General features: G+C 35.4%; 1 long non-coding RNA gene across 3 annotated transcripts; it reads right to left on the bottom strand.

Annotated features, from left to right (window-relative positions):
• Positions 1-1620: 1620 nt before the first annotated feature.
• Positions 1621-110957, bottom strand: LOC109028669 (uncharacterized). 3 transcript variants are annotated; one of them, XR_008668786.2, is made up of 6 exons: positions 110682-110957; positions 109867-110021; positions 108391-108513; positions 95683-96000; positions 65208-65333; positions 1621-4227 (listed from the first exon to the last, which is right to left on the bottom strand). It is a non-coding gene; the product is annotated as an uncharacterized lncRNA (long non-coding RNA). The 3 variants fall into 3 exon arrangements; XR_008668785.2 differs by lacking the exon at positions 1621-4227 and adding an exon at positions 6808-9332; XR_008668788.2 differs by lacking the exon at positions 1621-4227 and adding an exon at positions 21058-21218.
• Between the last annotated feature and the right edge of the window lie 33222 nt (positions 110958-144179).

Consider the following 144179-nt stretch of genomic DNA (forward strand, 5'->3'; position numbering starts at 1 on the left):
AGGAGAAAGACAGAATACATTCCAAATAACATATTCCTTGGTGAACATACAGATTTTTTAAAACTATCACCAGGAGATCATAGTACAAAATATAATTTAGACTGCTAATCCACAAGAGACAAATTACTTACTATTACAAATTACTTCTTAGCTTCCCATTAGCTTATATAAGTTCTAATCATAGGAATGAGTAAAATCATGAGATTCTATGGTCCTTTTGCCATGTATGCTTGCTGTGTTGTAATAGTTTTGTTAGAGAAGATAGAAAGCTTACCACTCAGTGCCATAAGTGAGAAGGAACAACAACAAAAAGGACTGTGGCCAGACATGGTGGCTCATGCCTGTAATTCTAGTGCTTTTGGAGGCCAAGGCAGAAGATTATTTGTGGCCAAGAATTCAAGGTTACAGTGATCTATGATTGCACCACTGCACTCCAGCCTGGGTGACAGAGTGAGACCCTGTCTCAAAAAAAAAAAAAAAACAAAAACACACATACACACACATATATATATATATAAAGAAAAATAATGAATGTGGAATGCTGTCATTGTCAATAAAATAGCATATAGAGGAGAAAAGTTACCTACAGAGATGATGGTGTGACTTAGTTTTGTACATGGAGATCAATTTCAGATTTTGTTTTCCTTTCAGAAAGAAAGAATAAAAAGCATTTTAAGAGATAAAAGAGGCTTTTTCACAAGAATAAAAAGTTGAATTTATAAAGTACCAAGAAAATACATCAAATCAAAATATATATGCATCCAATATATGGCTTCAAATCATACGAAACAAAGATAAAGAGAAACTACAAAGAAGTAGCCATATTAACAATCATTGAAAGAGAATTGAAACTTACGTAACTGTGCATTCCAGTTATAGAAGAAAAAGTTGAAAAAAATAAGAAAGGGCAAGGAAGATTTGAGTAAAACCAAAATTTGCAGAATATGTTTTCTTCAAGCACATATGGGCCACTGATAAAAAGTGACTAATTGCAGGTCTATAAACCAAACGTCAACATATGGTTAAGCACTGAAATCATACAGAATATACTCTCTAATTGCAGTACAACTGAATTAAAAATGAATAAAAAATAAAACTAAGAAATCTCCAAATAATTAAAATCTAAAAAATACAATTCTAAATAATACACATTTCAAAGAAGCTGCAAAAAAATAAATATTTGAAGTAAATGACAATGAAAACAATCCATACATTGTTTGTAAGATACAGAAAAACAATTTCTTGAAGAACTTTGTTAAGTGAGTATATTACAAAAGAAGAAACATTGAAGATTAATGAGTCAAATATCCACCCCAAGAAGTTAGGCAAAGTTCAATAAAAAGAAAATAAGAATAAAAGGATCCAAAGTAAGTAAAAATGTACAAATAATAAAGAATAAAGCATAAATAAATAAAAAGCAAAATAAAAATACAAAAGAGAGGATCAACAAAGTAAACTATTAATTTTTTGAAAAGACCAGTAAAAAAGATAAAACTCTGGCAAGACTAATGAGACAGAGAAAAAGAAAAAGAGAAAGAGAAATCTTATCACTGATATCAGGAATGAATAAGAAAATTTTATTGATTCACTTTAGGCCCAGCAGAAAATAAGACAATAAGACATTGTGAACGAATTTATTTCAGCTAAAATGAAAAACTAAATAAAATTGACAAAGCTTTTCACAACACATATAAAACAAGCAATATAGAAAACTTATGTAATTATATATTTAATACAGAAAAGAAATTAGTAATTTTATATTTTACCATTGTGAAAATTTTGTGACTTAATGTTTTCATTGGGAAAACTTACCAAATATTTGAAGAAACCATATTTCAAATCTTAAATAAATTATTCCAGAGACTGGAATGAGGAAACACCCCTTAAATCAATTTAAATGGTAATTATAACTTTGATATTAAAACTGAGAACATCAGTACAGGCAAAGAAAATTACAGATAAACTAAAAGATACTAGATATAAAATTCTAAATAAAATATGAGTAAGCACAACGAACCAACATAGAAAGAGAATTCAACATTACCAAGGTCAATCCTAAAAAAGCCAATCAACATGTTGCATCCCATTAACAAGCTAAAGAAGAAAAATCATTTGAGTATCTCAGTAGTTTTAGAAAAAATTATCTTATAAAATTTATGTTACTATACGAATAGAGTGGAGCTTACTTAATTAAACAAAGATTTTTTTCAACAATAAACAGAGAAGCAAAAACATAACAAAACAAAACAAAAAATTTTAGAATCATCATACTGAAAGTGAAACATTAAAATATTTTCTCTGTACAAATAGGGACAAAAGAAAGACTCAAAATTACTACTTCTATTCAATATTGGAAAATGCTGTAAAGAACTAAAATAAATTAAAAGTATAAATATTGCAAATAGAAAATCTCTAAATGTTTACAGACAATAGGATTTTGTGTGTGTGTTTAAAAATTCAACAGACTCTAAACATTAATTTTTCAGAATTAATTGGAAAGTTGAGCAAACCTTCTGGTTTCTAGTACAACATTCAGAAACACACTACAAAGAAAAAGATATAATTTACAGTATATGAAAAATATCAAGTACATAGTAATAAATTTGACAAAAGGTGTACTTGAGTAGAAAAAATAAAAGTATAAAAATTTAATGAAAATCTTTAAGAAGGTCTAAAAAAATAGATTTATGGCATAGATTGCACTACAGAACAGTGAGTAACCTATAGTCTTTTCAAGTAATTAATGCAGAGGCATTTAAGTACTGATATGAAAATTATTGTACCTCCAATTTATACTGCAAAAATTCATTCCAAATAATGTATAGATTACATGTGAATAGCCAAACAAAGCTTTTGTAATACAACATAGGAGGCAATCTTTATGAATCCATAAGGGACCAGTTGAAAAGCATTATTCATTAATTATGTTTATTATTACAAAGTATGAGGAAGATTCCTTAAATTATTCAAAAGCATGAACATTGACCTGAAATGATACTCATGATATATAAAATGAGAAGAAGAAGTAAGAATAATAAATCCATAGTAATCAATGCCATTTGGCATTGACACTAAGAGAAGAGTATAGATTATGAACAGAATTAAAAGTCCAGAAATCAACTTTATATTTATGGTCAACTGACTTTTGACGAAAGTGCAAAGACAATTCAATAGGAAAAGAATAGTCATTTCACAAATGCTGTTGGAAAAATTATATATCCCCATTGCAATATTTTTTAATTAGAAAAAAGGGGGGAACCTTGCACCTCTACCTAACATTATATAGAAAATTTATTAAAAGTGGATCAAAGACCTAAATATAAGAGCTATAACGATAAAAACAAACAAAAGCATCTGGAAAAAAGAGAAATAAATTTTTTGACCTTGGATAAGGCAAATAATTCTTATATGTAATACCAAAATAATAATTCTTATAGGAAAAAAATTGATAAACTGCACTATACCAAAATTTGAAACTTCTGCATCTCGAATGACATCATTATGAAAATGAAAAATATGAGTGAAAAACTAGGAGAAAATATTTTCCAATCATATATCTGGTAAATAAGTTGTATCCAGAATATACAAAAATTTTCACCATTCAATAGAGAAGAAAAAATTTAAAAATGGGCAAAATAGTTGAGTATGTATTTCACCAAAGAGATACACAAATGACCCATGTTATTATTATTATGACTGCTTACTAAGCATCTACAATTCTCCATACCTTGTTAAAGATTCTCGACATTCCAAAACTAAAGATATTGCCTCTGTCCACCATTTTAAACGGCAAGAAAGTTTGAAATCTTTCTGATAAATACATACATATGGTGATAATGGAGCTAGAGCAAGGGTTTTTGAATTTAGCCTGAGAGGGGAGAGGGGTTTATCCAGGAGACACCTTGTTTCCAAGGAGACAAGACAATTGACTTCAACCTTAGAAGAGTCAGTTGTCTCAAAACATGTAAACTGGGAGTAGTCGGTTTAGTTTCACTTGCCTACTTTCATTAAATTATTTTTTCTTTTTGGCTCTTAATGCTCTTATTCCTTCTGTATTACCTTCCTCAAAAAACTAAGCCATTGGTCTTTATCTTCTGTGTAAAGTTTTCAGTTATCATGTCTCAGGTCCCAGGGTGGCTTGCTGCGTGAGGAAATGGTCTTCATGTATTAATACCAATAGACTCAAAAGGCACATCAGACTTTTAAGGTTGCGTACACCTATGGAAACTTGGACAAAAAAAAACCTTATAAACTTGCATAATGAAGTTCTCTCATTAAGCTGCTCCTATTTTAGATAGAAAATAAATGTACATTAAATTAGATTTATATTACTGTATTTAGTTGCCGGGTCCATTCCACAGACCCTGACCGAGCGACAGATGAAAGCAGTATTCAGACACAGGTATCCAGTGAAAGAGCAGGCTAGGGGACTGCCGGCACTAGGGGCCAAAGAAAGTTAGCAGTCTCCATAAGCCAGAGCCACTTGTATTTATTCAGTACAGATTTAATGACAAAGGCTTGGAGCCAACACAACCTGTGGATAATTAACATTGCCGTCCCCCCTTCCAGGGAGCAGTCTTGCAAGGGGATGATCAAAGGTCAGTTTCCGGACAACATAAGTAAACAAATTTATCTAGATAAACTCCTTTACACTCCTTTGTTGCCTACTTCTTGTCCTCAGCCTCAAGGTAAAAGAATTAGCCTCCTTCAGCTTTTATTCTCTCCCAAATCTTTGCAAAACCTCCCAGCCTTCAAAGAAGGTTTGCGTCTTTCCCTATAACTTTTCTTATAGCTTTTCCCACCACCCAGATCGATATCCTACATTTTGTGATGATACATACCCTTTTCTTTCTCTTTGTATAGATACAACATAGATTAATTTAGTATAAGGCATACCACTTTCAGAACCAGCCTCAGAACTTAGTGACTGATATGTTCTTCATCGAGCAAAATCATCTTTGAATTTGGAACACATCTTAGTGGATCCATGTATTAGCCATGTGATTTTCAAATATGTTACCTAACTTCTTTGAACGTAACCTGATTTTTAAAAGGGAATAATGTTACCTACTTTATCAGGATTGAGTCAATCAAGGTTCAGTCAGGAAAATAGACACCACCTTATCTGTTATCAATAGAAAGGGTTTAAATGTTGTGCTTAAAAAACAAATGGAAGATCTGAAACCACTGTCAACACAACAGAAGTATAGGGCTATGAAGAGCTCACTCCACGGCCATAGCAAATTCAAGATCTCTGCGAAGCTCATCCAGATAATCTCAGCTTGCAGCAATGATGCAGGTTCTTCTCAAACAGCTCATCTGAGTTACTTTGAACCTTGTAGCTGTCCAGGAGCAACTGTCTCTGGAGCATAATGGTCTCTCTTTGTCTCCTGCATTTTATGTATCAGACAGAATTTCTCATTTCTCTCTATGTAAAAACCATAAGTGGAAGTGAATTCACTAGAACTCAGTTCCTATTTTTCCTTGAATCAGGGAGAATTTAGAGGGGATGGTGCTGATACCAACTTTGTAAGACAATTCAGCACTGGTTATTGAGATATTAAGTAAGATTAAATGAAAGGGGTTTAGTATGTAGTGTCACAGTATATATTTAATAAGTGGTGATTATTATCATGAAGTAAAGTTCTAAGATGTTATATTCTCCCAAAGCAACCTAATCTATACTTAATAATTATTTACTGGAAAGACTGAATGTCCGCTCTAATTATTTATTGACACTTCTAGATAGTTATGTATGCCATTTTTGATTTTATATTAAATAGCTAAATTAAGACTATAGGAAAAATTGCCTTCATTATGATTTGATAGTGCTTTAATATATAAAAAACCAAGGCTTATACTTTCAACATATTGTAACTACCATTTCTAAATCATAAAAAAAGAGAAAAGATCTTTCCAGTATGGTGTACTTTAGTAGGAAACTGTATATTAATGGTTACATTTATAACATCTAAGAAAAGTTGAAGAGGGCGCTTTAAATTCACTGCTTCTTAATTCTTTCAATATTCTTAACAGCCCATTTATTCTACTGTATCATGAGAGTTCCATTAAACCAATACATTAAATTATTTCAGTGAAATGTTTAAGGCACTTTTAAAATAAAGGCTGACTTCAAATTTTTTAGAGGCATTGTGGCTGACATTGAATAACCAGGATAGAACTGATAATAGAATACTTCACAGGGTACAAATACCTTTAGCAACCCTCTATAATTAGCAATTTAATTGTAACCTACCCTTCAGAAGATATCCAAAACCCTATATTCAGCTTACGAATAATGCATTGTACTCAAATTATATAGTGAAGTATTGAAATTTACAGAACTACAAACTATGCTTTCATTTAATATTTGAATGGATTAACAGTATTAGCAACAATTTAAAAAATGACATAACTGGTATAATTATGTATACTAAGTAATTTAATATCTGCAGAAGTTCATGAAGTATGTACAATAGTGATCATGGTTTTTATGTTGATGAAGAAATTGAATCAAAGATGACTGAAATAACTTGCCCAGTATACAAAGCAATCAAGTGATGAAACCAAGAAATTAACACAGCAGTTTGATTATGTAACTGTTTATTCTAAACAGTGTGTTTCTATAATAAAGAATATCAGGCCTACCCAGACTCTCATTGCTCAGGTGAGTGTACTGAGGCCATACTTCCAGATTATTAGTCAATAATCTTATTATAATTAGAGAGATGACAGGATTACTATATTTTCTAAGTATCCTAAGAAAACCCTTAGCATCCTTACTATCTTTACTATCTTCAGGTAAAATCTAATATAAACTTATTTTACAACCTGATGATAAGTAGTAAAACAGGGATAAGATCGGAATGTGAAAAGTGAAAAAGAGAAAGTGGTGGGAGACTATTATTTTACATTTTACAGATAGGTATCTATGTTTTCCAATCATTTATTTACCAATAGTATCACAATAATCTTTAAAATAAGTTGTTGTGGCACAGTCCAGCCACTAGTCAGGCCACACTGAAACCACTAAGGAGCTGTGTGAAAGCTCCTGGACCTTTGTCATCTTCAAAATTAGCAAACTCCAAGTGATTTTAGTTTATCAATTGGAATATACTTTAGGTGGTTTCCTAGAACATGAGAGAACAATATTTATAGAACACCTGAGAATATTTTGAAGATTTTTACTTCTTTATGTGAGCAAAAAATGATAGTTGCTCTTTTGGTGGTAGTTCAGACTTCTATAGCTTAAAAACTTGAAGTAATGACCAGCTGATATAAACCTAATGAACTGACTTCACCATCTGATAGTCAACTTCTAGAAAGCACTATTATTATATGATAAGAGATAATGTGGGTTAATTAAGATTATCAAGCTTTTACATAACTTTGGGAACTCAAGGACTGAAACATTTCAGGGTTCACTGCTTTCATGCCAATGTAAAAGAAAAAATGAAGACATACTTAAAGTGTAATTCATTCTAAAAAGTTTACTAATGGAATTGCAAGAAGCTTTAATTACATCTAGTTTGCTGATTCATTTTCAATGCTTTTTTTCTTTGTGGATTTTAAATCAGAACATTTTAGAACCATGAAAATCTTTCAAAGAACATCTGATTCAGTTCTCCTAACATTTGCCTACAGACACTCAGATACTATCACTTCAAGTGCTTATTTAATTTGCAGATACCTGGACTCCAACCAAGACCTAGAGAATCAGCGTTTCCGAGAAAACAAAAAAAAAATTAAGAAAAGCTCAGAATATACAGTTTAGCAAGATTTTCAGACTGATTCATAAGTACAGTACATGTTAATAACTACCAACATGGTACAACTCCTCACTTTACATATAAATAAATTGAAGTTCTGAGAATTTAAGAGATTTACCTATGTTATACAGCTAGAATCGGAAGCAAAAAGACATTATTGAATGCCTTAAATGTCCAGTTAGTTTTGCTTCCATAAACCCCATGTCCTTCTAGGAGTATAGCACAAACTAAAATTTGACTAGGCAAATATTTATTAATGGGCTGTAGGTAGAAGAGTTATTCAAAGCAGTATAGATATACTAAAAATTAGAATGAAACGATTTACTGAGATTACTATCAATCAATTTCAGCTATTCATACCGGGGTGTCCTAAGAAGTTTATTATTTCCTTGTTATCAAGAAATAATCCTTTAACAACTAAATGGAGAACTACTTATTTAACAATTAAGGGAAGGGGGAATCAGAGCTTTGCTGAATTGATTAATTTAATGGCTGGAATTAATGGTTCTCTGTAATCTTACCCATTAAAAATGTCCTCATGTACTAATTGTGGGCTTGCCCATATGACTCTAACTAAAATAGTGGAAGAAAGAGTATTAGATTAAAATGAAAGATCTAGGTCCTCATTCCAACTCTGTTACTTGCTACTAATTAAGTGAAATTTTATAGAAATCTACTGAGGGACAATGTAGGACTCCTTCACCGCACAGACTAATTTTTTCCTACTGTACTCTTGTGTCCTCCTAGTGTAGTGTCCATATCAGAGTGGACTCTCCTCAGATGTCACTGCCATTGCAAAGAACATTTCCAAGATGTGGCTCCCAGTTATACAGAAGTCTGTTGATACACAATTGACTAAAATACTGCTGTCTTAGAAAAAAGACTTCTTTCCTTCCATTGTACTTTCTAGCAAAATATTCAAATAAAAACGAATGGGATTTTTATTTACCTTTATGAGTTTTAGAATTTCAAAAATATATTTTTATGCTTTTTTTCTAGAGGACTTGATTTACCTATTCTTTTCGTTGCAGAGGAAACTTAAATGTGATTTTCCAAAAATCAAGGAATAATTAGGCATAATTAATCACTAGAAACCAAAGGAAGCAATCAGAGATAATTAGACAAGATCTCATATTTAAGTCAGTTGAGCAGTAGCAACTAATTTTTGTTTAGTTCATATCCTGAATATGATGTATTTTTCTGGTAAAACAAACATCACCAGAATACAGCATCAACATTCAACATTTTTGGAAAAATAAAACTTTAGTTCTTATATAATGTCATAGAAATTACTTCTGTATTACTCTGTTTTCACACTGCTGATAAAGACATATCCAAGACTGGGCAATTTACAAAAGAAAGAGGTTGAACTGGACTTACAGTTCCACATGGCTGGGGAAGACTCACAATTATGGCAGAAGACAAGAAGGAGCAAGTCACATCTTACATGGATGGCAGCAGGCAAAGAGAGAGCTTGTACAGGGAGATTCCTGTTTTTCAAAGCCTTCAGATCTCATGAGACTTATTCACTTTCACAAGAACAGCACAGGAAAGACCTGCCCCCTACAACACGTGGGAATTCAAGGTGAGATTTGGGTGGGGACACAGCCAAACCATATCATCTTTTAAGCAAAATATCTTGAAAATTAAAGACTTACATTAGAAATTTTAGAAAGAATTATTTGACAAAAATTAAACTGTACCACAACAATAACTAGATTCTAGGGTAAACTGATTTTTCCAATGTGTGGTTGAATTCAATGGGACATAGCATCACAACTGAAAATACAGATGTACTGCTCTGGCAACTGAGTAGCAAGAAAAGAATGTGTTTTCTCTGCATTCTTTCTCCTGTATTATATATGCTCATAGCTGGATTTCCTCTTTCACTGCGGTGAGAACTCACATTTTTGGCAATAACTTTTTGAGAAAAATTCAAGAATGAGGCCAACTCCCCAAGCAGACTACAGGGAAAATTTGCATTAAACCCTAGTTAGAACCTACAGCCAGTAGCTATAATCAGACGAGACCCAGGCATTCTTTGTGGTGAGATTCTGTGGTCAGATTGCAATCTGTACTGCATTTGGTAGAGCTGACACCCAGTGCTGGGAATTCAGTCTTTCAAAGCTGTGCTTCTTCATTCATTGCAAATGAAATAAAAATCCTAAAATTTAGGGGAAAGGAGCAGAACACAGACTTATAGAATTACTTTCATTGCTATCAGATAACATAAAAGCTCTGAAAGAAGTCATAGTAAATATACACTATATTTGAATACTTTATAACTGTATGGCTTTTATAGTACTCTTTATAGTTCTTTAATCTTCCAAATTACCATGATGCCATTCGTTGATATATACCTCCTTCCTCTTTATTCAAGAATCTCTGAATAAAGATGGGAGCTTCCCTTTTCATCAGAAAGGCCAAATGAATTTTATCTGTGCTTGATGGATTGCACTTGTTCTTCCTTCTCCTCCCTCTTCTCTATTTTCTATATTCAACTTTATCAAGCTATAACTGATAAAATGCACCTATTTAAGGTATACAGATTAATGCATTTTGAATTTTTTTCTAAATTGTAATGCATGTAACCACTCAAGTAACCAGTATTCAATCAAGATAGATAATATTACTTTTATGCCCCAAAGTTTCTTTATGCCCAAAGGGAAAATGTCTACAGAGATTTCCAGGCCTGAAAATATGGAGATCTACAGGCACCATGAGGATTGCCTTTCCTTATAAGCTAAATGAGAAATAATTGGAGACTCTGCAGCAAAGGAGTGACTTATTTGACTTAGCTGAGGGTTTGTATAATCAGCAGGTTGAATGAGATATGATGATGCTCCTGTTCATAGTTTACGGGATTAAAAACCTGCTTTGTGTTAAAAGAGAAAATTTGCTGGGAATGCATAAACATAGCAAGTAACAATGCTTCATGGTAATGTTCATTAAAGCTCTACCCATATTTTTAAACAGAGCTGCTATAAACAGAATAATTAAATAAAATTCAAAGAAAGAAGCTGAAATATTTTAGCAAGTCTTTTTCCTAACACCTTTCTCATTTTTGAAAAGTTTACCTTCTTGTTGACTATACATATTTTTCCTTGCATTTTTGATATTGGCTAATGTCATTTTTAGGATAAACTTGAGGTTTTTTATATTTCTGTTTAAGCCTTTTATATAATCAGGGCATCACAATTAAGGTGTTCTCTCACTCTGTGATAATATTGTAACCAAGTCCAAACTTGTCCTGCTCACCACACAACAACCATTTTCAGGGTTTGCTGGCTCTCCGAAATAAAGTTGCTTTCCTTGCTCAAACAGGAGTTTGAGGAAGAAGAGCAACTTTATTTTGGAGAGCCAGCAAACCCTGAAAATGGTGAACTGATGTTCTAAAAAACTGTCTTAGGTCAGTAAAAATTTCAGGCTCTTATTATGTTAAAGGCAGGAGGAAGAGAAAGGGATTGTGAACAAGAGGTGACCAATGGCCACAGGCATTTGGGTACCAGTGAGGATCAGAAGAGGTTTGGAACTTCTTCATCCTTGGTCAGGTCACAATGTTCCTATAAATCTTTAACAAAACATAGCTAGTTGTTTACATATTTCCCTTTTAACCCCAGAGTTAGTTTCAAAAACTGCATGATTATTGTTTTTGTGTTTTTTCTTAGTGCTCTAAAATTATCCTAGCCTATGCGCAAGAATGGGTAAAGGCCCCTTAAACAAAAATGGAGTTAATTATGTTAGCTCTTTTGCTGATTCATTGTTACAATTCCCCACTGTCAAAGGCTCATTCCACAGTCTTGTAAGGTTAGGGACAGTGGGACATCGTCTCTCATCTGGGCGCTTCCTGCTGAACATGGTCAATGTGGGGCAACTGTGGAAATGAAACTATTTGACCTGGCAGCAAGTTGGTGTTCAGGACCTTATACTTTCCAAATCTTTAGAAGGACCCTATCTCCCAATCAAAAAGGACGTAGGGACATGTCTGTGGGATGAGTGGTCCTGCTAGAAGCAAACTCATGACATGTAGTAAGCATAGTACCTAGAGTGTTAACATATGTGGCAATTGCTATATCTCTTAAAGCATCAGTTGGTTTTTCCACTGGGGCAGAAACCTGGACTTGGCCTACCATATCATATTTCAAGGGGACTCAACTTTAGCCTACATTGGGGAGCCACTCTAATCCACAACAAGGCAACCAGCAATGACTTATCTCAAGTTAAATTAGTTCCTCAACATATTTGCTCTTTTTTAAAAGATTATGGTTAATCTTTTCATCAATTGTTGTCACCAAGATGCCCATCTAAAGGTTGTAGAAAAGAGTGAGTCACAGTTTCCCCTGACATTATTGTAATCATCATAGTCTTTGAATCAGGGGATAGATGAGTGTTAACTACAGAATCTGTGGCCCCCGTAGAAGAAAGTCAGATGTTTGTACCAGCTGGGTGTGGTAACTCACACCTGTAATCCCAACACCTTGGGAAGCTGAGGCAGGTGGATCACTTGAGATCGGGATTTCGAGACCAGCCTGGGCAACATGAAATCCTGTCTGGCCAACATAGTGAAACACTGTCTCTACTGAAAATACAACAACAACAACAAAAATAGCCTAGCATGGTAACAGATGCCTGTAATCTCAGCTATTTGGGAGACTGAGGCTTGAGAATCACTTGAAAGCAGGAGGCGGAGGTTGCAATGAACCAAGATTGTGCCACTGCACTCCAGCCTGGGCGACAAAGCAAGACTCTAACACACACACACACACACACACACACACACACACACACACGAAAGAAAATAAAATTTAAAATGTTAAAAAAATAAAAGTTTGTATCCCACTGTCAGTTGCACCTGGGGCTCCTGTGGAGATACAAGGATGGGTTGGCTAAAAATATGTATTTAACTAGTTACAGTAGGATCTATATTCATGGAGGTGATCCTGACACATGCATATTGAACAAACATGCATGCAACATATGACCCTGATTACCTTGTGGTGGAGACTTAATCCTTGCCTGGCATGGCTTTAGACTTGTTTATAGTTTCTGTCTTATTTCTAAAAGAATCTGTTCTGTCAGTCTTATAATCTCTATTTTAACATTAACTCTGATCAGTTGATGTGTCTAAACCATAAAATAGAAGGTATAATGATGCATATTTTACCTCCTGTCCCATAAGTGTTGGGAACTAAATTGTTAAGACACTTTTGGAAAGGCCAAAGGAGGCACTTACATTGTCTTGCCTTGGCCAAAGAAAGTGTCCATTCAGTTGGTGGGATGTTAGGATTTTATTTTTATAGTTTACATTCTTCCTTTTTCGTCAAGACATGCCAGAGGCAACATCAATTGCCAAAGTTTTATTTAGTTTAATGTAATTGCCAGGATGGTGTGGCTACCTGCCTCAGATCCATTATGTCACTTGGTGGGACCCCTATGGCCAAGTGGCTTAGAGTCAAAAGACTTACAGCCAATGAAACATTCTAGGCCATATGGGAATGGAAGTGGCCAGAGGGCCATTAACCAATACAACCCTTTTAAGTAACATAAGAGTCAAAAACCCAAAGCCAAAAAGAATGGTTACAGGATTGACTTGTCTATAAGTTCTGTGTGTTGACTCATCAGCTGTATGGGCACTTGTGTACTTGTCTTTGATTTGGAAGTTCTGAGCTAATTTCATCCCTAAAAACTGGCACTTAACAATCTCATATGTCCACCTCTTTCACGATAGTCCCTGGGCTTAGAGGGAAGGTGGTTGATACTGTATAGCTTTAGCAGCAGTCTGTTGGCAAAGCAAAATAGATGGGCCCAGTGGGATTGAACAGTTTTCAAAATCTGGAGATATTAGATGAGAGAGAAATGTAATCTTTATTGTTTTACCCAATTTCTGTAAGTCCTAAATAGCTCAAAAAGAGAGAAAAAAAAGGTTTTCTTAGCTCTGTAAAACCAAACATAAAGAATTAGCAACATTTCAAAAAAAAAGGTCAAAACCCCTGTCTGATTTTGACAATGATAGGAAAAGGAAGCTCACAGATAGCTAAACATTCAAATTATCTAGAATCTAGGACTCAGATTGAATGAAAATTACTAAATGAATCTCAGTATTTTTTAATGCAGGACTGTTCATATGTCTCACGAGGTAGTTACTTTGATTGTTATGTTTTCTCAGGTCTGAAGATAAGCCTGTGGTTAACTAAAGTTTGGTGTCAGATACTGGCAGGAGTTGGTGCCATCTTTAGATAAGATCTTTGTACTCTGAATCAAAGCCCTGTAACTTAACAGCACAGGATTAGTTAATAGCACATGATAAAGGACCTTTTCAAGGGGAGTGGAGGTGGTGATACTGGAGTTTATGATCTAACTGGAAGTTGTGAAAAGGATTCTTCAACCTCACAGTAATTTAATTTGTATAGCTTTGATAAGTCCCCAGTAATAAGTCTAGTTCAGAGACTTAGTTTAGAGTTTTGATTTTGAGGATGTTTATCAAAGGTGTTAAAAGGCTTGCAACATTTTATCAACATAGAATAATAGTTACTCATTTAGGCAAGAGTGATAATCAAAAGACTTTACAAGCAATACAGAAGAACTTACATCAATATAAAAGCCTTAACCTTTTTAAAGTTTTTCTAAGTAATCAGAAACCTAATAAAGACAGCATAGTAATTATCTTGATAAAATGTAAACTCTTGTTTCTTAACTTGATTATGAAAAAAGCAAAGAAAAACCTGCAGTGTGACTGCTTCTCCTTATGGGAAGCCCATTTAGATAACCTAGAAGTCAGACTTGATAGTAAAGGTATTTGACATTAACCATACACAGGGAGTGTGTTCAAGGTATGAGTATAGCAGGAGAATATATGACTCCTTGTAACTGCATGAGAAGTTTCCCAGTTACATGAAATGATTCAGAAATATGAAGAAAAGCAAAGAGGACAAAATCAAGTTAGATTTTTGGAAAACATTACTTTTTAGACATTCAAGATGAAGCATTTTAGCATCAGGCCACAACAACAATTAGAAACAGAGAAAAAGAGTTACAGGAGCTAAGATAAAAGTTGAGAGAGAGTGATCATCTCAGGCCTTTTAAAAGGGAGAGAAACAATGAAAATAGTGATACACAGCAAAAGCTGAAAATTCTTTTGTGTTTTTTTGTTTGTTTGTTTGTTTGTTTCGAGACAAGGTCTCACTCTGTTGCCCAGGCCCGAATGCAGTGCAGCAGTTGTGGCTCTCAATGCAGCCTTGACCTGCTGGGCTCAAGCAATCTTCCTACCTCAGTCTCCTAAGTACCTAGGCCTATAGGCACATGCCATCATGTCCTGATAATTTTAATTCTTTTAAGTTTTTATGAAGGTAGAATCTCACTATGTTGCCTAGGCTATTCTTGAGCTCCTGGCTTCAACCAAATCTCTTATCTCAGCCTCCCAAAGTGCTGGGATTATAGGTATGAGGCACAAAGTGCTGGGATTATAGGCATGAGCACCTGGCCAAAAGTTGAACTTCCAAGATATAAATCTAAGGAGTTTTCAAAAGGAGACAGGTGATAGAATTAAAAATAAAAACCTCTTATAATTTTATTAAGAGTAAATAAATACTTTCCTTTATAATTATAACGAACTTACATATACAATTCCTTTCATAAATTCCATTTCACAAACCTTATCATGACTTACAGAGACCATTTATGACATGTTTGGACTTTGTGTTTTTCCCATACTTCCCTCTCTTTTACAAAACCAGTCATTGTACTGTAGGATAAAAATTTAGCATACAAGATCCCTTTCCATACAAAATTATTCTTTTTTCTTTATAATTTTCCCTACAAAAATACATCTTCATATCCTTAAGTATCTTTGCATTATTCCTACTTGTTTCTTCCTACCTTCTTTCATAACTTTTAAATAGTCTACAAATTACATAAATTACCTCTTTTCTTAATAAAAACACAACTTACAGAATTATGTATTAACTAGAACTCTTGTTCTTAGTAGCCTTAAATTTTAGGAAGCAGCAAATTGTTACCTGCCTCTCAGATGTTAACATTTTATAGATGAAACCACTCCACAATTTTTAGTAACATGTTTTCCATATGATAACACTTTCTTAATTGAAAATTACCCAGACATCCAACAAGCATCTACTATTCAATTCAAAATAATTTTAAGATTTTAAATTACAAAATTTATAAGTGAGCATGTATCCCATTTACATGTACTTATTTATTTATTTATTTTTGAGACAGGGTTTTGTTCTATTGCCCAGGCTGGAGTGAAGTGGCATGCTCATGGCTCACTGTAGCTTCAACCTCCCAGACTCAAGTGATTCTTCCACCTAAATTTCCTGAATATCTGGGAACACAGCTGTGAGCCAATATGCTCAGCTAAAAATATTTTTTAAATTTTAAGAAAATTTGTTTAGAGATAGGGGTCTCACTATGTTGCCAGGGCTGCTTTTGAACCCCTGAGCTCAAGCAATACTTCTACCTTGGCCTCCCAAAGTGTTGGCATTACAGGTGTGAGCCACTTTACCCAGAAATTCATTAATATTAACATTTTATCCAAATTATTTCTGAAAACTGAGATATTAGACAAAGCTAGTCATCATTTCAAGTTATTTTCTTGTTAACCATTTAGTGTACCCTTGGAATACCAAGTATTCACCTAAGAAAGAACCTTAAAGTGAAACACATGAGCATCTTGCTGATAACTCAGAAAATTCAGGTGTTTTTATTGAATTAGCAATCTTAAATTAGTCTTATTTGTCAAAAAATTCACATAAACAAAGATTATTCTTTTTTTGGTTGGGTTTGTAGTCTTATAACTTTTGTGGTTGTGCCAACCCCTGACACCTTAAAATTTCTAGCAGAGGCAAAATATAAAATAATCTGTAAGCCCACATAAAAAATATATGCTTACAATTCCAAAGGCATTTCTAGTTTTGTTTTACTAATAATTTTAAAATTATTTTTATTTATGAAAGATTACTAAATTTATGTGAACATGAAAAGCATTTGGATTTACTTAATTTGTGAGTAATCATTTACTTATAAGCCAATTTGGCAACATGCTGGACATGACTTTAACATAATACGTGTACATACACATATGAACACATATACACACAAAATCAAAGATCCTGTATCTTTTACCTTGGAACTCTAATCATATGACAGCATCACAAAGTCACCAGCCTATAAAAGATATAGCTGGATCCAAATTATTTCTGACAAAATTGAGACCTGTCCACATGGCTAAACTTTGTCTGGTTGGTAATCCAGTGAAGGTTGTGGACCAAAATTTTGGGTCAAGCACATTTCAGGGAAGTTTAATAATTTAGAAAAGCCTCTTTTACCACCACCCCCTTTTCCCTTCAGTTTCAAATGAGTTTGCAGTGTTTATGTTTTAGCTAGAACTGACTTAACTGTATAAGAAAAAAAAAATCTCCAAGTAACCTTGAATTGGTGTCAGCATAAACAGTGAGTTTTATCCCAACACCAATAGCTTACAAAGCTATTTCCTCTCACAGTAGATTCAATGTAGGCAGAAAAATAAAGAGAAAAATAGATAGAGAGCTTTAGAAGACTTTACTTAACTCTATAGTTGCAAGTTAACCATTTGAGCTCTGAATTTTTCTTGCTGTAATTTGCTGATCAGTTTAAAATGTGCAAAAAAGGGCCATAATATATAACCATCTAGAGTCCCAGAAAACCTGGCATGTCTTTTAACTTTCCCATTTTTTTAAAGATGTAACCCAAGAGCCCACAAAGACAACTGGAAGACAAATGCAAATGAACTGGTTCTCAAATTGGGTAAAAATCTAATACCTGGCTGGGCACAGTGGCTTATGCCTGTAATCCAGCACCCACCCGAGGTGGGTGGATCGCAAGGCCAGGAGATGGAGACTGTCTTGGCTAACATGGTAAAACCCTGTCTCTACTAAAAATACAAAAAAAAAAAAATTAGCTGGGCATGGTGGCAGGTGCCTGTAGTCCCAGCTACTCGGGAGGGTGAGGCAGGAGAATGGCACGAGCCCGGGAGGCGGAGCTTGCAGTGAGCCGAGATCATGCCACTGCACTCCAGCTTGGGCAACCGAGGGAGACTTCATCTAAAAAAAAAGAAAAATCCAATAGCTATTCCCCTCTCCAATAGGGTACTCCAGTCAATACACAAAGTGGCTTATTGCAAGGAAAAACCCAAATACAAGGTAAAAGGAGCTGTTAACTCTACACACCAGAGTGGCCTACTCTGTCCTGGAGCATGTCAGCTTCCCCAGACACACCGCTTTTCCTAACACCAGTGAAGTGTTGCAGGCAGCTGATGCTGGGAAGAGGAAAGAAGGGAGATCCCCCAAGCCAAAGCAATTTTGGCAGCTGGGGTGTCTCTAGAATCCCAGCTATGGGGTCAGCTAGCAACAAGTAGCTTGCATTCAAAGTGATTGATGCTTTGCTTGGTAGTGTGAACGCTGCTGTTCCCAGTTGCTCCATCTGTTGGATACCAGGCAAGCTAGACCACTTGAAGTTTACAATCCCATGTTGGGCACCAAAAATTGTAGCTTAACCCGGGTTCAGCTGCTTGCTGCTCAAAAGCCAAACTCGAAAGAGAAGTGTTGATGAGAGGAAATGCAGGTTTATTCAGGAGCCAACAACCAGAGGATATGACCAACTAGTGTTGCAAAACTATCTCAGGTTTCTTAGGGTGGCCAAAATGGTTTTAAAGGGGAATGAGATTTTGTAATTATGAATATACGTATTTTTTTTTGAGACGGAGTCTCGCTCTGTCACCCAGCTGGAGTGCAGTGGCACCATCTCAGCTCACTGCAACCTTTGCCTCCTGAGTTCAAGTGATTCTCCTGCCTCAGCCTCCTGAGTAGCTGGGATTACAGGTACGTGCCCCCGTGCCTGGCTAATTTTTTTGGAATATACACATTTTTAAAGGGAAATGGTGACTTGCCCAATAAAATGCTTAAATTTAGGTTAAATATGTCTCATAAGTATTAAAGGCAGAAATATTTTGTTGAATTATTATACTACTCTTTTTTGTATTTCATTTATGAATGCAAAGTATCTACTCTAATGCAGGGGTATCCAACCTTTTGGCTTCCCTGGGCCACACTGGAAGAAGAATTGTCTTGGACCACAAATAAAATACACTAACACTAACAATAACACTAACAATAGCTGATGAGCTGAAAACAAAAAAATCACAACAAAATCTCATAATGTTTTCAGGAAATTTATGAATTTCTTTTGGGCCACATTCAAAACTATCCTGGGCTGCATGTGGTCAATGGGCTGTGGGTTGGACAATCTTGCTCTAGTGTATATCAAGATTTAACTTTTAGAGGCATTAGTATAGGTAATATTAAAAATTAGCCATTATATACACATACACACACATGCAACACACATGCATACACTGTGCTAGCATATACTATTTATTTATTCAGCAAGCATATTTTGAACAAATCTGTTAGATTTCCTCAAATTTATTATATAATTCTCATATTAAGATGAACTAAGTTTATATGTAAGATAATTCAGAAGAATGCTGGATTAAATACCAACTCTAATATAATTGCTTCCTATGAATTTTATTTTTAATTTGCATAGAAGTATAACCTGAGGCAGAGCGTAACATTGTCTCCACTGTTGCATGGATCATGATGAGATTTTGCCACACCAGGTCCTCCTAGGCTTTTCAGTTTTACTTTGGCCTCTTGGGATTCTAAAAGGCACTAGCATCTGTGAGCAAAGGTGAAACTAGGTGCAAAGCATCTAGATTCTAGGCACTGAAATCGGCTGAAGGACACCTACAGCAAATACGTGTAAGGACATCTTGAGCTTTTTGTGGGAGTGTACAGGCATTGTATACTAGCACACAAAAGTCAGTGCTTAAAGCTGAAGAGCCCACTGTCTCAGAAAAAGATGAAAGCCTTGGGCTTCATATAGAAGGCAAAACTGGAGTCATGTGACTCTAAGGCAACACACAGTGCTATAATCCAGTAGAACTGTATATTTTTTCATCAAGTCTAACTTGCCCAAAAACAATTCTCCCTTTGTATGTAATCTTAGAGGGTGAGGGAGGCAAATTTCTTCTTTCAAACCACAAGGGGAGCATTTAATTCAACTGAACAAAGACAATAATTCTTCCCCTCTTGACCTAAAGGAACAATAACAGTTTGCAAAAGCAACCAATTTATAAGCCCCACAGGCTCAGAGCAAATCTGGCTTTTGCATTAGTGCCCAGAAACTCACATTTAATTATGGGCCTTGAGAAGGAGTAACTGACAAAGCCAAATTAACAGTCTCTTCCTTAGATTTGCTGTGTGAAGTAATTCCCAGTTGCTTCTTTCTTGATTCCATATGCAATTGGAAATCTAGTGGAAATGTCCCCTCTTTAACCACAGGACTGATAGCTTTCCTCCTCTGTCATGCATCAGGACTTGTTTCCATCGCAGCCACTTTGGGGAATGAAAAGAGCTTACATGATACTCTTTCTATAGGTGAAATTTTAAGAATGAAGCATTAGCGTTCACTTGCACAAGAACAAGGATTGCTTGGATACATTTTCTGTAAAGATAGGGCCTGTGTTCTCTTTATATAACAAGGTGTTAAGCCATTTAACAAAGGCTCTTCTTACTTCAGGTTGGCTCAGAATCAAATATATTCCCTGCCAACATTACAATCTTAGGCAGATTGCTCTCTATTAGCTCACAAAGGTGCAGAGAATCCTACTCAAGATTTTGCATTTATATTGTCATTTCTGCCCTGAATTACATATCAGGGCTGCAAAAGAGAAACCTGTCACATGTGTGCTAATTTCTCTATTAAAGTACCCATTTTGTAGCCTGAGATCCAGAAGTATGAATATGGAGGGCTGACAGCAGTCCAGGTACCATGTAAATAATTTTTCAGGGGATTCCTTAAATTCCACAATTTTGAGGGCTCAAATTTGGAGCCATCATTGCATTGACTGTGAAATACAACTCAGCAAGAAGTATTGCTAACTGAAAAACAAACAAAAACCAAGGCTAAATCATAGTTTTCACAACTGTCCTGTAATTTACCTCAAAATTCGTGGAACTCTTGCTTTCTGTTAAATTACTCACTGAATGTGAAATATTTTCATCTATTCCTGTGGTAAAATCATAATCTCTATTCTCTTTCAAATAGAAATCTCCAGAATTAATTTCACCTTAAAGGCCTATACCTATAAATCCTAAATGACTACCAATTATTATACATACATAAAAATTATTATAACCATTTTTGTGGCCACTATTTTTATTCCATATTCCATATCTAAGCAATGGTTTTATCAGGTTCCCAACTGGAAAAATGTAAGCTTCATCATGCTTTGCCTCACTTATGTAATGGTCACAAAATTATATGGATCTCATCTTACCTTATTTACAGCTCTTAAAATTCTTACCTCCTCCCACTACCGCATCATTTCCACTGATAATAATAAAAAGAAGAAAAAAAAACTCTTTAAAATAATGATTTATTTACTTTTTAACTTTTCTTTTAGGTTCAGTCCAGGTTTGTTATATAGGCAAATATATAACAAGTGCAGATTTATTATATAGGCAAATTGTGTGTTGTGGGGGTTTGGTATACAGATATGTTTCTCACCCAAGTAATCAGCTTAATAACTGATAGGTAGTTTTTCAATCCATACCCTCCTTCCACACTCCCCTGTTACGTAGGCCCTGGTGTCTGTTCCCTTTTCTGTGTCCATATGTACTCAATGCTTAACTCCCACTTATACATGAGAATATGTGGTATTTGGTTTTTTCGGGGGAACCATCCCCCAATATTTCAACATAGGTTCTTTCTATTTTCCCTAAGTGTCGGCTGGTCTGAGAAATAAGGAGAAAGAGTACAAAGAGAGGAATTTTACAGCTGGGCCGCCGGGGGTGACATCACATATCAGTAGGTCTGTGATGTCCCACCTGAGCTGCAAAACCAGCAAGTTTTTTTAAGGATTTCAAAAGGGGAAGGGGTGTATGAACAGGGAGTAGGTCACAAAGATCACATGCTTCTGAGGCCAATAAAGATCACAAGGCAAAGGGCAAAACAAAGATCACAAGGCAAAGGGCAAAATTAGAATTACTGATGAGGGTCTATGTTCAGCTGTGCATGTATTGTCTGGATAAACATCTTAACAGAAAATAGGTTCAAGAGCAGAGAACCAGTCTGACCAAATTTTACCAGGCTGGAATTTCCCAATCCTAGTAAGCCTGAGGGTACTGCAGGAGACCAGGGCGTATTTCAGTCCTTATCTCAACTGCATAAGACAGACACTCCCAGAACAGCCGTTTATAGACCTCCCCCAAGGAATGCAATTTTTTTTTTTTTCCTAGGGTCTTAATATTTAATACTCCTTGCTAGGAGAAGAATTTAGTGATATCTCTCCTACTTGCACGTCCATTTATATGCTCTCTGCAAGAAGAAAAATATGGCTCTTTTTGCCAGACCCCACAGGCAGTCAGACCTTATGGTTTTCTTCCCTTGTTCCCTAAAATCACTGTTATTCTGTTCTTTTTTAAGGTGCACTGATTTCATATTATTCAAACACACATATTTTACAATCAGATTTCATTTTGTTCAAACACACGTTTTACAATCAATTTGTACAGTTAATGCAATCATCACAGGGTCCTGAGGTGATGTACATTCTCAGCTTACGAAGATAACAGGATTATGAGATTAAAGTAAAGACATGCATAAGAAATTGTGAGTATCATTCAGGAACTGATGAATGTACATGAAATCTTCATAATTTATGTTCAGAGATTGCAGTACAGACAGGCATAATAAATTATAAAAGTATTAATTTTGGGAACTGATAAATGTCCATGTAATCTTCACAATTTATGTTCCTCTGCCATGGCTCCAGCCAGTCCCTCCGTTTGGGGTCCCTGACTTCCTGCAACATGATTTTCTCTTCCCGTATTAATTTGCTTAGGATAATGGCCTTCAGCTTCATTTGTGTTGCTGCAAACACCACTATCTCATTCTTTTTATGGCTGTGTAGTATTTCATGGTGTGTATGTACCACATTTTCTTTAACAGTCTATTGCTGATGGGCATTTAGGTCTATTCTATGTCTTCATTATTATTGAATAGTGCTGTGATGAACATATGTTTGCATATATCTTTATGGTAGAATAATTTATATTTCTTTGTATATATACCCAGTAATGGGATTGCTGGGTCAAATGATAGTTCTGTTTTTTGTTCTTTGAGAAATAACCAAACTGCCTGACACAATGGCTAAATGAATTTTCATTCCCACCAGCAGTGTATAAAAGTGTTCTCTTTTTTCTTCAACATTACCAGCATCTGTTATCTTTTGACTTTTTAATAATAGCTATTCTGAGTGTGAGAGGATATATCTCATTGTTGTTTAGATTTGATTTCTATAATTGTAAGTGATGTGGGTGATTTTTCATATGCTTGTTGGCTGCATGTATGTCTTCTTTTGAGAAGCATCGGTTCATTTCCTTTGCTCTTTCTAGTAAGGTTATTTTGTTTTGCTTGTTAAGTTCTTTATAGATTCTGGATATTTGGCCTTTGTTGGATGCACAGTTTACAATTATTTTCTTCTATTCTGTAGGTTGTCAGTTTGCTCTTGATAATTTCATTTGCTGTGCTGAATCGCTTTAGTTTAATTAGGTCACATTTGTCAATTTTTGTTTTTGTGGCAAAGACTTTTAGCATCTTCGTTATGAAATCTTTACCAGGGTCTATGGTATCTTCCAGGGTTTTTATAGTTTTTGCATATAAGTATTTAATCTATTTTGAATTGATTTTTGCATATGGCCTAAGGAAAGGGTCCAGTTTCAGTCTTCTGAATTTGGTTAGCCAGTTATCTCAGCAACATTTATTGAATATGGACTCATTTCCCCATTGCTTGGTTTTGTGAACTTTGTTGAAGATTAGATGTTTATAGGTGTGGGACTTTATTTCTTGGCTCCCTTTTTCTTCCATTGGTCTGTGTGTTTGTTTTTGTACCAGTACCATGCTGTTTTCATTACTGTAGCCTTGTAACAGAGTTTGAAGTTGGGTAATATGACGCCTCCAGCTTTGTCCTTTTTGTTGAGAATTGCTTTGGTTACTCAGACTCATTTTAGGTTTCATAGGAATTTTAAAATAGTTTTTTTTTTTTCAAATTCTGTGAAGAATCTCATTGGTATCTGATAGGAATTGCATTGAATCTGTAAATTCCTGTGGGCACTATGGCCATTTTAATGATATTGACTCTTCCTATCCATGAACATGAAATATTTTTCTTTTTTTTTTCTTTTTTCTTTTTTTTTTATTATACTCTAAGTTTTAGGGTACATGTGCACAACGTGCAGGTTTGTTACATATGTATACATGTGCCATGTTGGTGTGCTGCACCCATTAACTTGTCATTTAACATTAGGTATATCTCCTAATGCTATCCCTCCCCCAACCCCAACCCCACAACAGGCCCCGGTGTGTGATGTTCCCCTTCCTGTGTCCATGTGTTCTCATTGTTCAATTCCCACCTATGAGTGAGAACATGCAGTGTTTGGTTTTCTGTTCTTGCGATAGTTTGCTGAGAATGATGGTTTCCAGCTTCATCCATGTCCCTACAAAGGACATGAACTCATCATTTTTTATGGCTGCATAATATTTTTTCATTTGTTTGTATAATCTCTGATCTCTTTCAGCAGTGTTTTGTAATCCTCATTATAGAGAGCTTTCACCTCCCTGGTTAGCTGTATTTCTAGGTATTTTTTTTTTTGTACATATTGTGAATGGGATGGTGTTCCTTATTTGGCTCTCAGCTTGTATGTTCTTTTTATATAGGGATGCTAGTGATTTTTGTATATCGATTTTGTATGCTGAAACTTTGCTGAAGTTGTTTATCAAGTCTAGAAGCATTTGTCATTTCTGATTGTGTTTATTTGGAACTTCTCTTTTTAATTAATCTAGATAGCAGTCTATCAATCTTATTTATACTTTCAAAAAACCAACTTCTAGACTCATTGATTTTTTGTATGGTTTTTCACATCTCAATTGCAGTCAGTCAGTTCTGATTTTGGTCACTTCTTGTCCTTTAATAGCTTTGGGGTTCATTTTCTCATGTTTTTCTAGTTTCTCTGTGTTTGATGTTAGGTTGTTCATTTGAATTCTTTCTAACTTTTTGAAGTGGGCATTTTGTGTTATGAATATTCCTTTCAACACTGCTTTAGCTGTGTCACAGACATTCGGCTATGTTGTGTCTTTGTTTTCATTAGTTTCGAAGAATTTCTTATTTTCTGGCCTAATTTTATTGTTTATCCAGAAGTCATTCAGGAGCACATTGTAAAATTTCCATGTAATTGTATGGTCTTCAGCGAACTTAGTGTTGATTTCTATTTTTATTTTGCTGTGTGATCTGACAGTGCACTTGGTATGATGTCAGTTTTTTTTTTATTTACTGAGAATTGCTTCACGGCTGATTTTAGAGTACATGCCATGTACAGATGAGAAGAATGTATACTCTTGTTTTTTAGTGGAGAGTTCTATAGATATCTGTTAGGTCCATTTGGTCAAGTGTCTAGTTCAGGTCCTGAATATTTTGATTAGTTTTCTATATCAGTGATCTGTTTAATAAGGTCAGTGGAATGGCAAAGCCTCCCACTATTATTTCTCTCTTCTGGCTCAGAGAGTTTCTGCTGAAAAGTCTGCAGTTAGCCTGATGGGGTTACCTTTGTAGGTGATCTGCCCCTTCCTTCTGGTTGCCATTAACGTTTTTTTCTTTCATTTTGACCTTGGGAAATCTGAAGATTATGTGTCTTGGGGATGTCATCTTGTATAGTATCTCACAAGGGCTCTCTGCCTTACCTGAATTTTAATGTTGGCCTCTCTAGTGAGGTTTGGGAAATTTTCATGGACAATATCCTCACATATGTTTTCCAAGTTGCTTGCTTTCTCTCCCTCTTTCAGGAATGTCAATGGGTCATAAATTTTTTCTCATTACTTGATCCCATATTTCTCTGGGGTTTTCTTCATTTTTTTCTTTATTTTTATTGGATTGAGTTAATTCAGAGAACCAGTCTTCCAGCTCTGAGATCCATTCCTAAGCTTGGTCACTTTGCCTATTAATACTTGCAATTGTATTGTGAAATTATTGCAGTAAGTTTTTCAGCATTATCATATCAGTTTGGTTCCTTATTAAAATGGCCATTTCTTCTTTCAGCTCTCGTATCATTTTATTGTATTCCTTAGATTCTTTGGATTGGCTTATGGCTTTTCCCTGAATCTCAATGTTCTTCATTCCTATCCATATTGTGAATTCTACATCTGGCATTCCAGCCATTTTAGTTTGGTTAAAAACCATTGCTAAGACACTAATGCTGTCATTTGGAGGTAGGAAGACACTCGGACTTTTTTTTTTTTTTTTTTTTTTTTTTTGAGATGGGGTCTTGCTCTGTTGCCAGGCTGGAGTGCAGTGGCATAATCTCGGCTCACTGCAACCTCCGCCTCCCTGATTCAAGCAATTCCCCTGCCTCAGCCTCCTGAGTAGCTGGGACTACAGGCACACACCACCATGCCCAGCTAACTTTTTTGTATTTTAGTAGAGACGAGCTTTCACCATGTTGGCCAGGATGGTCTCGATCTCCTGACCTGGTGATCTACCTGCCTCAGCCTCCCAAAGTGTTGGGATTACAGGCATGAGCCACCATGCCCTGTCTGGCTTTTTGAGTTGCCAGAGTTCTTGCACTGGTTCTTTCTCATCTCTATGTGCTGATATTCCTTTTATTTTTTAAGGTGCTATCCTTTGGATGGCTTTTTTTTTTTTTTTTTTTTTTTTTGCCTTTTTCTTCTTTGATGTCCTCGGAGGTTTGATTGTGGTATAAAGTGGGTTAAGTTGACTGGTTTTGCTTCTGGAACATGTTAGGGGACCAAAGCACACCTCAGCACTCCTGGGCTGTGTACTCTAACTCTGGGGCTGGTAACAGGTCCCCAGCTCTGTTTTCTGGCCCCTGGTGGTTGGGAACTTGTTGTGATGGAGGGCCTGAGGAGTTCTCAGTCTGCTGACCACAGCACTTCAGTGGACGGTGTTGGCCAAAGCACTTCATCTTGGCAGTGACAGCAGAACCCATGCTCACTTGTGTGTCTCAGCAGTCACAATGGCACAGAATGTATACTCTGTTATTTTTTGGTGGAGAGTTCTGTAGATATCTGTTAGTTCCATTTGGTCAAGTGTCTAGTTCAGGTCCTGAATATTTTGGTTGGTCCTCAACAGTGGCATGTTGGGGTGCATGTGCATTGGCTTTGGTGGGGCACCAATGGGAGTGGGGTGGAAGCATTCTTGCACATGATTGCAGTGGTGGCATAGCAGGGGTAGTTTGCTGGCAGAGACAGTGTTGCCAGCATTCATGCCAGTGCTGGTGGCATGGTGGGGTGCCTGCATGTTAGTAGGGGTGGGACTGAGAGTTGTGCTCCCACTGACAGTGGTGAGATGGCAGGATGCATACACACATGTGCACTGAAGAGTAGGAGAGGTGAAGTCTAGAAACAGACACTTCAAGAGAGAGGCAAAGAAAACAGGAATTTATGCTAAATGGGGTGGTCAAATATACATATTTAATAAGCTATAGGAGGACTCATGAATATTTATGAAAGGAGAAACATGTGCATGAGGAATTGAGTGTTATGACCCTTCATGGGTCCCTGGACAAAGAAATGGTGTGTTAGTATGATTTGAGTGTGAAATTTCTGGCCCTTCAGTGTAAAAAGGTGAAGCAGAGGACATAAAAATCCTCACTGCACATTCGCATAGACTGGCCAGAACCCCACTCTGTGGTCATTCTGCAAATAAAAGGAGGGGCAACATCAAGTGTTTGGTTGACATCAGTGGTAGTGGAGTCCTCTGAAATGGCTGGTTTTCTTTTAGCCTTTAGGGAATAAAGCCTAATGGGAGTTAGCGAGAGAGGAGTATAATGAGGCATGTCCAATCTCCTATCCTGCCATGCCTGAGAACTCTGTTTTCAAGGTTTCTCTGGTGTCTCCTTGGTCAGGAGAAGGTATGCTCAGTTGGTTGGGGGCTTAGGATTTTATTTTTATTTCTCACACATGTGAGTGAGAACATATGGTGTTTAATTTTCTGTTCCTGACTTCTTTCACTTAACAATGTCCTTCATTTCCATCTACTTTGCCACAAATGACAGGATTGTATTGTTTTTATGGTTGAATTGTATTCCATTGTGTATATTACCACATTTTAAAAATTCATTTATCTGTTGTTGGGAACCTAGGTTGATTCCAAATCTTACTATTGTGAATAGTGCTGCAATAGACATCGGGGTGCAGATGTCTCTTCAATATCCTTGACTTTGAATAAATGCCCAGTATTGGGATTGCTGGATCATATGGTAGTTCTACTTGTAGTTTTTGAAGAAACTTTATACTGTTCACCATAGCGGCTGTACAAGTTTACACTCTCACCAAGAGTGTATAAGTGTTTCATTTTATCTGCATCTTCACCAGCATTTTTTTTTTGTCTCTTTGATACTACCCACCCTAACCAGATGAGATGATACTTCATTGGTCTTTGAAAATATTTAACAGTTTAAAAGTGCAGGCAATAAAAGCAAAATAAACAAATGGAATTATATTAGACTAAAAAGCTCCTGTACAACAATCAGCAGAGAGCAAAGACAGCCTATAGAATGGGAGAAAATATCTGTCAACTATTCGTCAGACAGGGGATTAATATTCAGAATATACAAGGAATCAAACATTTATATGGCAAAAAAAATCTAATTTAAAAATGGGCAAATTATCTGAACTGATGTTTCTCAAAACAAGACCTACAAATGGTCAGCAAATATATAAAAATATGCTCAACATCACTAATTATCAGGAAAATACAAATCAAAACTACAAAAAATTCACTCTCTCAATTGCTTTCCCTGACTCTAACAATATTATTGCCCTCAAATTAGTTCTCCACTCTTATATCCAAACGACCTTTAAAAAATGCAAACCTGATAATGCCATTCTCTAGCATCAGATACTTAGGCACTTAGATAATTAATGCCATTCCCTTGCTTCAGCTTCATTAAGAAAAAAAATTCAGAGTGGAGGGAGAAGGTATCAACTAAAATTATACAAATATAAAATGTATTAATTTCATTACCAGTCATGAATAAGTACAGTACTAGAAAAGAAATAAGCCTATATTATACAGAAACATTGATGTAAAAATATTCCAGATAAGCGTTAGATAATGAATGAATTCTGGATAAGTATTAGATAATAAAAATTCCAGATAAGTGTTAGGTAAAGAACACAGATATGATTTAATACAACCTATTAATATAATTAATTACATTAAAAACTAAAGAAGCTAATTATTATCTCAATAAATGTAAAAGGCATTTCTTAGTGTTCAATAAATATTTATATTAAACATATTGGAAAATAATGGAATAAAAATAAACTTCCATAAAATAATATTTTTATTTTTGCTTTTTACTAGAATCTACAATAAAATTACAGTTTATGCTATAACTTGAGACACATTTCTTTAGGAATAAGGAAAAGGTACCTATAACCAAAGTTCCTCTCTTATGTAACACCATATTGGAATGCTTTGTCAATAATAAGGTAATAGCCTAAAAAGAGAGATATAGTGTGAGTTTTGAAGGGAAATATATAATTATCATTTGTAGCTGATATATATTTGTAGCTGATAATGAAGGAAAATAAACAGATACAGTATTTTTACTAATAAGAGAGTTAGCAAGGTTGCAGAATATATGATCAATGTACCAACACAATAACAGCCATTTGTTACAGAAATAACTAATTGTAACAAAAAACAGTTTTATAGTTTTAGGTTTTATTTCCAGCTATAAATCAAATTATAAATTTTGATGAAGTTAAACTTAATTTGGTTTTATATGATGTGAGTATTGCATGAAGTTAGAGTAAGTGCTCACTTATTTCTACAAGGATAGTCAGATAACTCAATACCATTTGTCAAAAGACTTTCTTACCCCATTGCATTGCCTTGGCACCTATTTGTAGATTTTACATCTATCTATCTATCTATCTATCTATCTATCTATCTATCTATCTATCTATCTATCATCTATCATCTGTTTTCTCCAATAACAGAGTGTCTTGATTCCTGTATCTTTATACTAAGTCTCCAAGTGAGGTGGGATAAATTCTCTTAACTTTCCCTTTATTTTGGGAACAGCTTTGGTTATTTTCTAGGTGCTTTGCATTTTCACATACATTTTAGAGTATACTTGGCAATTTCTACCAAAAAAATAGTAAACTGCTATAATATTTACTGACATTTGGAACTACAACTCAATTAGGAAAGAATTGACATCTTTATTTTTATTTTTATTTTACTTTTTTGGATGGAGTCTCACTCTGTCGCCAGGCTGGAGTGCAGTGGCACGGTCTCGGCTCACTGCAACATCTGCCTCCCAGGTTCAAGTGATGCTCCTGCCTCAGCCTCCTGAGTAGCTGGGACGCTGAGTAGCATGCCACCACACCCAGCTAATTTTTGTATTTTTAGTAGAGGTGGCGTTTCACCATGTTGGGCAGGATGGTCTCGGTCTCTTGACCTTGTGATCTGCCCTAATCAGCCTCCCAAAGTGCTGGGAATACAGGCATGAGCCACCATGCCCAGCCAAGAATTGACATCCTACAAGAATACTGAGTCTTCCAATCATGAATATGGTATATCTTCACAATTGCTTAGGTCTTTTAAAAAATTTCTTTAATAACATTTGTGTAAAGTTCATTAATGCTTTTTCTTAAACTTAGTTCTAATTGTTTTTGTTGTTGTTGTTTCTAGGCTTTACTGTAAATTAAAGTGTTTTCCTCTCTTTATTTCCCAGTTTTTTGAATCTAATGTAAAATAATATAGCTGATTTTTGTATAGCAATATTGTATTATCTAATCTTGCTTTTTCTAAATCTATTGCAATGATCACGTAACTTTTATTATTTGTTGTTTGATATTATAAACTTCATTGTGTGGTTTTCAAATGTTTAAAACCTTAAGCCCTTTAAATAATTGCTGCTTGGTTGTAATATACTATTCTTTTCATATACATTGAGTTTAGATTTGCTAATATTTTGTAAATATATTCATTCATATTCATAAGTGAAATTGATCTGTGCTTTTCACTTTTGCATCATGTTTGTAAGGTTTTCATATTAGGGTTATGTTGCCCTCAAAAAGCATGTTAAGAAATTGGACAACTTAAATGAAATATACAGTGACCATTCCTCCACAACTTGCTAAAATAGTTAGTATAAGTTTGGTATTTTTTGTTTCTTCAATACTTGATAGAATTAATCAGTAAACTTCTTTAAGCCAGAAGGATTTTCCTATCTGTGATTTTTTTTCATGATAAATTCCACTAACTTCATAGATAAAATGACTTTCAGAATCTATTTTTATTTCTTATGTCAATTTCAGTAAGTTATATTTTTCAGGAAATACACATATTTGATTGAACTTATAAAAATTATTGATGTAATATGGTTTAGTCTATTAAAATCATTTTAATGTCTATCAGACCTATATTTAAAATATTTTATCCCTGATATTGAGTTATTTGTGTTTCCTCCTTATTTTTCTTGATCAATTTAAGTAGCAGTTTGGTAATTAGCTGATCTTTTCAAAGAACCAGTTTTTGCATTGTTAATCTTCTAAAACATGTCTGTTTTATTATTTCATCAATTTATGTTTTTTAAAATTAGACCCCCATCTTATTTACTTTTGGCCTACTTTGATCTCCATTTTATTTTCTTTTATCTTGAGACTGTTTATAGGAACATATTTATAATTGTTGTATCTTCCTGATGAATTGTCTTACTTTTTATTGTAAAAGATCTTTATTTATCTCTCTAGTAATATTCATGATATTGGAGTCTGCTTAATCCTTTATTTAAATGGATACACCAGTCCTCTGATGTGTACAATTTGTGTGGGTTTATCATTTTTCTTCCATTATATTCAACCTTTCTGCATATTTATATTTAAAATTGGTTTCTTGTAAGCAGCGTACAGTAAGATCTTGCTTTTTTCCTTTCTAATCTATTCTGCCAATCTCTTGCTTTTAATTGAAGTATTTAGATGATTAACATCTGATGTAAAGATTGATGTGGTTGAATTTGAGTTTATCATTTTATGCTTTATTTCCTGTTTGCTCCATCTGTTTTGTTGTTGCTCCAGTGTTTCTCTTTTACTGCCTTCTTTTGGCTTATTTGTATTTTTCTAATTATCCCTTTATAATTTGCCTATTTTCTTTCTGGCTTTCTTAAAAATATTATTATTATTATATATATTTTTTGAGATTGAGTCTCACTCTGTCACCCAGGCTGAAGTGCAATGGCACAATCTTGGCTCACTGCAACCTCTGCCTCCCGGGTTCAAGTGACTCTCCTGCATCAGCCTCCTGAGTAGCTGGGATTATGGCCATCCACCACCACCTGCAGCTAATTTTTGTATTTTTAATAGAGACAGGGTTTCACCATGTTGGTCAGGCTGGTCTCAAACTCCTGACCTCAGGTGATCAACCCACCTTTTCCTCCCAAACTACTGGGATTGCAGGTGTGGGCCACTGCGCCTAACTGCTTTGAATTATTTCTTTTTTAAGAGGTAGCTCTGGAAATTGTAATCTTCATATTAAACTTTTCACAGACTATTTAGAATTAATATTGTATCGCTTCACAGAAAAGATAGAAACCTTAAGAATGAATAAGTTCTTCTTCCCCATGAACTATTATGTTATAGTGCTTATATGCATTCAATGTATTTGTATTTTAAAAACTTACCAGCAAATATTAACTACATTTAAAATACATATTAATTTTGAAAACTTAAGAGAAAAAAATGTAGTATTTTATGTGTTTCCACCTATTTCTATTGATCCTCGCTCATTCCTGAATATCTCTGATTGGCCCTCTAGTATTAATTCTCTTCAGCCTGAAGAATTCCTTTAGCATTTTTGTATGTAGCAAGTCTGCTGGCAATTGACTTCATATAAAAAATCTTCATTTTGCATTTACATATAAATAATATTTTCATTAGTTATAGAATTTTATTTTCACATTTTTCCTTTAAAATCTTTTTTCACTGTTTTCTATCATTTAGTGTTTCTTATGTGACACCTGTAGTCATTTATACTAATGGATATGTTCTACCATGTGTCATGCGTTGTGTCATTTTACTCTAGCTGCCTTCAGATGATTTTCTTTATCTCATATTTCTATTATTTTTATTAAGATATGTCTAGCCGGGCGTGGTGGCTCATGCCTGTAATCCCAGCACTTTGGGAGGCCGAGGCGGGCGGATCATCAGGTCAGGAGATCGAGACCATCCTGGCTAACATGGCAAAACCCCATCTCTGCTAAAAATACAAAAAATTAGCCGGGTGTGGTGGCGGGTGCCTGTAGTCCCAGCTACTCCGGGGGCTGAGGCAGGAGAATGGCATGAACCTGGGAGGTGGAGTTTGCAGTGAGCCGAGATTGCGCCACTGCACTCCAGCAGCCTGGGTGGCAGAGCCAGACTAACGCCTAAAAAAAAAAAAAAAAAAAAAAAAGATACGTCTAAAAGTGATTTTTAAAAATTTATTGTTTGTTATTCACTGACATTTATAGTACACACCACTGTGCAATAAAATACACATTCTTCTCAAGTATACATTTAACATTAACCAAGACAGATACTATTTTTGGAGAAACTTTAAAAAATTTAAAAGACTAGAAATCATGCAATGTATGTGTTGTTATGATAATATGTTTAAGTTAAAAAACAGTAATAGAGGCCAGGCACGGTGGCTTACACTTGTAATCCCAGCACTTTGGGAGGCTGAGGAGAGCGGATCATGAGGTTAGGAGATTGAGACCATCCTGGCTAACACAGTGAAACCCTGTCTCTACTAAAAATACCAAAAAAAAAAAAAAAGAAATTAGCTGGGCGTAGTGGCACACATCTGTAGTCCTAGGTAATTGGGAAGCTGAGGCAGAAGAATTGCTTGAACCTGGAAGGTGGAGGTTGCAGTGAGCCGAGATTGCGCCACTGCACTCCAGCCTGGGCAACAGAGACTCTGTTTCAAAAAAATATATATTATCAGTAATAGGAAGATAACTGAAAAATTTCCAGTTTTTTGAAAACTAGCAAAAGTATTCTAAGTAACTCATGAGTCAAGCGAAATTCTCAAGATAAATTTGCAAATATTTTGGAGTGAATGAAAATGAAAATGCAACAGATCCAAATGTGTAGAATTATTCTAAAGCATTGTTTAGAGATTTCTTTTGGTTTCAAATGCATATAGCAGAAAAAAAACTGTGTCAAATCAATAAATAAAATTTTCACCTTAAGAAACTAGAGAAAGGATAGAGGATTAAATTCAAAATTACTAGAAATAAGAAATAGGCCAGGTGCGGTGGCTCGTGCCTGTAATACCAGTACTTTGGGAGGCCGAGACTGGAGGATCACCTGAGGTCAGGAGTTCAAGACCAGGCTGGTCAACATGGTGAAACACTGTCTCTACTAAAAATACAAAAATTAATTAGGCGTGGTGGTGGTCGCCTGTAATCCCAGCTACTTGGGTGACTGAAGCAGGAGAATCACTTGAACCCAGGAGGTGGAAGTTGCAATGAGACGAGACTGTGCCATTGCACTCCAGCCTGGGTGACAAGAGTGAGACTCCACATCAAAAAATAAATAAATAACTAAAAACAACAAAGAAATTAAAACTTGAGATGAAAATAATTAAATTGGAACAAAGAAATAATTGAAAAAATCAGTGAAATGGAGAGATATTTTTTTGTTAAAACATCTATAAAACTGAAGAAACTCTAGCCAAACTGAGCAAGTAGAAAAGGAGTTAAGACAATAACCAATATCAAAAATAAAGAGGGGCCACCACTATGGGCCACACAGCCATTAAAAGTATACTAAGGTGTGCTAATTTTCTAATGCAATAAATTACCACAAACTTACTAGCTTAAAGCAGTAGATATTGATTCCTATGGTTCTAGAGATCAGAAGCCCTCAAACCAAGATATCAGCCAGATTGAATTCCTTCTGAGGACTCTAGCAGAGAATCTGTGTCCTTGCCTTTTCTAGTTTCTAGTGGCTGCCTGCATTCTTTTGACCCCTGCTTCCATTTTCATATTGCCTTATCTTTTATTTCTGTTACCACATCATGTTCCCTGATTCTGACCCTACTACCTTCTTTCTCTTATGACAACCCTTATGATTAAGTTGGGTTCCCCTGGATAATTCAGGGTAACCATCTCATCTCAAAATTCTTAATTAAATTACATTGGTATGGTCAATTTTGCCATATAAGGTTGCATATTCACAGGTTCTGGAAATTAAGATGTGGAAATCTTCAGGGGGAGACATTATTCTGCCTGTCATATAAAGAACTCTGCAAAAAGCTCTATGCTTATAAATTCCACAAATAGTTGAAGTGAACTAATTCCAAAAAAGCACAAATTATGAAAACTCACTTAGACAACAGATAAGCTGAATAGTCCTGTATCTACTAAAAATTGGATTTGTAGTAAAAATATTTCAATCAAAGAAATCTTCAATGGTGAAAAATTTCAAACACTTTAGGGAGAATTACAGCATAGTTACAGTTACAAACAGCAACTTTCAGAAAAAATGAAACAATACTTCCAAATAAACTTTATAAGGCTAGCATTACATAAATATCAAAATCAACACAGAAATTACAATACTAGAAAACTATAGAGCAATAATATTTATGAACATAAACTCAAAAATCTTTAGCAAAATGCTAATACATTTATTCTATCAACATATAAAAATAATTTTGAACAACAGTTTTCCCCATGAATGTAATTCAACTTATCATCCAAAAATGATATGTCAATCTCAAAAGATGTGGAAGCATTTGACAAACTTTAACGTTAATTCATGGTAAAAATTCTCAGCAAACTAGGAATACAGTGGAACTTCTTTTTATCTAATAGAGGGTATCAATAAAATGCCTTTAGCTGTGATGTTACTTAATAGTAAAAGACTGAATGCTTGCTTATTCTCTAAGACTGGGAACAAAGTTCATATTCAGCATTGTATTTTAAGTTTTAACCAGTGTAATAACACAAGAAAAAGAAAATGAATCCACAATAGAAAGGAAGAAATAATGGTTTCAACTCACAGGTGATATTATTATATGCATAGAAAGCCCAAATAACTCATAAAAACTTCAAAGAAGTTATACATGAGTTTTCCAAGGCTGCAGAGTGCAAGGTAATATACAAAAAATAATTATATTTTTATACATTAGCAATGAAGCAAATTATTTCAAATTATAAAATTAATAGCATATATAAAATCTCCTAAAACTAAAATACTTAGATATAAATAAAAGTTTTCATGATATATACACTGAAAACTAGAACACACCAATTAAAAAAAGCCTAAATACTGTATGGAGAAGTACAGCATTTTAATAGATTCTAAGATTTTATATTGTCACATTCAATATAATGCTAGTAAAAAATCTCATTAGGCTTTTTACTCACAATAAACTTTTAAAAGACTTACCCTAAAGCTCTACTACTAAAGGAAATATTGGCCGGGCACAGTGGCTCATGCCTGTAATCCCAGCACTTTGGGAGGCTGAGGCAGGCAGATCATCTGAGGTCGGGAGTTGGAGACCAGCCTGACCAACATGGAGAAATCTCGTCTCTACTAAAAAAAAAAAAACAAAAAAATTAGCCAGGCATGGTGGCACATGCCTGTAATCCCAGCTACTTGGGAGGCTGAGGCAGGAGAATCACTTGAACCTGGGAAGCAGAGGTTATGGTGAGCCGAGATCATTCCATTGCATTCCAGCCAGGGCAACAAGAGTGAAACTCCATCTCAAAAAAAAAAAAAAAAGAAAGAAAGAAAATATTGAGTTTTGGATTAAACTTTTCTTCCACAGTGTATTTGCCTTTGTCTGCAATAGACTTGAAGGTACTATCAACCAAAAACTTATTCTAAATTATGTTTCTCCTTGAAGTTTCAGGTCATAAATCCAGGTGGATGTTAACCCCGAATCTAAAATGTAAATTTGTGGTTGAAACATTTCATGATTTTTTTTTAATTCTCCCAAAGTCAAAATTGGAGCATGCATGTATCCCCAGTTACTACTTAGCTCCACTCACTGAGGATTTTGTAATTTTGAAGTCTTAGCTCCATTTAGACATCTCAATCCAAATTTTAATTCTGCTTACAAATTTGGCTTTGTTATTTGAGTCTTTTATGTTGACCCTTTGGTAAATCCCAGCCTCTAGACAGCCAGGGATCAGTAGATCTATACAATATAAATGCTATTTTTAGAACTACTTTATCTTTATAAGTTCACAATTTTAAAAATTGTCTCCATAAAATTATATTAATTTTGCATCATATCAACTTTAAATACATATATGCCAACAGTTATGAATATGATCTAGAAGTTTCACAAAATTTTCATTTCACTATGTTGTGAGAAATGGCAGTCCATACCTTTCCTTTTAAGGAAATCTAAAAATTTCTCTAGTGCATATGATACAAAGGTAGAGGGGTATATATGTATGTGTGTGTGTGTGTGTGTCTGTGTGGTGTGTGTATAATAAGCAATAGTTTCTTCCTTTAATAATCTTTTACTCTAAAAAAGAAGTAAATTTAATTACTTTTGATTTGGGACACGGATTTTATATTCTGTAATTTTCTCGTTTTTGATGGCTAAATATTAAAGATGATAGAATAATCTTATTATTGCTCATCAAATCAGAGTTGCTTTTCATTCTACAAATGTACTTCTTCAAGTATACGTTTATTCTTCAAATATTGGAGTGAAATTATCACTTTTATAAATTGAAGAAATTGATATGTTAAATTATCTCTTCCCCAAATAAAGTTTATTTTCAAAAGATTTTGTACTTGCTGGAAAGTACATAATTATTATTTTGGAAAATTACGTTATGTAATGCTTATGAACAATAAAGGATGTTTTTATTCATTCAAGTAGTAGGGAAAAAATGAATGTGTCATTTGAATACAAAAGTGTCATTTTATCAAATATAAATGTGTGAAATTCTTAACATTTTGTTTTATTCTTTGATGGTATGCATTTCCATTTTAGAAAAAGAATTAGTACAATGTAATTATAGCATAAAAAGAAATGTTGCTCCTTATTAGGCATTCATATCAGATAAAGAATGTCTTAGGAGTGGTAATATAGTTAGAGAGGAGCTACAGATTATACACGAAACTTGCCTTGAAATTTCATTCCCATATCACCCATATTTTATTTACTTGCAATGTACATTTTATCTGGGCAAGTTATAGACTAAGTCAGTCAAAGAGGTTCTATATAATCCAGTCAATACAATCAGAGAAAGTATGTTTCAACATGAAATAATGTCAAAATGTATTAAAATGGCACATAACATTCACAGATTGTTTGACAGATGTTTTAAATCTCAGGTTATTTACTTTCAAATATGAGAAATGTGTACAACATTTTTAAAGAAGATGCTATTTATAGTGTGCTAAATGATACCTCTTTGCTCTTGCACACTTTCAAGTTTTGTAAAGTACTCAAGCTCGGTAAAACATTCAAATGAGTCTTTGCTTTTGGTTCGGAGCTTTGGAGAAATGGCAGTTCCTCATCTCTGCCAACCTCATCCACTACTTCTTTTCTCTTTGGTTATTATTATTATTTTTAATCATTCAGAATCCACCAGTTTGCTTCAGATATTTCCTGGCTACATCTTCTCTTGTTTCTTCACTGGATCATCTTTTCAACCTTCTGCGGCAATAGGGACATTCTTGAAATGCTCATTCATTTTTCTAATTATCATATCCTTCAATGTTTCTCACATCACATTTTTAGGATGCCCCCCATACTTATATATCTAATGCCATCAATAAAATTCACCTAGTAAGATTAGCATCTTCTTAGAAGATTCATCTTTCTTTCCAAATTTTTTCCACTTACTTATTTCCTAATCTTTGTTCATTATATCCATATTCTCCAAAGGCCTGAAATTTCAAAGTCATGTTTAATGTTACTCTTTTCTTTATATTGTTCACTTTCCCCATTGAATCAGTTACAAAGATATGCTGGTTTTCTCTGAAGAAAGCCACAGGCTTCTTCATCAGCCATTTCCACTGCTCCATCCAAATCCAAGTCTCAGAATCCTTCTTTCCTTTAAGTATCATCACTGTGCAATCCATCTTAAACCTATTGCTAGCATTATCTTTCTAAAACAGTTTTGAACATATCACTTCTCTGTTTAAACATTTTCCTATATTATAATGCCCTGGTACCATTGTATGTTACTAGAGATCTGTTATTTACCAAAATTATCTTCAATTGTTGGCCTTAGAAACACACTACCCTTGAACCAAATTCTACCTCTGCTGTGTTCCTTTTGTTCCTCTACCACTCTATCTCAATGCCTTTGTCACTCACTCTGCCTGAAATATACACTTACAGTTGTTCTCTCACTTCCACTTGTTGAAAAATTTATTACCATTTAAGGACAAATACAATGTCACCATCTCCATGAACCTGTCCTGAATGTATTAATCAGTAGCAATATCACCTGTTGTTTACTAAGCCTAAACAATATTTGATAGGATAATGATATTGAACCTATATTATTTCCTCATTAACTCTAAATTCCATACTTTGGGAGCCATTTATACTGCACTTAGGAAAGTAGTGTGAATGCAGAAGATGGTCAAAGATTAAGTAAAGCAAGTATCTTTTAGGAAGGAATCCTTGCTTATGGACAGTTATTGTAATTATTTCTAAACTGTATGATTTTGTCCCTTTTGTGAAATTGTTGATTTTTTTCAGATGCTTGTTAGCAAAAGAGAGACATAAAATTGCCTTACTGAGACACCTTGTAAAGAAAAATTTAAACTAACAAAGACTATCAGTGTTGTTTCTCCACATTTGACTTTCCACCTCTCCTGTTCTTTCTTTTTACATTGGCATGGCTAAATACTAAATGCTAGTACTTAGTAGCATAGTACAGGTGCTCAAACATTGGCCTTATAAACTGGATCCCTATGTTCCTGTTTCAGCTTGGCTACTAAAAATCTATATGACCTGGAGCAGTCACCTTGCCCGTTCCTATTTGTCCTATCTTTAAAATGAGGAATTGGACTTTATTATCTCTTGATTACTTTCAATATCAAAATCCTACAATTATTTTTAGTGATAAAATCCTACAATTATTTTTAGTGATAAAATCCAGATTTAAATTTCTATTTTAAACCAAATTTCTCAGGAGTTCACCTAAAATGACATCAAAAAACACCACAATGGATCGAGTTCAAAAATCTCCTGTATCAGGCCAAAAAAGAGAGTGGTTTATCATAGTCACAGTGAAAGCTGCAACCCTTTTCCAGTTGGGTGAAAGCCACCAAATAACTGATCTTGCTCAGCCGTGGCCACTGCTGACTCAGGCCTTAATACAGCTAGCAAGTATCAATGTACACATAAGTTATGATTTAGATCTACTACAACTATTAAATGCCTTTGAAAGTGATGACTAGGAGCCACTTCAAGAGGCCAATGCAATTCATTCCCGGAAGAGCTTACAGAGCAAAACTTAATATCCTTTACTTTCAGTCCCCATTGCAACTGAATTTCAAATCTATGTATAATTAAACCAAATCTTTGATTTTTCTTATAACAATAAACTATATAAGGATTTACCTAGTGCTGTTCATTCTGAAGTCAGAAAGTCTTTATGGAAAAATCATTTGTATATCCATTACAAGCTCTCCAAACTTCCTAATAAAAGGTTGCACACACTTTGCTGTAAGATGCCAGGTTTTGGGAAGTGTGAAACATATTCTGACAGTTTAATTGAAATAGCTATTGAGCATGAAGGCAAAACACCTGTTGAGAAGGGAAATAAACAACAGCAAAAATCCCTGCTGAATTTTTCAGACAAAGTAGAGAAAATCAGAAGGACTCTTTATTCAGTGATAATAAATTCATGAATCAAGTGGGACAATTGTTATGAGAATTTAGGTATCAATCATTACTGTTGATCTACCGTCCTTTACTGAGCCTTCAGTTGCTTCCTTTACCTGACTTATTAAAGTGGTATGAGAATGCAACAAAATAGTAGAATATAAAGCTTACATACCTAGAAACACTAGTCATTAAATATCAACTGTTCTTTGAGAGACATATAGAAATCAGAAGATTTCAAATAAGAATCTGAATTTTGCATTTCTTTAGAAAAACTACGTGGGGGGCAAGGCAGGAATTCTTGTGTTTCCTTCAGCCTGAATGGCAAAACCATGCTGGACTTGAGTTACTGGTTCAACACTTTAGCGTATATTTTGCATTATGCCTACTGCCTTCAACATTTTACCACTGGACATTTACACATTTGTTTATGTGATGTTCAAAATAGCTATTACCAGCCATTTTATTTAAAAGTTTATCAGTCTACATATATTTTAAAACATGTTAGAATAAAACCACGTATCCTCATGCCACCTTTTAAATCCTCATAGTTGGTCAAGCTAGAGATTTTTACTATAAGGTACTAATTTCATACTATTTTTAAATTTCACGAGCCCTTATATTTTCTAGATATAAAAAGCACATATGTGAGGCAGTAACACATATATTGAAATTAATGTTAGTAAACCACAATCAAATAAAAAAGTTCAAAACTATAGACTAGAAGGTGTATATCTTTCACATAGATCTTGAATGTAACAGTCAGCTTTGATTTTACATGAAAATGTTAAAGAGATAATTATGGCAAATTACTTCAATGTACTTGACATGTATATCCTGCCCTACTTTCTAATCTAATTAATTATATCACACTCAACTGTTGAAATAGAAGTAAATGGTGAAACATAAGGATCTTCCTGAAGTGTGAACAAAAAAGGACAAGATTAAAAAAAAATCCCTCCTTCTGAATTTTCTTTTTTTTGTTTATAATTGACACATAATAATTGTACATGTTTGGGGGTATACTGTGATGTTTCAATAGATATATGCATTGTTTAATGATCATATCAGGGTAATTAACATACCCATTACCACAGCATTATCATTTCTTTGTGGTGATAACATTCAAGATCTTCTTCTCTAGCTATATTGAAATATATAATACACTATTTTTAGCTGTAGTCACTCTGCTATGTAATAGAACACCAGAATTTATTCTTCCTATCTAACTGTAACTGTGGTCTCATAGAAATAAAGAGTAGAACAGCAGTTACCAGAGGGTGAGGAGAGAAAAGGGGATGGGGGATGGAGAGAGGTTGGTCAACGAGTAAAATTACTTTAGATTCCACATATGAGTGAGCTCATGCAATATTTGTTTTTCTGTACCTGGTTGATTTCACTTAACAGAATGTCCTGCAGGTTTATCCATGTTGTCACAAATGACAGAAGGTCATTCTTTTTGTAGCTGTATAGTATTCCACTGTGTATGTTTAGCATGTTTTCTTGATCTATTTGTCCATTGATGGATATTTAGGTCAATTTTATCACTTACATAATGTGAATAGTGCTGCAATAAACAACATAGAAATGCAGATATCTCATTGACTTCTCATTTTATTTCTCTGAATATATACCTCACAGTGAGACTGCTAAATCATATAATAATTTTATTTTTAATTTTTTGAGAAACCTTCATACTGTTTTCCATGTCTGTACTAATTTACATTCCCACTAACAGTGTATGAGTGTTCCCCTTTTTCTTCATCCTCACCAGCATTTGTTATTTTTTTGTCTTTTTGATAATAGCCATTCTAACAGGTATGAGGTAATATCTCACTGTGGTCTTGATTTGTATTTCCATGATGATTGGTGATGCTAATCGTTTTTTGTCAAATATCTACTGGCCATTTGCATGTCTTTATTAGGTTGAGTTATATTCCTGCTATACCTAATTGATTGAAAGTTTTTATCATGATGGGATGTTGAATTTATGAAATGCTGTTTCTGCATCTATTGTAATGGTCATATGTTTTTTGTACCTGATTGTGTTAATGTACCACATTTATTGATTTGCATATTATAAACCATCTGATACAGGTTGGATATTTGTCCCCCCAATCTCATATTAAAATGTAATTCCTAATGTTGGAGGTGGGGCCTGGTGAAAGGTGATTAGATCATAGATATGGATTCCTCATTGACTGGTGCTATCCTTGTAATTGTGAATGAGTTCTCATGAGATTTGGTTGTTTCCAAGTGTGTGGCACCTCCCACTCACTCTCTTGTTCTTGCTTTCACCATGTGATGTGCCTGTTGCCACTTCGTCTACCACCATGAGTAAATATTCCCTGAGGCTTCCCCAGAAGCTGAGCAGATGTTGGCAGCAGGCTTATACACCCTGTAGGGCCAATTAAATCTTTTTTAAAAAATAAATTACCCAGTCTCAGGTGTTGGTTTGTAGCAATGCAAGAAGAGCCTAACACATCATCCTCAAATTCCTATGATGAATCACACTTGATCATAGTAAGTGATCTTTTAATGTGTTGATGGATTCAGTTTGATAGCATTTTGCTCAGGATTTTTGCCTCTATGTTTCAGAGATACTAACCTGTAGTTTTCTTTTATTTTTGTGTCATTATCTGGTTATGGTGTCAAGGTAATGCTTGCCTGATAGCATGAGTTAAAACATATTCCTTCTTCTTCAATTTAACATAGTAGTTTTAGAAGAATTAGTATTAGTTATTTGATAGTTTGGTAGAATTCAGCAGTGAATTTGTCAGATCCTAGGCTTCTCTTTGATGGGAGAATTTTTTTTTTATTACTGATTCAATCTTGTTACTCATTATTTGTTCAGGTTTTCTATTTCTTCATAATTCAGTCTGGATTCATTTTTTCTAGCTTTCAAATTTCTTGATTTATAGTTGTTCATAAAAGTCTCTTATGATCTTTGTATTTCTGTTGACAAATTCTGTGTAATATATCTTTTTTCTTCTCTGATTTTAGTTATTTGAATCTTTTCTCTTTTGTTCTTAGTGTAGCTAATTTCTTTTGATTTTCAAACAAAATTGTTTTTCTTTGATGGTTTTCTTGTATTGTTTTAAAATCTCTGTTTTTTTTTTTGTTTCTGCTGTGATCTTTGTTATTTCTTTTCTTCTACTAATTTTGCATTTGGCTTTTTAGAAATTTTCTAGTTCCTTGAAGTGCACCAGATGGTTTTTAATTGGATATCTTTTTACTTTTTTGATGTAGGAATTTATTGCTCTAGTGTTTCCTCTTTGACATACTTCTGCTATATCCCATAGGCTTTCATTTTCTATCTCCAGAAATTTTCAGAAATTTCTTTTCTTAATGGGGATACAAGAGCGTGCTGTTTAATTTCCATGTATTTGTAAAGCTTCCACCATTCCTTCTGTTACTGATTTCTAGTTTTATTGATTTCTGGTATTATTCCATTGTGTTTAGAAAAAGTACTTGATGTGATTTTTATTTTTGAAAATTTTGTAAGATTTGTTTTATGACTCAGCATAGTCTATTCTAAAAACTGTTCCACGTGCACTTGAAAAGAAAGTGTATTTTGTAGTTGTTGGATAGAATGTTTTGTAAATATCTGTTAGGTTCATTTTATCTACAGTGCAGTTGAACTGTAGATAAACTGATGTTTCTTTGTTGATTTTTCTCTCTGGATCATCCATCCATTGCTGAAAAGGGGAGTGATAAAGTTTTCCACCATTATTGTCCTGCTGTCAATCTCTTCCTCTAGGTTAGTATTCGCTTTATATATTTAGGTGCTTCAGTGCTGAGTGCATGTATATGTACAAATGTTATAACAGCTTTGTCATTACATAATAATCTTCTTTGTATTTATTTTACAGTACTTGACTTGAAGGTTATTTATGTAAGTATAGCTATTCCTGCTTTTTATGGGATGTGCATTTGTGTAGAATGTGTTTTTTCTTTTCTTCACTTTCAGTCCATTTGTATCTTCATAAAAGAAGTGAGTTTCTGTAGGCAGCATATAGTTGGGTGTGGGTGTAGGAGGGCTTTGTATGTCTGTGTGTGTGTTGTGTGTGTGCTTAATCCGTTAAACAACCCTATGTATTTTAATCAGTGAATTCATTTATACTCAAGGTTATTATTTCTAGGTAAAGACTTTACTGTCATTTTGTCACTTTTTAAAACTGTTTTGGAAAGTCTTTCTTTTTTTTTATTATGCTTTAAGTTTTAGGGTACATGTGCACAATGTGCAGGTCTGTTACATATGTATACATGTGCCATGTTGGTGTGCTGCACCCATTAACTCGTCATTTAACATTAGGTATATCTCCTAATTCTATCCCTCCCCCCTCCCCCCACCCCATAACAGGCCCTGATGTGTGTGGAATACTATGCAGCCTTAAAAAATGATGAGTTCATGTCCTTTGTAGGGACATGGATGAAGCTGGAAACCATCGTTCTCAGCAAACTTTCTTTCATTTTTCTGTCTTTTTTTGTGGTAAAGTGATTCTCTCTAGTATGCTTTGGTTCAGCACTTTTTATTTTTAGTGTATTTATCGTAAGTTTTTACATTTTAAACCAGTCTTTTTCCAAATTTTGGATTTTTATATGTAAATTTACTTCTTTTTACATGTTCTTTCTCTTAAACAATTGTTGTTATTATCATTAATTTTTTTTCTTTTAGATACTAAAAGATGAAAGCGATATTATATAAAGATATAAGTGACACCTATGGTTCCAGCTACTTGGGAGGCTGACGTGGGTAATTCATTTGAGCCTGGGAAGCAAAGGTTACAGTGAGCTGAGATCACACCACTACACTCTGACCTGGGTGATAGAGTGAGATGCTGTCTCAAGACAAAAAAAAAGAAAAGAAAAAAAGATGTAAGTGATTTATATACACTTACAGTTTCTTATTTTTTTGGAGGGGAGGGGGCAGAGTCTCGCTCATTCACCTAGGGTAGAGTGCAGTGGCATGATCTCAGCTCACTGTAACCTCCGCCTCTTGGGTTCAAGCGATTCTCGTGTCTCAGCCTCCAAGTAGCTGGGACTATAGGTGCATGCCACCATGCCCAGCTAATTTTTGTATTTTTAGTAGAGACGAGGTTTCACGATGTTGGCCAGGCTGGTCTTGAACTCCTTACCTCAGGTGATACGCCCACCTCAACCTCCCAAAGTGTTGGGATTACGGGCATGAGCCACCACACCTGGCCCAATTAGTTTTTGAGTGTCCTGAATTTGTTTACTTACTATGACCAATGAGTTGTATACCTTAAGATGTTTTCTTTTTACATATTAGCATCCTTTTCTTTCAGATTAAAAAACTTCCCTTAGCATTTTAGTAGGTCTAGTGTTGATGAATTCCCTCAGCTTTGGTTTATCTGCAGAAGACTTTATCTTTTCTTTATGTTTGAAGAATACCTTTGCTTGGTACAATATTCTTGGTTGGCAGATTTTTATTCTCCTTCACTACTTTGAATATATCATATCATTTTCTCCTTTCCTGCAGGGTTTTTGCTGAGAATCTGATGAAAGCTGTATTAGGGCCCTGATTAATGTGATATGTCTCTTTTCTCTTCTTTTTTTCAGTATTCTTTCTTTGTCTTTGATTTTTTTTATCGTAATTTGAAGGGTGTTGGGGAATTCCTTTTGAGTTAATTTGATTAGTAACTTCTATGTTTCTTGTAAGTGGATGTTGTTTTCTACATGTAGATTTAGGAGGTTTTTAGCTATGATTTCCTTAAATATGTGTTCTAGGTCTAGTCTCCCTTTTCTCATTCAGAAACTCCTATTTTGTGAAAGTTAGTTTACTTTAAATAGTGTCCCACACTTCCTGAAGGTCTTCTTCACCATATTTTTTCTTTTTTCTTTTTGCTCCTTTGATTAATTTCATGTCTTCAAGCTGTTTCCTCTGATTATGTCTACTGTAAAAGCTTTCTATTGAGTTTTTTCAGTTCAGTTATTATATTCTTTATTTCTAGGATTTATTTGGGCTTTAAAAATGTTTCTTTATTTGTCAAATATCTCATTGTATTTATGGATTGTTTTCCAAATTTTAGTTAATTTTCTATTTATATTTTATTGTGATTCCCTGAAAATTTTAAAGTAGATTATTCTGAATTTGGAATTCAGACATTTTATAGATCAATTCTTCTGTGTCCATTATAGAGCTTTGTTTATTTCTTTTGTTGGTGTCATATTTTCCTGATTTTTATTAATCCTTTTATCTTTATATTGATGCCTGTGAATTTGAGGAGATGGTCACCTCTTTCTGTTTTTGCAGGTGTTTTTTGTGGTCTTAGATCATTACAACTTAATATCAGAACTTAACTGCTGTCCAGCTTTTGACTCCTGAGTGGGGAGGATTTAGTGTATATCAGAATTTAAATGCTGCACTGGAGTGAAATCACTGCTCTGCCATTGTTTGTTATTTGGAAAAGACTTATTGTGAGCACCAGAACTTACTAAATATTTCAGCTGCTTCTGGGTCAGGGGAAGGTGCCACATAAACACAAAAAAGGACTCAGGCATTTCCAGGGCTCATAACCTCTGCAGTGCTATGAGACTTGACAGTCTCCTCAGCATGGCATTCCTGCTGAGCAGAATGCAGAGCAGCTACCAAGAGCCACAGGACAGTTGCTGCAATCAGCTCTCCTGATTTTATCTTCAGTTCACTCAGGTCATTCAGCCCTCCTGGAACTCTCAGTGTTTTCCATGGGATGAGACCCATGTAGACATCCCATGAAGCCTCCTCAACTGATAGGGAAATTGAATGTTTATTTTCAACTTCCAATTTCTTCCAACTCAGACATCCTAAATGTATAGAAATTTTCTGTGAGCTGTTATGTGGCTTGGGGTAGTGGGTGGCATATTCTAAAATCGTCATTTATCAGTCACAGCTTCTCTCATTTCTGCAGGCTCCATCAGTTCCTCTGCTTCTCTCTCAAGTTCTAGTAACTTCAGGTTAGTTTAATTGTCTTTGAATAGTTACTGCTTATACCTTTGTAGGGGAAGCAATGTTAAGTGTCTTCTATTCTGTTATCTTGCTGGACAGATTTTGTAAGTTGTGAATATAATGTACAGCTATCTATTAGAGAACTAGAAAAATATATACTTCTTAGCTGACCAATTTTAATGATTTTGGCTGTACTATAACAAACTGTTTTGAAGTTTAAAGTCATGTATTATGACTGAACTGAATAATTCAAGTTTTTTATGGTTTATATTTATTTATTCAAAGTATCATTTTGTTCATGGATTGTCTTCTTGATTTTGTTGAGTTGTCTACCTGAGTTCACTTATAGCTCATTGAACTTCTTTAAGACTTACAGTGGGGGAAAAGTAGTTCAGAAAGTAGGAGAGTAGAAAGGATAATCCTGAGGGAAAAAAAATGAAAAGAAGAAACTTTTGCAAATAAATTGATCTCACAGTGTAAGAGCAATCTTAGAAAATAGGGTTTGGTCTGAAACTATTTCTTGTTCTACCATAATTATTTATATATTACAGATGAGATAAAACATTATTGAACTTCTACACAGAAACCACCAGTGCTGATTTTTCTAGGCATTATAAAGAAAAACACACTTAGATGGTTCCTATGATCTTGTCATCTATTTCAGTCAATGTTAATATTGAAATCCTCATTTTCAATGTTCTCCCCAAAACACCTTTGATTTTACATTTATGTTAGGCATGAATGAAAGAAAAAGGATATTCTGTTTATTGGAAATGGATCATGAATAAAAATGGTTTTCACAACCCTAAGGCTAGTTGTAGAGAAGAGAACTGAATTTGCAGTTTTGGCTGAACTAATTGGTCCCTTTAATCAATGGGAAATGTGGGCTACAAATGTCATGAGCTAAATAAGGCATATCTATGTTCTAATCCTATCTGTAACACTTACAACTTTGGAGAAGATAGTAATCTTTCTCAACCTGCATTTTTTAATTGATACAAGGAAAGTAATAACATTTTCAGTAGCCTAAAGTTGTTATAAATATTTGTTGAGATAAATGTAAAATATATAGAGAGCTTAAGGTATAAATTGCATTAAATATATTTTTATTTTTAATGATGGCATAATTAATGATTTTAATAAACTGAATTTTAATTATTAAAATGCAAAAAATGCAGAAAAGAACAATAATTCTTCAAACTCTTACTGTTCAGAATAAATAATTTCTTAAAATCTTGCTGTATTTCCTTTGGATTTTATCATTATGTATTTACTAAAAGTGATATATGATTATTATATAAAGTTCAAATAAGAGAGAAAAATATATAATAAAATAAAAACAATTTGTATCACAGCATAAAAATTATCATTTACTTTAGATTAACCTTATTACTAATAGAGATAGACATGAAAGATTATATGATTGGAAAGAAGGTAGCCAAGTTTAAAATCCAGGTCAGCTAACATCTGAGCCTGGAGTTCCTCTTTAAAGAACATTTATTCTCAACTTATGATTTCTGAGGAAATTTGATACTATGTTTCCAAGTTGTGATTTTTATTTGTACATCACACTATAATATAGCTATCAGTAACACTGATGTCAATCATCGCCTTTGGTTTTATAGCCCATTATTTTCAATTACTTGTGTAGTTTTATTTTATGTATTAATAAAAGAATTTTACATCTTTAAATTACTATTTTCTTCTTATAGCCAATAAGTCTTACACTCTAAAAATTTAAAAACTTTCTGAACCAGTTGATTATAATCATCCACTATAAACATTAATCACCAGGCCAAGAATATGTCTTAGTTTATACTGTATTTAGTGCTATGCATGATATCTTTTTTTTTTGAGATGGAGTCTCACTCTGTCACCCAGGCTGGAGTGCAGTGGCATGATCTTGGCTCACCACAACCTCTGCCTCCTGGGTTCAAGCAATTCTTCTGCCTCAGCCTCCCTTGTAGTTGGGATTACAGTTGCCCGTCACCATGCCCGGCTAATTTTTGTATTTTAGTAGAGATGAGGTTTCACCATGTTGGCCAAGCTGGTCTCGAACTCCTGACTTCAGGTGATCCACCCTCCTTGGACTCCCAAAGCGCTGGGATTACAGGCGTGAGCCACCGCACCCAGCCGCATGATATGTTTTCAACATTATATATGAAAGAGAAAAAACACATTTACCAAAATCTTATGTTGTAATAAATATTCTTGCTTTGTTTTGGTTTTCTGAAACCTGTGGAAATACCTTAAAAATTTCTAGAGGTTTTGGAATCTGTGTTATCCCTTTTGGCAGAAGTGTCACAATCTCATAATTTACTATGAAACTGACCACGGGTTTTCTGCAGTTGCCATGTTCTGAGCAGAAAGGAGAGAGGAAATTGTTTTGTTTAGGCTGTTTTATAAACTCATCACAGTTGAACTAATCTGATCAAAACTCATGGTTCAAACTCTATATATATATCATGCAGTAGTTGTTGGATTATATATATAAATATATATATATATAAATCTCCTTGATTATCCTATGTCCTTAATCATACTGTAAGTTTTAGAAATGTAAGAAATTTAAAGCAGACCAATTAATTTCTCTCACTGTACATTTAAGCCAACAAGGGCCCAAAGAAACACATTCCATAAGAGTAAGGGACACAGCTAGTTAGTGGCAGAACTGGGCTGAAAACCAGAAGGGTATCTTGACATCTAACCAAGCCCTCTTTCTTTTCTTGCTGTTGTTTTACTGACCACATTTCTCATTTTCTTTCCTGTTCTTTAGACCCAGGCAGAACTTCTCTTAATTAACATTGATAGATTGACCACTGGGACTGTGCTGGGTGCTATTTTCTCATGTAGCTCTATTTCATGAGGTTTACCTATTTTTTCATCATATTAACTTTAAACCAGTCTCTCACAGGTTTTTTAATACTTCTTAACAAAATTATTGAAGATATGGAAATTATTTTTGCTAAAAAGTCAAAAATTTATTTCAATTAAACACAAGGATAACTCTATATTGAGTTGGGTTTTTGCTAAAGATCTAGTTTTTTTTATATTGGCATCCTTAAGTAAATATTATCTAATATGTATACATGATGCCATCCAAAGTACTGGAAACATTTGCTAAAATGCTTACATAAAATATTTAGTCTTTATTTTAAGAATTTATGTCTGATACAGGGCAAAGTCAGCACTGGAAGATTTCCTCATATTAAAATAAGAGTTTTTTTTAATTATTCAAAGTAAGCTCAATAGAGATCCAGGGAATTTTTCCAAACACAGTAGAAGAAATACTTGATAAATTTTAAACTTTATTAATTGACAAAGACAATTTGGCAAAAGTTTATAATTAAATTTTTTGGCCAAAAAATAAATATAATTACTATTGTCAGCAACAGCAGCAGTATCATTAAAAAGGAATATTTTACATATCTTTTCGGGACTCAATTATGTTTTATTGTTAGAAATACCTCCTTAGGCAAACTCTGATTGACAATGAGTTTGGCATATCTCAGCTTTATTTTGATGACATCATCAAATGTAGCATTGGGAAGAGAGGTGTATAGTTGACTCTTGTGTGCCATTATAAACTGGCTCCAGCAAAACACTGCATAAATAGTAACTTTGCTGTAAATATTACTGGATAACATTATATTAGTATAGAATTCTTGTCATATTTCACATATGAGTTATTTGAACAGACTCTTAATGACCTTTCAATACAATGGAGAAAGACTTACGTTCTAAGAAGAAAAGAGATAATGTAACTGCCCAAGGGGTTTTCCTTGCCCTCTGCCTAGACAGAGCCGATTTATCAAGACAGGGGAATTGTAATAAAGAGTTTAATTCATACAGAGCTGGCTGTGCAGGAGACCAGAGTTTTATTATTACGCAAATCAGTCTCCCTGAAAACCTGGGGATCGAGGTTTTCAAGGATAATTTGGTGGCAGGGGTTGGACAGTGGGGAGTGCTGACTGGTGCGGTGAGAGATGAAATCATTGGGAGCCCCAGCTGTCCTCTTGCACTGAGTCAATTCCTGGGTGGGACCACAAGACCAAATAAGCCATCAAGTACAGTGTCTGTAAAATATCTCAAGCACTGATCTCAGGTTTTACAAAAGTAATGTTATCCCCAGAAGCAATCTGGGGAGGTTCAGCATCTTGTAGCCTCCAGATGCATGACTCCTAAATCATAATCTCTAATCTTGTAGCTAATTTGTTAGTCCCACAAAGGCAATCTAGCCTCCAGGCAGGAAGGGAGTTTGTTTTGGGATGAGGCTGTGGTCATCTTTGTTCCAAAGTTAAACTATAAACGAAGTTCCTCCAAAAAATAGTTCTGCCTAAACCCAGGTATAAATTAGGAGAGCGTAGAGGTTAGAAGCAAGATGGAATCAGGTAGATCTCTTTCATTGCCATAGTTTTCTCAGTTATAATTTTTGCAAAGGTGGTTTCAATAAGATCTTCCACACTGTATCTCCTGAGTTGAGAGGCTTTAAATATAAAGGTGAAAGAAAAGGTTCTTTATTTTTACTCCAAATATAATTTCTTCTGTTTTGTGTAAGCTACAATATGAACTCTGAATATCTATCATTCTGATGTGCTTTTAAAAGGCAGTGGGGGTGAATAGAAACGTAAAAGAAGCTGTAAGCTTCAAGACAAAATAAGAAACAAATGGCCTGTATTTAATTCGTAAATAAGATGTCACCTCCAACATATCTTCAACAAGCAGGATTCTCCCAGAAAGCAAAAGTCTCTCATACAAAATCTTTTCTTGTTGCACATATGGAAGATTTTGCAGTTACAGTTACTTTGTATTCTATTCCATAGAATGCTATCAGTTTTTGGTTAGATATATTTAGAACAATAGTTATTAAGCTGTGATTTTTGGCTCCAAATTTCACTGTAACCCTCTCAGCTGGTCCAATAAAAAACTTTTTCTTAATAATGCTAAGAAAGTATTTGCCTTTCTCACTGTGTATGCATTTGAATTCATGATACAAAAGCAGTGATAAGTAAAATCATTGATGTGTTATCAGGAATTGAGGCAGTGATACCAAATAATTTTTCCCACCACACACGTGAAAAAAAATACCTGTTTCACCTAAGAATGTCTTAGAAAATTATTAATTTTACTAAATCTTTTAATTTGAAAGCATGTCTTTTTATATTCTATATGATGAAAATGAGAAATATATATAAAGTGCATTTCTGCTGCCCATCCAAGTATGAAGATTGTATCAAGAAAAATAATTGTGCAGTTGTTTGACTCGTGAGCTGATGTAGCTATCTGTTGATACTAAACACCATCTCCACTGACCATCCAATGACCATCCAATGACCGTCAAAGTATTGTTATTCAGAATTTAGTGTTACGAAGTTAAGGAACAGAACTGTTTACTTAAAGGAAAACAACTAACAGTGTGTGTTGCAAATAATGAAATTTTAATTTCAAGAGAAACAGAATTTTGCAAAACTTTTATCCACCATTATGAGCTTGACAGTTTCTCAGTACAAGAAAATGTTTCTGATGAGCTCAATGGTGATATTAACATGTGATTATTAACATTTAGCCTAGTTAAGGGTATCAACTTTTGTGAAATCTACACAACCCAGTAAACTGATAATTTTTCAAATGATCAGTGACCTTACCAAAAATTCACTTTATATCTAAGATATATCAGTCAAATTAAACAGATTATGAGAAGTTCACTGATACAATTTTCATTCCAAATTGCAACAAATCTTTAAGAAACTACTATTTGTAAAGCTGGGTGTAACATCAAATTGGACTAACTGCACCAATCATAAGGCTTTTAAAATACTCCTCCCTTTTTCAATTACATGTCTATGTGAGTCCAGATTTTCTTCACATATTAAACCAAAACAAAATATCACAACATATTGAGTGTAGAATCAGTTGTGAGTTCACATATATATTAAGAGAATGAGAGATTATATACACTGGGCACAAAGAAAGTATAAGACCAGCAAATTTTTTATTGATTTAAGATTTTTTTTTTGCCATCAGGTAGACTATATGAAGAATTATAAACCATATATCTTCCTCTAGAGCTATTGTTTTAAGTATGTTTTTGCATTCATCTTAAGACTTCAGTTTTCTCTTCCTGTGTAATGGAATATGTTGAAGGCTCATAATGTGCTAATAGTCAATGTAATGATTTGTAAACTATATTTTACAACTCATTGGAAAATATAATAAATAGAGTAATAAAATATTTGGGCACATTGTCCAATATATTGCATGTGTTTGTTGGTTTTTGCTGATTACAAATCTGTACAGTACTTTAGAGTCTTTTACAACAAGAATACTTATCAGGACTGAAGCAATAGCTTTGATTAAATTGATGAATCTCCAGAACAATACTTAAAATACATGAGGGTTAGATATTTTGATAACTCAGGTTGCTTAAGATAAAAAAACAGCTTTTGCATGGAACTTAACTAGAATTTACTGGTAATATTAACATCGTTTATTGTGGAAATTTACTAGGTCAGCCTTCTTACTCAAAGTCATGTTAATGAACAGTGAAATTTAATCCAACAAATATTAATTATGTATGTCACAATTAGTGGACTATAGGCTGCGAATTACTGTGAAGTCAACATTTAAAAAAAGAAAACAGTATCCATAATGCAAATGTAAAGGAAAATCTGGGTATACTTTTTTTCATTATGAAGTTTGGGGCACAAATAACCTAGAAACATTTCAAATTAATGATTTTATTTCTTTACAGACTTAACCTAAGAATCTGTGGGAAAGCATCAGTGCCATTAGTAGGCTGCAATTTGTTTACTTTTTATAATTCATTTGTCCCTGTTTATGAAAATATATTATTAAAATGGAAAATAAAACTGAATGCAATTGTGAAAATAAAAAACACTTTGAATTTATCTGTCCCTTATATTCTGTCAAAAATTTCCTTGCATAATATAATTTTTACTTCTTCCAAAAAAAGTCAGAGGGTACAATAACAGTTGTATAAGTGAATTTATACAAAATATTTTTCATTCAAAAAATAGTAAAGTTTAAGTTCAATAACTATTATGTCAATACCTACTTAAGTTAACAATATGCTAAACCACAGTTTTTCTATGAGAAAACTGACTTAAAATTAATTTTAAACAGACATTTTATGTCTGTATTTTATGCAGACATACAATAAATATTTATCATTGACTCTTATGGGCTAAACACTATTAGATGTTAGAAGGAGCAGAGAGATGAATAAGAAATTACTTTCCACACAGAGTTAAATATCCAATAAACATGGTCTCTAATTTTTTCCAATAGATTAACATTATCCTGGATTGATGCAATTGTTCCAAAAGTGAGCTCTTCAAACATACTTAAAAACATCAGTACTTTTATTTATAGGTTTTTAGCAAAGCATTTGCTTCTGAATAATGAAAGAAAAATTCTAGCAGTGGATATTTTTAGGTCAATAACTATGCAGCTTTTAATCTACTTTCAGCATTTCTAAAATAACAGAAGCTATTCCTAGAAAATCCATTATATTTTTCTGTTCACTGAATTTGTTGAATAATGATAAAGGACTAAATTCACTTCAGTTTTAACTCCCCCTCTCTTTCTTTTGGCCAGAGACAAGAAATCAGAAATAAATATTGAAGTACCTAAAATAATTCTCTTCTGTTTCAGTATTCACAACTTCTTTTTTTAATCTTTACTTTTACTTTATTTTATTTTAGAGACAGGATCTTGCTTTGTTCCCCAGGCTGGAATACAGTGGCATGATCATAGCTCACTGCAGCCTCATACTCCTGGGCTCAAGGGATCCTCCCACCTCAGCCTCCCCATTAGCTGGAATTACAATGTGTGCCACCGCATCTGGCTAATTTTTTAAATATTTTTTTGTTGTTGAGACAGGGTCTTGCTATGTTGCCAGTCTGGTTTTGAACTCCTGACCTCAAGTGACCCTCTGGCTTTCACCCCACAAAGTGCTAGGATTACAGGTATGAGCCATCATGCCTGGTCCACCACAATTCTTTTAAATTTACCCTTTTACTCAATCTTCCTTTTTAAAAAAAACTATTATCTTATTTACCTTGGGTTCTGTAGTTATTAGGTAAATTAAAAATTACTAATTGTAGACTAAGACAAAACAAAGCAAAATAAAAGTCCACGAATCTTTACAACAATTTGAAATAATTGAAGGACTACACACTATTTAGAGAAACAAATTCCTAGCATAAATATCTTGAGGAAATTTAGACCTAGTCTTCCTATATTTATTTTCTGTTTTAAAAAATATCATTCAAATTTCATCCACATAGGGGTGATAAGACATATTTCACAGATCCATACTCATTCATTCATTAATTATTAAACATCTACAATGTGGTCAAGAGAGTATAAATTATTAAAAATGAAACATTAATATGAATCAGATGTATTAGTTGCTTGCAGCCTCATAACAAAAAGTAGACATGCATTTATTCAGATGTATTGCAAGCATAAATAATGACAAGATCAGGGATACAAGAGATGAAATTCCAGATCTTAAGAAGTTTATTAGCTAGTGGTGAGAGAGATTTAAATATGTACAATTTTAATACAGTGTGATAAAGTATTGCAAATAGAACAGTGCCTAATTTTCATAAAGTTTTTAGGTTTTTAGGAGAGCTTCCATAATGTCAGAAATGTTTTTTTTTAATATAAGAAGCAAATTAGCTGTACGTTCAAAGAAGTACAATGAATGAAAGAAAGGATTAAGTTCTGGCTGGGCACGGTGGCTCACGCCCGTAATCTCAACACTTTGGGAGCCCGAAGCGAGTGGATCGCTTTAAGTCTGGAGTTCAAGACCAGCCTGACCAACATGATGAAACCCTGTCTCTACTAAAAAACACAAGAATTAGCAGAGCACGTGGCGCATGCCTGTAGTCCCAGCAATTCAGGAGGCTGAGGTACAAGAATCGCTTGAACCCCGGACGTGGAGTTTGCAGTGAGCCGAGATCGTGTCACTGCACTCTAGCCTGGGCAAGAGAGCAAAACTTCCTCTCAAAACAAAACAAAACAAAACAAAGAAAGGATTGTCGTTTTAAAACGATGGAGAAAATACTCAGTTTCTGAATGAGTGACACTAGAGAAGTCAGACTGCATGGGTGTGAATCTGTATTACATCACTTACTATTCTGTGTGACCTTGAGAAATCAGCCCCGTTCTGGACAGAGTAGGGAAAACAATAGTACTGATATCAAAGACTTATTTTAGAGATTAAATGCAGAGGTAGAGATAAAGTGCTTAAAACTATGCCCAGCACTCAGCAACTACTCAATGCATACTATCATTACAGGAGCTTATATAAAATATTACTTTCTTTTTTTAATCTTTTTTAAATTTTTTTATATATATTTTTATTATACTTTACATTCTAGGGTACATGTGCACAACGTGCATTGATAGACTGGATTAAGAAAATGTGGCACATATACACCATGGAATACTATACAGCCATAAAAAATGATGAGTTCATGTCCTTTGTAGGGACATGGATGAAGCTGGAAACCATCATTCTCAGTAAACTATCACAAGGACAATATGACTTTCAATTGGAGAAGGGGTGGATTTATTAAAGAATTCACAGATACCTATCACCCAGATTTTTGTTTCTAATATAATTCTCCAGTAAAATGAACCAAGGCTCCTTGTAGAAATGGCACGTTCTAGGACTTAGCAAGAATAAATAAACATAAACAACAAAACAAATAAAATAAAACATAAACAACACCATAATGATGGGGATATGTCAAAGAGACACAGGAGCCATTGAAAGAGTTCCCAGTTGTCAAAACTGAGACAATTTGAGCAACACAATAAAGTGCTATTGGATTATAACCCAAATAATAAAATAAATATCAGGGAGTCCATACAGATATAAATAAATGAATAAATTAATAAATGGGAGAGAAGAGACAATACTCCCCTGCAGAACAGTTTCAAATAATTTATGTAGATATTTGCCCTCAAGGAGGTGGAAAATGACTCTCACTTTTTTTAGTTTGGATTTTTAAATGGTGACTTTCTTTCACAGAATACAGTATGGCAAGAGGAAAAAAGGAATGACTCTAAAGCGGTGAAACCTGACAAGCACTACCTCAGGTCAACATCAACAGTAATGTCATGTTGAAAATATGTACTTTTTATATAATTTGATGAGAATGGCACTTTAGCTCTGTGGCCTTCTTCCAAAGATCACATAACCCCAGTCTGATCAAGAGAAAAACATTAGATAAACCTTAATAGAGAAACTTAATAAATGTCAAACAAGTCAACTAAGATAAAATGTGACACTTCCACCAAACGTCTTTCCAAAAAAATACCTGTTAGCTGACTCCAATCACATCTCCATTACTCTTCTTGTAAAATGTGAATCAAGCCCAAACATGTAGCATTTATTGACCAACATAAAAAAAATCTCTGGACTTTGGAAATGGTCTTTTAAAGATATTTCTATGCCTTGGAGCCATTTGTGACTCAGTAAGAATGAGTTATGTTTATGGGTAAAAGAATGAGTGAGAATAGTAGCACACATAAAAAACAAAAGAAATGGTGGATGAAGAAAATTGAAAATGGGAACCCAGCAAAAAAAATAAATACTAAATCAGGGCAAGTACATAAAAAATGTGCACAAGTACAAAAAGGGATAACCCGTTATGATATTGTATTTTTTAGCTCCAATTGTCTTAATTTTGTGTGTGTGTGTGTGTGTGTGTGTGCATGTGTGGAAGGTGTAGGTTGCTGTTGCGTTTTCACATATAACAATGACAAAAGACGTGCCTCTAATGTTCTCAATCACTTGAGGACTAATTTTAAAGACTGCAGCGGGATGCTATCGTAAGTGATCTGTGCTACATATTTCTTTAGTGCCCATTATAAACCAAATGCCATTTGAATACTTAAAGGTGAAAGTTCCTGAATTCATGTATTTTCTTGGTCTTCTGAAGCACCAGAGTTTTATAAGAACAGAAAAGTAAACATTGGTTTGCACCTCTTGAACCCCACACTTGAATACAGGAAAGTTCAGTTAATGGTATCTCAGTATGCTGCACGTTATGTGCAAGTCATATGGCATAACTTAAGATGTGTGTGAGTTTGAAATATACTGATACAAGAAAGCTTTTGAAAGTTTGTTGACGGTCTGCTTAAAATCATTTCCAAGAGAGAAATGTTTCTCAAAAAATATTCTCAGTAAGCAGAAATAAAGGGACGCTCATTCAAAGACAGGAAGCTGTGTAAAATGCTCTGTCCTCTATCCCTCTCTTGTAACTCACAAAGCACCTTAGTTTAGAAAAGGCTGCAATAAAGACACTAGTTTTCCTTTTTAATTTTTACTGTAGTCTTTTCATGAACTTATTTGGCATGTTTTACAATTTATTTTTTAAATAATAATATCCAGAGGAATTATGTTCCACCATTTACACGATGGAAAACATTGCTTTTATTATGCAATAGAAAAAAAAAAGAAATAAGCTGAAGCCAGTGTTCTGGGGCCAGCAATGCCTTTGCCAAATCGTGCAAACTTGGGCAAATCCTTTAAGGCTTCCGTGTTGTTTCTTCATCATACATTACCTTAGATATAGGATTTTATTTCGGAATACCTTTTGTTCAGAGTTGCATTGTGCAATGTAACCTCATAATGGAGAAAACTCCCATTTACTCTTCACATTATCGGCCACAATGTTTTTGGATCTTATGCACCAGTACTATTTATTAATTAATTAATTTATATAGGTGGACCACAATGGACGGCCAACTTATATTTTAGGAATATGGAATTCACAACAATATCCAAAACCTATTATATCATTGTCAGTTTATTAATGAAAATGTACCAACATCAAATTTTTAGAAAAGAGAAAACTTAAGAATAAGGAACATAAATTATATTAAATAAATATATTCACTGTAATTATATTCTTATGTTGCAAACAACCCAACTTCAAAAAGACCAATGCAAGGCCAAGGGATGGAACTTTGAGAAGTATTGCTTCTCCAAATATAGGTATCTAAATTCTCATAAAATTCCTGATTATAATATTCCATATTTGAAATGTTTCTAGTATTTATTAATAGTACTTTATGTTGCTATTTACAAGTGAAATAAGGAATATAGTAATTCCAACCTTTTAATTTAACTTAGTTCCATTTTGCCAAGGATTAAGAGGCTGTACACATTAAATCCTTCATATCTTTTGGACCTTATTAGAATTATGTGTCAGTTACAACAGCTTAAACACTTGAGATATTATAGCATTAATTGTAACCCCAGTATGGTTTTTCTTCCTTCTCTCTCTCCCTCTCGCTCTTGGTTGCTGACTTTTAGTTAGGTGCATGGACCATAGCTGCCAACTTTACTCACAGCCTTGGCCTCATGACTAAGTTTGGAAAAATGATATTTGAGTAAAAGTCAGGCGTGTGATTTGTAGGTCACCTGTTTAAAAATGAAGCCTCTTAGCCAGGCATAGAGGTGTGCACTTGTAGTCCCAGCTACTCAGGGGGCTGACAGAAAAATTGCTTGCACCCAGGACTTTGGAGATGCAGTTAACTATGATTATGCCACTGCATTCCAGCCTGAGTGACAGAGCAAGACCCTGTCTCAATAAATAAATAAATAAGTAAATAAATAAATAAATAAATAAAATGAAGCCTTTTGCCTTTAAGCTTCCTCTTTTCTTCTTCCCACTAGCAGACTGGATATAGCGGTGGCTAGCTTCAACCATTGAGACAAGGACAACTCTATGAAACGGCATAGTAAGAAAATAAAAGAAATACAGGTCTTCGAATGGCCTTATAGAGCAGAGCTGTTCTGTTTTGCACCACTCAGCTCTGTCTCATGAGAGAGAACTGTATTAATGTTTTATTTAAGCCACTGTATTTTGGAGTATCCTTACTACAACATCTTAACTTTAACTAATGCAGGTATTTAAATAGCAAATAATTTCAGTCATTGTAAACAAAATGAAACAAAAATGGAAGATAGAAAAAAATCACTACTATTTAAAAGTTCAATTTATTAGGTTTATACTTTTTTCTGCTTAACTTGTGAATTTACTGAAAATAAATGCATTTTGTGATTAGCAACTTGATTAGGAATTTAAAAATTTATGAATTAGTTAATCCAAAATAGTATTTAAGGCCAGAATAAGCAGATACGGCAGTTAAAATATCCATTTCAGGTATCTGTTTTATTAACAAAGGGCATGTTAAAATTATAATTACAGAATAATATTAGTTATTCTTAATAGCAGCCAAATAATATATTTTTATACAAACCCTCCTACATGAAAATAGAATTTTAGATTGTGTCTTTTGTGAAACTAATTTATTTAATGTAAATAAATTGATGTATTTAGTAACTATTATGTGCCACCAATATTCTCAGTTCAAATATTGTTACACTTGGATTTGTGATCAAATCATTGTTCACACATAAATTGGGGTTTTACTTCTAAAGATGTGTTGTGGTTGTGCAAGTCTATGAGAAGTTATTCATGGACAGACATTTAATAATCTGCTTAAGCAAAGTACTAAATGTGAGATTTCTGGGTGTAACCCATCCTGTGTGGGGAAAACATAAATGATAATTTGACCAACTTTAAATGAAGATTCTTTGTGGGCAATATTACACCAGTTTTTTTTCCCAACTGAGAAATGCAGCAATTAAGAAGTATACATGGGAAAACATAAACATCAAAATATGACATTATTTCTGGTTGACCTTAACAAGAGAATGTGACTTCTAATACCCTACCCAGGATAGCTACCTAATTTATTGGGCCTATTTTGAGACAGGGATAGCAGAATATTAAACCAAACGTTGTACTCTTCTAAGCATGGGACTCTGTACAAGTGCACAGGTCATGTATCCATGAAGCTAGCCCTGAATTTCTCTATATTCACATATAAATAGTGGAATTCATTTTTCAGAAGAATATCTTTCTATTGCAGCCACAAAGGGAATTCTGACTTTCTTCCCACTTGTCAATCACAGTATGCCCTCAAGGCCAAGAGGGTCTGAAGGGACCAAGCTTTGGGCTAGATGTGGAGAGAAGGGAGATGTTCTCTCTATGCTTCCACAAAGAAAATGATTCTACTTTATGGGCTAAACAGTGTGTGCTAAAGGGAGAGAAGTACTTCTCCTCTCAATTTACAAATTTTTGTCCACTTGACATATTGGATTTGGTAGTAAATGTGTTTCTTTCCTGGCCATGGGAAATTCCTGGTCAGCCCCAGGAGTGCTAAAGTTAGAGGGTTGGGGCTGGAGTTAGGGCATAATATTAATTCTGTTCCCCTATCTCCAAATTCTCAGTCAATTGGGTAATTTAGAAAAAAAAATAGGAATCCAAATATCAGTTTCTGTGTATATTACTAGAAGAAGTCTATTGAAGAACTTGGTTTGAACTGAAGGTCAAAGTTAGGTTTGATACTATCCACCCCCGACTCCACCCCTGCCCCACAAAATTCACCTCTGTACTTAAATGTGGGAAAATTTGGGTCTCCATAGCAGACACTTTCCAAACCTGCCATATAAAAGATCTTGTCTTGTCTCATCCTACGTTCTAAAACAAGAGATTTGTGATATTAACAAAGAAAACTGTGGACACAGTTATAGCTGACTTAAATCATATTCCTGTTATTGGGACAAACCTATCAAAATGAATGGAAGAATGAAATCATCTTTCCATTAAAAAGACTAAAGTTCCAATTTTATAGGATAGTAGGAATCTGAGGAGAAAAAAAAAAAAAAACAACTACTAAATTCTTTCTATGTCACATAGCTCCAGCACCTTGGCAGGCATCTGAGTACTATGGACAAGGAAGCATTTGCTTTCCTTTCGTTTCCTTTCCTTCAACTCTGCCATGGTAGCACAAAAATAGCAGCTATAGTAATATGTAAACAAACGTTATTTTAAAAAATTGGCTGCAGGCCAAAATTTGCTGATCCGTGTTCCAGAACTATTAAATGACTCAATTTAGGGAATGTTTCCCTAGGATTTAGAATACATTCAGTTGTGAATTTTCTTCATATTTCGTGAGCTTAATTTTGTAAATCATGAAATTAAAATTATCAAATAAGAAAATTGTCATACATTTTGAAGAGTTGTATTTGATACAAAGTATTTAATAAATGGTGCTGGGAAAACCGGCTAGCCATAGGTAGGAAGCTGAAACTGGATCCCTTCCTTACACCTTACACAAAAATTAATTCAAGATGGATTAAAGACTTAAACGTTAGACCTAAAACCATAAAAACCCTAGAAGAAAACCTAGGCATTACCATTCAGGACACAGGCATGGGCAAGGACTTCATGTCTAAAACACCAAAAGCAATGGCAACAAAAGCCAAAATTGACAAACGGGATCTAATTAAACTAAAGAGCTTCTGCACTGCAAAAGAAACTACCATCAGAGTGAACAGGCAACCTACACAATGGGAGAAAATTTTCGCAACCTACTCATCTGACAAAGGGCTAATATTCAGAATCTACAATGAACTCAAACAAATTTACAAGAAAAAAACAAACCACCCCATCAAAAAGTGGGCGAAGGACATGAACGGACACTTCTTAAAAGAAGGCATTTATGCAGCCAAAATACACATGAAAAAATGCTCACCATCACTGGCCATCAGAGAAATGCAAATGAAAACCACAATGAGATACCATCTCACACCAGTTAGAATGGCAATCATTAAAAAGTCAGGAAACAACAGGTGCTGGAGAGGATGTGGAGAAATAGGAACACTTTTACACTGTTGGTGGGACTGTAAACTAGTTCAACCATTGTGGAAGTCAGTGTGGAGATTCCTCAGGGATCTAGAACTAGAAATACCATTTGACCCAGCCATCCCATTACTGGGTATATACCCAAAGGACTATAAATCATGCTGCTATAAAGACACATGCACACATATGTTTATTGTGGCACTATTCACAATAGCAAAGACTTGGAACCAACCCAAATGTCCAACAATGATAGACTGGATTAAGAAAATGTGGCACATATACACCATGGAATACTATGCAGCCATAAAAAATGATGAGTTCATGTCCTTTGTAGGGACATGGATGAAATTGGAAATCATCATTCTCAGTAAACTATCGCAAGAACAAAAAACCAAACACCGCATATTCTCACTCATAGGTGGGAATTGAACAATGAGAACACATGGACACAGGAAGGGGAACATCACACTCTGGGGACTGTTGTGGGGTGGGGGGAGGAGGGAGGGATAGCATTAGGAGATATACCCAATGCTAAATGATGAGTTAATGGGTGCAGGACACCAGCATGGCACATGTATACATATGTAACTAACCTGCACATTGTGCATATGTACCCTAAAACTTAAAGTATAATAATAATAAAAAATAAATAAATAAATAAAAGAATTAAAAAAATGGCGGAGAGTGAAGAAAATAACCAAAATTTAAATTTTAATTATGCCAGGCATTTTGGCTTAGAAACCATTTAGAAAATGACTTCCATCAGGAAAAGAGTTGGTTTAATGAATTAGAGCATTAACACTAAGAGCCTTACGTTCATGACTCAACTGTTATTACTCTTGCCATTTGCAAAGCTTGCTTAGGGCTTCGTTTTTGAGACAAACGAAAAAAGGATTTAACTCCGCTGGTTCCACAGACATTAATGGAATCCATTCATCTACCTTGCCATGCTCTGCCTAGAAATTTACTCTTTAAGTCTTATATTTACAACTTTAAGTATGGCCTGTGAGCTTGCCTTAGGGTTAAAAAAAAAAAAACAGACAAAAACTGAATTTACTAACTCTGATTATTTAAAAATAATTTCCATGAAAATGTGATGTGTTAGTTGCTTATTCATAAGATACACTTCCTGGACATAGTTTCTCACATTCAGACTCTAACCTTCAAGACCAAATGAGACAAAGAATGAGTCAAATTTTCCTTTGGTGCTAATCTCCATTCCTCCCTTCTAGAAGAAACACTAGTTCTTTCATTTTAAAAAAGTTGAACTGTACAAAATTCAATGTGCTCCTCAGATGTTAGCTAAATAATTTTTTAATGTTTCAATGAAAACAAATGCGTGTCAGAAACATCTTGAAGAATCCATATTCTAAATATAGAACTGCATTTTCTCATTAAATTTCTGTATCTATATCAAACTGGCAATGTTAGATAAATTCCAAATTAAGTAGATGTTATAAGTAGACTTTTTAAAGGGGTAAAAAGAATGTTTACTTCTGAAAGGATACATGGAATAGTCAAAAGGAAAGAAAATAGTTTTAAAGAAATAGCCTTCAGTGCAATCAAGGTAAATTTACCATTTACTACTGAAACTGTGCCTCTTTCAGGATATCAAGCTGGGAAAAGTTAGCCAGTGATATTTGTAAATATCACTGTAAAATATCCAGTAAATATTTGTATTATCAGTCAAATATTCACAGTCCCTTCATTTGTGAGGATCTTACCTGACCGTTGGCATGTCACTTGTAGTGCCTCTTGAGAAAGGAACATATAGCTCTTCACCCAGTTGATGTTAGGCTTGGTCACATGACTTGCTTCGGACAATAATCCATGAGCACATGTGTCACACACTGTAGAAAGTAAAAAAGTTCCCTTCAAAGCTCGTCTTGGTTTAAAAATAAAATAATAGACACTAGAAATAATAGCTTCTTACTCTAAAGCCTCCTATCAACTATTAGTTCTTACACTTTAGCCCAGTTAGTTGCTTTGTCTTACCCAGGCATGTCTGGACAGGCCCAGGCAAGTCTTAGCTCATAGCTTATGCCTCTTCCTTATTTGGAAATGTTATTGCTTCCTTAAACCTTTCATAAGCAATTTTCTCTCCTTCTTTGTTCTCCCTTGCACTTACCTATTTAGAAAACTTTTAGGTTATTAGCAAATCGGGTATCAGTTTAAGACTGTGAGGTCCAGCTCCAGCCAACGGAGGCAGGACACAGCAGTAAGGACAAACCAAATGCGTAAGGGATAAATATGTCTGCTTTTCCTTTGTTCAAGTGTGCTCTCGCCATTGTTGCATCTGTGAGCAGCACCCTTTCTGCAGAAAGTAAAGGTTGCCTTTCTGAGAGATTCTTTGTCTCTGTGCTGACTTTTCTTCACAGTACTGATTATCTATTTTTAACACACATAATATCCAAGTGGCAGTAATAAGACCCATGATGTTTCTATAATTTGCCTTTCACTTTACCTATGCTATATGATCAGCATGTATCATATCTAGGCTGCTTGATTTGAGCAAATCTGACCTGTAATCAATCTACAGAATCTGACCGCCATATAGGTAAGAAATAAACTTTGCTATTTTATAAGCCAATGAAAATATGAGGCTAATTATTATTGTAGCATAACACACACACACACACAAAGACTCACTGATTAATCACTCATTATATAGATAAGATGTTGCAATTGTATGGTCACTGAAATTACAAAAGCTAAAGAAGTCAGGTTACTAACAGTATTGATAATAATTGTCACTTTTACTTATAGTAAAATAGATTTTTTTCCTCATATTTGTATATTCTGGAGCTTTCCTGAGATTACATAGAGTACCACTGTATTACAAAGACTCAATATTCCATGTTGACTGAGAAATCCCTTTGCTCTATCCTGCCAGTATTTAAAGGGTCTCTATCTTCAATAGAGAAATTATTTCTATAGGTTTCCCTTTCAGAGTAATTCCCTGAATTATGTCACATCACTTCTAGGCTCAAAACCCTTCAGTGCATTTCCATCTTATTAAGGCTAAAATACAAAGTTGTTACCATGGCCTTCAAGGCACTACATGAGCTAGATCCTCTCTTATCTCTCTAAACTCATGTCCTTTTACTCTGACTACAAAATACTTTTTATTACCTATATCAACCTCCTTCTTTTGTTTTTTAAATACATAGAACATGCTCCAACTTTAGGACTTCTTACTTGTTTGTTCTGTGTGGAATACGAAATACTACTCACTCAGACTGGACCATCACTCTCCATCTCCTGATTTTGCATTCTTCTTCATCTCACTTATCACCACTTTTCATATTACATACTAAAGTGTTTTCTCTCTCATTCTCTAGAATATAAGTTCCATAAAGGCAGTGACTTTTTCTGTATTTTGTTATGGCTACATCCTAAGTGCCAGGAATAGTGCTTGGAACATAACAGATAATCAATAACTTTTTAAATATATGTGTATTTGAGAGTAATAGATTCCATACGGTACAATATTAGAAATAATGCTAGCTATAACTGAATTTACCTTTATTGCATTGAAGGTTATTCCTTTAAAATGATTTTCTTTCCTTTCAAATATATCTTTTAAATGTATTTATCTGGGTATCACTTCATTTCCCCAAAAAAAGTAAACTGTTAGCAGCAGTTTAACTGAGATGTTTACACTATTAAGAAAATATTAAACAGAAGTATTACTAAAGAAGAAATAGTACTGAGAATCATAAGAATAATAATAGATATCTTAGATCATGAAATTGTTTGATTTCAATATAATAGCTAACCTAACCATTACATAATAACAATTTTTATTTAGTACACCCACATTACTTAATTTAAATGAGCAGTATGTCAGTATGAGTCAGTTGACTTGTGGTTAAGTCTCTTTTTTCACATATGAATTATATGGTTATCCCTAGCTATAAGGAATGTATGAAAGGAAAAAAATGAAGTCAAAGAAATTTGAAGTGGATTAAATCGGTTATCATAATTCAACATATTAAGTTAGAAAAGCAGTAATGGATTGTCTAGGTACATTTATAAGAGTCAATGAAAAAGAGGGAAGCAGGGATTATGTCAAGATACTTCATTAGCAAGAATTTGGGTGAAAGTTATCATTTTAAAAATTCTAACTTTTTAAAATTTTAGTTTTAAGGTAATATTTTCAAAATGTTCTATAGGCAAAGATGTGACAACTGAACAAGGGGAAGTTTGCGGAATAATTTTTTTTATTTTAGTTATATTAAATTTGCAATGGAAGGCTTGAGTTCAGGGTTATCTAGGATAGGTTAGAAATTTTGGTTTGGAAATAGAAGTTCCTAGAAGGGACTAAAGAAAAAGAATAGAGAAGGATTCAGCGCCAGGACCTGAAGAAGTCCATCACTTAAACATTTACTCAAGTAGGAAGAACAAACTATGGGGACTAAAGAGGAGTGACCAGTGAAGATTAAAAAAAATGGTGTGTAATAGGAAGAAATGGGTAGTCAACTGTGTTAAATCTCTGACAAGTATAATTATATGAAAGTTGTAAAAGTGAATGGAAGGATATGTCTTCTACTTCAAAAATCTTGAATTGTTAAAATAATGTAAGAATGATGAGGCACCATCAGGCATTGTACTTTATGTAATATACATTTATAAGACATATTCAATATGAGAAAGCTTCTTAGGAAAGAATCTTACTGGATGAAAGGGGACTAACAACGAGATCTTGAAATGAGTGTGAAATCGTCAAGAGAAATTGAGGGGTAGGGAAGAGAAGAGAGAAAACTGATAAGAGAAATGAAAGGATGCAAAGGCAAAACTCGTTTCTGAAAAAAATGCCTTTCTTAGGTGTGAATTTCATTAGTAATTAACATAAAACTGTTTAGACAGAGCTCACTGTGTGTTAGGCTTTGTGACAATGACTGTACATGTCTGTATTAAGCTATACAACTATGGTAATCAGGTAGGATATATTACAATGTTAATGATGGCAAAAATGAGAAGAAATTTAAATAAATCTAATAAATATTAAACTTTTATATGTCTAAGAAATGTTAGAAGTATCAACATTTAATTTGTTTAAGATTCCAAGGGGTTCTACCTCTTAACAATGAGGTTACTTGGCTAAATTATTTTATTGTAAATGTCAGGGAGAAAAGTTATTCAAATAATACTCTCTGGAAGTACATCCTAGCCATAAAAATGCTAGACTGTTTTCTCTGCTGCATTGTTTGTCTCTCTCTTTTTTTTTTTTTTTTTTTTTTGAGAGGGAGTCTTGCTCTATCTCCCAGGGTGGAGTGCAGTGGCCTGATCTTGGCTTATTGCAACCTCCACCTCCCGGGTTCAAGCTGTTTCTGTCTCTTATTTTCTGTTTTACTTCAGGTGAATTATCAACACATTTCCACTCAAATAAACATATTGTATATTTTAAAAAATTTTTCATAATTCAATTTCTCAATTCTATCAATAGGACAAGCAGCTTAATGAGTTAATTACAGATATGAGCTTACTTTTAACCTATGCTTGATTTAAAAGCATCTACATTTTCTTCTTACAAGCTTTAATTGAATAACTACATAAAAATTATTTTACATCAAGGATACTTCTGAGTGAGTTGGTGTATGAAAGCTCTATTCATAACACAAGTTCACAGAGATTAAGTCAGCCAGATTTTATATGGCAGGAAGCCATCATAAATGCATGCAGGCGGTTTGACACACAGACCATAGGCATTGTGTAAAGAAAACTATGAATAACTATACTGTTCATAAACACTGAGACTTACTTCTCCATGACATTTTCTTGAGCAAAAAAAGTCCCTTAGAGACATGAGCTTTTATAAACCCATTAAAATGATATCTTGTAAGCTGTTGCTTCCATTTTCTAAATACTTGCTCAGTTTTTCTGGAGGCCTGTGGTATATTTTTATCTGGCATGTAGCTGACTTAAATATCTTAATACATTCAAATGCAAGGGCCAGCCTTCAATTATTATTTTATAATTTAGAAGTGAACTTTATGACTATTTTCTTCAAGCAACTTATTTCTTCATCCAAATGGCTCCTGAATAATTATGTATTATCTTACACACTATATGGATGGAGTATAACTAATATCTCTGCAGACTGGCATATGTTCACCACAGTCGACATTATTGCCTTTGAAACAAATGGCTCTGATTATTATAGATAGATATGCTAATCACAGACTACACGGTAAAGGTGAAAAGAAGAGTATGTATTTTTTCAGAAGGCACTTACAACATATAACATTACCTCTTATTGTTCTACTCTCAAATTTTACAAACTTAACATTGACATTTTTAGCAGAGGAAATATAAATTGACAAATTTTAAGTCTGGTAATCCTGCTGAGCCACAATTCAACTCAGACTATTTTACAGTGTTGATACATTTTAATATGGATATGCTCCCTTAAAAATTCCACCTTCCACCATGATTTGAAGTTTGCAACAGGATTAAAATTAAGTGTTAATATTCTACACTCATATAGACAGGAAATTACCTACAATGAAACCAAAGATACAAAATGAATGGCTAATCTATGTATTAGAGGCTAGCTGTGTATATTCAATGTTGAATGGGTTCTATTTTCTTGAGAAAAATTACTAAAATCACCAAGCACAAAGGTGTAATCAACTGAAATATTCACCTAAATGGTAGCAAAGAATTGTTACACATCCATTGTATGCCACCATGACTTTTAAAACCTACATAAAGTTTACAATTTTTTACGTTTTTTTAATCACATGAATGCTTATAAATTATATATAATACACTGTTTTACAGTTTAGGCATGGTTATGATTCTATGCAATGGTACTGGTGCAAATTATGTTTAATAGCAACATCGCAATATGTGTGTTATGATATATTATTATTTTTTTCTTTTTGAGACAGAGGTCTAGCTCTGTCGCTAGGCTGGAGTGCAGTGGCACAATCCCAGCTCACTGCAACCTCTGCCTCCCGGGTTCAAGCGATTCTCCTGCCCTTGCCTCCCAAGTAGCTGGGATTACAGGCACGCGCTGCCACACCCAGCTAATTTTTGTATTTTTAGTAGAGACAGGGTTTCACCATGTTGGCCAGGATGTTCTCTATCTCCTGACCTCATGATCGACCCACCTCATCCTCCCAAAGTGCTGGGATTACAGGTGTGAGCCACTGCACCCAGCCATGATATATTCTTAATAGCTTTATTGAGGTATAATTTATATCTCATAACATTTTCTCATTTAAAAAGTATAGTTCAAGGACTTTTAGTGTATTCACAGAGATTTATAACCATCACTACAATCTATTTTAGAACACACCAGATAAAATCTCATACCCATTACCAGTTACTCCCTATGTCCCAACCCAGACACATACCCTCTCAAGCTTCTGAAAGCCACAAATCTCCTTTAGTTGCTATAATATTTGGGGCCTTTTGAAGAACATTTTCTTTTTAAAATTATATTTTCAATTGATAGATAAAATTGTATATATTCATCATGCAAACATGATGTCTTGAAGTACATACAGATTGTGGAATGGTTAAATCTGGCTAATTAATATATAAATTACCTCACATAGTCATCATTTTTATGGTAAGCAAATTTAATATCCACTCTCTTAGCATTTTTAGGAATACAATTTATCATTATTAATTCTAGTCACCATGCTACACAATGAATCTCTTGAATATATTCCTCCCATCTACCGACCAACCAACATCTTCCCAACCCCTTCACAACTTCCACAGCCCCCTGGTAACTACTATTATTCTACTCTCTATTTTCATCTCCTTCTCCTGCTCTTTTCTTCTTCTTTTCTTGCTATATTGCCCAGGCAGGTCTTGAACTCCTGGGCTCAAGTGATCTTCCTGCTTCAGCTTCCCAAAGTGCTGGGATTACAGGCATGAGCCACTGTGCCTAGCCCTACTCTGTAGTTCTGTGAGATCAACTTTTGAAGATTCCACGTAGAAGTGGGATTAGGCAATATTTGTCTTTCTGTACCTGGCTTATTTCACTTAAATAATGTCCTCCAGTTTTACCCATGTAGTGGCATTTTATGACTGAATAGTATTCAATTTTTTAGACAAGCCACATATTATTTATCCATTCATCTGTTGATGAACGCAGGTTAATTCCATATCAGTTATTTTCAACAGTGCTGCAATAAACAGAGAAATGCAGATATCTCTGTGATGTACTGATTTTATTTCCTTTGGATATATATTGAGTAGTGAGATTTCAGGATCAAATGGTTTTTTCAGTTTTTAATTTTTCAAGGAAACTCCAAACTATTTTTCATAATAGTTTTACTAATTTACATCCCCACCAATAGTGTGCATGGGTTCCCTTTTCTCCACATCTTCATGAGCCATTGTCATCTTTTGTCTTTTTGATAATAGCCTTTTTAACAAATATGAGGTACTACTTTGTTGTGGTTCCAATTTGTATTTTTAAGTGATTAGTAATGTTGACTGCTTTTTCATATACTCACTGTTCATTGTACATCTTTTTTTGAGAAATTTCTATTCAGGTCCTTTGCTTATTTTTTTTTAATTCAACTTTTATTGGAGTCTAAAGCAAAGTTCTGTGTTCACTTCCTTCTCTTTCTTCCAAGTGGATCGTATTTCTTTTTGTGCTGTACAGTCTGGGTACATGTGCAGGATTGTTACAAGAGTATATAGTGTGATGCTGAGGTTTGGGCTTCTATTGAGCCTATCACCCAGATACTGAACCTCCCAATAGGAGGTTTTTCAGCCCTTTCCCCTTCCTCCTTTTGGAATCCCTAGTGTCTACTATTCCTGTTTTATGCTAACGTGTACTCAAAATTTAACTCCCACTTATAAGTGAGAATATAAGATAATTGGTTTTCAGTTTCTGCATTAATTCACTTCAGATAATGTCCTCTAGCAGCATCTGCATTCCTGGAACTCCTACATATGTTATTTGCTTCTTTTATCTTGTTGCTTTCAGTATTCTCTCTGTTTTTTGTCAGTTTGACTCAGTTTAGTTTTATTTGGATTGAATCTGTTTTGGTAACTTTGACTTTCCTGTACCTAGATATTTACATCTTTCTCCAGGTTTGGGATGTTTTCCACATTTCTCATTCAGGTCACTTATCGTTTCCTTATTCTGTTAAATCGTTTCTCTGAATTTTATTGAAGTCCATTAAGCCTTCTTAAAACAGTTATAATGGATTGTCAAACAGTTCATATATCTTCATTTCTTTCATGCTGGTCACTGGCATGTTATTCTATCCCTTTGGTCATGGCATGTTTCCTTGATTGTTCTTGATCCTTGTAGCTGTACATTGATTTCTGTGCATTTGAAGAATTAGGTAGCTATAGGTAGTTATTCCAGTTCTGCTGACTGGTTTTTTTGGAAAAGCCCTTCAAAAGTCTGTTCATCCAGGCAGAGTGAAAAAAGAAAGAAGAAAGAAAGAAGAAAGAAAGAAAGAAAGAAAGAAAGAAAGAAAGAAAGAAAGAAAGAAAGAAAGAAGAAAGAAGAGAAGGAGGGAGGGAAGAAGGAAGGAAGGAAAGAAGGAAGGAAAGGAGAGAGGAAAGAAAGAAAAAAGAAAGAGAGAGAGGGAGGGGGAGAGAGATATAGACAAAGAAGGAAGGAAGAAGGAAGGAAGAGAAAAAGAAAGAGAGAAAGAAAGAAAAAAGAAGAAGGAAGGAAGGAAAAGAAAAACAAAAAAGAAAGAGAAAGAAAGAAGAGAGAGAGAGGGAGGGAGGGAAGAAGGAAGGAAGGAAGGAAAGGAGAGAGGAAAGAAAGAAAAAAGAAAGAGAAAGAGAGAGAGGGAGGGGGGAGAGAGATAGAGAAAGAAGGAAGGAAGGAAGAGAAAAAAGAAAGAGAAAGGAAGGAAGGAAAAGAAAAGAAAAAGAAAAAGAAAGAGAGAAAGAAAAGAAAGAAAGAAAGAAAGAGAAAGGAAGGAGGGGAAGGAAAGGTAAACTCCACAATGACTATGAATCTTTGTAGGTGGGCAAATATAAAGGATACATTCCCTGAGTCAGTAAGAGTGTCCTTTACCAAATACCATCCGGCAGCATGAGAAGCATCCCAGATAGACTGTTTTTCCTAATGTGGTTGTTGAGTTTCCTCTTTCTTGGCAATTTAGGGTCACCTTAGCTATGGCCAATATTCCAAGTCTACTTCAGCCTTCTTGCACTCCAATGTTTCTCATGTATACATTAACTATCTAAATTTTTCAGTGTCCTATTCTGTTGATGGAACCAACAATGCTTTCTGATATGTGGGAACAAACTATGGGCTAGATGTTATGTTGTGGAGAGAAAAGAAGAAAAACACCTATTTTCAGGCAAATAGTTTTTCCCAGCAAAAAGCTTTTCTGTCGTATTGGTTAATAATTTACCCTGATTGACTTTAATCCAAACTCACTAAGCTCCAGATAAAGTGAAAAGTGGCTGATCCACTTGAAGACAAAAAAATCCAGAAGAACATATGGTAACATTTTATTTATTATTATATTAATATATGGGTAGTGTAACCATATTATTTATTGTCCAAATTTTGAGATAAAGAGGGATCATCTGACATAATATAAGGCATACAGTTATAAACCAGGATATATGACCAATTTAGTTACAGGTAAGAAATTCCCTTTTCCTTCTCAGGTTGGTGCTAATGGATAAAATACACACTATGTCTTCTTGAATGTGCTTGTTCTAACTCCTAACCATCCTTAGTAACTTCACAAGGAAGGAAGAATGACTTCAATTAATAAGATTTGGTAAACAAGTAACCACGCTGTCTTCTGATCTACTTTTCTAGATACTTTGCTGGGACACAGAAACATTCTTCTCTATTACAGTCATATAGATTTGGTCCAGTTTTTGTCTTTCAGGACCAGAAGAGAGAATAGGTCAGGTTAGGTCCTTCCATCCCCTATACAAACATTTAGGGGAATTTTAGCTTTGCAGAAGAACTTTAAAGAAGGTCCCAAGTTCTAGATATCTTCATAGACATATCCAAACAGTGTTCTCCTACATAGATTTGCTACTATTGTTGGTATTTCAACTTTTTGAATCATGTGCCTATTTTTCAAGTGGGCCAGTATGTTAATTTAGAGCGATTTTCATAACTGCTTCAAGGAATTTTGTTGGTAAAACTACATTTTATCTACCTGCAGTGCAAAATTCAATGACATTTACATAGTGAAAATGTTATAATGAAAAATTTAAAAGTGAAAATTACCTAATAGTGAAATGCTCTTCAATGGTATTGCCACAGTAAAACAAACAAATGAAAAAAACTTTCTTATTAGGATATAGATAAAAAGGTAAACAATCCTATTTTAACATGGGGCAAAGGATTTAAATAGACATTCTCTGGAGAAGATATACAAATGTCCAATAAATATATGTAAAGATGCTCAATATTATTAGTCATTAGGAAATAGCAAATCTAGAACTTCTTGTTTTGAAATAATTTATATTTACTGAAAATTTTTGAAATAATACAGAATCCCCATATATTCTTCAGCCAGTTCATTACTTTTAAAACACTACATACCATGATATATACAATTATCAAAACTTGGAAATTAACATTGAATAGTTAATAGAATACTATTAACTAACCTGTGGACATTATGTGAATTTTGCCAGTTGTTCCACTACTGTTATATTGTTGGACTTAGATCCTATCCTGGCTCTTACAATGTACTGTATCATCATTACTTCTTAGTCTTTTTCCGTCCTTTATATGTTTCTCAGTCTTGTTTTATCTTTCATGGCCTTGATACTTTTAAAAATAACTGGCATATTATTTTGTAGAATGTCCTTCAATTTCAGTTTGATATTTTGATGTTTGATGGCTTAACCAATGTTATGCATTTTTAGAAAAACATAACCAAAGAAGCTACGTGGTGTCTTTTGAAGTATATTGTATCAGGAGTTATGTGATTCTTCATTATAATGCTACTATTTTTTTCTTTGTATTTAATAAATATTTTATGTGGAGATATTTTAAGGTGATGCAAATATCCTGGTTTTCAATATTTCTGTACTCATTAATGTTAGATTCCATTCATTATTTCTGCCTGGAATATTATTACTGTGGTATTTGGCTGATGGTGATTTTCTCTTTCCATCAATTCTTCTACACTTCTGAATTGGAAGTCTACTTTGAGGAATAACTATTTCTTGCTATGATTTATTTATTTATTCTTGTATCTATTCATTTATATATTCATTCAATTATTTATGTAAGTATGGACTAATTGATACTTATTTTGTGAGTTATAATTCCTTATTGTCATTATTTTGTTGTTATAATTATGTAAGATTGGTCAGAACAAATAAATTCCATCTTTGTCCCAATTTTGATTAGTCATATATACACACTTACCACCATCCTATTGCTGGATTTTTCTCAGTCATCTTATAGGTGATGAAACTAATTCTTTAGTAGATACCTTAAGATGGGTACATGGATGAAATGGAATTCTCTAAGTATTCTGAAAACTGCTTTTTTTCCTCACAATAACCTTGATATTTGATGGAAAGTATAATTGCATATAAATTACTTTATTCAGATCTACTTTTATTAAGTTAAAAAATACTTTCCACTTCTGTCTTATTGTGCATGTTGTTTTTCATTAATCCTTTGCCATTTTAAGTTTTTTCTGTTGTTTTTGAAGTTATTTGACTTTTTTTGGCCTGGAAATAATGTCGAATATTTTATTAAACTAATATTTTTACTATATTTCTTTGTTCATTTTGGTTTTATTTTTCCAAGTACTTGATGAACCTTTCAAATATGTAGAGTAAAATATTTTAACTGTGACAGTTTATTGTATTAAAGTTTTAAGTATTTTTTTCTATTGCTTTTCTTTTTCAATAAAAATGTGATTCTTTATTGTCTTCCATTTTTATTACCTTATTTTTGAAACTTTTTATGTCTGTATCTTATTTTTTTTAGCTTGACTGATTCCTGCCTTACTTCAGTGTTGCTTAATAAATTTTTATTTTAGTCTAGTCTCTTTTGGAAAGTCATTACTCTGTAAACACAGCAAAATCAAGACATATACTAAATTTTTTGTTTGTTAGTTTTTATGGTGGATAGAGAAGTCATGTCTCTTGAATTTTTAGTTATTTTTTGTCTTTAGCACCATAAATTTTTCCCTTAAGCACCTAATTGCCAAAAGTTGTTTCTAATTCTCCTTTTTCATTTTTTTCCTCCTCCAGAAGCTACAAAGTTTTATTCAAATTAAATATACTAGTAAGTCCTTTCCCTTTATCTATTCCCTGGTCTTCCCTGAAACTTCTATAGTATTTTTAGACTTAGGACCAATTATTCTTTCTGACTGTGGTTTTACATTAAAATTAGGCCCTGTTGTTTCCTGCATATTTCTCCATTCCATGCATTTTTCTTACCTGCCTTTGCTTCATAGAGTAGGAGCACTAGAGTTCATGTGCCATAACTTGGCATTTTTTTCGCCTTTTATACTTTTAGGTAATTTGACATTTGGGCATTTCTTGTCTTGAAATTATGCTGAGGTTTTCCTGTAGTTTTATTTTTTTCTCCTCATTGTTCTATATTTGTGGGGAAAATAATTGAAGATAGAGAGCTAGACAGTCATTGTTTTTGGCTAGCTGGAAGTCTTAATATGATAATAATTCATATATGATTCTTTAAAAAATCAAAATTTATTAAGGAAAAGGGCTTAACACATTTAAGATTAGTTGAAAGGAGGATAAAAATAGTACATGTGGAACAAGACAAACTGTAGTATTCCTGGAATTATTGCATAACTTCAATTTTTTGTTAGTGTTAGAATGTTTCAGACACTTTCCAAACACACAAAGAAAACTATAAAAGCTTTAAAATACTAATGAATGGTTTTCCTGTTAAAAGGAACTTAACAGATGTAGCTGAAGGAAACTTTATTAAGTCTAATATCTTCATCAAAAAGCACCATAATAGACCAGCTCTATTAGAATGTCCCCAAACCAAACACTCAATATTTAGTTGCTGTACAACTAAATCTATCACCAATAAATTACCCATAAGTTGCAAACTGTGTGACTTAAAACTGAGATAGACAGATATCTCAATTCTAGAAAAGAAAAAGACCACAACAAAGCAATGGTTAGAAATGAAATTAGCCATTTGCCTACTCAAAAGACCTCAGTTTCAATGGGAGACATGACATTGTACTGAATTTATTCTTTAAGATGCCTAATAAAATATTCAAATACAGAAAACTCAACTCCATCCTAAGTATGTGGCATTTGATTGGTTTGAAAAGTAAACACCAAGGAAAGAGGAAAGAATGAAAATGAAATATGCTCAAAAGAAACCAAGATTAGTGGGTCATTAACTCCAAAAATCTCCAGTCACTTGGTTGTCATTTATAACTTAAGGCTATATGCATTCTCTTGCTCTCTTTGCAAGTGTATAGAAATTTCTTCCAAATATCTAGAATTATATCATTTAAATCAATCAACATTTTCTGAGGCCCTTCATTATGCTAGGTGTAAGGAAGTGAGATACAAAGATAAATAACAAGACTTATTACTCATCTTTTTTCAGAAAGAGTTTTGAGGGGTATGACCATGAGTCTTATCTTCAAGAGTCTACCTAGCATTGACACAGACTTATATACAAGACAAAATAGAAAACATACAGTTATGGAGGTAAATATGTTGTAGAGTAATATTAGGTAGTGAGATGACCTTTACAGCAGAAGTGTACTTGAGATGGATGCTTAAGAATGGATAAATATTTTAGCCAGATTAAAACATGAGCAAAGGACCTGGATAGACAGTTTTCCAAAGAAGACATACACATGACCAACAGGTATATGAAAACATGCTTGACAGACAACTCATCAGGGAAATGCAAATCAAAACCACAATGAGATATCACCTTACACCTTTAGACTTAAGAAAGTCTAAAGATAAAAAAATGTTGATGATGATATGAACAAAAGGGAACACCCGTATGCTGTCGATGAGAGTGTAAATTGGTGCAGCCATTATAGAAAATCATATGAACATTTCCTAAATTGTTAAAAATAGAACTATTATAGGGTCCAGCAATCCCACTTCTGAGTATACAGGCATACCTTGGAGAAATTGCACATTCCATTCTCAGCCATCACAATAAAGCAAATATTGCAATAAAGTGAGACACACAAAAATTTTGGTTTCTCAGTGCATTGAAGTTATCTTTACACTACACTGTAGTTTATTAAGTAGCAAAAACATAATGTCTAAAAAGAACAATGTACATATCTTAATTTAAAAATACTTAATTACTAAAAATGCTGACAATCATCTGAGCCTTCAGGGAGTCATAATCTTTTTGCTGGTGGAAGGTCTTTCCTCCATGCTGGTGACTGCTGACTGACCAGGGTGCTGGTTGATGAAGTTTGGGTGGCTGTGACAGTTTCTTAAAATAAGACAAAAGTAAAGTTTGCTGCATCTTGACTATTCCTTTCATAAAATATTTCTCTGTAGCATGTGATGTTGTCTGATAGCATTTTACCCACAGGAAAACTTTTAAAATTGCAGTCAATACTCTTAAACCATGCAACTACTCTATCAACTAAGTTTACATAATATTCTGAGTTGTTTTTGGTTATTTCATCCATGTTTACAATATCTTTACCAGGAGTATATTCCATCTCAAAAAGCCAGTTTGCCCATGCCTATGTCCAGTATGGTATTGCCTAGGTTGTCTTCCAGGGTTTTCATAGTTTTGGGAACCCTCATGATTTAATCACTTCCCAAAAGGACCTAAGTTTCAACATAAATTTTCAAGGGTGCACATTCTGCAGTTGAATAACAATTGGAGAAGATTGCATTACCCAATATTATATTTATTATAGTTGTATACTAATTAATGCAGTGTGATAGTGAAACAGGAATACAGAAAGAAACCCATGCAACTGAATAGAGAATTAAGACATAAACCTATGCCCAGGTAGAGTTTGAATATCATCAAGATAGCTTGCCAATCAGTAGTAACAGACTTACTATTAAAATGTAGTTCTAATTTTAAGAAATAGTCTACCCAAATGGAAAAGAACCAGAAAAATCATTCTGGTAATGTGACAAAACAGGGTTCTATAACACCTCCAAAAGATCACACTAGCTCCCCAGCAATGGATCCAAACTGAGAAGAAATACCTGAATTGCCAGATTAAAAAAAAAGAATTTTAAAGAATGAATAAAGCCTGCAAGAAATTTGGGATTATGTTAAATTATCAAAACAAAGAATAATTGGTGTTCCTGAGGAAGAAGAGAAATCTGAAAGTTGGAAAACTTTTTTGTGGGAATAAATGAGGAAAATTCCCTGGCCTTGCTAGAGATGTATACATCTAAATACAACAAACTCAAAGAACTCCTGTAAAATTCATTACAAAAAGATCATTAGTAGACACATACTCATTGGGTTACTAAAGTCAAAGAAAAGAATCTTAACAACTGTGAGACAAAAGCATTAGGTAAGCTATAAGGAAAAATCTATCAGATTAACAGCTGATTTCTCAGCAGAAACCTTACAAGCCAGAAGAGATTGAGGTCCTATCTTTAGCCTTCTTAAACAAAATAATTGTCAGCCAAGAATTTTGTATCCAGCAAAAACTAAGCTTCATAAATGAAGGAGAGATGACAAAAAATGCTGAGAGAATTCGGCACTACCAAACCAGCATTACAAGAAATGCTAAAAGGAATTCTTTTTTTTTTTTGCATAAAGGAATATAAAACTATTTATTAACCACTGTTCACCAGTATTTACAACAAAGTAAACAATATACAGTTGGATAACATTTTGATTACTACAAAGTTGTTCTTCCTGGCTTTTGCTGAACCAGTAAAGCAAACTCAAGATTGAGCCTCCATGTAATGAATTGGGGTAAAGAAAAAACATGCAGGTCAATAGGTTAGGTTACAAAAGGTTGTTCACACATTTATGACAGCAGGTCCTAAACTGCCAACACCTCTAACCATCTGATTAGGTTTCTATGAGCTAAGTCTTACATATTCCATTCATCATGACCTTTTAGTCAATGTAGCAACAGGGATTCCAACATTTTGCTAAGGAATGGCCCGCTAGGGAAATTTTTAAATGTTCATTTAACTTAGTTTTGTTTAGCTAGTTAAAACACACTAGCATTTGTCTAGTTTCCTCATCTGGATGAGGAAACCTGCTGTGATGGCAGTGATAAAATTTTTCCTTTTAGGAATTTTGCAAATAAACCACTGCAATTATAGACACTTTAAAATTATCCAATTTAAATTGTCCTATTCTAAATCTTGAAACAAAACCTTGAAATACACTGAAACAGAACCTCCTTAAAGCATAAATCTAACGGGGTCTGTAAAACAATAGCACAATGGAAAAAACAAAGTTTTTAGGCAACAGCTAACATGATGAATAGAACAGTACCTCACATCTCAATACTAACATTGAATGTAAATGGCCTGAATGCTCCACTTAAAAGACACAGAGTAGCAGAATGAATAAAAATCCACCAATCACGTATCTGCTGTCTTCAAGAGACTCACCTAATACATAAGGACTCACATAAACTTAAGGGAAAGAGGTGGGAAAAGATATTCCATGCAAATGGAAACCAAAAGTGAGTAGGAGTAGCTATTCTTATATTAGAAAAAACAGATTTTAAAGCAACAACAGTAAAAAAAGGCAAAGAGGGACACTGTATAATGATAAAATGATTAGTCAAATAGGAAAATATCACACATGATTATCTCAATAGATGCAGACAAGGCTTTTTGATAAAATTCAATGTCATTTCATCTTAAAAACTCTCAATAAATTAGGTATTGAAGGAACATACTTCAAAATAGTAAGAGCTATATATGACAAAACCACAGCCAGCATCACGCTGAATGGGCAAAAGCTTGAAGCATTTCTCTTGAAAAGTGGCACAAGAAAAGGATGCCCTCTCTCACCACTCCTATCCAACATAGAATTGGAAGGTCTGGCAAGAGCAGTCAGTCAAGAGAAAAAAATAAATGGCATCCAAATAGGAAGAAAAGAAGTCAAACTATCCCTGTTTGCAGATTACATGATCCCATATCTAGAAAAATCCAGTGTCTCAGCCCAAAAGCTCCTTAAGCTGATAAGCAACTTCAGCAAAGTCTCAGGATACAAAATCAATGTGCAAAAATCGCTAGCATTAGCTATATGCCAATAATATTCAAGTTGAGAGCCAAATCAGGAATACAATCACATTCACAATTGGCATGAAAAGAATAACATGCCTAGGAACACAACCGACTAGGGAGGTGAAAGAACTGTACAAGGAGAACCACTTCCCGAAGAAATCAGATATGGCAGAAACAAATAGAAAAACATTTCGTGCTCATAGATAAGAAGAATCAATATCACTAAAATGGCCATTCTGCCCAAAGAAACTTATAATGTCAATGTTATTCCTATTAAAGTACCATTGACATTCTTTACAAACTAGAAAAAAACTATTTTAAAATTCATATGGAACCAAAAAATAGTCTGAAAAGCAAGGCAATCCTAAGCAAAAAGAGCAAAGCTGGAGACATCATGTTACCTGATTTTAAACTATACTACAGGGCTACAGTATCCAAGACAGCATGGTCCTGGTACAAAAACAGACACATAGACCAGTGGAACATAATAGGGAACCCAGAAATAAGACCACACACCTACAACTATCTGATTTTCGACAAAGCTGACAAAAACAAGCAGTGAGAAAAATATTCCCTATTCAATAAATGGTGCTGGGCTAATTGGGTAGCTGTATGCAGAAGATTGAAACTGAACCCCTTCCTTATACCATATACAAAAATTAACTCAAGATGGATGAAAGACTTAAATGTAAAATCCCAAACTATAAAAACATAGAAGACAACCCAGGCAATACCATTCAGGACATAAGCACAGGCAAAGATTTTATGAGGAAGACACCAAAAGTAATTGCAACAAAAGCAAAAATTAGCAAATGGGATCTAACTAAACTAAAGAGCTTCTGCACAGCAAAAGAAACCATCAACAGAGTATATAGACAACTGACAGAATAGGAGAAAATTTTTGCAAACTGTGCATCCAACAAAGGTCTAATATGTAGCATCTATAAGGAACTTTAACAAATTTAAAAGAAAAAAAGCAACCCTGTTAAAAAAGTGGGCCAAAAGGCTGGGCACGGTGATTCATGCCTGTAATCCCAGCACTTTGAGAGGCTAAGGTGAGCAGATCACTTGAACTCAGGAGTTCAAGACCAGCCTGGGCAACCTGGAGAAACCCCACCTCTACCAAAAAAATATAAAAACTTAGCCGGGCATAGTGGTGTGTGCCTGTGGTCCCAGCTGCTTGGGAAGCTGAGGATTGCTTGAGCCCAGGAGGTGGAGGCTGCAGTGAGCCCAGATCACGCCACTGCATTCCAACCTCAGTGACAGAGTGAGACCCTGTCAAAACAAAAACAATAAGAGTGGGCAAAGGACATGAACAGAGAGTTTTCAAAAGAAGAAATACACTTGGCCAACAATCACATGAAAAAAAAACTCAACATCATTGATCATTAGAGAAATGCAAATCAAAACCACAATGAGATACCATCTAACACCAGTCAGAATGGTTACTATTAAAAAGTCAAAAAATAACAAATGCTGGCAAGGTTGTGGAGAAAAAGGAACACTTATACACTGTTGGTGGAAGTGTAAATTAGTTTAGCATTGGAGAAGACAGTGTGGCAATTCCTCAAAGAACTAAAGACAAATCCCATTCAATCCAGCAATCTCATTACTGGTTATATACACAAAGGAATATAAATTATTCTATTATAAAGACACACGCATGTGTATGTTCATTGCAGCACTATTCACAATAGCAAGGACACGAAATCAACCTAAATGCTCATCAGTGATAGAGAGGATAAGGAAAATGTTGTACATATACACCGTGGAATACTATGCAGCCATTAAAAAGGACAAGATCATGTCCTTTGCAGGGACATGGATGGAGCTTGAGGCCATTATCCTTAGCTAACTAACACAGGAACAGAAAATCAAATACTGCATGTTCTCACTTATAAGTGAAAGCTAAATGATGAGAACACATGGACAAATAGAGGGGAACATCACACACTGGGGCCTTTCAGAGTGTGGGGGATGAGAGGAGGGAGAGGATCAGGAAAAACAACTCGTGGGTACTAGGCTTAATACCTGGGTGAGGCAATAACCTGTACAACAACCCCCATGACAGAAGCTTACCTATGTAACAAACCTGCACTTGCATCCCTGAACTTAAAAGTAGAAAATAAATTTAAAAAAACAAAGTAAAAAGTAAAACAAAACAAAATTCCAAATGCTATAGCCATTGTGCAGATAGCTTGACAATTTCTTATAAAATTAAATATGTGCTTATCGCAAAGTTAAGAAACTTGCTCCTAGTTTTCTGCCCCAAAGAAAAAATAGTGTATTGAAATGCTCCTGGAAGCTTTATTCACAAGAACAAAGAAAATAAAACAATCCAAAAGTTCTTTGGCTGCTGAATAGGCAAACAAATTATGCAATATTTATAGAATGGAATTCAACCCAGCATTAGAGAGGAAAGAACTACTGATACATACAGCAACATGATCTTGAAAATATCATGCTAGGTAAAAGAAGCCAGACACAAAAAACTTTCGTTTATGTGGAATTTTTAGAAAAGGCAAAACTGTAGCAACAGAAAGCAATCAGAGATCAGACCACAGTGGGCCAGGGGAATGTTTGCAAAAGGGCACTGTGAAATGTTGGGGAAATGAACATGTTCTATATCTTGGATTGTACCCTTAAAAGGAGTTGATTTTTTCTTATGTAAGTTATATTTCAGTAAAGCTCTCATAAAAAGGGAATACTTATTACCATAAATAATTAGAAAAATACAGCATAATACAATGAATCAAAGAAAAATTCATTTCTCATCATACAACTATTATTAAGATCTGTAGTAAACTTTTAATTGAAGAATAGAAGACTATATAGAAAGTGAAAAATCATAGTTGTGCAACTCAATGAATTTTTACAAACTGAACACATACATGTAACCATAATCTATATCATGAAACAGAACATTGCTAGCACTTCCAGACGGATACTTCATGCCTCCTTCTGGGCAGAAACCCTGTAATCAGTAACACCAGAGCTTAGTTTTGTCTATTTTGAATTCTCTCTGTAATATATAAAATATATAAATGTATATGCAAGTGAAATCACATGGAAATATTTATTTTATATATGGTTTCTTTAGCCCAAAAATGCCTTTGCAAGATACACCCACATTGCAAAGTTGCGGTTTGTTCATTATTATTTTGTAGTTTTTCATTGTATGAATATAACACAATTTATTAATTCTGTGGTGAATGATCACTGAGTTATTTACAGCATCGGAGTTTTAAGAATAAGATTTCTGTGAACATTCTTGTGTCTATCTTTAGATGAATAGAATGTATACCTGTTAGGTATATACATAGGAGTGGGATTGCTGCATTTACAGTATGCATGTAAGTAAATTTTATAGATATTTTCAAACAGTGTATCAATGTATTATGCCAATTATACTCTCACATGCAACATAGGAAGATTTTTGTTGATCTACATAGTAATGTTTTAATATTTTTACAGAATAACTCCAAGTTGATTTTTTAAATTTCTATAACTCTTAATAAAATTGGGTCCACATGGTATACAGAAAAAAACATTAAATTAAAAATAAAAGGAGGCTGGGAGCGGTGGCTCATCTCTGTAATCCCAGCACTTTGGGAGTCCCAGGTGGGCGGATCACTCAAGGTCAGAAGTTCAGCAGCATGGCCAATATGGTGAAACTCCATCTCCACTAAAAATACAAAAATTATCCGGGTGTGGTGGTGCACACCTGCAATCTCAGCTACTCTGAAGGCTGAGGCAGGAGAATCCCTTGAACCCGGGAGGTGGAGGTTGCAGTGAGCTGAGACATGCCATTGCACTCCAGCCTGGGTGACAGAGTAAGACTCCGTCTCAAAAAACAATAAAATAAATAAATAAATATACAAACAACAAGAAAAAGAAAATAAAACAATTTTAAATAAAAAAAGTTCTTAGGTTTATGTGTCTGTGCAAATATATAAACACATATATATACCTATATGTATATATGTATATATACCTATGTGTATACACACACACTATATATATACACACACACACACACACTTGGAGTGAAAAATATATTTTCTCTTCCATGGAAAGAAACATACTTAAAAAAATGACAAAAGGTACAAACCAGAAAGAAATAGGGTTAAAATTAACAATTTTATTTTAAAAAATTGTAAGCTATAGCTAGTTAAATCAACATGAATACCTTAAATGTACACTATTGAACAAAAAAGCAAATATATAATTTGATATAATTTTTTTGTGTTGTTTTTGAGACAGTATTTCACTCCCCTTACCCAGGCTGGAGTGCAGTGGTACGATCACAGCTCACCACAGCCTTGACTTCCCGGTCTCAAGCAATCCTCCCACCTCAGCCTCCCAGGTAGCTGGGACTATAGGTGTGCTGCCATGCCCAGCTAATTTTTGTATTGTTAGTAGAGATGGGGTTTTGCCATGATGCCCAGGCTGGTCTCCAACTTCTGGACTCAAGTGATTCTCCTACCTCCACTTCCCAAATTGCTGGGATTACAGGTTTGGGCCACTGCAACAGGCTTTAAAAGTATTAAAATAAAACAATAAAGTATTTTTTTTAGATAACTTGTTTTAATCATAAAGAAAATTTTTAAAAATGGAATACTTAGAGAAAAATTAGTAGAGAAGTGCACATAGGAGACTCCAAGGTTAATAGTTATATTTCTATGTTAAGTCAGACAATGGCATATGGTGTTAATTTTATTCTTATTCATTAAATTCAACCTATAAATTAAGCATAATGTTTTAAAAAGATACTTTATTAGAACAGTTTTAGATTTACTAAAAAAATTGAGGAAACAGTATAGAGAATCCACATACCCTACACCTGGTTTCTTCATTATAAATATCTTAGATTACTATTGTACATTTTTTTAAAATTAATGAACTAATATTAATATATTATCATGAACTAAAGTTCATATTTTATTCAGAAATTCTTAATTTTTACCTAACGTCCGTTTTCTCTTCTAGGATCCCATCTAGGATACCACATTGCAGTAGTAATTATCATTAGGTTTCCCCTAGCTGTGAAATTTTCTCTGTCTGTCCTTGTTTTTGATTATCTTGACATTTTTGAGTAATATTGGTCTGGCGTTTTGCAGAATGACAGAATTTTCTTGGCACATTTGTCATGATTAGATGGAGGCTATAAGTTCTTGGGGGGATGACCACAGAAGTAGGTGCCATTTTCATCACATCATACCAAGGGCACATACTTTTAACAAGACTTATGACCACTGAAGTTGATCTTGATCACCTGGCTAAGGTAATGTAATATATACATTTTAATGCCTAATATTTTTATTATGTAGTATTTTCTAAGGTCAGAAGAGCAAAACAATGTTAATTATCCATGGAGAAGGAATTTTACAGTTTTTAAGTTACCACTTGCTCAGCTTCTCTTCCCTAGTAGAGTCTTGTGTCTTCCTTTGAAACTAACTCTAGAAAAATAAATTGAGTTTAAAACTACCCATTGTTACTCCCTATCAAACATCAATAACTTAAAAGAATAACAAATATTCATGAATGTTTTTAGGGAAGAGCATTGATTTTGACCTTATAGATTGATTTCAGGTTTGCAAATGATGTCTTAGATTTCCATTATTAGATTTCATTTTCCCTGTTGTGCCCTAGACATGGGGTCAGTAACCCTGGGCTTTAGTCTCCTTTACTAGATTACTTTGTAAAAAAATCAACTTTATCCTTTAACAGCTCCATTTTATCATTTTCCCTAGAAAAGCTCTCTCAGAAAGTCTAAGGGGGGTGGTAAATTCAACAGATATGAGGACTTGGCCTCTCCCCCTCACTCCTGGAATGCACCTGCACCTGTGTGGCAGTCATAGTTATGTCTATGTGCACTGGCAGAAGCTGCCACAGGAGCAGTTTTTGTTTCTTTTTTTTTTCATACTTTAAAAAGAGCTGTACAATTTTTTTTTGTTTACAAGATTTATGGATTGTGTTATTTATATTGCTTAAATTCATGTTTGGTGCAGAAAGTCGTCTAAATTCTCAAAATAAATCTTCCAATATACATTCTCTTTTGACACTGGAACTTTAGTTCAATATTGCTAGGTGACAATCAGTAAGGTAATGAGCTTCCAAATGACGAAACTAAGCAGAAGAGACCAAACATCTTCTCAAAGATAATGCCAAATAATGTGTTAAAAAAACAGGATTAACACATCTTTTCCTGTTTTTCTTCTTCCCATAATAACTTAGATTTTACACTGTGCCAAAGTAGAGCAGATAAATGTAGCTGTCTTAACATTATAAACAGTACCTGGTGTTCATATACTGCTTCAAAGTTCCAAGCTTATTTTAGTAAAACTAAAACATCATAAAAGAGCCCCAGAGGTCTAAACATATTCCTATATAACTCTGCCCCTCTCCTCTTGCTGCCTTCATTTCTGTTACCCACATTCTGCCCTGCCTGTTATCTGTTGCATATGATTTGTATCTTAGCCAGGCATTTGAATCAGTAGTTTGTCGAACAGCAGTGGACGGAGTGACGGAAAGGAATGGAACCAGTGAAAAAAGAAGAGCAAGAAAAAAACATTATTTTTTCTTTTAAAATTATATGCTATACTGAGGGGAGGTTTCAAGATGGCTGAATAGGAACAGCTCCAGTTTACAGCTCCCAGCATGAGCGACGCAGAAGACGGGTGATTTCTGCATTTCCAACTGAAGTACCGAGTTCATCTCACTGGGGCTTGTTGGACAGTGGGTGCAGGACAGTGTGTGCAGCCCACAGACCATGAGCCAACGCAGGGCGAGGCATCGCCTCACCCAGGAAGCACAAGGGGTCTGGGAATTCCTTTTCCTAGCCAAGGGAAGCCATAACAGATGGCACCTGGAAAATTGGGTCACTCCCACCATAATACTGTGCTTTTCCAACAGTCTTAGCAAACAGCACACCAGGAGTTTATATCATACGCCTGGCTTGGAGGGTCCCAGACCCATGGAGCCTTGCTCACTGCTAGCAGATCAGTCTGAGAACTAACTGCAAGGCAGCAGGGAGGCTGGGGGTGGGGTGCCCGCCATTGCTGAGGCTTGAGTAGGTAAACAAAGCAGCCAGGAAGCTCGAACAAGGTGGAACCCACCACAGCTCAAGGAGGCCTGCATGCCTTTGTAGACTCCACCTCTGGGGACAGGGCATAGCCGAACAAAAGGCAGCAGAAACTTCTGCAGAGTTAAACGTCCCTGTCTGACAGCTTTGATGAGCATAGTGGTTGTCCCAACATGGAGTTTGAGATCTGAGAATGGACAGACTGCCTCCTCAAGTGGGTCCTTGACCTCCGAGTAGCCTAACTGGGAGGCACTTCCCAGTAGGGGCCAACTGACACCTTATATGACCGGGCGCCCCTCTGAGACAAAGCTTCCAGAGGAATGATCAGGCAGCAGCATTTGCCGTTCCGCAATATTTGTGGTTCTGCAGCCTCCGCTGGTGAGACCCAGGCAAACAGGGTCTGGAGTGGACCTCCAGCAAACTCCAACAGACCTGCAGCTGAGGGTCCTGATGGTTAGAAGGAAAACTAACAAACAGAAAGGACATCCACACCAAAACCCCATCTGTAGGTCACCTTCATCAAAGACCAAATGTAGATAAAACCACAAACATGGGGAGAAATCAGAGCAGAAAAGCTGAAAATTCTAAAATCAGAGCACCTCTTCTCCTCCAGAGGAATGCAGCTTCTCACCAGCAACGGAACAAAGCTGGACAGAGAATGACTTTGACAAGTTGAGAGAAGAAGGCTTCAGAAGATTGGTAATAACAAACTTCTCTGAGCTACAGGAGGATGTTCGAACCCATCGCAAAGAAGCTAAAAATCTTGAAAAAAGATGGGACGAATGGCTAACTAGAATAAACAGTGTAGAGAAGACCTTAAATGACCTGACGGAGCTGAAAACCATGGCACAAGAACTACGTGATGTATGCCCAAGCCTCAGTAGCCGATTCGATCAACTGGAAGAAAGGATATCAGTGATTGAAGATCAAATAAATGAAATGAAGCAAGAAGAGAAGTTTAGAGAAAAAAAGAGTAAAAGGAGAGCAACAAAGCCTCCAAGATAAATGGGAATATGTGAAAAGACCAAATCTACATCGTATTGGTGTACCTGAAAGTGACAGGCAGAATGGAACCAAGTTGGAAAACACTCTTCAGGATATTATCCAGGAAAACTTCCCCAACCTAGCAAGGCAGAACAACATTCAAATTCAGGAAATACAGAGAACACCACAAAGATACTCCTCAAAAAGAGCAACTCCAAGACACGTAATTGTCAGATTCACCAAAGTTGAAATGAAGGAAAAAATGGTAAGGGCAGCCAGAGAGAAAGGTCAGGTTACCCACATAGGGAAGCCCATCAGACTAACAGCTGATATCTCAGCAGAAACTCTACAAACCAGAAGAGAGTGGGGTCCAATATTCAACATTCTTAAAGAAAAGAATTTTCAACCTGGAATTTCATATCCAGCCAAACTAAGCTTCATAAGTGAAGGAGAAATAAAATCCTTTACAAACAAGCAAATGCTGAGAGATTTTGTCACCACCAGGCCTGCCTTACAAGAGCTCCTGAAGGAAGCACTAAACATGGAAAGGAACAACCAGTACCAGCCACTGCAAAAACATGCCAAATTGTAAAGACCATTGAGGCTAAGAAGAAACGGCATCAACTAACAAGCAAAATAACCAGCTAACATCATAATGACAGGATCAAATTCACACATAACAATATTAACTTTAAATGTAAATGGGCTAAATGCTCCAATTAAAAGACAGACTGGCAAATTGGGTAGAGTCAAGACCCACCAGTGTGCTGTATTAAGGAGACCCATTTCACGTGCAGAGACACACATAGGCTCAAAATAAAGGGATGGAGAAAGATCTACCAAGCAAAAGGAAAATAAAATAAAGTAGGGACTGCAATTCTAGTCTCTGATAAAACAGACTTTAAACCAACAAAGATCAGAAGAGACAAAGAAGGCCATTACATAATGGTAAAGGGATCAATTCAACAAGAAGAGCTAACTATCCTAAATATATATGCACCCAATACAGGAGCACCCAGATTTGTAAAGCAAGTCCTTAGAGACCTACAAAGAGACTTAGACTCCCACACAATAATAATGGGAGACTTTAACACCACACTGTCAACATTAGACAGATCCACGAGACAGAAAGTTAGCAAGGATATCCAGGAATTGAACTCACCTCTGCACCAAGCGGACCAAATAGACATCTACAGAACTCTCCACCCCAAATCAACAGAATATACATTCTTCTCAGTACCACATCGCCCTTATTCCAAAATTGACCACATAGTTGGAAGTAAAGCACTCCTCAGAAAATGTAAAAGAACAGAAATTATACCAAACTGTCTCTCAGACCACAGTGCAATCAAACTGGAACTCAGGATTAGGAAACTCACTCAAAACTGCTCAACTACATGGAAACTGAACAACCTGCTCCTAAATGACTACATAACAAAATAAAGGCAGAAATAAGAATGTTCTTTGAAACCAATGAGAACAAAGACAAAACATACCAGAATCTCTGGGACACATTCAAAGCAGTGTGTAGAGGGAAATTTATAGCACTAAATGCCCACAAGAGAAAGCAGGAAAGATCTAAAATTGACACCTTAACATCACAATTAAAAGAACTAGAGAAGAAAGAGCAAACACATTCAAAAGCTAGCAGAAGGCAAGAAATAACTAAGATCAGAGCAGAACTGAGAGATAGAGACAACAAAACCCTTCAAAGAATCAATGAATCCAGGAGCTGGTTTTTTGAAAAGATCAACAAAATTGATAGACCACTAGCAAAACTGATAAGAAAAGAGAGAAGAATCAAATAGACACAATAAAAAAAAGATAAAGGGGATATCACTACCAATCCCACAGAGACACAAACTACCAACAGAGAATACTATAAACAACTCTATGCAAATAAACTAGAAAATCTAGAAAAAATGGATAAATTCCTGGACACATACACCCTCCCAAGACTAAACCAGGAAGAAGTTGAATCCCTGAGTAGACCAATAACAGGCTCTGAAATTGAGGCAATAATTAAGAGCCTCCCAACCAAAAAAAGTCCAGGACCATACGGATTCACAGCCAAATTCTACCAGAGGTACAAAGAGGAGCTGGTACCATTCCTTCTGAAACTATTCCATTCAATAGAAAAATAGCAAATCTTCCCTGACTCATTTTATGAGGCCAGCATCATCCTGATACCAAAGCTTGGCAGAGACACAACAAAAAAAGAGAATTTTAGACCAATATCTCTGATGAATATCAATACACAAATCCTCAATAAAATGCAGGCAAACCGAATCCAGCAGCACATCAAAAAGCTTATCCACCATGACCAAGTGGGCTTCATCCCTGGGATGCAAGGCTGTTCAACATACGCAAATCAATAAACATAACCCAGCATACAAACAGAACCAATGACAAAAACGACATGACTATCTCAATAGATGCTGAAAAGATGCCTTTGACAAAATTCAACAGCCCTTCATGCTAAAACCTCTGAATAAATTAGGTATTGATGGGATGTATCTCAAAATAATAAGAGCTATTTATGATGAACCCACATCCAATATCACACTGAATGGGCAAAAACTGGAAGCATTCCCTTTGAAAACTGGCACAAGACAGGGATGCCCTCTCTCACCACTACTATTAACCATAGTGTTGGAAGTTCTGGCCAGGGCAATCAGGCAGGAGAAAGAAATAAAGGGTATTCAATTAGGAAAAGAGGAAGTCAGATTGTCCCTGTTTGCAGATGACATGATTGTATACCTAGAAAACCCCATCGTCTCAGCCCAAAATCTCCTTAAGCTGGTAAGCAACTTCAGCAAAGTCTCAGGATACAAAATCAATGTGCAAAAATCACAAGCATTCCTATACACCAATAACAGACAAACGGCCAAATCATGAGTGAATTCCCATTCACAATTGCTTCAAAGAGAATAAAATACCTAGGAATCCAACTTACAAGGGATGTGAAGGACTTCTTCAAGGAGAATTACAAACTACTGCTCAATGAAATAAAAGAGGACACAAAGAAATGGAAGAACATTCCATGCTCATGGATAGGAAGAATCAATATTGTGAAAATGGCCATACTGCCCAAAGTAGTTTATAGATTCAATGGCACCCCCATCAAGCTACCAATGACTTTCTTCACAGAATTGGAAAAAACTACTTTAAAGTTTATATGGAACCAAAAAAGAGCCCTCATTGCCAAGACAATGCTAAGCCAAAAGAACAAAGCTGGAGCATCACGCTACCTGAATTCAAGCTATACTACAAGGCTACAGTAACCAAAACAGCATGGTACTCGTACCAAAACAGAGATATAGACCAATGGAACAGAACAGAGGCCTCAGAAATGATACCACACATCTACAACCATCTCATCTTTGACAATCCTGACAAAAACAAGAAGTGGGGAAAGGATTCCCTATTTAATAAATGGTGCTGGGAAAACTGGCTAGCCATATGTAGAAAGCTGAAACTGGATCCCTTCCTTACACCTTATACAAAAATTAATTCAAGATGGATTAAAGACTTAAATGTCAGACCTAAAACCATAAAAACCCTGGAAGGAAACCTAGGCAATAGCATTCAGGACATAGGCATGGGCAAGGACTTCATGTCTAAAGCACCAAAAGCAATGGCAACAAAAGCCAAAATTGACAAATGGGATCTAATTAAACTAAAGAGCTTCTGCACAGCAAAAGAAACTACCATCAGAGTGAACAGGCAACCTACAGAATGGGAGAAAATTTTCACAATCTACCCATCTGACAAAGGGCTAATATCCAGAATCTACAAAGAATTTAAACAAATTTACAAGAAAAAATCAAACAACCCCATCAACAAGTGGGCGAAGGATATGAACAGACACTTCTCAAAAGAAGACATTTATGCAGCCAAAAGACATATGAAAAAATGCTCATCATCACTGGCCATCAGAGAAATGCAAATCAAAACCACAATGAGATACCATCTCACACCAGTTAGAATGGCGATCATTAAAAAGCCAGGAAACAACAGGTGCTGGAGAGGATGTGGAGAAATAGGAATGCTTTTACACTGTTGGTGGGAGTGTAAACAAGTTCAACCATTGTGGAAGACAGTGTGGTGATTCCTCAAGGATCTAGAACTAGAAATACCATTTGACCCAGCCATGGCATAACTGGGTATATACCCAAAGGGTTATAAATCATGCTGCTATAAAGACACATGCACATATATGTTTATTGCAGCACTATTCACAATAGCAAAGACTTGGAACCAACCCAAATGTCGATCAATGATAGACTGGATTAAGAAAATGTGGCACATATGCACCACGGAATACTATGCAGCCATAAAAAAGAATGAGTTCACGCCCTTTGTAGGGACATGGATGAAGCTGGAAACCATCATTCTGAGCAAACTATCACAATGGCAGAAAACCAAACACAGCATATTCTCACATGCGGTGGGAATTGAACAATGAGAACACTTGGATACAGGTTGGGGAACACCACACACCGGGTGCTGTCATGGGGTCGGGGGAGGGGGGATGAATAGCATTAGGAGATATACCTAATGTAAATGACAAGTTAATCGGCGCAGCATACCAACATGCCACATGTATACATATGTAACAAACCTGCACATTGTGCACATGTACCCTAGAACTTCAAGTATAATAATTAAAAAAAATTATATGCTATACTTTCTTATATCACTATCCCTATCCTACTCAGTGCAGTTTGACAACTGCCACCATACTCTTTGCAAATTCCACCATAAACCCATCATTCCACCATATTTCATTTTTATACATAAAAAACTCTTTTTATCTTTTCACATGTGTCAAAATTGACTGTATTAGTCTGTTCTCATGCTTTTAATAAAGACATACAAGAGACTGGGTAATTTATACAGGAAGGAGATTCATTGACTCACAGTTCCACATGGTGGGGGAGTCCTCAAAATCATGGCAGAAGGCGAATGAGGAGCAAAGTCACATCTTAATGGCGGAAGGCAAGAGAGCATGTGAAGGGGAACTCCCCTTTATAAAACCATCAGGTCTCTCGAGACATATTCACTATCGCAAGAACACCACAGGAAAGACCTGCCCCATGATTCAATTACCTCTCACTGAGTCCCTCTCATGACACATGGGAACTACAGGAGCTACAGTTCAAGATGACATTTGGGTGTGGATACAGCCAAACCATATCATTCATCATATCTTGATAACATTATTTTTTCTTGGGATCAACACAGAATTTATTTTTTTTTTACTTTTCTTTAATGTTCACAGGAATGAAAGAGAAGACCAACATGTTCTTTGCTTTTTTACTGATGCTTCTAGTCCAGACCTTTATTCTGCGAACATGTACTAACAACTTCCTTTTTGTCATTTTTCCTAGAAAAGTTCTCTCAGAATCTTTTTAGGCAATTCAATGCCATTCTTCATCTTGTTTATTGCTGTCTTTTCAATCATAGTTTACTCTTTCATCTTAATTGATTTCACCACTTGGATTGTAGTACTTGATATAAATCCATTTCCTTTTATTGATTTTACTTATTTTCATGTATTCAGCAAAGAGACATAGAACACCTGCTATATGATACTGCTTTCCCCTCAACTATAAAAATGACCACATTACATCCCCTGTATGCCCATGCTTCTGCCATTCCCTTTGAATTTCCCTGTTCCCTACCAAGTTTCCAAGTTATCTCCCTTCTTTGTTTCACAGCAGGATTTTAAAAATATTTTTCTACTTTAACCACATTGACATCCCTAATACACATTTATAGAAATGCATATATTGAACAATCTAAACAAATATATTCTTTAAAACCTATGAAAACTATTCACTCAATGCTTTCTGATCCAATACTCTCCAGATCCAGTAACCTTTTTCCAACATTAAAATCTCATCTAGGATGAGCTATGCTGTGCTATCATAACAACTGAAATCTTGAATCCCAATGATGTATTAATACTTTTTACTCACTTATGAAAAGACAAATACAGGTGGATATTGCTGGTGGTTTTGTTCTCTTGAGTAGTTCTCCTTCATTTATTGATTCAAGGGCCCAGCCTTATTCTGTGCTGTGGTTTCCCCATCTTCAGTTATGCCTTAAATGTCATCCTGGTGTCATTCAGATAAGTAGGCATGAAAGAAGCAGGGTAGAAGAAATGAAGTCATGTGTAGTCAATACAGCAGCTTTTCATTGCTTTAGACTTATCATTTTCACTCCTTTATCAAGAACTTGACTCATGGTTCAATGCAGATTGCAAAGGGATCGGGAAACGGAGTTGGTCTGTGTTCCTGGAAAAAGAAAGGCCAGTCTCTGTCATAGCTGCTCTACAGCAGCTTCTATTTAAGCTCTCATCAAATTGTATTATAGTTATGGTATGTGGTCTGTTTTTCTCTCTTAATCTTTAAATTCATGAAGGTAAAAGGCCAAAAATTAAACTTTTTCATACTCCCAGAGGTTAGAATAGTGTATGCCTCATACTAGGCACATAATAAATGCTACTCATGGATAATAACTACTTTCCTCTTTTACTATATTAATATTTTAAGGTGTGGACTACTTGCTATTTCTTATTCTTTGCCCCTTAGCGTCTTACTTTGTTTTCAAAATCTCAAAGCCTTCCTGTTTCTCTAGATGTTTACATACTTTCATTCCACAAAAATAAAAAGTCTTCAATATATTATCAATGGCTCATTTTTTCTCAGTAAACCCATTTCAACTACTACATACATGTTTGTAACTCACTTGTATACCAAAAGCCTTTAAATATCTCCCAATTTCCAGCCCTACCTCTGTAACCACCAATAAGACAACATTTACTTTATATCCCTTGTATATACTTATTTATTTAGCATATCTAAGACATGACTAATCTCTTTCCTACAACTTTTCTTTTTCATTTCCTATATTTTGTAATAGAAGCATTGACTTCCAACTGTCCAAGACTACATAAACAAGAATAAGCATATATTTCAGAGAAGAAAAATTTAGTCTTCACATTTTCTTAGAGTAAGCACTATTTATTTGAAAAGAATAAGAAGGTAAAATCTCAGGATATTTTCGAACCCCCAAAAGGTGATCACTAAATTTGTTTTATTTTTGAGTTGCAAAAAAAAGTGTTTGAAAAAAAATAAGAAGTAAAATGCTGTGATATGACAAATAATATTTAGTTCAATACAAATGAATTAAGCACAAGATTGAGATGTGCATGCACACGTGTGTGTGTGCATGTGTGTGTGTGTGTGTGTGTGTGTGTTTAAAATTGTGAAAGATTCAGTTTAATATCAGAGCACTATCATTTTGGGTACAGGCTACAACCAAGAGAACCAAAGCCTAATAGAGCAGCTTAGGTTATGTTTAGCTATGTTGACTGAACGTAGCATGTAGATTCTTGACATTGGGAATTATGAGTAGGCTTAAGTTGTATCCTTGACTCCAAGGTGAGCAAAGCAGATGAAGCTCTCAGAGTTGTTTTATAGAAGCATTGGTCACATTTCCCAATGTATAAAGAGTTTTCAAGAGGAAGATACATGCCCCTGATGGCCACTGAAGAAAAGCATACTTTTTTTCTCTCTGACTAATGGTCCTGATTATTATGGGATAATACTATTATTTATTTATTAGAAATGTTACCAATAGAAATGTTAATAAAATTGCAATATTATCGGATTATTATGGAATATGGTTGTTACTGTAATATGAGGAAACTGAATTTGTAAGGAATCAATGAATACATTATAATGCTAAATTTATGTTATTTTTAGCATAGACCATTCCTTTCTTTGGATTTGTGTTATCTCACTATCTTTACTAATTCCTTGGTGCTGGTAAATATTTAGTGGTCATTAAAATATCCTAAAATTCTGCATGCCAAGTTGATATCTGTCCTTTATAATCAACTTATTCTAAACAAGTCTGCAGCTTTTAGGGGAGCATTGTGGAGGCAGCAAAACTTTATTTTTCATGACTTGACTTTTGCATTTGTTTTCTTTTTCCATAAACTCTGACAAAGCTGAACTATACTGTGAAATAGTCAAATACACTGCTGACATGTTTGCTGAAGTTCCTAATCTTTTCTCTATTTTTTCTATTAGATCCTTAAAGTACCAGTTCATAAATACTTCCTCTCTCTGCAGCATTTTCTCAGGTATATCTTTCCACAAAACTTTTTTCACTAAATATTAATTAACAAATTATATCGTGAGAACCCATCCCCAATATTTCAACATAGGTTCTTTCTATTTTCCCTAAGTGTCGGCCGGTCTGAGAAATAAAGAGAAAGAGTACAAAGAGAGGAATTTTACAGCTGGGCCTCCTGGGGTGACATCGCATATTGGTAGGATCATGATGCCCACCTGAGCTGCAAAACCAGCAGGTTTTTATTAAGGACTAAAAAAGGGGAGGGGCTGTACTAACAGGGAGTAGGTCACAAAGATCACATGCCTCAAAGGGTAAAAAGGAGAACAAAGATCACATGCTTCTGAGGCCAATAAAGATCACAAGGCAAATGGCAAAGTCAAAAACTCCTGATAAGGGTCTATGTTCAGCTGTGCACATATTGTCTTGATAAACATCTTAAACAACAGAAAACAGGGTTCAAGAGCAGAGAACCAGTCTGACCTCAAATTCACCAGGGTGGGGTTTCTTCCAAACCCTAATAAGCCTGAGGGTACTGCAGGAGACCAGGGCGTATTTGAGTCCCTATCTCAACCACATAAGACAGACACTTCCAGAATGGTGGTTTATAGACCTCCCCCCAGGAATGCATTCCTTTCCCAGGGTCTTAATTATTAATATTCCTTGCTAGGAAAAGAATTTAGCGATATCTCTCCTACTTGCATGTCCATTTATAGGCTCTCTGCAAGAAGAAAAATATGGCTATATTCTGCCTGACCCCGCAGGCAGTAAGACCTTATGGCTGTCTTGCCTTGTTCCCTAAAAATTGCTGTTATTCTGTTCTTTTTCAAGGTGCACTGATTTCGTATTGTTCAAACACACGTTTTACGATCAATTTGTACAGTTAACGCCATCATCACAGTGGACCTGAGGTGATGTACATCCTCAGCTTATGAAGATAGCAGGATTAAGAGATTAAAGTAAGAAAAGCGTAAGAAATTATAAAAGTATTAATTTTGGGAACTGATATATGTCCATATTAAAATGAAATCTTCACAATTTATGTTCCTCTGCTGCAGCTCCAGTGGGTCCCTCTGTTTGGGGTCCCTGACTTCCCTCAACAAAATTATTTATTAGAAATATTACTAATAGAAGAGTTAATAAAATAACTGCAAAGAATTTTATTCAGAAATTTTTATCTATCTCTACAATGCCAGTAAGTCTCTTCTGGAAATTTTGTAAGCTTTTTTTTATATAGGTTTTACCTTGTTTCAGTTTACAAATATTGTTGTTTCACTCTTTAAATGTGAAGTTGTGTCTTCCATGTATGTTTTATTTAACAATAGCTTTAACTTAATTCATTTTTAAATTGTCAAAACATTTATTTTGAAACTTATTGAAATAGCAGCAGAATTTTCATAAATTTGTGGCTTTGTTTGCTACTGTTGAGATAGTTACAGTGTATTACAACATTTCAAGTTAGAAAATCTGAGCTTAAATTCTGCTTCTTCAGCTTACTATTTCTGTGGAGGTGAACCTCTAAGCATCTATATTCCATTCTTCTTTACACAAAAACTAAGAATATCATAGTAACAGTTTAAGCATTAAATTATTTTGACATAAGATTTTTTTCAGTGCTGCTTTGCCAGCCAGAGACCTCTGCAGCTGGCAACACCCCCACCTGGGCTCTGCTTGGTCCTGGGCTCCTGGGTGGAGGTACCTGGCCCATTCAGCCATGTGGGCTGCACTTGGCATGCACCCCAGCCAGATCCCGTGCTCAGCCTGCAGCTAGGCCAGGTGTACCCTTGCCCAGCTGTGTTACAGATTGTTCAGTCCTTCTGCCTCGCTCAGGCCCATGGCTCTGGGGCTGACCCAGCCCCACTGCTGCTTCTTGTTGTGTGGGATGGCTGCCCAGCGCTAGTGGAGGGCAAAGGGCCACAGTGTTACATTCTTTCTTATACCTGCATTTGGTGCATCCTGAATTCTTGTCCCATGTCCAAGAAGAATGAGGTTATGCTGACAACTGAAGGGTGACAAGTACAGAGAAGAGTTTTATTGAGGGACAGAACAGCTCTCAGCAGAGAGGGGACTCGAAGTGGGGTGGTCCATCACCCAAAGGCAGGTAGTCCTCCCACCACCCAAATGCAGGTAGTCCCAACATGTGGCTGAATCTGGGGCTTTTATGGACTCAGAATGGGGGAGTGCATGCTGAATAGTTTGTGAGTATGCCAAAAAAGGTTAAAAGAAAGGCACCTCTTAAAGGTGGGCATGACAGTGTAAAAAACCAATTAGAGAAGAGTGGGTATTTGTAAAATAGGTGAAGGATGGAGATCAATCAGAGAAAAGTGCACCAAATGGGAAGAGAGGTTCTCAATCCAGTCCGTGGACTTATCCGGGACTTGTAGCCAGGCTTCAAATTGTTTTCAGCTTGAAGGTTGGGTTTCACTGGGGACCTGCCCCTGTCTGCCTAGGATTTGTCTGTCTCCTGCTACTATTGATTTTACATATGAAGCATTTAAGCCTTTTGAATTTTATTCAAAATTCATTTATTTATCCATTCCTTCATTCTTTTATTCATTCACCTATTCATGTATACTGTGATAATGCAGAATGTTCACCTGAGCAAATTGCTTTCTGGCAATAAGTTCAGATAATACAAGCACATTTAATATTTCATCTCAACACCAAAAATCCAACATTTTCAAAGTCCAGAAAATCTAACAATTTCAAAGCCCAGAATAAAATGCTGAAAAGGTATAGTGATTAAGTGTGGAAAGAGCACAGAACTTAAAACAGCTGTCTGGAATATCTGTTGCCTTCATTCTGCATCACGTATCAAAGACTGAAATTAGGAAAACACACCGTAAAGATGGGACAGATTGGCACAGGAATAGTTATGGCTCCTATTATGTTGTTCCCATTCACTCAGCAGTAAAGAACATTCTTGATCATTTTCTCTTTAAACACTCTCCTCTTTTGATACATCACTCTCTTGATTTTTGTCTTTTTTTATTTTTTATTTTTTTTGAGGCAGGATCTAGCTGTTGCCCAGGCTAGAGTGCAACAACACAACAATGGCTCACCGCAGCCTCAACCTCCTGGGCTCAAGCAATTCTACCTCCTCAGCCTCCCACGCAGCTGGAACCAAAGGCATGTAGCACCCCACCTGGCTAACTTAAAACAAAAATGTAGCAGTGGGGGTCTTGCTAGGTTGCTGTGGCTGGTCACAACTCCTGGGCTCAAGCAATCCTCCTGCCTTGGCCTCCCAAAGTGCTGGGATTATAAGCATGAGCCACTGCACCTGGCCCAACTTTTGCCTTCTTCTATGCTATCTCTTGCCAGTTCTAAATTCTCTCCCAAAGTATTCCAAGTCCTTCACTTGTCTACAGCTTCCTTTTCATCTTACACAGATACCCAAATAGTCATCTCAAACTAAACATGTCCAAAATAGAGCTATTAATGTCTCCTGTCTTCATTCTCCCCTGTCCATTGTGTCCCCTCAGATTGTTTAATTCTTTTGTGCTTCTCCTCTCGGTAATTAGTAATATACCCACAGTTGCAAAAACAAATACTAAGATGCAGCCTTGATTTATGCCTTTCCCTAATTCTTACTACAATAAATCCATCATCAAGTTCTTTCTACTTTACATTAAATATGCAAATATAATATTTGCACACATACCACCTCTGTCCTTTTGTCTCTGTTTCCATTATTGTCATCCTTGTTCAGGCTGCCATCATCTCTCCCCTGAAATATGTGATAACCTGTAACTGGTTTTCCTGGTTGCATACTTACCCTCTACATTACAACATCAAGACTAATCCTTGTAAAATACGTATTGGATAATATCACTCCCCTGCTTACAACAATAAAAGTCAAACTACTTACATATTGTCAGATAATAACCCATGTAAAGCACTTAGCATAGTGTCTTACACATCATAGGCCTTAAATAAATATTAGTTCTCTCTTCTCTCCCTCTTTTCTGTACACTTTTATCTTTCCATATGGCCATTTGTTAGATCCAAAATGTTCTTTAAAATTGCTATTAGATGTTTTCTTAGTGCAGCTTTACCTAAATTTCTTGCTGATTTTGTCCAAAGGAGTTATTAATTCCTCTATTTCTATGCTACCACAGCTGGATGCCTGGACTTCTGTTATAGACCTACTGGCAATGATTTGCAATTTAAAACAGGAATGTTAAATATAAATGATGACATATATGTGATTTCCTTAAGAGCAAATCCATGTTTGACCTATTTTTGCACCTTCAGTATATGTGACATATAGTAGGTATTCACTAAAAGCTTCTTTAAATGACTAAAACACTTTACAAACCTAGTAATACAATGGAATCATTTGTTTTCTTAAGTAGGTCATAGATAACATAGGAAAAGGTATATAAAACTAGAGAGAAAAGACTGGGAATAGACAGTCACAAAGTAACTATTCCATAGAGCATGACAATTCAACTTTAAAGAAGGTGAAGGAATTATCAGAATGTTGGGAGTATGCTTAATACTTGTTTAAATCAAATTAAAAAACTCAAGATATTTTTTAAACATAAGCTAGGCACAGAAAGCCAAATATTATATGATCTCTTTAATGGAAGAGGTTTATGTGGAATCTAAAAACATAAAACTCATAGAAACAGAGAGTAAAATGGTTGCTGCCAAAGGCTGGGGGCTGGAAGAACTGGGGAGATGTTGCTTAGAGGACACATTTCAGTTAGGAGGAACAAGTTCAAGTGATGTATTGTACTTCATGGTGACCGCAGTTAATAACAATATATTGTATTCTTGGAAATTGCTGAAAGTGTAGATGTCAAGTGTTCATACCACAAAAATATATGACATAATGTATACATTAAATAGCTTGATTTAGCCATTTCACAACATATACATCTATTAAGGTATATGTTGTACTCCATAAATATATATAAATTGTATTTGTCAATTAAAAATAAAGATATGTATATAGAGAAAATACAAATAGGCAGAGATAGCTATTAAAATAAACCTTTTGATAATAACAATTTCAAATTCATAGTTAAATATGTAAAACACAGACTTCGGGGGGCAGGCAATCTGTACTTGATATCTGAGTGTTATCATTATGGAGCCAGTTTTATTTGACTTCAGCATTTAATTTACTTGAGATCTGAAAGTTCTGGAGAAGTTATACAGATAATATAACCAAAATGAGGTCTAGTATTTAAGAAAACTCTTTAAGAAATGTTTCTGTTGTTGCATTCGACAAATAATTTTTATTTATATTACATTACCTTAGAGACTGCCATCAGAAAGAACTTTTCTCTAAGAATGATGGAATGTTAAAAGCCCCCAAAAGGCAGTTAAAATAATCAGTTGAAACCTTAGGTATCTCCAAAATAAATAAATATTTATACTTAGTAAACTTAAATATAATCTTATTTTAGAAAACATTTATATTTAAATGTGTATATAACATGTACAATATAATAAGGTATAGATATGCCATGGCAATTCTTCTATCTATAGTAGGTTATTATTAAACAATTTTACAGCATAGGGCATGTCATGTTTCTATACTAAAAATAATATAGCAGTACTCGTTTTACATATGTCTTTGCTCAAAAATTCAATTTATTTAGAATAAATAGCTTAAAGGTTAATTTTTCAAGAATTCTTTTATTGTTTAAAATTTTGGTTAAATATCTAGATGTATATATTTCTATACCACAGAATAACTGATAATAATATATATACAAGAAAGTTTTGCCCTAATAAATGACCTAGTAATACAATATATGGTATAACTTTGGAGGGGAAAATTTAAGATTTTTATTTTCCTATTATGGATTTAGACACATCTTAATTAAATCAATACAACATTATATTATATCAATTAAGACACATCTTAATTAAATCAATACATTAAAATTATAATATTTGATTTCAGAATACTTATTATTTTTGATTACTTAATTATCAAGAATTAGGTATAGATGTCTTTTTTTATGTTTCATGTAAAAAAAGACGAAAAAAATTTATATTTTGCCACTATTGTTTTTAACAAATCATAATACTTAAAATGTTTGTGTCCATTTTATAATGTGGTTTTGATTGCACTTCTTATAGAATTCAAATAAATATATTTGGTTTTTATTAAATTTGAGGATCACTTTCTCTTAATGAAGAACTTAGTATTCAGAACTGTAATCCTTTTTTTTCTATATTTTGCTTTCTTTTGGTTTTTTTCTTTCCATGTCTTTTATTTGATGAAATATATCTCCCTCCCCTGTTTTTTAGAGTTTTTGTAATTTTGGTTTGTTTCACTACTCTTTGTTAAGCTATGCATTCTCTTTCTAATTATTCTACTTGTTAAATTTTTATTAAAAACAAAAATAGCAATGACATACTTTACATATTTATCAAATTATAAGCTCAAAGCATGAAATAGTATGTATTGACTTCCACATACATATGTTTGTGTACGTGTATATTATGAATAAATTAGTTCATCTCAAATATGAAACTTTAACATCTTTACCATTTTTTGGAATAGTCTAGGATTTTAGACACTTCTTAATTTTGTTTTACCTTTTATGTCACATATTCTTCATTAATAGTTATTAATATGTTGTATTTTCTAGCTGTTCTTGCAAAAAGTAGTTTTATTTTATGTTTCAACAGTCTCAGCGTCAACTGTGACACTTTCTGTGTTTGGCTTTCTTGTTTTGGAATTGCTTATCTTGATGTGCATCCCATTGCACATTGTTATGTTTCTCAAAAGATTATTTAAATGTTATGTGTTTTTATGATCACTCGTTTTTTGCTTTATGCATGCATTATTGCCTTAAACATTAAAAAATACTTGTTTTGATGTGCTTTTTATCTTTATATGTGAAAAATCTTTGCTGGCTAATGTGTCTTTTGTCACAATTGTTTCCTCCTTAATTCTCTTAATGAATTAAGAGAGTATTTCATTTTCTTCTGTCATTTTATGTGGTACAATGCATCTGAATCTGTCCTCATTTTTCTTACATAGGTTTTTCATTTTCTTTTTCTGCTTGAAATTGCCAACATATATCTAAATGTTGACCTACTTAGTATTATACTGACTTTGGTATTTCTTTATCTTTTTATATAGTTATCTTTACATTTTCAAATTAACTTGTTCCTAAGGCTGAAAGAAATAAGAATGAATGTTGCTTCTTTTTTTCCTTTTCTGATTCCTACATCAAGAACAACAATCATATCTTTGTTGGCTTTCTGGTATCTTCTCTCCATAATCATTCATTAATATAACTATTTTTATCTATTTATTGTTTCCTCCTGTACTTTTGCAAATGTTAACAAGCTTGCTCTCCTCTCCCTTTGTTGAAACTGGGTACTATAATTTTTTTCATTTTACGAAATTATACAATTTCATTATGTTAAGATAATACTGGTGTTGCTCTAATTGTTAATTTACAATGGTATTTTATTTCTGACATTATTTTTACTTTTCAACATCGTTTTTATTTTTTCTATCAACCATCTTCCTCTTCATCAGCTTTTGTATTACATGTCTTTCTTTTTCTATACTGTAAAACTTTAATTCTTGATTTTTTAAATATAAAATGATATCCTCTGAAATTCATTTAATTTCTTGCCATTATTATATTTTTAGATTTGTTATTCTTTTACCTGTTGTCATATATATACTTTCCTGTCTTTGTGCCACATAAATCACAAATAAATTTAATGATTATATGTATATATATAAAAAAGCTTTGAAAAATATTTAAACATTTTTTGAAGGCCATATAATTTTATTAACAATAACACATAAAAAGATAGTATACTGCTGTGTTAAAAATTAACACTTAATATAAATCTATTACTAAGCACTACAGCTTAAACATAAAACAACTTAGAAAAAAATTTAGAGAATTGGAATTTGGTAGATTCAGATTCATACCATGGCTCTAGAACTAACTAGCTGTGTGTGATAAAGTTAATCTCTCTGTGACTTCCTCACTTTCATTATCTTTAAAATAAATATAGTGAATTTATAAATAAATTATTTAAAATAAATATAGTAAAATAAACATAGTAATTTTTATATTATACTTATAAAGATTTATAATAATATAAACAAATTTAGAGAAATGCCTGGCTCCTAGTAAATTCTAAATCAATAGTAGATATAACAATTATTTTGTTAAAAAGTATTGAAAATGAATTAATTAATCCTGAAGCCTCAACTACCACATATTTATTTTTTTGTTATCCTATAGTTTCACTTTTTATTATTTTCTCTTCTTAATATAATTAGATTCTTTCCAAATTTTTTGTATTTCTTAATATTATGACTTCTGTTAAACTTTGCATGTAAAACAAACTCATTATATACATATTCTTATTTCCATGCAGTTAAAAATATGCCCCTATAAAACCATTGGTTTATAAGACGGATGAATACAAAATGGGGGGAAACCACTGGTTAAAAAAAATCATCTAATTTTTCCAAGCTTAGTAACATATCAACCAAGAGCAGATGGGGAGAGAATTTTGTATCCCTCCCTTTACTGACTAAATTTGCATCTTCAGTAAAACCTAAGTTTTTTTTTTTTTTAGAAAAGTCTTCAACAATACCCCCTACCCTCTACCTCCCAACCCATGCCAGATACTGTATTGTACCTGATAGCTGCTTGTGATAGTGCATGCAACCTTTCCTGGGTAATTAAAGAATACAAGCTTTAACCCTTTCCCTATATAGACTCAATAGTATCAGAATAGCTCTGATGAATGGGACCAGATACTAACTTGTTCAAGAAAGGAAAGGAGTTCCTTGGTAAAGAAAGGAAAACAGGGCTCTAGAAGGAAGAACTAATAATGCATCAGAGGATGAGTTTGGAGTGAAGGCTTGGATAAAACTTGACACTCACATCATGGGAAAAGTGGAGCAATGGGACTGGTCTCAAGTGTAGCATATGGCACAGACAGAAACTTCAAACTAACTTCTCTAGGTCTGTGGGTGTGTATAAGAATAACGGCTGTTGGCCAGGCATGGTGACTCATGCCTGTAATCCCAGCACTTTGGGAGGCCAAGGCAGGTGGATCACTTGAGGTCAGGAGTTCGAGACCAGCCTGGCCAACATGGTGAAACCCCATCTCTACTAAAAATACAAAAAATTAGCCAGGCGTGGTGGCAGCCACCTGTAATCCCAGGTAATCAGGAGGCTGAGGCAGGAGAATCACTTGAACCTGGGAGGTTGCGGTGAGCAGAGCTCACGCCATTGCACTCCAGCCTGGACAACAAGAGTGAAACTCCGTTTCAAAAAAAAAAAAGAAAGAAAGAATGGCTGTCTAGATGAAATAAAGAGCAGAAGCATTGGGAACTTGGGCCCTCAGTGATGTGGGATTACTACAGGAGGAGTATGTTACCCTGGCAGAAGAGAATGCCTCCCTTTCTCACATCCCTTTTGCTTCTCTCAGGGAAGGTGTGGAAAAGGTTTTCTCCCATCTCCCAGAGATGTATTTTTTGAGAAATTTCATCCCCTCAGCAGGCTTCAGAGAATAGCTTTTTGCTTTAGCTTTACTGCTGGTAATGATAAAGATGTTTCAGTTCTCTCTCTGAGAGGTGCTTGAAATGAGAGATACTGAGTAGATAATGGTACTGATCCTCCTTCTGGAAATGAATTGGCAATGATTTGGATGTGGCACAAGATACAAGCTGAGGGTATCTCATAAATCAACAGCTAATCTTCAGTTTGATGGTGTAAGCGGAAAGACTCATTAATTAAAAAACAGCCTCTAATGCTGCTTGTAGTTTCTCCATTTTTAAGTCAATGCATATAAATCCCAGTGTCAATAAAGAGGCGGAACTGATCAATCAGAAAAGAAATATAGAAGTAAGAATCGTAATGAGACTATCTACCCTTTGATGGGTGACCCTGAGGGAAGAGAAGGGCAATTGCACAGTAGCAAGATGAGGAATCAAGAGTTACAGCAATTTAATTTATTGAGATAAAAAATACTAATATCTAACACATATTATCAGCATTTCATCATCATCCTAAGTCTTTTGTTTTTATGTAATAATTTTTAATCCCCTTTTACCTCTCATTTTAAAGATGAGAACAAGAAGACATAAAGAGTGTCACCAAGGTCTTGGCAAGTTTGCCAAAGTCTCATATCTCCTAATCTGCAAAACTGAGATTTGTGCAAAGAAAATTTGGTTTCTGAGCTTGGGTTTTTAACCACTGTTACAGACTGAACTGTGCCCCTTCAAAATCCTATGTTGAAATCCTAACTCCCAGTACTTCAGAATGTGACTGTATTTGGAGATAGGATATTTAAAATGGTAAAATAAGATCATTAGAGTTGGTCATAATCCAATACGTCTTGTGTTCTTATAAGAAAATGCAATAAGAACATAGACATGCAGAGAGTTCATGTAATAATTGGTATTTATTATTATTATTATTGCTATAATAATTATTAAACAACGAAAAGAGTGAGAAAAGAATTCCGCCATTGAAAATGGACTCTTACTGCACTGATGCAAACAACTATATTGCCATAAAAATACTCACTGATAGTTTCCAATTTCTAGAGGAACCAGGCAGAGAGAAACAAATATGCTCCAAGTCTTGATCACAGGAGTATACCTTACTTTAATTATTAAAGGCCATAAATAGTTCAAAGTTTCTTTGACTCTGAAAAACAAAACATGGATCAGCAATATTCCAAGCAAAGGTTAAAAAGATTTGTTCAGTTTCTTTTCTTTTTTTTTTTTTTTTGAGATGGAGTTTCGTTCTTGTCACCCAGGCTGGAGTGCAATGGCTCAATCTTGCTCACTGTAACCTCTGCTTCCTGGGTTCAAGTGATTCTCCTGCCTTAGCCTCCCAAGTAGCTTGGATTACAGGCATGTGCCACCATGCCCAGCTAATTTTTTTTTTTTTTTAATTTAGTAGAAACAAGGTTTTGCCATCTTGGTCAGGCTGGTCTTGATCTCCTGACCTCAGGTGATCCACCTGCCTTGGCCTCCCAAAGTGCTGGGATTTCAAGTGTGAGCCACCGCTCCCAGCCTGGTTTCAGTTTCCTGAGTTCAGTCCATTTAGTTAACTCTTGTTTTGTTTGATATTCGTGAGCATTTCAGCTCCTTATGAGTCCTGTATATTTTTCTTTATTTTAATGTTACAATTTCCAAAGTTACCAGAAGCCTGTGTTTGAGACCACCTGTTAAAGTTCTATAGCTCATTATAAACCATCTTTGAGAAGGATTAAACAAGGCAACAATTGTCTGTGAATAGCCAAATGTCCAGGGTACTTACAGTTAGAAACACGATTGACAAAGAAGTTTAGTTATCTCCGTGGTTTACAATAACTTAACATAACGACCTTAATTATGATTGATAGCATATATTCAGCCATTAGAATTCTAGAAATCTCATACAATTTTGGAACATGTATTAGGATTATTCACCCAGATACAACCTAAAGAAGACTGAGCATAATTTTTGCAATCCCATGTACCTAAACATGTCAGATAATCCTGTTTACCTCTCTTCTCTGGACACTTCAGGGGCCCTCTGACATATTTGAAAAGCCAGGTGCCAGGGAAGACAATTTTGAAACTGAGGTTTGATTCTGGGAAGGCTGTTAAATGTTTGAGGTTTAAATAACTTGATATTATGAAATAGAATTCCAGGTTACCAAAAGTTATTTATTTTGCCAAAATCATGACTCAGAAATTTTAAAGAAGCAAAAACCTGTTATAACCCTTTACAAATGTGCCAAAGAGCAGATTAGCACCTTAGGAAAATCTTGTTATGCTTTTATTTCAATTTACAGAAAAACCAAACAATACCCTTTTCTGAATTTAGTCAATATGTTCACACAGAATCTCTTCTGCAAGATTAATTTCCACAGTTCTCCCACCACTTCTTTGAACCTTCAGCTTTTTCCTAATTTAACTCAAACAATCCTTTAACCCTAAGCAAAAGTTTACATTTCCATGCCTTCTTATAACCTTTTATTAAAAAACACATTTTACTGTTCTTACTCACCTTGCATGTAAATATATTTCTAGTAGTTTCAACTCCTAGCAATTTTGAACTTTAAGGTAAAACTTGGAGAGTTGCTTCAATTGTGTGCTAACTGCAACTAAGGTGTGCCTTCTTAGTTAGGGGCGTGGTTAGTTCCATATGCCGTGAGTGAGGCCCTTTAAGAGACAGGGGACATGCAGATATTGAATTAGAGAGGGCTCATCCCCTAAGGCAGGATTGCTAAACAAATCCTTGCCGCCAGAGTTATAAGCCATGGCCTCAGGATGTAAAACAAAATAGAGGATTTATTTCACAAGCAAAACCTTGCAGAGCATACAGTGATAGTTGGGGAGCAGAGGGAGTGGCCTAGTAAAGTGTCTTCTAAAAACAAACAAACAAACAAAAAAAAACTTTAAGGGTTTACTTGTTGAGGAGGTGGAAAAGGGAAGTGAAAAAAGGTTTAAAAATGCCTGGGGAATAACTTCTTATTCGTCTGCAAGTGATTTCAACAGCAGGGTTAAAGCTTAATTACTCTCTGATAAAGTTTAACCCCCTGGCAGGGGAAAAGGAAGGCTGCGGTGGCTTGTGTCTGAGAACCATCTAGCCAGCTGTGTGGGACCCTTGGGCCGTGCATCCCGGCCCGGGCACAGAGGGGAGGGGGAGTGAGGAGCCCCCGCTTTCCTGTCTGTCCTGAAAAAGGAAGGAAAAGGCCTTTCCCCCGACGACCCCCAACGGAGCAACGGAGTTTGGGGTCGTGTTTCCCCCACCCTCAGTAGTCTGAGGATGAAAATGCTTAGGATCAACAGTGAGAGGTTTTGAGTCCCCATTTCACTCACTGTTTCTTGAGCTCCCCTGTTGCGCGCCAAAAAGCGGGACTTTCCCTTAGTTCAGCTAAAGACTGGGTCCTTGTCCATTCCACGACCACGACAATTTAGGCTCATAGATGGTTTGAAGGGTGAGTAAAGCAGGGTTTTGTTGGGTGAAAAGGAAGGAAAAGGGGGAACAGGGACCCTCAGCTAGGCCAGAGGCCCCTGCTAGCGTGCTTCCCACCCAGCCGTTTGAATTCCAGGTTCCACACAGGAAGAGGAGGAGTCGGACTCCTGGCTGCTGCAAAGGGCACCAACTTCTGTATTTTCACTCCAGTGCGCATTCCCAGTGCGCAGGCTGGTTGGAGATTCTCCAGGGACCCCCTCCCACCTGGCTGTCTCACTTTCCGTTCTTGACATCAGACGTATTGAAATTCTCTGGGGACCTATGTGAAAAGTGAAGTTAATTGCAATGAGAGAACTGGAGTTTGGGAGCTAATCTGATTGGAGGCTGGCCACTGCAGGTGATCACATCCAGGCAACTGCTGTTTAATTAAGGCAATGCGATTAATCACATATGTCACTCACTGGTAGCAACAGATGACACTGTACAACATTCCACCTATGAAATAAACATAAAGTAACGTTTGGAAAGACAGAGACTGAGTTAGGTCTGAGATTCTCCTTTAACGTTTGAATCTGTCGGGTTTTATTTGAATTCTAAGGATACGTGAAGCTTTATTCTTCTTACTTTCCTGAGTATGCCCTCAAAACTATGTCATTAATTTTGAGTTCTTGTTTTAGTTTTTAAATGGAAACTTCACAAATACACATTGCAACTTTTTTGCCTTTTTTAGGTATAATATAAATTTAATAAACTACTCAGATTTAAGCTTGATGCATTTTGGCAATTGTACACACCCATTTAACCACCACTCTAAAGGAGATATAGAATTGTGCTGTCCAGTATAGTTCCCACTAGTCACATGTGGCTATTTAATCTTAACATTTAATTAATTAAAGTTAAATACAATTTAAAATTTACTTTCTTAATCACACGAGCCACATTTCAAGTTCTTAACAGCTCCTTGTCGGTGGTAATAGCCACTGACATACAGCTATTGGACATACTGGATAGCACATATTTGGAACTATGTAGAAAGTGATAGAAATGTCTTTGTAAAAATTAATAGCCAGCAACATTAGAAAGTGGCTTCTTTTACTCATAATAATTTTTAAATATATCCATAATATTGCATGCATTCCTATTTTTTTTCCTTTTTGCTACTATGTAGCATTCCATTTCATTGTTATGCCATAATTTGTTTAGCAGTTCTTGACTTGGGATAAAAACCTGAGTTAAAAATAAAAAAATAAGAATAAAAGTAAATTTTTAAAAATTTTGCTGTTCATGGAAGTTTGGAGTACTCTACTTTTAGCTATTAGGAATTAGGCTATCATGATACCTTGTAAAATCCTTTTTGTGAACATATGTTTGTTTTATTTCTCTTGAGAAAACACCTAGGGGTGGAATTGCTTAACCATGGAATAAGTGTAAATTTGTATTTATAAGAAACTCTCACAGGAAAAGAAATGTGTAAGAATATTATTCAGCAGTAAAATACTATTTCACATCCAAAAGAATGTTGGGGGGGACTGACAATACAAAATGTTGGTGAAGATGTAAAACAGATATGAATCTCATACGTTGCTGGTAGGAGGGTAAAATGTCATAGGTTCTTTGGACAACAATATCTTATTGTGGTTTTAATCTGCATTTTCCCATTGACTGAAGCTGTTAGACAGCTTTTCATGTGTTAATTGGGCATTCTTAGATCTTCTTTTGTGACATGTTCATTTATTTCTATTGCACTTAAAACAATTAGTTATCTGACATTTGATAGACAATTTTTAGGAGTCCTTTTATGTATTTTAAGTATGCTTATTTTGTCTGATATGTTATTGCATATTCTTTTTCAAGATTTATATCTTAACCTATGTAAATTATAAGGCTAAATGTCTAGTTAGCTATAGGAAGGTGTGGAGCACCAGATTAGAATTTTTTTTAAGTAAACCACAATGTATCAGAGAGTATGCTATAAGTGCAATGAGTCCAAAAAATATCGAAGCCAAGAGAAGTAAATAGGGGGTCCTCTATCCAAGAAACTTTAAAAAGTATAGAAAAGAACACAAAGGAAAGAAAAAAACTCCAAAGCCTGTAATTATTTAAAGATTTAATTTCTTATAACTGTCTTTTTAACATTTCTAAACTTGTATGGCAAACAATAGCATATGTTTAGACAATGGAAAAGATAAAATTCAATAATTGCTGTTTTTTTTACAAAATAAAATTGACCATTTACTATTTGGCATATTCGAATTATATAAATTATATAATAGATGCCATATTCAAGATGGCTGGCAATTTTAGCACAGAAAATAGAACAAAGACAACCAAATCTATGCTCTTATAATAATAATGATTTTTAAAAAGCCTCATATCTTTGGTTTCACTTATTTGTGTATAGAACTTCTAATTAGTAAAATTGCCAATATATTTTTATGAATCCTTTGGTTTTACCTTCTGGATATCTAGAAAACATAGATTTCAAATGTATAAATGATATTTAAAATTCAGTTCCAAATTTTTAAAATATTCAAAATATAATATTCAGAAGGTAATAGTATGTGCTTGCAAAATCTATTCATTTTCTCTTAACATTTTGGAGACGAAATCTTTTACTTCTTCTATACAAAAAAACCCATAATCTTTAATTTGGGCTGGGAGTCCCAATCTTTAACTTGGCTACATGTGGTCAAATTGCATGGCTCCCCAAACAGAAATGATTGTTATCCACCCCCACACAAAAACCCCACACATCCCAACAAACACACACACAACATGACATCAGAAAAATCTTTGGATTTTATCTAATATACATATTCAACATAATATACAATTCACCTGAAGCTGTTTATAAATATCTATTTGTCCCATATTCAAGTAAGAACACAGATGATTCAAGTATGCAGGTATAACAGTCAAATGTGTTCTCTCCAGTGTTATTTGCTGTTAAGTTTAAATGATAGGCAAGGAAGAAGTCAGAGCTAACAATAAATCTTTATTTTCTACTCCTTTCTTATTCATCATGCACACAGACACATCTATAGACACAACATAAAATCTGCACAGACACATCCACACAGTTACAAGCATTTATATAGACACACACACACACGCAAACACACACACTAATATAGCCATATATTCCTCAACTAATATGATTTTTCTTAACTTTCCACATGCCCCCTAGTTGTTCTAGTCTACTAGGCAGTCATTATAAGAAATAATTATTCTGTAGTTTGAACATATAAGTATAGATATTCTTAGTCTAACAGATTATCATATTGCCTGATTTAAAAAAACAAAAACAAAACTCAGTCTCAAAAGTGAACAATGTCAGATGCCACTCTTGGTTTTGAATATTACTTTATCCTAGTTAGGGCCACGGATGCACATTTTTATTTCAACTTTAAGCTATGAAATGTGAAGTTGTTTACAAAAATATATGGGAGTTCTATTGTTTGAGTTATAAAGTAGACCTTGATCTGAAGAATAGAAAGAGATTTCTAACTGTGCTCTCCAGAAACTGAAAAGCCTGGTCGTATTAAGAGTGAGTGTTCTTTCTCTGGAAGTACTGAAGCAGAAACTGCACAGTCACTACTCCTAAACCTTTCCGAAGGCATCAATCCATGAGGCAGCCAGTTAAATGAGATGCCCTCTGAGGTTACTTCCAAACTGTAGTTTCTGTAATTCTACCAGTTTCTCCTGATTTTAACATCTCAACAGTTTATCAGAGCGAAGTGTCTTCTAACATGATTGCTTTGCCTAATTATTTTTAGAACAGGTGAAGTTATATATACATAAACATTTTTTAAAAAGACATTAATAATTAGTTATTATCTCTAATTATTTACATATGACTTTTCTAACTGAGACTAAAACTTTTTTTAGAATTGTGTGCGTATGTTTTTTAAGAATATAGTTTTCAGTTAAAGTAAGACGACTGACCAAATTATTTGAGAGAAAGTAGATATTCAAAGAAAGAGTTTAGATCTTTACAATTTCTTTTCAGATGGAAGAAAGGTATTAACTCCTCCATCCTGTTTAGAGTAAGCAAAAGTTGTTATACCTTCAACATGTTCTGTTAATGAATTAATTGGGAAATACCTTTTAGTTTTTGAAATTCCAGGATTTGTGAGGTTCAAGTATAGAAGTTTTTGAGGAAGGCGAAATGAAAAGGAGCCCTGACTGCCTGAGGTGAAGATGAAAAAGTACGTTAAAAACATTCAAAAGAAACATAAAGGCAGAGACAAGTATAACTGGATTTTGTAATAGGATTGCTGAGATAGGTTCACGTTCAAAATCATATGAAGCATTCTGTTTTCTTGGTTACTGGTTACAAGAGATATTTTATAGGGAACTCATCTGCAACCATGGACACCTTTTTAATTAATAAAGAATATTCATGTTTTAGAATATCAAAGCAAGAAAAATTGCACAGACAAGTCATTGTTTTCTACGTAAAGATAAAAAATTGTTTCATGAATAAATTCAAGAAAATTGAGAGTATCCTATTCTATCTGCATAATGTGGCATTGAGCAAGGTATGGAGTTTTTATTGTTTTTCCATTGTTATTTTGAAAACCATTTAGAAAAAAATACCAGTCTGATTTTCTTTCCACAGGACTCAAATGACAATCTTGCTCAACCTGTCTTAATGCTTTACAGATTATTTTTGTACATTCTCATTGTATGCTTGGAGTACATTACTTATCAATTGTGCTCATGACACTTCCTACAGATATTTTATCTCTTCATGAAGATAGTAAACTAGAAAAATTATGCCATTCATTCTTTTTCTTATTTATTCCTCCAAAAATTCTTAAAATATTGCTTTATTGTCATTCTAAATATTTGCTTTATTAACCTACCCATAATGTCATATTTTGCTCTTTCAAAAGTAATACTAAGTTAACCACAAAGTAGACCTCTAAGCATGTATATAACTATCTATATACACCATACTAGATTTGTTCATGGTTGGTAAGTAGTATGATTTTGCCATTACAGCCAAAGAAAGCATGAAGAATAACTCATCCTTCTTTACAGTGAAAACGTCTCGAAGTCAAGAACCACTAGTTTTCATTTCTTCACAGAGATTACCATGGTCTGCTTAAGTATTATTTGCTGAATTTAATCAGAGTAACACTAGGATTAGTTAATGGCTGTGAAAACTATGAAATAGACTATAATTCTTTACATGGCAAAAGTATATGGTTCATAAACCTTTCAGTTCTGTTTTTCTATTTCTCTATTTCGGTAAGTGCCAGCCATAGGTCCTTAAGCATACCTCAGTTAACAATGGAGGATATTGGTAAGTTATGAAGGCATACATTCCCCAGGGTTTAGCTTTAAAGGTATCCATACATTTAATGGTCATTCTTGATTATTTGTGTGTGCTCATCAGAAATTATCATGGCTAGATGCTATTCAGTAAATTCCCATGGTTTTTAACTACTTCTGGAATCTAAGAACTTTGAAACTTCTCTTTATTTTGTGGCTTTCACTGAACTATGTACTATAAAAGATACACTAATTAAAACATAATGAATTTGTATACTCTACTTAATTTAGCAAATTGAGTATAAAATGAATATACAATGCATGTATACATTAGATGTAGAAGTATACATACATATTGTAGTATGTATACTACAAAAGAAGAGTGTTCACTATTTACATTTTAATATACAATATTTTCTAACACAATTTAGGCGTGTATATGTGTGTATTTGTGTGTGTGGTGTGTGTGTATTTTATAACACTACTAAACTCTCTCCGTAAGACCTTAGTGATTTAAACTTCAAGCACTGACATTTCAATGTTTATTTTTATTTTGTATTATTAATATTAAACCAACCAAAACTATGCATTTGCCTTTGTGTAAATAGATGATGGTATCACTGAAATTTTAGTAAGTAATTTCGTGTGTTCATATTAATGCTAGTCTGCTTTGCATTCCAAATCTCCCTGATCCTAATCTAACCCAGCACACATACAAACATGGGCTTGTGAATGTTCACATTCACATAGGAGTCCAAAATAGGCAGATTTCTTCATATTCACATAAGCAGAAGATGCTAAGAATTCTTATTATGTGTTGCTTTATTTATTCTTATCATTTGAAAGGTGATGTTGTTATAGAAAATTGTCTAAGTAGAATTTTTATTTTGCAATTTCCTTGTGCCCACAAGTAAAATACCAATATCTCTATATATTCAATATTGGATTTACGGAAAAGAAGACATAATTAAAGAAAAGGAAGATACTAAAAAATTTAGTAATTTCCCCAAACTGAAAAATCTATATTTCTGTGCAACAGGCTCTTTCAATAACAGATATGTGAAAATATAATCCTATTCACTCTGTCAATGAGATATTAAGAACTAGAAATGCCTGAATGACTCTAAGAATTTGAAATTCAGGTTTTATCTATCTCAATTTAATATTCACATAAAAATGCAAATTTCAACTGTATTTTAAGATAAGTATTGGTAAATATTTTTGAGTGTTTTCAAACATTCATTTGTGAGGGTTTTGTTTTTATGTTGTGATAATGTCTCATTATTTACTTCATTGGGTAATTAGAGGATGTATATATGGTCGCATAATATATTTCAAGTGTATTTCAGAGCTGACACTTATTTGTTGAATCATGTATGGTAGATACACAGTGTAAGCTAACCACGTTAATAAACTATACTATTATTCAGGATTCTAATCTGTGGAGAGCAGTCACAGGGTTCTGCAATGTAACCTTTTCAAGCATTCTAGAATAATTAAATCATGAAGGAAGGGAGTAGCCCAATTAATTGAGAGCTATGGCTGTATGTCTCTTACCCCTCAACATAGAAAAACAAACCCAACAACTGGAACTGTTTCATGGGTATGTCATTGAGGTTAGTAAATGAAATAGTGGAAATTAGGGAATTTGCAATTTCCTAATGACATATAATATAGAAAACTTTTTCATAAGCTTGCTTGTGCCTCTGTATGTTTTCTTTGGTGAGGTGTCTTTTTAGATTTTTGGCTCGCTTTTTGAATTGGGTTTTATTTTTTATTGTTGGGTCTTAAGAGTTCTTTATATATTATGGTATGTGTTTTTACAAATATTTTGATTTTTGCAAAACGCATGGCTTGTCTTTACATTTTCCTAAAAATGTCTTTTCAGAGCAGAAGTTTTTAATTTTAATGAAGTTCAATTTATCAAAACAGACCTGCCTCATTTAATTGGGCTTTGCTTTATTGCCCTTCACATATCAGCTTTTTAGAAATTGAAAGTTTGTGACAACCCTGCATTGAGCAAGTCTATCAATGCTATTTTTCCAACAGCATGTGCTCGCTTGTATCTCTGTGTGACATTTTGGCAATTTTCCCAATATAGAAAACATTTTCATTGTTACTATATGTGTTAAAGTGATGTGTGATCAGTGCTTATTAATGTTGCTATCGTAATTCTTCTGGGGTACTATGAACTGCACTTATATAAAACAGCAAACAAATAATAAATGTTCTGTACATTCAGACTGCTTTACTGACTGGCTATCTCACCCCCTGCTTGGACCTCCCTATTAACCAAGACACAATAATATTAAAATTCCATCAATTAATAACCCTACAGTGGTCTCTAAATGTTCAAGTTAAAGGGAGAGTCACACGTCTCTCACTTTAAATCAGAATCTAGAAGTGATTAAGTTTAGTGAGAAAAACATGTGAAAAGCTGAGATAGGTTGAAAGATGGGCCTTGTGTGCCAAACAGCCAACTTATGAATGCAAAAGAAAAGTCCTTGAAGGAAATTAAAAGTGCTACTTCAGTAACACAGGAATGATAAGAAAGAGAAAGAGCTGTATTGCTGATATGGAGAAAATTTTAGTAGTCTGAATAGAAGATCAAACCAATCACAACATTCCCTTATTAGGCCAAAGCCCAACCCAGAGCAAGGCCCTAATTCTCCCCAATTCTGTGAAGGCTGATAATGGTGAGGAAGCTGCAGAAGAAAAGTTTGAAGCTAGCAGAGATTGGTTTGTAAGTTTCAAGGAAAGAAGTCACCTACATAACATAAAAGTGCAATGTAAAGGAGCAAGTACTGATGTAGAAGTTGTAGGAAGTTATCCAGAAGACCTGGCTAGATAACATAAACAACTAAACAACCGATTTTCAATATAGATGAAATAGCCTTCTATTGGAAGAAGATGCCATCTAGAACATTCATAGCTAGAGAGGAGAAGTCAATGCATGTTTTCAAAGCTTCAACGGATAGGCCGACTCTCTTGTTAAGGGCTAGTAAAGCTGGGGACTTAAGTTGAAGCCAATGCTGATTTTCCATTCTGGAAATCCTAGGGCTGTCGAGAATTATGTCAAGTCTACTCTGCCTGTGCTCTATAAATGGAAAAACAAATCCTAGGTCACAACACATCTGTTGACAGCATGGTTTACTAAAGATTTTAAGCCCACTATTGAGAGTTACTGTTAAAAAAAATCCTTTCAAAATATTACTGCTCATTGACAATGCACCTGGTCATGCAAGAAGCCTAATGGAGATAAAAAAGAAGATTAATGTTGTTGTTTTGTTGTTTTTATGCTCCTCATATAACATCTATTCTGCAACCCATGGATCAAGGAGTCATTTAGACTTTCAAGTATTTGTATTTAATAAATACCTTTTGTAAGACTTGTGAACCCATAATATCTGAGACAGGTCTCAATCAATTTAGAAAGCTTACTTTGCCAAGGTTAAGGATGCACCTGTGACACAGCCTTAGGGGGTCTTGATGACATGTGCCCATGGGTACAGCTTTCTTTTCTACATTTAAGAAAGACATAATACATCAATCAATACGTGTAAGATCTACAGTCGTTGGACCTAGAAGGGCTAAGGGGTGAGGTTCCTGGGTCATAGGTAAATTTTAAAATTTTCTGATTGGCAATTGGTTGAAAGAGTTATTATCCGTAAAAAGGAATATCTGGGTTAAGATAAGGGGTTGGGGCTGGGCATGGTGGCTCAAGCCTGTAATCCCAGCACTTTGGGAGGCCAAGGTGGGCAGATTGCCTGAGGTCAGGAGTTCGAGATGAGCCTGGCCAACATGGTGAAACTTCATCTCTACTAAAAATACAAAAATTAGCCAGATGTGGTGGCAGACACCTGTAATCTCAGCTGCTCAGGGGATGGAGGCAGGAGAATCGCTTGAACCCGGGAGGTGGAGGTTGCGGTGAGTTGAGATCATGCCACTGCACTCCAGCTTGGGCAGCAGAGCAAGACTCCATCAAAAAAAAAAAAAAAAACTGATAAGAGGTTAGGGAGACCAAGGTTTTGTCATGCAGATGAAGCCTCCAGGTAGCAGGCTTCAGAGAGAGTATATTGTAAATGTTTCTTATTAGACATAAGTTCTTCGTTGACATTAACACTTGAGGAGTATAATGAGGTATGTCCAACCTCCTATTCCATCATGGCCTGAACTAGATTTTCAGACAAATTCCAGAATACCCTTAGCCAAGAGGAGGGATCCATTGAGGTGGTTGGGGGGCGCTTAGAATTTCATTTTTGGTTGGTAGACTATACCTGCTATAGATAGTGATTCCTCTGATGGATTTGGGCAAAATAAATTGAAAACCTTTTGAAAGGGATTCACCACTCTAGACACCATTAAGAACACTTGTGATTCATGGAAGAAGGTCAAAATATTAACATCGACAGCAGTTTAGAAGAAGTTGATTTAAACCCTCATGGGTAACTTTGAGGAGTTCAAGACTTCAGTGAAGAAAGTAACTGCAGAATTGTAGATGGAGCCTGAAGATGTGACTGAATTGCTACAATCTCATGATGAAAGTTGAATGGGTGAGCAGTTGCTTCTTATGGATTGGCAAAGAAAGTTGTTTCTGAAATGGGATCTATTCCTGGTTAAGATACTGTGAACATTGCTGAAATGACAACAAAGAATTTAGAATATTTTCTAAGCTTAGTTGATAAAGCAGTGGTAGGGCTTGAAAAGATTGACTCCAGTATAGCAAGTTCTATTATTGAAACTGCCATTGCAAAATCATAACTGCGAAAGTTATTTACAGTGAAAGGGATCTGACCTAATTGACTTCATCTTGCTTCTAACCACCGAGCTATCCTTGTTCATTGGTGGGTGTAGGCCAAACTAACTTTGAGAGGAACTTAGTTTATAGTTTAGCTTTGAAACAAAGTTGGTAACAGCCCTGTTCCAAAACAAACCCACTTCCTGCCTCGGGACTGGACTGGCTTTGCAGGACTATCAAATTAGCCACAAGAGTAGAAATATGGTTTAGGAGTTATGCAGCTGGAGGCTACAAGATTCTGATCCTCTGAAATTGCTCCTGCAGACAACATCTCTATTGTAAAACCTAAGAACTTAAGATATTTGCAGACCCTGCACTTGATGGATCAGCTGGCACTGCTCAGATTGATAAACTTGTTCATCTGGATTTTTGGCCCCCATAGAGAAACTGACTCAGCACAAGAGGACAGTTTTGACTCCCTGTGATTTCATCTCCAACTCAACCAATCAGCACTTCAGATTCACTGGCCTCCTACCCACGAAATTATCTTTAAAAACTCTAATTCCCGAATTTTCAGGGAGACTGATTTGAGTAATAATAAAACTCCAGTTTTCCTTACAGCTGGCTCTGCATGAATTATTTTCTTTTTGTTGTTGCAATTCTTCTGTTTTGATAAATTGACTCTGTCTAGGCAGCAGGCAAGGTGAACCTGTTGGGCAGCTACACTATGGGTAAAACGCTACCAAACAGCATTGCATGCTACAAATAAATCTTTTGTTAAAGGAAGAGTCAAATGATATGCCAAACTCCACTGCTGGCTTATGTTAAGAAATTTTCACAACCACCCAGCCTTCAGCAACCTCTACCCTGATCAGTCAGCAGCCGTCAACATGGAGGCAAGATCCTCCACCAGTAAAAAGATTACAATTTGCTGAAAGCTCAGGTGATTATTAGCAATTATTTTTGGCAATAAATTATTTTCTAATGAAGCTTTGTACTTTTTAAAACATAAGGCTGTTACATACTTAATAGATTACAGCGTAGTGTTAACGTAACTTTAATATGCACTGGGAAAGAACCAAAAAGCTTGCATGGCTCACTTCATTGTAATGTTTACTTTATTGTGGCAGTTTGGAACCAAACCTGCACTATCTTTGAGTTATGCCTTTTTTTTAAATTTCATGATGGTTTGGTCTTATGTTTAAGACTCTACACCCAACACAGATTTTCTCCTATGCTATCTTCTAGATTTTTATGGTTTTTCATTTTACATTTAAGTCTATAAGTTATCTTGTTAATTTTTGTAAAAACTATCAAGATTCCTTTTTAAAAAAATTTTATTGGATGTGTATTTGTTTCAGTTCCATTTGTTGGGAAGTCAATGCTTTCTCTATTAAATGACCTTGCTCTGGTAAAAATAAAGTCAATTAGGGTGTGACAAAAGAGCTTCCCTTGAGGACACGCTTTTGTTAAGGAGGACAGAAAGCTCTGAGTGCATTTCAAAATGGCTACTTTTCCCTTCCTTCTGCTGGAAACAGGAAGGGATACTTTTTTCTCATCTTCTCCATAAGAATCTATTTAGGCTCCTGAAGGTTAAGATTCATGAAAGTACTGTGATTCTCAGTAGAAATTTTCCTTGACATACAATGGGGTTACATCCTGATAAACCCATCATAAATCTTGTAAATTGAAAATGCATTTAATACACCAGACCTACAGAACTTAGCCTTGTTCACCTTAAATGTACTCAGAACACTCACACTAGCCTATAGTTAGGTAAAATCACCTAATACAAAGCCTATTTTATATATATATATATATATGTATATATAAAGAGCAAAAATATATATATTATATATACATATTATATATATGTATATATTTTATATATACATATTATATATATGTATATATTTTATATATACATATTATATATATAAAATATATATATTTTATATATATATAAGAAAAAAAGTGTCAAATATCTTATGTACCACATAGTCCTAGGCCAGGCAAAGATCAGAATTCAAAATTCGAAGTATGTCAAATTGTGATGGTTTGCAAAGTTGTGAAGTTGTAAAATCATTAAGTTGATTGCCCTTCTCTCTGGTTTTTATGGTGGCAGCTTGCCCTGTGACAGCAATTATTAGATAGATTTAAGAAGAGTTGTTCCTTTTCAAATTGTTCGATTATTTTCTTGTTGTAAGAATGAGAGTGAGAACTTCCAAGTCCCAAAACAAGAAATTCATTTTACTTTTTACCATAGTCTTGACAGTAACTTCTGGGCAACCTTATGTAAATCAGTGATATTGACTTCTAGGTTTTGTATGTATAAATAAAAATTGGACAAGATCGATATTTTCAAAATAAGCTTTATGATATTTTAGCAGACTTTAAAACAGCACACTAGTTGATGGTAAAATAAAATGATCACATATTTGTTAAAGTTCTTCAGAGGCAACTGATAAATAGCAGCCCGTTTTCCCATAAGACTTCATTTGAAAAATAGAATGGAGTAACATATGGAAGCTAAATTATAACTCATAGAACGCTCAGGCTGCAGAATGTTATTTCACATACACTGAGCATGTCTGCTCACTCAAACACAATCCCTAAATTGGGCAAATTATTCAATCACTGAAACCAAGCCACTCAGGTCTGGGGCAGCAATTTTCTAAGTAATAAAGTACCTGGCAGAGCAGTGGCATGTCCCTTTGCCTGAGGAGCAGTTTACTTCAAGAGGAAGAAAGGAAGAGGAGTGCTAGGCATACTAAGTTCTTGCTCCCATACTCACTAACCAAGTATCACTTCACTACCCTTCACTACCCTTTGGGACAAAGTGAGTAATGGTATAGTTAGAGGCCAGAAATAAGCTTAAGAAAATCCTGTCTATATAGAAAACAGTGGAGAGGGGGGAAATAACAGGGTTTAATAACTTTTAACATTGTCGAGCTTTTATTAGGCCAATGCTCAGAGATTTCCTGATAGGGTTAGAGTTTGACTTGCCAACTCAGATTTTCTTAAAACCTAAATAGATACCTCAAACTTATAGTCTGCAACCAGACTTTGCTTTATTATTTCCAGTAGAGTATGGTTTTTCCTTTGTAAATTCCTGTCCACATTTTTAGTAAGAGATTTCACCTGAAAGTTTAGATATTCAGCTCCTCATAAATCTTTAGGTGACAACACTGGGCCTTATTTTCAAATGGCAATAATTGCCTGCAACTGAGTGGCAGCTGTTCTCACTAGACAATGTGAATACTCTTCATTTTGCCAGTTTTCACCAATTACCCACTGTGTTCATAATGCTCTTACCCAGAATCTGCTTCATTCATTTATATATCTGTCCTTAGTAGGCATTTGGGTTTGTGATCGCTGCTCTAAAGAGAACTAAGCTTAGCCACATTTTAGCAACCCATCTCATCCATAGCCAGTGAAACTTGTTTGGAGTTATAAGTCCAGAAGACTCTGAACTGGGAAATCCAGTATCAAGGAGTCCAATCAGGTGAGTATCAGCTTGCGGCATCATTATACTGTGGAAGGCAAGAGGATGAGAGAGGGTAAAAGAGATCAAGAGATGGGGGGAGGAGCCAAGATGGCCGAATAGGAACAGCTCCAGTCTACAGCTCCCAGCATGAGCGACGCAGAAGACGGGTGATTTCTGCATTTCCATCTGAGGTACCGGGTTCATCTCACTAGGGAGTGCCAGACAGTGGGCGCAGGCCAGTGGGTGCGCGCACCCTGCGCGAGCCGAAGCAGGGCGAGGCATTGCCTCACCTGGGAAGTGCAAGGGGTCGGGGAGTTCCCTTTCCGAGTCAAAGAAAGGGGTGACGGACGCACCTGGAAAATCGGGTCACTCCCACCCGAATATTGCGCTTTTCAGACCGGCTTAAAAAACGGCACACCACGAGACTATATCCCACACCTGGCTCGGAGGGTCCTACGCCCACGGAATCTCGCTGATTGCTAGCACAGCAGTCTGAGATCAAACTGCAAGGCGGCAGCGAGGCTGGGGGAGGGGCGCCCACCATCGCCCAGGCTTGCTTAGGTAAACAAAGCAGCCGAGAAGCTCGAACTAGGTGGAGCCCACCACAGCTCAAGGAGGCTTGCCTGCCTCTGTAGGCTCCACCTCTGGGGGCAGGGCACAGACAAACAAAAAGACAGCAGTAACCTCTGCAGACTTAAATGTCCCTGTCTGACAGCTTTGAAGAGAGCAGTGGTTCTCCCAGCACGCAGCTGGAGATCTGAGAACGGGCAGACTGCCTCCTCAAGTGGGTCCCTGACCCCTGACCCCCGAGCAGCCTAACTGGGAGGCACCCCCCAGCAAGGGCACACTGACACCTCACACCGCAGGGTATTCCAACAGACCTGCAGCTGAGGGTCCTGTCTGTTAGAAGGAAAACTAACAAACAGAAAGGACATCCACACCGAAAACCCATCTGTACATCACCATCATCAAAGACCAAAAGTAGATAAAACCACAAAGATGGGGAAAAAACAGAACAGAAAAACTGGAAACTCTAAAACGCAGAGCACCTCTCCTCCTCCAAAGGAACACAGTTCCTCACCAGCAACGGAACAAAGCTGGATGGAGAATGATTTTGACGAGCTGAGAGAAGAAGGCTTCAGACGATCAAATTACTCTGAGCTACGGGAGGACATTCAAACCAAAGGCAAAGAAGTTGAAAACTTTGAAAAAAATTTAGAAGAATGTATAACTAGAATAACCAATACAGAGAAGTGCTTAAAGGAGCTGATGGAGCTGAAAACCAAGGCTTGAGAACTACGTGAAGAATGCAGAAGCCTCAGGAGCCGATGCGATCAACTGGAAGAAAGGGTATCAGCAATGGAAGATGAAATGAATGAAATGAAGTGAGAAGGGAAGTCTAGAGAAAAAAGAATAAAAAGAAATGAGCAAAGCCTCCAAGAAATATGGGACTATGTGAAAAGACCAAATCTACGTCTGATTGGTGTACCTGAAAGTGATGCGGAGAATGGAACCAAGTTGGAAAACACTCTGCAGGATATTATCCAGGAGAACTTCCCCAATCTAGCAAGGCAGGCCAACATTCAGATTCAGGAAATACAGAGAACGCCACAAAGATACTCCTCGAGAAGAGCAACTCCAAGGCACATAATTGTCAGATTCACCAAAGTTGAAATGAAGGAAAAAATGTTAAGGACAGCCAGAGAGAAAGGTCGGGTTACCCTCAAAGGGAAGCCCATCAGACTAATAGCGGATTTCTCGGCAGAAACCCTACAAGCCAGAAGAGAGTGGGGGCCAATATTCAACATTCTTAAAGAAAAGAATTTTCAACCCAGAATTTCATATCCAGCCAAACTAAGCTTCATAAGTGAAGGAGAAATAAAATACTTTACAGACAAGCAAATGCTGAGAGATTTTGTCACCACCAGGCCTGCCTTACAAGAGCTCCTGAAGGAAGCCCTAAACATGGAAAGGAACAACCGGTACCAGCCACTGCAAAATCATGCCAAAATGTAAAGACCATCGAGACTAGGAAGAAACTGCATCAACTAATGAGCAAAATCACCAGCTAACATCATAATGACAGGATCAAATTCACACATAACAATATTAACTTTAAATGTAAATGGACTAAATTCTCCAATTAAAAGACACAGACTGGCAAGTTGGATAAAGAGTCAAGACCCATCAGTGTGCTGTATTCAGGAAACCCATCTCACATGCAGAGACACACAGAGGCTCAAAATAAAAGGATGGAGGAAGATCTACCAAGCAAATGGAAAACAAAAAAAGGCAGGGGTTGCAATCCTAGTCTCTGATAAAACAGATTTTAAACCAACAAAGATCAAAAGAGACAAAGAAGGCCATTACATAATGGTAAAGGGATCAATTCAACAAGAGGAGCTAACTATCCTAAATATATATGCACCCAATACGGGAGCACCCAGATTCATAAAGCAAGTCCTGAGTGACCTACAAAGAGACTTAGACTCCCACACATTAATAATGGGAGACTTTAACACCCCACTGTCAACATTAGACAGATCAACGAGACAGAAAGTCAAGAAGGATACCCAGGAATTGAACTCAGCTCTGCACCAAGCAGACCTAATAGACATCTACAGAACTCTCCACCCCAAATCAACAGAATATACATTTTTTTCAGCACCACACCACACCTATTCCAAAATTGACCACATAGTTGGAAGTAAAGCTCTCCTCAGCAAATGTAAAATAACAGAAATTATAACAAACTATCTCTCAGACCACAGTGCAATCAAACTAGAACTCAGGATTAAAAGTCTTACTCAAAACTGCTCAACTACATGGAAACTGAACAACCTGCTCCTGAATGACTACTGGGTACATAACGAAATGAAGGCAGAAATAAAGATGTTCTTTGAAACCAACAAGAACAAAGACACAACATACCAGAATCTCTGGGATGCATTCAAAGCAGTGTGTAGAGGGAAATTTATAGCACTAAATGCCCACAAGAGAAAGCAGGAAAGATCCAAAATTGACACCCTAACATCACAATTAAAAGAACTAGAAAAGCAAGAGCAAACACATTCAAAAGCTAGCAGAAGGCAAGAAATAACTAAAATCAGAGCAGAACTGAAGGAAATAGAGACACAAAAAACCCTTCAAAAAATTAATGAATCCAGGAGCTGGTTTTTTGAAAGGATCAACAAAATTGATAGACCGCTAGCAAGACTAATAAAGAAAAAGAGAGAGAAGAATCAAATAGACACAATAAAAAATGATAAAGGGGATATCACCACCGATCCCACAGAAATACAAACTACCATCAGAGAATACTACAAACACCTCTATGCAAATAAACTAGAAAATCTAGAAGAAATGGATACATTCCTCGACACATACACTCTCCCAAGACTAAACCAGGAAGAAGTTGAATCTCTGAATAGACCAATAACAGGAGCTGAAATTGTGGCAATAATCAATAGTTTACCAACCAAAAAGAGTCCAGGACCAGATGGATTCACAGCCGAATTCTACCAGAGGTACAAGGAGGAACTGGTACCATTCCTTCTGAAACTATTCCAATCAATAGAAAAAGAGGGAATCCTCCCTAACTCATTTTATGAGGCCAGCATCATTCTGATACCAAAGCCGGGCAGAGACACAACCAAAAAAGAGAGTTTTAGACCAATATCCTTGATGAACATTGATGCAAAAATCCTCAATAAAATACTGGGAAACCGAATCCAGCAGCACATCAAAAAGCTTATCCACCATGATCAAGTGGGCTTCATCCCTGGGATGCAAGGCTGGTTCAATATACGCAAATCAATACATGTAATCCAGCATATAAACAGAGCCAAAGACAAAAACCACATGATTATCTCAATAGATGCAGAAAAAGCCTTTGACAAAATTCAACAACCCTTCATGCTAAAAACTCTCAATAAATTAGGTATTGATGGGACATATCTCAAAATAATAAGAGCTATCTATGACAAACCCACAGCCAATATCATACTGAATGGGCAAAAACTGGAAGCATTCCCTTTGAAAACTGGCACAAGACAGGGATGCCCTCTCTCACCGCTCCTATTCAACATAGTGTTGGAAGTTCTGGCCAGGGCAATCAGGCAGGAGAAGGAAATAAAGGGTATTCAATTAGGAAAAGAGGAAGTCAAATTGTCCCTGTTTGCAGACGACATGATTGTTTATCTAGAAAACCCCATTGTCTCAGCCCAAAATCTCCTTAAGCTGATAAGCAACTTCAGCAAAGTCTCAGGATACAAAATCAATGTACAAAAATCACAAGCATTCTTATACACCAACAACAGACACACAGAGAGCCAAATCATGAGTGAACTCCCATTCACAATTGCTTCAAAGAGAATAAAATACCTAGGAATCCAACTTACAAGGGATGTGAAGGACCTCTTCAAGGAGAACTACAAACCACTGCTCAAGGAAATAAAAGAGGATACAAACAAATGGAAGAACATTCCATGCTCATGGGTAGGAAGAATCAATATCGTGAAAATGGCCATACTGCCCAAGGTCATTTACAGATTCAATGCCATCCCCATCAAGCTACCAATGACTTTCTTCACAGAATTGGAAAAAACTACTTTAAAGTTCATATGGAACCAAAAAAGAGCCCGCATTGCCAAGTCAATCCTAAGCTAAAAGAACAAAGGTGGAGGCATCACACTACCTGACTTCAAACTATACTACAAGGCTACAGTAACCAAAACAGCGTGGTACTGGTAACAAAACAGAGATATAGATCAATGGAACAGAACAGAGCCCTCAGAAATAACGCCGCATACCTACAACTATCTGATCTTTGACAAACCTGAGAAAAACAAGCAATGGGGAAAGGATTCCCTATTTAATAAATGGTGCTGGGAAAACTGGCTAGCCATATGTAGAAAGCTGAAACTGGATCCCTTCCTTACACCTTATACAAAAATCAATTCAAGATGGATTAAAGATTTAAACGTTAGACCTAAAACCATAAAAACCCTAGAAGAAAACCTAGGCATTACCATTCAGGACATAGGCATGGGCAAGGACTTCATGTCCAAAACACCAAAAGCAATGGCAACAAAAGACAAAATTGACAAATGGGATCTAATTAAACTAAAGAGCTTCTGCACAGCAAAAGAAACTACCATCAGAGTGAACAGGCAACCTACAACATGGGAGAAAATTTTCGCAACCTACTCATCTGACAAAGGGCTAATATTCAGAATCTACAATGAACTCAAACAAATTTACAAGAAAAAAACAAACAACCCCGTCAAAAAGTGGGCGAGGACATGAACAGACACTTCTCAAAAGAAGACATTTATGCAGCCAAAAGACACATGAAAAAATGCTCATCATCACTGGCCATCAGAGAAATGCAAATCAAAACCACTATGAGATATCATCTCACACCAGTTACAATGGCAATCATTAAAAAGTCGGGAAACAACAGGTGCTGGAGAGGATGTGGAGAAATAGGAACACTTTTACACTGTTGGTGAGACTGTAAACTAGTTCAACCATTGTGGAAGTCAGTGTGGCGATTCCTCAGGGATCTAGAACTAGAAATACCATTTGACCCAGCCATCCCATTACTGGGTATATACCCAAAGGACTATAAATCATGCTGCTATAAAGACACATGCACACGTATGTTTATTGCGACATTATTCACAATAGCAAAGACTTGGAACCAACCCAAATGTCCAACAATGATAGACTGGATTAAGAAAATGTGGCACATATACACCATGGAATACTATGCAGCCATAAAAAATGATGAGTTCCTGTCCTTTGTAGGGTCATGGATGAAATTGGAAACCATCATTCTCAGTAAACTATCGCAAGAACAAAAAACCAAACACCGCATATTCTCACTCATAGGTGGGAATTGAACAATGAGATCACATGGACACAGGAAGGGGAATATCACACTCTGGGGACTGTTGTGGAGTGGGGGAGAGGGGGGAGGGATAGCATTGGGAGATATACCTAATGCTAGATGACGAGTTAGTGGGTGCAGTGCACCAGAATGGCACATGTATACATATGTAACTAACCTGCACAATGTGCACATGTACCCTAAAACTTAAAGTATAATAATAATAAAAAAAAAGAGAGATCAAGAGATGGCTGAACTTGCTTCTGTAAAAAACCCACTCTCAGGACAATGACATTAATCCATTAATGAGAGCAAAGCCTTCATGACCTAGTCACTTCTTAAACATTCCACTTCTCAACACTGTTGCATGGGGGACTAAGTTTCTAACACATGAACTTTGGGGGACACATTCAAATCTTAGCACTATCCCATATGCCTGGTCCATTTCTTTTATAACCTGCCCCTTTTCCTGATTTTCATTCTGACCTTGGACCCCAAAACCATTTATGTCTACATATCATGTCCTTGGGAACTTGAATCCCATATATATATATATATATATATATATATATGTAAAATCTCTGAATCAGCTTATTGGGATCCTTAGAACCAAGATGTCTAGAGTTGAAGGCTGCTATGCCTTCATTTTCCAAATAGACCTATGAATATCTTTCCCTCCTTCTGCCTACACCTGAAGTGAGATTGAGCCACACTTACTTATATTGCTATGTATCTTCTAGTCCTGAGGCAACGGTAGAAACGCAGGATTGTGAATCAAAAAAGCTGATCATTCTGCCGAACATGAAGGGCCAGAGCAGATGAGAAGCTAGAGAAATAAGGGCTAAGTGAGAGTAAGAAGTTTCTGGCAATTACTTATGACCAGAAATTTTAATAAGCATAAAATTATTCTGGCAGAGGGGAAGTCATATGTTTAAATAGAAGACTTTTCTTTTGTTATGGCTAATCCCAGAAAAGAGGACAGGAGCAGACCTATCCATGAACAATATGAGGTTATCTTAAAATTAAATATTTAATCTTTTCTACACTGGAACAGCTCCATTCTTTTTTTCTTTTTATGAAGATAGTGATCACTTCATTTGTACAGTTCCTTCCAATAATGCTCAGTTTTATCTGAACACTTAATAAAACTTGCTTTTGGTTACAGAATTTCCTTTTGCGCATTGATAAGATGACTTCTGTGTGAGTTTTCTCCAAAGCCCCCCACCCCGCCTTTTTAAAAGAAGGTGTGAGTCATAAGGGGCATTACTGAAAGTATTGACTCACTAATCTTTAAGATATCTCTAGGCTCTGCCTTCTCCTGACCATAACATTCTCAACACACAGAAGAAGACTTTTTTTTTTTCTTTTTGAGATGGAGTCTCACTCTGTCGCCCAGGCTGAAGTGCAGTGCCACTATATTGGCTCACTACTCGCTCCACCTCCTGGGTTCACGCCATTCTCCTGCCTCAGCCTCCCGAGTAGCTGGGACTACAGGCACCCGCCACCACGCCCGGCTAATTTTTTTTTTTTTTTTTTGTATTTTTAGTAGACACTGGGTTTCACCGTGTTAGCCAGGATGGTTTTGATCTCCTGACCTCGTGATCCGCCCGCCTCAGTCTCCCAAGTGCTGGGATTACAGGAATGAGCCACCGTGCCTGGCCAGAAAAGACTCAATGCTGTAACATAAAGCTGTTTTCTTACCTACAAAGGACAAAGAAGCAAACGTTGAAAATAGGTAAAGGTAGCATTCTCTAGATCTATAAGACAGTTGAACCCCTACAGTAGTATTTTTTCCCAAGTAATGCTACTGAGTGAGGGTTGAGGGAAATACCAGTGACAACTGGCAGGGTGGGGGCTGGGGAGATGGATTCATCTCACTAAAAACACTGCCCAGAGAGCTAGGAAGTCCTGAAGAGAAGGCTCCTGACATTTTTGGGTGGGGGCAGAGGCTGGGGGGAAGAAGCTGGGAAAAGGATAGGAGTGCTGCCTAGGCTAGGGATGCAGCTATTCATAGGATCTGCGTCCTTGACTCCACCTCCCTCTAGAGGCTGCAGTGCATTGACTGTGCACCAAGTCTGGTGTGGGGAGGGCAGATTTCCTGCGGTGCTTGTTGTGTTAACTCTTTCAAGGCAAAGTATATTCTTTTCCATCTCTGTGCCTTTGCTCATGCTGGTCTTTCTCAGAACCTCCCCCATCTTTTTCTTCTGAATCCTTCGTTTTCCTTGTTACGTATTTTCCGAACTTATATTTATGTCATCACTATTGACGTCTTTTGTGGGACATTTGCTTAAAACCTAACCTAGGCCAAGGAAAGAGTCTTCCGTTCTAGGTCCCGTATTTTAGAGAGGCCTGTTCTCCTTTCCCCCAGCCTCAGGCATGTTCAGTGTACCCAGAAATCCGGAGTTACCTGCCCAAAGGTCTTGATTGAATGGTGTGCACACCCCTGGGCTGGGCGGGTAGATAAGGAGTAGCTCTTCGCTGCGGTGATGGATGGAAGTTGAACAGGGCAAGCTGGGATGCACCTAGATCCTTTCTTTGTAAGTCTGAGCCTGGGGTAGTAAAAGAAAAGAGGCTTTTGGAATGGGAAGCTTAGGTCCTTTTACGTTTCTACCACTAAGTTCCCACAAGGAACTTACTGGAGCTCAAGTAATTGACATTTATACTGGCTTTCCATATGTTATAAAGAACCATGTTTTTTGACAATAGGGATCTAATACATGTTTAGCATAAAATTTGGTTAGTTTGATTTAGAACTTTTAAATATTTAGACAAATGGTGTTCAGGGCTCTATTTGCATTCTTGCATGAACCTTGCAAATGCTAAGAGTGGGCTCGTGTTTTTTAACATTTTTTCAATAGATATTTTATATGCTATCTCTAAATTTAACTATTTTCTTCTTTTCTGTGGTTTGAATATTTCGTATATACTTTTATCACATTTCCGTTTGGCATATTAATTATTCATCTTCATGGGTCTTTCCTCTATCTGGCTAATAGTTAAAGGAGAGAAAGCATTCTTTTCATTGCTATTCCCTTCTCTACCTACAATGATTATAGCACATAAAGATTACACACAACATAAAATTTAAACTCAGAGAATTTCTTCAGTTTTTACCTTCCTGAATCTCTTTAACAGTTTTCTCAGTTTCCAGTGCTCTTAGCTTCACATATTACTTTGCCTGTATTTTACTCTAATTAGAGTCTTAAGTTGATTCTTGAGTGTCCACTTTGTTACTGATGTAAAAACATAGTAATATATTCATTTTTCTTTCTTCCTGAGATAGAGTCTCACTCTGTCACTCAGGCTGGAGTGCAGTGGTGCCATCTTGGCTTACTGCAAGCTCTGCCTCCTGGGTCTAAGCGATTATCCTGCCTCAGCCTCCCAAGTAGCTGGGATTACAGGTGCATGCCACCATGCCCAGCAAATTTTTTGTATTTTTAGTAGAAAGAGGGTTTCATCATATTGGCCAGGCTGGTCTCGAACTCATGACCTCAAGTGATCTGCCCGCCTGGGCCTCCCAAAGTGCTGGGATTATAGGCGTGAGCTACCGCACCCAGTCATTATGTTGATTTTTGATATTATTCCTAAGCTGTACACTTCACATCTGGAAGAAATCCCTGTTAGGCTAACACTTTCAAGATGCAGAGTCTCAAATCCTCAGCCAGCATAATTCAGTAGTGGGAGATTGTACAAGGTATACAAGGAGAATAATCACAATGATTATTGTAATAATATAGCAAGAAGTCTTAGCATTATGTGCCACAAATTGAATGGTATAATTTGTAACAATTATGTGACTTACTGTCCACAGTTACTCTGCAATGTAGAAATCATTATTTACCTATTGAAGTTAAGGAAATAAATGTGTAAAGATTAAACTAATTTGCCTGAGTTCATATAGTTTATGAATAACATATGTAGGATCCATACCCAGATATATATTCCTCAAGCCCTCACCCTTTCTTCTCTATTTCTTTTGCTTAAAGTTATACTTTTAGGTCACTGCCTAACAAAATGCTTAATACGTAATTCTAGTCAATAAACATCTGTTAAATGCATGAATGAACAAATGAACAAGAGATGGATAGATGGATGAACAAATAAGTAAGTAGATTTATAGTTAAGAATAATATTTTTAAAAGTCATGTATGTGTAGAGGATTAAAGTTTAGACAGGTAATGAAGGTTCTTCATACCAATGTAGGAGAAAAATTTACCAAAAAACAAACAGAAACTTTTAGATTTCTTTATTAATTAGTATAAATAATTTTCTCCCTGCTGGAAATTATTCAAAGTAGAGATAATAATCATAGCAGAGAAACTTCAGTGTGCATACCACCAATCTAGGATGTTTCTTTAAAAATGCACATTCCTGGGGCTGGGCATGGTGGCTCACCCCTGTAATCCCAGCACTTTGTGAGGCTGAGGCAGGCAGATCTCCTGAGTTCAGGAGTTCGAGACCAGCCTGGCCAACATGGTGAAACCCCACCTTTATTAAAAATACGAAAATTAGATGGGCGTGGTGGCAGGCACCTGTGGTCCCAGCTACTCGGGAGGCTGAGGCAGGAGAATCGCTTGAACCTGAGAGACAGAGGTTGCAGTTAGCCAAGATCACGCCACTGCACTCCAGCCTGGGTGACAGAGCGAGACTCCATCTCAAAAAAAAAAAAAAAAACAGGAAAAGAAAAGAAAAGCATATTCCTGGGCTCCACTCCAGGAATTCTCCCAAGATAGTGTGGTAGGGCCATGCATAATATTATTTTAACAATTACACCAGATGACTCTGATGTAGAAATCCACAAACTATACTTTGAGAATCTGTTACTGAAGAAAGTGGACAAGATATAGTTTTTTACCTTACCCTTAGAAAGCTGGAAAAATAATAATTTAATTCTTAATCAAGTCTTTACTAGAATAATCCATTTATAGCACTTTTGGTTCATATCCCAATTTCATTTCCAAGAGTCTCATGAGTATCCAAAGCCACTGACATGGGACTGTTTATGCCGCACAGATCAGCATCACTGATGGTTGGTGGCTTTCTGGCTGCATTCCATGGCAATTCTCACGAGGTAGCAGCAAGGAGAAAGGCAGGTGATGACAGGACTTCTAGGCATCTTGGGCACTGCTCCATGGGGCTTGCTGATATCAAACTTTCTTTCACCTGATACCCTCTCTTTCTCTTTCTTTCCTTTCTACATCTTGTTTTTTTTTCCTTTAACTCAAGTATCTTTCATGTAGCACGGGAACAGAAAATACTCTTAAAAGTTTTATTTGAATCTACCTGTTATATTAATCACTGTTTTCTGAACTTAACAGACAAGTATTTGCAGTCTTCATTTTCTCATTCAACAATGAATGAACTCAAGCTTTATGCTTTACAGTCTAGGAAAGGGGAAGACACTCAGAACACAAGTAAAGAATTTACTACAGGGCCATGGTAACCCTTTAAGTAAAACTTTAAAGTAGCCAAACAAAGGACACTCTAAATAGGTAGAAAATAAATGGATAATTAGTATCCTGTCCTAGATTATATAAAGGATTCTGGTGGTGTGGCTAGAAAGGACAGAATGTATTAAAAATGAAGAAAGAGTGAGAAGCAATGACTCATTGGTTATTGGTAATATGGCTCAAATTTTCTTGAAAATACTAAGACTCAGATACTATCTTAGTCCATTTAGTGCTTTACAAAGGAATACCTGAGGCTGGGTAATTCATAAAGAAAAGAGTTTTATTTGGCTCATGCTTCTGCAGGCTATACAAGAAGCATGGTGCCAGCATCTACATCTGATGACTACTTCTAACTACTTTTACTTATGGCGAAAGGTGAAGGGGAGCCAGCATGTACAGAGATCATTTGGCAAGGAGGAAGAAAGAGAGACAGGGAGATACAAGACTCTTTTAAACAACCAGCTCTCTTGGGAACTTATAGAGCAAAAACTCACTTACCACTACTCTCTTTCAGGCAAAGCATTTATCTATTCATGAGGGATCTGCCCCCATGACCCAGACACTGTCCATGAGGCTCCACCTCTAACACTGAGGTCAAATTTCAAAATGAGGTTTTGAGGCATCAAGTATCCAAGCCATAACAGAGGCTAAAAGAAAAAAAAAGACATGAATACTGACTTGATGTTTTAAACAGAAAATAGCTATCTAAAGTTCTGCCAGGTAACTTTAAAAATTTTTGAAATTTATCTCCTCTGTATTACACCTCAGTGATCATGCTTAGATCCCATGAAAGAAAGACATGGTGGACTTCTTTATAAACATGATACGTTAAACACGCGTTTATCTCTGTTGCATTCTAAATCCTTTTAAATTAACATTGAAGACATTTTCAAAGGGAATACACGCCAAGTAAAAAGGAAAGGAGAGGCAACAACAGGAGTATTTTAGGAGGTAATAGGACAATAGAAAAGTGACAGCTTACTTAGCAGAATCTGTAACCAAAGCTGAGAGTGGAGCAACACCCGGTCACAAGGTTACTTGTCTGCAAAACCAAGAATAACTCAATAAGCATACACACCAAATAGCCCTCCAAGTGCCAGGGGACTTGAAAGCACTTAGCCTACCAGCTGCCTTCTCATCCGCCCACACAGCAAAGGAGAACTTTTCCCCAATCCAGTAGAAGATTGGCAGCATACTCTCTGTACAGATCGAATCTGAGAAACTCCGAATCCAGGAACAGTAGTTATTACTAGGGTCTGGAAGCAAAACAGAAACAGGGATTAATTGATGGACTATGTTCCAATCCATGGGGCTCACGCCCCTGTCCTGATTTTGCTGTCAGGACATTTGCTGTCAGGATGTTCTCCCCTAAGACTGGAGAATTCTCTTAGGGGAATTTACCTTCGCAAAGAAGGAAAAGAATCCATAGATTTTGAAAACCAGAAATCCTCCAATAATTTTATGAAAAGTTTTTCAAATTAATGTGCCACCTGCTAGCCAGAAATCTCTTTCATATACTTAGGGCTTCCAATCAGCTTTTTAGTGCTTTATTCGTAATAGAGTAGACAACCAAGGATTACTGGGTAATTACGATGTGGTGTGAAAGACAGAGACCTCAACAAACAAAAACGAGGAACTTACAACCAACAGCGCCAATTCTGAATAAGAACAATCTCCAATACTAAAATATCATATCCGGTGACATATATATGAAAGAAAATTTAGATATTTTAAAATAAAAGCCTAAATAACAGAATATAGTTATTGTACCTACAACATACAATGCAAGATTAGTAGATAATATTGATATCTGGATATAATGTAAGGGTAGTAGTGGATATCTACTTCTGAATTTCAAAATCCTTCAAATACAATACAAATGTATTCTATGAGAACATGGAAAAATAGAACAAATAAATTAGTACTAAATTAGAGTTAAAGTAGCTGAGGTTGATTACTGCTGTGGAGTAGGAATCAAGGAACAGGAAAGGCAGGGGAGGGAAAGGAGCAGGAGACTGCTGTTTTTTTGTTTGCTAATTAAGTCAATAAGACTATTTGATATTTAAAATCATTGCCATGTATTATTTGGTAATAGCTAATGTTACATTACAAGATATTTTATTGATATCCAATAAACTAGAAGTCTTCATAAAATGTGTCTATTATTGGATAAATAAAAGAAAGTGTTATTTTAGTCTCTGTTGCTGTTTTAAAAAAAACACAAAATAAAGTGACTGAGTACTTTTTAAATGATAAAAATGTATTTTTAAAAGTTTTTACAGATCTGGAAATTCCAAGATCGAGGTGCCTGTATTTGGTGTCTGCTGAGAGCTTTTTTGTTATGTCCTCACATTGTGGAAGTATGAAAGAGCAAAAAAGAGCTTAAGCTGGTTCCCTCCAGCCTTTTTGCGGATGATTAATGCATTCAAAAAGGTGGAACTTTCATGATTTTTTAAAAAGGTTTTATTTTAGGTTCAGGAGTATATGTGAAAGTTTGTTATATAGATAAACTCGTGGCAAGGGGGGTGGTTGTACAGATTATTTCATCACCCAGGTATTCGGCCTAGTACCCAATAGTTTTTTATTTGTTTTTTGTTTTTTGTTTTTTTTTGCTCCTCTCTCTTCTCCCACCCCCTACCCTCAAGTAGACCCCAGCGTCCACTGTTCCCTTGTTTGTGTTCATGAGTTCTCATCACTTAGCTCCCACTTACACGTGAGAACACGCAGTATTTGGTTTTCTCTTCCTGTGTTAGTTTTCTAAGGTCAATAGCCTCCAGCTCCACCCATGTTCTTGCAAAAGACATAATCTTGTTCGTTTGGGGGCTGCATAGTATTCCATGGTGTATATATACCACATTTTCTTTATCCAATTTGTTATTGATGGGCCCTTAGATTGATTCCATGTCTTTGCTATTGTGAATAGCACCACAATGAATATTCATCGACATGTGTCTTTATGTTAGAATGATTTATATTCCTCTGGGTATCTACCTGGTAATGAGATTGCTGGGTCAAATGTTAATTCTGCATTTAGCTCTTTGAGGAATCACCACACTGCTTTCTACAGTGGTTGAACTAATTTATGCTCCCCCAAAAGTGTATAAGTGTTCCTGTTTCTCCACAACCTCACCAGCATCTGTTATTTTTTGACTTTTAATTAATAGTCATTCTGACATGACATGGTATCTCATTGTGGTTTTGATTTGCATTTCTATAATTGTTAGGATGTGTAGCATTTTTTTCATATGCTTGCTGGCCACATGTATGTCTTCTTTTGAAAAATGTCTATTTGTATTCTTTTACCACTTTTTAACAGGGTTGTTTGGTTTTTTTTTCTTGCAAATTTGTTTAAGTTCCTTATAGATGCTGGATATTAGAACTTTGTCAGATATATAGTTTGCAAAAAACTTCTCCCATTCTGTAGATTCTTTAACTTGTGGATAGTCTACAAGTCTCTTTAACCTGTAGATAGTTTCTTTTGCTGTGCAGAAGCTCTTTAGTTTAATTAGACCTTATTTGTCAATTTTTGCTTTTGATGTGATCGCTTTTGATGTTTTTGTTGAAAAATCTTTGCCCATTTCTATGTTTAGGATGTATTGCCTAGGTTTTGGTTTAGGGTTTTTATAGTTCTGGGAACCCTCGTGATTTAATCACTTCCCCAAAGGACCCATCTCTTGATACCACCGCAATGGGGGTTAAGTTTCAACATAAATGTTCGAGGGGGCACATTCCAACCATAGCAAATGTGTAGCATCTGTTTATGTTATTGTAGTTCCTATTTTTACTGCAGTAACTGGATATATAGAGTCTGACCAGGATACTGCAGATGGCAAGCCTGCATATGAGAAACATGTAGCCTTCTGAGAATTACTGAGTTTTTAGACCACTGAGCTATGGATATCAAATGCCACATAGTAACTATGTGTGAACAATCTTAGGATGTGTAGTCTTACAGACTATGCTGTTTATAACAGGAACATGACTGTGCACAACACATTGAATAAATGTTATTCTTTATTTTACGATGAAGACTTACAGATGCCACATAAAGTCCATTCTTTAAAAATAAAGTGGACTCCAATTATGCTACATACATCAAACGAGAAGCAAGCAAAATTTAATTTACCAACACTGTTATGGTAGCAGATTTTTGGAGTCCTTTGATAAACTATTAAAGTATTTACTAAACTCTGGTTTCCTGGAAAGTACAAACAAACCAGAACAAATTTATTTTCTCCCTTAGGACAGAGAAAGCTCTGAGGAACATATTTTGTCTGTTTGTGCTGCTGTATTATAGATTTGGGACTAAGGGTGAAAAAAACAGGCTTAAAAGTGGTTTCCTGTGCTTCATGAGGCTTGCTAGACTTTGATTTGTTCCTACATGATGTCTTAATAAAGATGGAGATTTCCTCTTTAGTTAAAGGAAAGCCAAAAGTATTAATAAAGCGCTGCCCAATCTATTTTCCATAAAAAGCTCCAAATTATTCAGCAATTCAGAGCATACACAGCCAGGGGGAGTCTCTTCTAAGTAGCCAGCCTCAAGTAAATCATGCTTTCATACATGTATTTGTATGACACTGTCAGGAGACCTGATTCTTCTTACCCCACATATGGTGTTACTGAATAAATTCTTTCTACCCAGATGTCTTATTCTGGCAGTTATGAATAGTGTCTGAGTAACTCTCTGCTCTATGGTACCTGTATCTGAAGCTACTCCAGGTGATTTGTCAGCCGGCTTTTGTTCCTAAAGACAAATCCTTAAGAGACCAGTTTTATATTCCACACTCTGCTGGTTGGTCTTGTTAAAGACAAAATTCCACCAGACATGATAACATGACGAGCAGAGAGAAGACAATTTTATTCTGATACTGTTGCTAGCATGGGGCGGGTGTAGACACCCTGCTCCTCAGATACAAAAGCTAGAGAGTTATTAAGAGCTGGCCTGGGGGGGGAAACTAGGCCATCTGGGTTTGCCAGTTGGCCTTACCCAAAGGAAAAGTAAACTTTCTTTTCTTTTTTTTCCCTCTCTCTTTTTTTTTTTTTTTATTTGAGACAGAGTCTCACTCTGTCGCCAGGCTGGAGTGCAGTGGTGCGATCTTGGCTCACTGCAACCTCTGTCTCCTGGTTCAAGGGATTCTCCTGCCTCAGACTCCCAAGTAGCTCGGACTACAGGCGGCCATCATCATCCCCAGCTAATTTTTGTATTTTTAGTAGAGATGGGGTTTCACCATCTTGCCCAGGATGGTCTCGATCTCTTGACCTTGTGATCCACCCGTCTTGGCCTCCCAAAGTGCTGGGATTACAGGTGTGAGCCACCGTGCCCAGCTACTTCTTTTTTTTCATAGTAGGACTGGTTTTATGACTTGGAACATAGCAAGCCCCTTTTGTTCAAGTGGAAAGACTCCTATGCTCCCACTGGAACTGGGAGATAGGGGCACTATCTTCCTTGCTGTTTATATTTCACATTGTTTTTCCTTTTTCAACTTTCATTTTCGGTTCAGAGGGGACATGTGCAGGTTTGTTATATGGGTGAATTACATATCTTTGGGGGTTTGGTATACAAATGATTTCATCACCCAGGTAGTCAGCATAGTACCCAATATGTAGTTTTTCAACCTTCACCCTCCTCCTACCCTCCACCCTCAAGTAATCTTCAGTATTTATTGTTCCCTTCTTTGTGACCATGTGTACTCAGTATTTAGCTCTCACGTCTAAGTGAGTACATGAAATATTTGGTTTCCTGTTCCTGCATTAATTTGCTTAGGATAATGGCCTCCAGCTGCATCCATGATGCTGCAAAGGATATTATTTCACTCTTTTTTATGGCTGTGTAGTATTCCATGGTGTATAGGCAACACATTTTCAAAGAAATGGTTCTCAGGACCTTAACAAAGTCATTTTTGCATTGTAAAACAGGTAAGAGGCTGGGAGATGATTTACATGTATCTCAAAGGGGCAGAGGCAGGATTTACAATGACAAGTTTTGTAAAGTAAATGCTTTAAGAAAAGGGAGGCCAGCAGCCTAGAGTCAGGAAGAAACTTGTCTAAAGCGTAATCAAGTTGGAAGGAACTCTAAATCCATCTTGGTCGGGCCACAGTCACAGTCATTGCTCTGGACTCTTCTGTAGTTCTAAGTGGCCCAGGAAGGAGCCATCAGTGCTGCCTGGATTGTTGCTTTCAGTGTCTTTGTGTTGACTTTGCTGCCACCATCAGCAGTGCCTCATGAACACACACTCCATTCAGTTGTCAAATGATTACTTATTTAACACTTACTTTGTTCAAAGTCCTGTCCTAAGCTCTAGGAGTCACAGGTGCCCCTCATATTGACAGAGTGTGGGAATTCCCTGCCCTTGAACCCTCATTGTCATATCCATTGTGAACAAAATTCCTTCCTAGAACAAACAAAAACTTCTTTCTCTTTTCTTCCTTTGCCACAAAGGCAAAACCAAAACAAAACAGAAAACAAAAACAAAAACCCAGAAACTGAAATAAAAAAAAATTAAAAATAAAACCTGACAGAGCAGGATAACTGCCGTATCCACTGTGAAGGAAGCTTTATACTCTGGAACTCTGGGCCAAATAAAATCATAGTACAGGCTTTTGGAAACACATAAAAAATGGAAACTTTTTTGGCATAATGACAAATGGAGTTAAAAGATGGGGCTAAGTCTCAACATTAGAAATGCCTGTTTTTGCAGTAGGTTATTCCCAGTTGAGGGAAACCACCTCTCCTATATTCTTTACACTCATTTTCTGTCTGAGAATCTCTTCATACCTCAACACTTGCAAAAAAGTTTAAAGGGAAACTGTTTAGAACAAAAATGCCTGCACATGGGTCAGGGCCATGAAGAAGAAGAACAATGTGGGGAAGGTGGAGATGTCAAAAGAAAAAGGACCACAAGAAATGAGAGAAAACAAAACGATTCTCAGAGAAGCAGCTCTCTTATATCTCTCCATTGTGGATTTGTCGAAGTGAACCTACCACAATAAATAAATACTTGGTTTGCCCCATTTTCAGGGTTCCATATAAGAGCCTCCAGTAAGGGATTCTTTCTAACATTTTTGAGCATTTAAAGGCAGAATGATGTCTGATTAAGAATAAGAAGGAGAGAGAGGGAGGAGGAAAGAAAGAAAGAAACAAAGGAAAGATTTGAAAGCATCTGTTAGACTCCCTTTTTTCAAATGACAAATAAAGGGATCTCCATGTCAGGGTCTTTTCATTCTTCCCATTGCTAATATTTCATTGCCTGAAGAATTCTAAGGTTGACATTAAACTCACTGAATTTCTCACTACAACCGTCTGAGAAATAGCAGCAAAATTTTAAACTGAGGGAAGAGAGACACTTGCCCAAGGTCACACAGCTGGTAAGTAGCGAAGGCAGAAATCAAAAGCAGACCCTCTGGCTCAGATCCCCATGATTTAACACTAGGCTCCACAGTTTCATTAGGCACTACTTTTCTATTTGAAATGATGCATGGTGTAGTGTGAGAAAAAGTAGCTAATTCTAATATTAATTAGGGCTAGAATTCTAACGGTCCTCATTAAATCGATCCTCCTTCACCTTCATAAGCTTCCGTCATAGTTGATGCCTCTGATGAGAACAGAATTCCATTTATCCCAAACATCAGCTCTGTTATGCAATATTAGCCTCCCACAGTTTTATGTGGGGCTAATTTGTTATTATAATTATAATTATAATGTGATGTAATCTAATATCATCTGAGATTATTAGGTCCCATGTTCTGAGGAGTTGTAGAGCAGAGGCATCAGTTATCGTTGGTTCTTTTTGCATGTTTGCATGTAATCAAATTTAGTAGAGCTCTGTTGAGTATACAGAATGACATCTGAGAGACACAAATCCAGAGAAAGGGTCAAGAAAGTAAATGAAAACAAAACAAAACCAAAGAAAAAACAAAACGCACATTGAAATCAGTAAAGAGGGTTTGTCATATATTTTCCATAATAGGAAGAGGAAGCTAAAAAGTGGATAAAGCAGTCTATATATACTAAAATTATTAAGAGTCAGGCTGTCCACAGACACTGAAATGCACAGGAGAGCAAAGGATCCTTGTGACAGGTTTATCAGGCATAAAGACACCCAGAGTGGAGTTCAACATATTTTTCATACTCTGTTGGTTGACGAAGGTTACCTTCCAAGTTAATCCAAAATTAAATCCCCACCACACTCTCCCCAATACTATTAGTGTATTAAGGGGCCACAGCACAAAGGTAAAGATCAGTAAAGCTGGTAAATTATCCTTTTATCATTGGAAGAGTTTACATAAAAAATATTCATTCACAATTAAGTGACTGATACAGGAGTAGCTTTTATTCACCTGAGAGGATCACCAGGAGGGACATTACTTGACATAAGTCATGAAGAGGATTACATATTCATCATGAATACAGAAGTAAGGAAGGAGCTTGAATGAAAGCAAAGGAGGTCTAAAGAATTTAAAATATTTAGGCATAGCTGAATTAAAGTGTGTACCTAATGCTCATAGGCGATGGGGTTGTAGTGAAAAATAAGAGTGGAGAGATTTTTTTAAATT

Source organism: Gorilla gorilla, chromosome 8 (assembly GCF_029281585.2).
Source record: "Gorilla gorilla gorilla isolate KB3781 chromosome 8, NHGRI_mGorGor1-v2.1_pri, whole genome shotgun sequence".
NCBI lineage: Eukaryota > Metazoa > Chordata > Mammalia > Primates > Hominidae > Gorilla > Gorilla gorilla.